Source organism: Loxodonta africana, chromosome 2 (genome assembly GCF_030014295.1).
Source record: "Loxodonta africana isolate mLoxAfr1 chromosome 2, mLoxAfr1.hap2, whole genome shotgun sequence".
NCBI lineage: Eukaryota > Metazoa > Chordata > Mammalia > Proboscidea > Elephantidae > Loxodonta > Loxodonta africana.
In genome coordinates, this window is record NC_087343.1 from 226010268 (window position 1) to 226152924 (window position 142657).

Consider the following 142657-nt stretch of genomic DNA (forward strand, 5'->3'; position numbering starts at 1 on the left):
TTTGTCAAATATCAGCTGCTCGTACATGGATGGATTTATATCTGGGTTCTCAATTCTGTTCCATTGGTCTATGTGCCTGTTGTTGTACCAGTACCAGGCTGTTTTGACTACTGTGGCTGTATAATAGGTTCTGAAACCAGGTAGAGTGAGGCCTTCCACTTTCTTCTTCTTTTTCAGTAATGCTTTGCTTATCCGGGGCTTCTTTCCCTTCCATATGAAATTGGTGATTTGTTTCTCTATCCTCTTAAAATATGACATTGGAATTTGGATCGGAAGTGGGTTATATGTATAGATAGCTTCTGGTAGAATAGACATTTTTACTATGTTAAGTCTTCCTATCCATGAGCAAAGTATGTTTTTCCACTTAAGTATGTCCTTTTGAATTTCTTGTAGTAGAGCTTTGTAGTTTTCTTTGTATAGGTCTTTTACATCCTTGGTAAGATTTATTCTGAAGTATTTTATCTTCTTGGGGGCTACTGTGAATGGTATTGATTTGATTATTTCCTCTTCGGTGTTCTTTTTGTTGATGTAGAGGAATCCAAGTGATTTTTGTATGTTTATTTTATAACCTGAGACTCTGCCAAACTCTTCTATTAGTTTCAGTAGTTTTCTGGAGGATTCCTTAGGGTTTTCTGTGTATAAGATCATGTCATCTGCAAATAGTGATAATTTTACTTCTTCCTTGCCAATCCGGATACCCTTTATTTCTTTGTCTAGCCTAATTGCCCTGGCTAGGACTTCAAGTACGATGTTGAATAAGAGCAGTGATAAAGGGCATCCTTGTCTGGTTCCCATTCTCCAGGGAAATGCTTTCAGGTTCTCTCCATTTACAGTGATATTGGCTGTTGGCTTTGCATAGATGCCCTTTATTATGTTGAGGAATTTTCCTTCAATTCCTATTTTGGTAAGAGTTTTTATCATAAATGGGTGTTGGACTTTGTCAAATGCCTTTTCTGCATCAATTGATAAGATCATGTGGTTTTTATCTTTTGTTTTATTTATGTGATGGATTACATGAATGGTTTTTCTGATATTAAACCAGCCTTGCATACCTGGTATAAATCCCACTTGATCATGGTGAATTATTTTTTTGATGTGTTGTTGGATTCTATTGGCTCAAGTTTTTTTTTTTTTTAAATATAATTCCAGGTTATACTTGACCAGAAGAGAAATTTGCGTGGTGTTTGTAAGGTTACAGTGTAGCCCTTGAACCCTGACATCTGCCAAGCTGACTTTTCCAGTAGAAGCATCCCTCCTCTTCTGTCTGAACAGGCTAGTCTGCCTTTGCCTCTAATGGCCTGTAATGGCCTCTCCTAAGGTGGGTGTCTAGAAAGAACCTGCTGGTCCTCCTCAGTACCTACTCCACCATCCTCACTGTTCCTAGCCTATGATCAAACTCAAGTCCTGGAAGGTCCCAGGAGTTCAGGTACCAGGTATGACCTGGGTGGAGGTGCCATGTGTCAAGAGAATTGCAAGAGTTTGCAAGTTTACATAAATGGAACCCTTGGGATGTGTGTGGGAATGTACCCATGGAAGGACCATCATGCTGGCAGGGCACAGCCACATTAACTGATATGGGTCCACCAAGCAGAGGTCTGGATTCAGTGTATTAGTATGAGTGGCAGGGCGTGGCTCTCAAAGTTAAAACTGGACCCAGAAGGCACTGAATGGAGTTGAGATGCCAGAATGTCCTTGATATTCAAGAGGAGAAGGTACCCAAAGCTAGATAGCTAGATGCTACAGTGAATCTGTCTCCTGGGTGGCCCAGAGGACTAGCCTTTCCAAGCTTTGGGAAACACCTTGCTGAGGGGAACACTGGTGTCCTTGAAGAGCTCTGTGGCAATGATTCTCTGTAGGCCAAAGTGACAATGGGAACTGTCATTTAATTGGTCTCCTAAAATCAAGGAGATGTTGGGTTCCCAGGGTGGCAGGGGCCAAGAGGTGGCACTTAATGGCCAGATACGAGGTGGGGGTGGTTCCTGAAATAGTAGCAGTACCGAAGGTGTCATCAGAATAGTTTGACACACAGAGGTCTTAGAAGTTGCCTGATTGATCATGGCACCCCCCAAGACTGAGACAGATAGGCAGTTTATTGAAGTCTTACTTGCTTTATCTAAGCAGAAAACCTCTATGTCTGGGAACCAGAGATCTGACTTGGATACCATGAGAGTCACAGCCCCTTGGCTAGCTCCCAATCTGTAGCCAGTTTGGTTTCAGAGGGGAACACAAGAAAAGTTTGTGTCAGGTTTGGAAGGTGGAGGTGGGGAAACAGCTGCTACATGGTGAAGGTCGTCATGGTTAGAGACGGTGAGAGACAGATGCAGAGGCACGATGGGGTCTTTCTCCCTGCAGTGTGTACTTTTCCTCACTCTGCATCTGGCTCTTCTTCCCATTTGTCAGCTCTGCTGACCAACAGCAGCCCTAGGCCATCAGCAGACCCTTGTTGCAAATCTAGAGACAGTAGCTATGAAGAGGCCAGTTTTCCATCAACGTTTTCACCAGCCCCCCTGTAGTCCCCTTTCCAGAGCAGGACACACCCAGCTTCTCTGCAAGCTTCCTCTATGCCCCTGCTGGGGAGTGACTCTCCCTCCCCTGGATTCTCCAGCTTCTGTTTTGGATTTCTACTGGTGAGAATGTATATTGATACAACTGCTTTGAAGAATAATCTGGCAATAAATGGCAAAGTTGTGTATAACTGTAGGTTGTTGTCAGCTGATGTGAAGTTGGTGCCCAACTCCTGGCGACAACAGAATGAAATGCTGCCCATTACTACACTGTTCCCATGATTGGTTTTAGGATGAACCATTGTGATCCAAAGGGTTTTCATTGGCTCCTCCCTGGTGGCGTAGAGGTTAAGAGCTATGTCTGCTAACCAAAACCAAAAGGTCAGCAGTTTGAATCCACCAGGCATTCCCTGGAAACTCTGTGGGGCAGTTCTACTCTGTCCTATAGGGTTGCTATGAGTCGGAATCGACTTGATGGCAATGGGTTTAGTTTGGTTTCTTTTTTGTTGTAATCTCCTCCGAGGAGCCCTGGTGGTGCAGTGGTAAAGAGCTATGGCCGCTAACCAAAAGGTTGGCAGTTTGAATTCACCAGCCACTCCTTGCAAACCCTACGGGGCAGTTTTACTCTGCCTGTAGGGATGCTGTGAGTTGGAATTGACTCCACGGCAACAGGTTTGTTTTTTTTGGGTTATCTCCTCCCAAGGCTCCTAAATGGCACAAACAGTTTGTCCCCATTATTAACCAGAAGTTTGGTGGTTTGTATCTGAAACACATAGGGTTGCCATGAGTTGGAATTGACATGATGGCAAGAGGGTAGTTCCTCCCACAATTCGGTGAAGTCCAAGTGCTATAATAAATTTCTTCTTCTTTCACAATTCTCATAGGAACATTTGCTTTCCTGGTTGATCTCTGCCCCAAGGAGAAATACAACCCCAACTTGCTTAAACCAAAAACGAAACATATTGGCTTAGATAATCAAGAAGACGTAGAATAGTGGCTTCCAGCAAGAATAGTGGCTTGGTCCAGGGTCTCAGACACTGTTATCAGGGTCTGCTCTCCTTTCTCCTCCACACCACACTGCCATCGCATAGTGCTGTCACCCCTCAACTTCAGGCTACATCCTCACAGCTGCAAGTCCAGGAGAAAAATGCTTTTCCCCAGTTACCCAGCTAAAAATTTGGCGATTGGTGAGGCCTGAGTCAAGTGCCCATTCCTGAACCAATCACTGGGTGAGCTAAGAAGTGCCTAGATTTGCTGGACCTGACTCACATGTTTTTTCCTGAACCAATTGTCATGGCTGGGCTATGCCAGGCCTAGGTCACATGCCCAACTCTGGACCTGGGGTAGAGAACGGGTGGGAGTGCAGGTGCCCCGGAGGAAAACCCGGGACTGTCCTCTCCAGATGAGGGGAGAGGGATGCTGCAGTCTCAGCGATTGCCATGGGGAAATGGCAGGCTCATCCCACATCTGCCTTCCTTAAATTGACAGCTCAAGTCCTTTCTCTCACGTTCTTGCTGCTTTGCTCTGTGCGTGCGCACACATACACACACACAATCTGTTGCCATTGAGTGGATCTCGACTCATGGCGACCCGTATATGTGTCAGGGTAGAACTGTGCTCCATGGGGTTTTCAACGGCTGATTTTTCAGAAGATCATGGGATTTTCACCCTAAGTGCCTCTGGGTGGACTTGAACCTCCAACCTTTCAGTTACCAGCAGAACACGTTAACCATTTGTATCACCCAGGGACCCCCCTCTGCATAAACTCTTCCTTGTTCCTGCTGAGCCCCCTCTGAGAGGTCGCAGGAAGGTCAGCTGTGTTCTGGGGCCCCTTCATGGAATGCCACGTGACTGGAGCCCTGGAGCTGTCCTAGTGGCCCTGAACAAGCTAGGATGGTCTGCCCTCTTTTTTTTTTTTTTAAGAATTCTGAATCTCTCAGATATCTTGCTGTCTGAACCCAGTTCTTGTAATCCAGCTGAGGCATGAGTTTCACTCTTACCAGTGCCACGTTCACAAACCCCCAAGGCTGCCCCAACCTCCTGTAGCAGTGTGTCCATACATAACCCTGAGGGTGTTTCCTCAGTTGTGGACTCTTGGTCTGTACCCCCGTACCCTGGACTACAAGGAGTATGTGAGGAGCTGCCTGTGTGCCGGGTGGCCACCAGGGGCAGCAGAGTGTGGTCATCCCACAGCCAAGGCCAACTTGTGGCCACCTATTGGTACTGCTTCGGCAGGGGTGACACAGACTCCAGGGGGAGTCACATTCACAAATATTACCTTGTTTGTGGTGCGTTGTGACAGCAGTCACAGAACACTAAGACACTTCACACAGCCCCAGTCAGGCCTCATGTGGGAGGGGATGGTGAGTGGGTGTGAGTACCAGGAGATGGGACCACATGTCCCTGACCACTGCTCTCAGCCAGCACTGACACCACTTAGGGAAACACTTGAACTACTTGGGGGTGGATGCTGTAATGTCTACCCTCTTTAGGACCCTCCCTTGGGAATGAAGGCCTCATTCCCTGGTGTCTGAGGGTGCTGCTGGTAGGTGGCCTTTGAGGGGCCAAGCTTTTGGGGTTGCCTCCTCCTAGAGGCTGCCCATCCAGTTGCTGACCTACGTGTGGTGTAAAAGCCCAGCCCTTCATCCCAACTCGAACAGTTGTGGTACAAGTGGCCCTGCTGCTTGGGCCACATGACCTGGCTGACCTGATGGTATGGGAGGTATCTGAGGTGGGAAAAGATGCCATGTGGAGTTTCAAGGCAGCCCCAATAGAAGACTCACATGTAGACCCCACAGCATTCTGAAGCAAGGTCATGCCATCTGGGTGAGGGTTATGCACCCTTTGAAAACCCCAGTAAACCAATTTCACTCAGCATAACATCTTCCAGATTTCTCCACGTTATGAAATGTTTCATGGATTCAACATTGTTTTTTATCGATGAGTAGTATTCCATTGTGTGAATATACCATAGTTTATTTATCCATTCATCCATTGATGGGCACCATGGTTGCTTCCAACTTTTTGCTATTGTAAACAGTGCTGCAATTAGTCAATTGCAAAAGGACAAATATTGTATAAGACCACTATTATAGGAACTGGAGAAACAGTTTAAACAGAGAAGAAAAGGTTCTTTGATGGTTATGAGATGGGGGAGGGAGGGAAGGAGGGAGGGAGAGGGGTATTTGCTAATTAGATAGTAGATAGTAGGTAAGTTTTATTTTAGGTGAAGGGAAAGAGAATACACAATACAGGAGAAGCCAACCAAAATGGACTAAACCAAAAGCAAAGAAGTTTCCTGAATAAACTGAATGCTTCAAAGATCAGCGTAGCAGGGGTGGGGGTCTGAGGACCATGGTTTCAGGGGACATCTAAGTCAACTGGCATAATAAAATCTATTAAGAAAACATCTGCATCCCACTTTGGAGAGTGGTGTCTGGGGTCTTAAACACTAGCAAGCGGCCATCTAAGATACATCAATTGGTCTCAACCCACCTGGAGCAAGGAAGAATGAAGAACACCAAAGACACAAGGTAATTATGAGCCTAAGAGACAGAAAGGACCACAAAAACCAGAGACTACATCAGCCTGAGACTAGAAAAACTAGATGGTGCTCGGCCACAACTGATGACAGCCCTGACACGGAACTCAACAGAGAAACCCTGAGGGAGCAGAAGAGCAGTGGGATAGGATACAGACCCCAAATTCTCATAAAAAGACTGGACTTAATGGTCAGACTGGGACTGGAGGGACCCCGGAGGCCATGCTCCTCAGACCTTCTGTTAGCCCAAAGCTAACTCTTCAGACAGGGGTTGGACTGGAATAGGGGATGGAAAATGATACTGGTAAAGAGCATGCTTCTTGGAACAAGTGGACACATGAGACTATGTTGGCATCTCCTGTCTGGAGGGGAGAATGAGAAGGCATAGGGGGCCAGAAGCTACCTGAATAGACACGAGGAGAGAGAGTGGATGGAGGAACTGTGCTGTCTCATTGGAGGGAGAGCAATTAGGAGTGAATAGCAAGGTGTATGTAAATTTTTGTATGAGAGACTGACCTGATTTGTAAACTTTCACTTAAAGCACAATAAAAATTAATTAAAAAAAAAAAAAAGATGGTTCATTACAGCACAATAGGTAGTATGAGTGTGGGCATGTTTGCATCAGTGCCTCAGCCCCCTGGGTCTCACAGGGGTGACATGATGGGCCCAGGTAGACAATAAGCACTCAGTGGGCTGTATCATAAAAGGGGATAATGTGCTTGGAAGAAACCTACCTCTTTTATAGCAAGCAGTAAGCACTCCTGATCTTTGTCCAGGGGGAGATGTTACCTTGACCCTCACAGTTACCAACTGCATAAACTATCCTGAGGAAGGACCTGAACAGAACAGAGTTCAGGATCTTGCCACCTTGGCAACCATCCAGGCATGCAGGGGCATAGGAAGCCCAAAGTGACCCTGTCTCCAACATGGAGCTCCTCTGTAGAGCTCTTTGTGTGGAGAGAGAAGTGGACTGAGGCTACAACATATATTGGCCCCCTGGCTGGGGATTCAAAAGGAGACGCTTGGGAGATTGGAGACAAGGAGATCTGGCAGAGGCATTTGGGGGTGGGCCCACAGACCTTCACAACGCATGCTAGTGCCCGCCAGGAGCATCCACCATGGTCTAGGCATTTGACGACCAAAGGGGAAATGACTCAGCCAGCTGGCTCTCACCAGTCTCTGTTCCAGTATTTGCACACAGGTGCATGGAGAGAATAGCCACGGTGGTCAGGATGGGACTGTGTCAGTGTTGATAAGCAGGATTCTCTCTCACCAAGGCTCATCCAGCTACTGCTGCTTCCACAAGCTTAAACTGTCAGTAGCAGAGACTAGCAGAGACTAGCACTGAGCCCTGATAGTCCCTCACTTTGGCTGACCAGACACATCCTGTGTTGGGCTTACCTTTCCTGCCCACAGGGCTCATGCAGCACCACTGCCTGAGTGTTTGACCCATCAGGTCAGGGTGCCACATAACACTGCATCAGACAATGGGTTCCTATCACAGGTCTGTAAGGACCTACGTGACCTGGCCCCTGCTGACCCCTCTGTTATCTCTTACTACATTTTGCTGGGCTACTCCAATTCTTCTATTTGGAAAATGACAGTGGATTATCAAAAATTAACCAGGTGGTGACTCCAATTAAGTAGCTTCATTGCTGGAGCAAATGAATACATCTCCTGGTACCTGGTATGCAGCTATTTATCTGTCCAGTGCTTTTCCATCCCTGTTTTGAAGGACGACTAGAAGCAGTTTGTCTTCAGCTGACAAGGCCAGCAATAACCTTCACTGTCCTACCGCAGAGGTATTTCAACTCTCCAGCCCTGTGTCATGATTTAGTCACACTGGTTCATTACACTGATGACATTATGCTGATTTGGACCTAGTAAGGAAGAAATATCAATGACTCTGGACTGCTAGAGGGTGGGAAAATTAATCTGACAAAAATTCAGGCACTTTCCACTTCAGCAAAATTTCTAGGTGTTCAGTGGTGTGGGGCATGTTGAGATATTCCTTCTAAAGTGCTTTGCCACTTGGACCATATGATCCAGTTGACCCAATGCTTCTTGAAGTGTCAGTGGCAGAGAGAGATGCTGTTTGGAGTTTTTGGCAGGCCCTCATTGGTGAATCACAGCTCACAGACTTAGAAATTTGGAGCAAAGCCCTGCCATCCTCTGCAGATAACGATTCTCCTTTTGAGAAAGAGCTTTTGGCTTATTACTGGGCCTTAATAGAGAGTGAATGCTTAACCATGGGATACCAAGTTACCATGAGGCCTGAGCTACCCATCATGTGCACAGTAGCACACCATCATTGAATGGAAGTGGTTTATATGAAGTAGGGCTTAAGCAGGACCTGAAAGCACAAGTAAGTTGCATGAGGAAGTGGCCCAAGTGCCATGGTCTCCACTCCTGCCACATTACCTTCCATCTCTAAGTCTGCGTCTATGGCCTCATGGGGAGTTTCTAAGAATCAGTTGATAGAGGAAGAGAAAATTCGTTCTGGATTTACTGATGGTTTTGTGTGATATTCAGGTACCACTCGAAAGTAGAGAGCAGATTCACTGCAGGTCTTTTCTGGGATCTCCCTGAAGGACAGTGGCAAAAAGAAGTCCTCCCAGTGGGCAGAACTTTGAGCAGTGCACCTGGTTGTTCATTTCACTTGGAAGGAGAAATGGCTAGGTGTGCAATTGTATATTGGTTCATGGGCTGTGGCCAATGGTTTGGCTGGATGGGCAGGGACTTGGAAGGAACATGATTGGAAAATTGGTGACAAGGAGGTATAGGCAAGAGGTATGTGGGTAGGCCTCTCGGGATGGACCAAAGAAGTGAAGATATTTGTGTCTCATGTGAATGTTTACCAAAGGGTGACCTTGGCAGAGGAGGATTTTAACCGTTAATTGGATAGGATGACCTGTTCTATGGATGCCAGTCATTCTCTTTCCCCAGCCACTCCTGTCATTGCCTAATGGACTCATGAACAAAGTGGTCATGTAGTAGGGATGGAGGTTATGCAAGGGCTCATCAACATGCACTTCACTCACCAAGGCCAACTTGGCTACAGCCACTGCTGAGTGCCCAATCTGCCAGCAACGGAGACCAACACTGCATCCTCAATATGGCACCACTCTTTGGGGTGATCATCTGGCAACCTGGTGGCAGTTTGGTTACATTGGACTGTTTCCATCATGGAAAGGGCAGCATTTTGTTCTTACTGGGATAAACACTTATTCTGGATACAGATGTGACTTCCTTGCATGCACTGTGTTATCCCACACAGCGTTGCCTTGGATCAAGGAACTTACTTCACAGAAAATGAAGTCCAGCAATAGGCCCATGCATGGAATTCACTGGTCCTACCATGTTCCCCAATATCCTGAAGCAACTGTCTTGATGGAACAACAGAATGGCCTTTTAAAGACACAATTATGGCACCAGCTAGGTGGAAATACCTCTCAGGGTTGGGGCAATGTTTTCCAGGAAGGTATATATGCTCTAAACCAACATTTGATATATGGTGCTATTTCTCCCGTAGCCAGGATTCACAGTTCCAGGAATCAACGTGTGGAAGTGGGAGTGGCACCACTCACTATTACCCCTGGTGACCCACTCACAAAGTATTTGCTTCCTGTCCTCAGGACCCTATGTTCTGCAGGTCTAGACGTCTTGGTTCCAAAGGGAGGAATGCTCTCACTAGGAGACACAACACTGATTCCATTGAACTGGAAATTAAGAATGTCATCTGGCCACTTTGGGCTTCTCATGCCTTTGGATCAACAGGCAGAGAAGGAAGTTACCATATTGGCTGGTGTGATTGATCCTGATCTAGACGTCTTGGTTCCAAAGGGAGGAATGCTCTCACTAGGAGACACAACACTGATTCCATTGAACTGGAAATTAAGAATGTCATCTGGCCACTTTGGGCTTCTCATGCCTTTGGATCAACAGGCAGAGAAGGAAGTTACCATATTGGCTGGTGTGATTGATCCTGATTAGCAAGGGGAAATTGGACTGATATTATATAATGGAGGTAAAAAGACTATGTCTGGAATATAGGAAATCCCTTAGGGCATCTCTTAGTACTACTGTTTCAGCAATCTAGTACTGCTGTAACAGAAATACCACAAGTGGATAGCTTTAACAAAGAAATTTATTCTCTCATGGTCTAGTAGGTTACAAGTCCACATTCAGGGTGTCATCTCCAGGGTAAGGCTTTCTCTCTTTGTCGGCTCTGGAGGAAGGTCCTTATACTCAACCTTCCCCCGGGGGAGGAGCTTCTCAGGCTCAGGGACCCCGGGTCTAAAGGACACACACTGCACTTCGTGCTGCTTTCTTGGTGGTATGTGGTCCCCAACTCTCTGCTTGCTTCCCTTTCCTTTTATCTCTTATCTTGGATAAGGGAGGTGACCTGAGTAACGGTGGTGTTACAATCTCACCCTAATCCTCTCAACATAAAATTACAGTCACAAAATGGATGACAACCACACAATACTGGGAATCATGGCCTAACTAAATTTACACATATTTTTTGGGGACACAATTCAGCCCATGACAGCTACCATGCCCTGTGACTAAAGTCAACGGAAAACTACAGCAATCCAATTCCAACATGACTATTAATGGCTTAGACCCTTCAGAAATGAAAGTTTGGCTCACCCCATCAGGCAAAGAACCATGACCAGCTGAGGTGCTTGCTGAAGGCAAAGGGAATACAGAAGGGTGGTGAAGAAAGTAGTTGTAAATACCAGCTATGACTACGTGACCAGTTGCAGAATCTAGGACTGTAACTGTTATGAGTATTTCTTCCTTATTTTGTTACGCGTGTGTGTAGACAGATATGTATATATAGTAAATATTTTTGTTTTCGTCCCTCCCTTATAAGATGTAACAGGGGCTAGTGTATTTTTGATTGTACTCATGTTGGTTGTATTATGTTAGGTATGACTCCATAATTCTCTTTAATTACAGGCTATGTATAGCTTAAGGAGATGTGTATAGGTGCCAAGTTGATAAGGCATGGGGGACTGTGATGGTTAACGTTATGTGTCAACTTGGATAGGCTGTAATTCTCAGTGGTTCGGCAGACATTGTGCCACTTCCCATTTTGCGCTCTGATGTGAGCAGTCAATCCGTTGAAAGAGGAGTTTTCCTTGGGACGCGGCCTGCATTCATGATATAAATGAATGTTCTGACAAGCTCACTCTCTCTCAGTTCTGCATTCATCTCGTCATCTTTTGTCCTCTGGTTCCTGGGTTGTGAGAAGCCTTCAGTGTGCTGCCCGATCTGCGTATTTTGGATTCATCAGCCCCTGCAGCCAGGTGAGTCAGGAGAAGCCTCCAGCCTTATGCCTGACCCACAGGTTTATTTGGGACTTGCCAGCCTCCACAATACGGTGAGCCATTCTCAAAACAAATCTCTCTCTCTAAATTTATATATACATGTCATGGATTGAATTGTGTCCCCCCAAAAATATCTGCAAATTTAGCTGGGCCCAGTATTGTGTGACTGTCCACCATTTTATGATTTCCCTATGTTGTAAATCCATGAGATGGATTAGCGGCAGTTATATTAATGAGATATACAAGATTAGGTAGTGTCTTAAGCCAATCTGTTTTGAGATATAATAGAGAAGAGAACAGAGAGAGGTGGGAACCTCATACCACCAAGAAAGCAGTGCCGGGAGCAGAGTGTGTCTTTTGGACCCGACCTGAGGTTTCTGCACTGCGATGCTCCCAGACCAAGGGAAGACTGATGAGAAGGGCCCTCCTCCAGAGAAGACAGGGAGAGAAAGCCCTGAATTTGGACTTGTAGCCTACAAGACAGTGGGAGAATAAATTTCTCTTTGTTAAAGCCATCCACTTATGGTATTTCTGTTGCAGCAGCACTCGGTGACTAATACTCTTCATTGGTTTTTGCTCCCCTAGAGAACCCAGCCTAAGACACTGACGTTCCTCAAACACCAGATTTGCATTCATTTCAGGGCATTTGCATCTGCTCTTCCCTGTTGCTGTCAACTCCATGTGGGTCAGAGTAGAACTATGCTCCACATGGTTTTCAGTGGCTGATTTTTCAGGCTTTTCCTCCAAGATGCCTCTGGGTGGACTTGAGCCTCCAACCTTTTGGTTAGTCATCACGCCCGTTAACCATTTGCACAAACCAGGGACTTCTCCCAATGTCTAGAAGGCTCCTTGTTAGATTCTTCATGATTCATTCCATCACTTCCTTCAAGGCCTCTGCACAGAAAGTCCTCTTCAGAATTGCGTCTCTGTTATTCTCTAGCCCCTTTTCCTGCTGGTTTCCCACAATTGTTTATTACAACCTGATACAGGTAGTTCCTGACTTACAACGTATTTGGTTACTATGAACTGCACTTTCGACCATCTTTTTTTTTTTTTTTCACTATCTTATCATTAGTCGTATGTACTACATACAGTGTTGCAGGGTGTAATTTGCTGATGTTATCATTCTCAGATGTATGTATGTACTAAAATATATTTGTAAGTTTACATATAATGTTTCCAACTCCCAAAGACAAATAAAGACCAGATTTATAAAGAAACTGATAGTAAAAGTCAATAGTAATAAATAATAATAATAAAAAAAAAGGTATTCAACTCACTTCAGACCGATTAATGTCAGGGTCATTGGAAGGTAATCCCATTGTAAGTTGAGTCTACTTGTATTATATATCTGCTTGTTACTTGTTTGTTATCACTCTCTCCATTGGACTGTAAGCCGCATCATGGCCAGAACCTGGTCTCCTCATTCTCTCTGTATCCCAGCCCCTAGAGTCTGCCATATAGTAAAGATTCAGTAAATGCTGTTGACTGAGAATGAATGCAGGACTAGCAGGTACCTTCAAATCTTGGGTCTACTCAAGGTCCTTGGGCAAGTTTTTAAAATTTCATTGACCCATAGTTCCTTCGTCAATGCAATGGAGGAGGATGATCTTTCCTGCAGAATGGGTGTGGATGAGGGCGTGCTCAACAAATGAGTAAACCTCCCGCCCTCCTTTCCTGGCTCGTGTGCCCTGGCCTGTGCCAGAGAGTTGAGGAGAGACGGTTGTGCACACGTTCCAGGTTTCCATGGCAAACCATGAAACAGTGTTGGTAGAGGCAAACAGCAGTTTGCATTTATTCATTTTTCTTAAGTCAGTGTCCTGAGAGATCTTTCAGGCCTTGAGGTCATTTCTAGCTCTGCTATCATCACTCTGTCTTAGGCTGCGTTCTCTAGAGAAGCAAAACCAGTAAAGCGTATAAATATATATAGAGAGAGAGAGAGATTTATATCAAGGAAACAGCTCACATGATTGTAGAGGCTGGAATGTCCCAAGTCAGTGAATCAGGATAGAGGCTTCTTTTGATTCACATAGCTGCAAGAGCTGGTGAACCCAAGATAGGCAGGTTGGAGAGCAGGGCTCCCACTCTCAGGCTGTGAAGATCTATGAATCCCAAGATCTGCAGATAAGCTGATAGCTCAAGCTCTAAGAGCCGGAGGTCAGACAAACAGGAGGCAACTGTAGGACCCAGAGTGAGCAAAAAGCCAGAATGTCTGCTTATATTCAGATACAGGCCACATCCCCAAGGAAACTCCCTTTCAGCTGATTGGCTACTCACAGCAGATTTGATCATGGGAGTGATCACATATAAATACTTAGAATCATGGCCCAGCAAAGTTGACGCACAATATTAACCATTACACTGTCGTTATAAAAAGTGCTAATATTTAGAGAATTCTGGGTAACGGCATGGTGAGTAGAGCAACCACAATAGTGACACTAGTTGTTGGCTTTATGCTCTTGGGTGATACTCACTGCTACCACTTTTTTTTTTAAATCTTAAGAGCAGTCCTTGTTGGTGAGATGTTTCTGGAACGCAGATGGTCTGTTGACTCCAGAGAGATGAAGGAACGCAAGGCTGTCCTCCTGGCAAGAAACACTCTTCGCTGAACTAGGGACCAGGAAATTATGGGTTGAAAGCCAAATCCAGCCTGCCATGTTTATAAATAAAGTTTTCTTGGAACACAGCTATGTTCATTCGTGTACCTATGATCTGTGGTTGCTTTTGTGTTACAATGGCAGAGTTGCACAGAGACCATACAGCCTGCAAAGCCTAAGATGTTTACTAAACCAGTTGCCGTCGTGTTGACTTCAACTCATGGCAACCCCATGTGTGTTAGAGTAGAATTGTGCTCCATGGAGTTTTCAATGGCTGATTTTTCAGACGTAGGTTACCAGGCCTTTCTTCCTAGGCACCTATGGGCAAACTCAAACCACCAACCTTTTGGTTAGTAGCCAAACACTTAACTATTTGCATTACTCAGGGACTCTAAAATGGTTACTACCTGGCTGTGATGGTTAATGTTATGTGTCAACTCAGTTAGGCTGATTCTCAGTGGTTTGGCAGACACTGGACTGGGTGTTCTTCCATAATGTGATATAATGTAATCACTTTCCATGATGTGACCTGATGTAATCAGTTGAAAGGAGAGCTTCCTTGGAGGTGTGACCTGCTTCCAGTATATAAATGGATGTTCTGGCAAAGCTTGCTCTCCCTTTCAACCCTGCATTCTCCTCATTGCCTGACCTCCTGTTCCTGGGGCATAGCCTGCAGCAGTCTCTGGCCTGCCACCTGACCTGCAGATTTTGGAGTTGTCAGCAACTGCGGCCCGTGAGCCAGTGGAGGTCTCCTGCCTGCCGCCTGGCCCATGGATTTGGGACTTGCCAGTGCCCATTATCGCATGAGCCGTTTCCTTGAAGTAAATCTCTCTCTATATGTATTTGTATATCTGCTTCACTGGTTTTGCTCCTCTGGAGAATCCAGACTAAGACACTGACCCTTCGTAGAAACAGTTTGCTGCACCTGCTTTACAGTCTGCTCTTGTTGGCTTCCCACACCCCAGCCCCCTCCTCTCCTTCCTCTCTCCTCTCTGAGCACCCAGCTGCCTTATTTCTTTGCTCCTGCATATTATTCATGACCAGAGAGTGCTGACTCCAAGCAGTCAGATTACTGCCCTTTTCTGCCATTGTGGCCTTTTCTTGCTGCCAGAGCAGGGAGATTTTTATCTGGGGCGCAGTGGCTTCCTGTTGGCCATGCCATGCGAAAGTCCTCCTGCTTAGAGTTTTCTTCGTCGGAACTTGAAACCACCCTTTACCACAATCAGTACTGGCTGTGTTCGTGTTTTATGGCCAGGTGCCTCTTTATTTTTATGGGAAGGACGTTTTGTAATTGCAGCCGCGATGGTGTCCTGCAGACGGGACATGGCCTTCTAGAGAAATATGTGGTTCTCCTCTGGAAGGGAGGAAGCCACGCTGGGGCCATGTGGGTGCAGAGGTTTTGTCAGAGACACGGAGCTGAATCCTGTTCTACCACAACTTCACCTGAAATGACAGTCCCAGCGAGGCCTCGGGCTGCTTCAAACCAAAGCCCGGCCCCTCTGTGCCTCTGGCCGGACCACTCTGCAGTTATTACTGGAAATGAAATATTAACTGCCCTGCGTATGTTTTTAGTTAAGGAGATGGTTCTTGGGCCAGAGGACTCCCCTGGGAAGCAGCACGGGACTTGGGGGCTGGACATAGCTGCTAATAACCAGCTGCTAATTTTTTTTAATGTGGGTGGATCGCTCTGATTCCTTGGCCTGTTAACTAGGGTCTAAGCTGCCTCTCTGGGGTTGCAGGTTGTTGTAGCAACCAAGCAGTGGACACTTATGGAGTCCTTATGAGATGCCAGGCAGTGAGGTGCAGCCGTGGTTAGGGTGGTTGGTCTGTGTCCCCCTGGAATTTGCCCTCTAGCAGGGAGAGAGCCACTGCATAACAGCCACACCCACTGTTTCCTTTCAACTCCATGGCGCTCGCTGCTTTGGGGTGGAGGAGAGGCTCAGCTACATTTGTGTGCATGAAAGTACTTGAAAATGATCAGGTGCTGCAGGGCCATGGGCTCTCATGGTGTCTTAGTCATCTAGTGGTGCCGTAACAGAAATACCACAAGTGGATGGCTTTAACAAAGAGAAAGTCACTGTCTCACAATTTAGGAGGCTGGAAGGCTATATTCAGGGTGTCAGCTCCAGGGAAAGGCTTTCTCTCTCTGTTGGCTCTGGAGGAAGGTCCTTGTCCTCAATCTTCTCCTGGTAGAGGAGCTTCTCAGGTGCAGGGACCCAGGGTCCAAAGACGCACTCTGCTCCTGGTGTTGCTTTCTTGATGCAGTGAGGTCCCGCTGTGTCTCTGTCTGCTTCTTTCTTTTATATTTCCAGAGATTGCCTCAAGTCACAAATCAGTTTTATAGATTGAGTCCAGCATCACTAACACAACTGCCACCCATTCTCCCTCATTAACATTATAGAGGCAGGATTTATGACATATAGGAAATTGCACAATACCAGGAATCAGAGCCCAGCCAAATTGATACACACATTTTTGAGGGGACAGAATTCAAACCCTGACAGATGGATCCCCATACTTTTCTCACAGCTGCTTAAAAACTTCTGGAAGGTGGTATTACCCCAATAGGGTCCATGCCCTGGAGCAGCCGAGCCAATGAAACATACTCCAAGTCAGAAAGAGTGAGAAAGTTTATTCAGGAGATGTGTACATCACCAGGAACCCGGCAGCAACACAGGATGTCTCTGTGGAGTTCCCAAGAGCAATTCTACATTAGAGCTTATACAGAATCTTACAAGAGTTAGAAGTGTCTTTGTGGCCCGCAGAGGGCATGGCTGGAGGAATTACGTATTACAAGATAGTGACAAAAGACTTTTCTTTATCAGACTAAAGACATACATGTCAGACACCTGGGCTCTAATTTCTACGTAGGGGGTTGAAAGTCACAGGTGGTCATATAGAACAAAACAAAGTTATTTGCATCAGACTAAAGCAAAGAACAAAGTCTTTAACACTAGGTCAAAACAAAGTCTTTAACAGAGGTATGAGAAGGAGGAGGCAGGCAGAGCAAAGACAGCTTACAGGTTCATCACAGCGTTAGTTATGTTAAGCTCTCAGTCACTCATTTTGAAAAAGGAGAAGATGTGCTGGGGGGTATTAGGGTCACAGTGGGATAGGGTGAATCCCCCAGCCTGCCGAGTCCCCAGCACTGCCTGCTGGTTCCTCCATGGAGAGGCAGGGGCAAGCAAAGTTCATCCAGAGGAGGGCACTTGGCTAAGAGTCTGGGCAATAGGTGGGTGGCCCAGGGAGAAAATGAGGGGGCAGGGACACACCCCCACCTTGCTCAGGTGTTGGTGATCAGTGAAAGGCCAGCACTGAGGCCCAGGAGTGGCAGCAGGGGAGGTGAGGGCCCCCAAAGTGTCTCTATGGTTGAGAATGGTGGCCAGGTGGTTTGGGCAGCTTTTAGGGTCGTCTTTTCTGGAGTCGGCGTTCTTCCAGGGTCGGTTCAGGCCTCTGTGTGGGGTCCAGGGGTCACAGTGGGGGTTGGGTCTTCCTAGATCTTCCCCCAGTGGGGGGAGATCCTGAGCTCCCCCAGCCGCCAGCCTTCGTCCCGTCCCACTGGGTTACACGTGGTGGGGGAGGGAAAGGTGGGCTGAGAGTAGTTGCAGGGGTCCTTGGAGAGGAAGATCCGAGTCCACAGGAAGCGACTTGCCCAGTCCCCTGGCCCACCAAGGTCTCTCTCCCATCCCTGTGGTGCAGTGCCTAAGGAACGCCTACAACCCAGGAGTGTAAAGGGACCAAGCCACTTGCCACTTAGCCCGTTCGAGGCAGGGGTCTTTGGGTGTGAATCAGACCCCACGGCCAGGCGTCTCCGGGAGGCTTCAACCCACTCCCTGGCGTCCTTGGCCGTCTCCTCTCGCCGCCGAGCGGGACTCAGTGACGCAGCGCGCAGGGCCGGCAAGGCGAGGAAGCGCGGGGCGCGGGCGCGCGGGGCTGCGGCAGAGGGCTGGCCGCCGGCGGAGATGCAGGGGGTCCCGCGGGGCCAGGACCGCCGTCCTGCTGAGCGCGGCCCGAGTGACAGCAGCGCCGGGGGGCCTCAGAGCAGGTATGTGCCCTCGGGGTGCGGGGCTCGGCGGGCCGGGGCGCGGGCCTGTTTGCGGGTAGATCCGCGTGCTGGATCCAGGCACTAGCAGAGCGCTGGCAGCGGTACAGGGCGGACCAGGGCACCGGCGCTGCGGCGGGACCGGGAGCGGTCTGCAGTCAAAGGCTGTCACCCGCTTGTCGCGACCCTGTCCGGACGGAGTGGGGGTGGGGAGGGAGAAGGAGCACTCCGGATCCTCCACACCAGACACAGGGTCTACTCTGGTGGCCTGGCATCTCTGTGGACCCATCACCCGCGAAAGCTATTTATACTCAGCAGAGCGCCCTTCCATTAGTGTTTGGAGACTGCTCGGCAACCTCGGGGAGAGCAGGAGCCCTTCCATGGTTTTCTGTGAGAGAGCAGAGGGGACTCACTGTCCCTGTCACCCGGCTCGTGTGCTGAGCGGCTCAGGGCTCTCTAAGCCCCCACATATAAAGCCGGCCTTTGTATCTCCTGGCCAAACTTTAGGGCTGCGGATGGGTGAATGGCTGGCTAACAGAAAGGACCCGAGGAGCTGTACCGCCAGGGTTGACCCCATGGTCCTGTGTACACCGGGTACCCTGGAAATCATGCTCGGCGTTTTCTTCTACTTGGCCTTTGTTTCTCTTCCCGTGGGTAAATGGTGGAGAGGGGGCCCCACCAAGGGATTCAGTCTTTCCACCTGCTTTCCCCGGATGGAGGGTAAGGGAAGGGGGCAAACTGAGCTCCTGCTCTGTGGCTAAACCAGGATGTGTAAATGTCTTGCCTCACCACCTGTGCTGCCCTACCATGGCCCAGCAGCCTCCTCTCCTCTTCAAGATTGCTCGATGCAGAACTTAGATCTGGAAATTCCCCCACATTCGGCCTGCCCCCTGTATCACAGCAAAGTCCAGTCCTCTGCGGGTGCCCCAAGCTAAATTCCCCTTACAGACATGTGTTTGTGTGGCTGAGGATCCAGGTTAAGTGCTGTCGGATTCTACCTATCTATCTATCTGTCTGCCTATCTGTCTATCTATCTATCTGCCTATCTATCTATCTGCCTATCTGTCTATCTGCCTATCTGTCTATCTGCCTATCTGTCTATCTGCCTGTCTGTCTATCTGCCTGTCTGTCTATCTGCCTGTCTGTCTATCTGCCTGTCTGTCTATCTGCCTGTCTGTCTATCTGCCTGTCTGTCTGTCTGCCTGTCTGTCTGTCTGCCTGCCTGTCTGTCTGCCTGCCTGCCTATCTATCTATCTATCTATCTATCTATCTATCTATCTATCTATCTATCTATCTATCTATCTATCTATCTATCTATCTATCTATCTATCTATCTATCTATCTATCTATCTATCTATCTATCTATCTATCTATCTATCTATCTATCTATCTATCTATCTATCATCTGTCTAATCTGCCTAATCTGTCTATCTGTCTATCTGTCTATCTGTCTATCTATCTATCTATCTATCTATCTATCTATCTATCTATCTATCTATCTGTCTGTCTGTCTGTCTGTCTGTCTGTCTGTCTATCTATCTATCTATCTATCTGTCTATCATCTATCTATCATTTCTTTCTCTCTCTCCATCCATCCATCCACCCATCCATCCATCCATCCATCCATCCATCCATCCATCCATCCATCCATCCATCCATCATCTATTCATCTGTCTACCTATCTGTCTTCTTTGAAGCCCATTTGCTTCCAGAATGTCCTCAACACACACCCCTGAGCATGTTGCTTAATGAGAATTCTAGCTATAAATTCGGGCGGCCAAAATTGCTTTCAGGTGATATGTGAAGAAAACAATTGAGCACATGATTTGGGGAGAAGAACCCCAGAGGAGGTTGGACGGAGGACTTGGTAGGTCTTTGTCAGCCTGGGTTCCAGGGCTCTCCCAGGGTGCCTACAGTGGCACCCATTCCTGTTGGGGAGGAGGAGGGGTGGAGAGGGGAGGGAGGGTTGTGCCAGTGACCCCCAGGCAGTGGGCATCGCAGTGTTTACAACCCAGCTCCTGGCCCCATCCTGCAGCTCTGGCCCAGTGGGGTGGGTGGGCAGAGTGGTCTTTGACATCTCCCAGGGGTCTGTTTACAGCCGAGATTTGAGAACAACTGCCTAAGTCCCTAAGGAGTGTGCTGAGAGGGGTAACTGTCCCCGAAAAGTGCAAAGCGGAGGAAAGCCCTTCACAGTTGCTGATGGTGAGGTTCTTGGGGCTCACCATTCTGTTCTGGTCCCACTGTTGGGTGTCCCAGTCTGTGCAGAGCCTGGGCCCTGGTTGGGTGGCTGGCAGGTGGTCTGCTGTGAGGCAGGTGAGCTGCTGCCCAGGAGTACAGGGTTGTGTAAAGGCTTCCGGTGGCAGCACTGGGCAAGGACTCCCAGCCAACACGGGTTGCCATTGCCTTCATGTGTGGGATCTTAGACCCCTATTCCAAGCAGGGTTGGGAGGCCTGGGAATGAACATGGCTGGAGGGAAGGTGCTGAGCAGTGAGGGATTGTGGGAGGGGATGGTGCTTTGCCTGAACAGTGAGTTTTGATGGGCGGGTCAGCCCAACCCTGAGCTGAGTGGCCGTGAGAGGGCTGATCAGATAGGCAAGGTAAGGGCAAGGCCATGTCCTTCTTGGCCCCTGCCGACTGCCCCACACCAGCCCAGAGCAGTTGGCACTGCCACGCAATGGCTGTGAACCGAAGAAGGATGAGTGGGCAAAGAAAAGGCCTGTCCATTCGGGACTGACATGTGTGTTGGAGGCTGACAGGGCCAGAAGAAAGATCTCAGGGTGGCAGAGGGAGGTGAGACTTTGGGATCCATTCCTCCCCTGCCCCCTCACTCCCAGCCTTCCACTTCATAGCCTGGATGAATTTCCTGGGGCTGCCATAACAAAATACCACAAATTGGAGGCTTAAAACAACATGCATTTATTGTTTCACAGTTCTGGAGGCCAGAAGTCCAAATTCAGGGTGCCAGCAGGACCAGGCTCTTTCCAAAGGCTCTATGGGAAGGTCCTTCCCTGTCTCTCCCAGCTTCCAGTGGTCCCACAGGCGTTCCTTTGCTTGTGGCTGCAAATCTGCCTTCTCAGCCTGTCTTGGTGTCCTCCTTCTGTCTGTCTATCTCTGTCTCTTCTCTTTTACAAGGACATCACTCATAGAGAATCGGGCCCGCTCTGCTCCAGTATGACTTTATGTTAACTTAACTAATTACATATGCAAACGCCCTATTTCCAAACAAGATCATTGTCTTAGTCACCTAGCGCTGCTATAACAGAGATACAACAAGTAGAGGGCTTTAATAAAGAGAAGTTTATTTTCTCACAGTAAAGTAGGCTAAAAGTCCAAATTCAGGGCATCAGCTCCAGGGGAAGTCTTTCTCTCTCTGTAGGCCTTCTCATCAATGTTCCCCCGGACTAGGAGCTTCTTTGCACAGGGACCCTGGGTCCAAAGAATGCACTCTGCTCCTGGCACTGCTTTCTTGGTGGTATGAGGTCCCTGTTCTTTGCTTGCTTCCCTTTCCTTTTATCTCTTGAGAGGTAAAAGGTAGGGCAGGCCACGTCCCGGGGAAACTCTGTTTACCTTGAATCAGGGATGTGACCTGGGTAAGAGTGGTATTACAATCCCACCCTAACCCTTTTAAACATAAAATTATAATCACAAAATGGAGGACAAGCACAGGGTGCTGGAAATCATGGCCTGACCAAGTTAGTACACACAATTTTGGGCGGACATAATTCAATCCAAGACAACCACCTTCACAGGTATGGGAGTTAGGGATGGGACGTATCTTTGTGGGGGACACAGTTCCACACATCATACTCCCCTTTAAGCCTCAGAGCAAGAAGGCATGGCCTTCTCCAGGCATAAAAACGTGGATGTTGTGGGGGCTCCATGGAACACCTGTGGGGCTGACCACTGCTTCTTTTTCCCATTTGTAAAATGAGGACAATTGTGCCAGCTTCCTACTGTGGCCTGAGTGATGAGAGCCACATCGGAGCCAGGAGGAAAGTCTTTGAGAAAATAGGACCTGCTCCATTTATTCCATTTAGCAGGCTCGTCCGTCTCCAGGAGCCGGGCGCAGCAGTGCTTGCTGAAACCCACTTTGCGGCCAGTGGAAGCACTTTGCTTTTTTCTTTCTGAGAATCGGGAGAAGGGAAGCAATGTTAGCAGAAATGGAGACGGTAGCTGTCACTTGAACACCAGCAGCACGTGATGTGATTCTGCAGCGATTTTATGTTTCATGCCCTGCAGGGTGGCTTCATGGCCTGCTGCTGGGAGGATGCTGGGGGGTGGGGAGGGGGGATGTGAGCTCTTTCTTAACTCTTTGCAGCTGTGGCTTTGAGAAGGAAGCTGGGAGCTTTTAGTCTAGATCTGTGGACTCCCACATGGAGAATTCCTCTGGCCCCTTACGGTGACCTCAGGTTGTCACCCTTGTTGACGGATGTTGGGACCCCAGTGTGTGTGGGTTCTACCCAACAAGAAGGAGCCTGACTGGGCAGAATTCAGGCAGTAAGTGAAAGGTGGGGACCGAGAAGGCTGAAGGCTCCCAGAGAGGATACCCACGGGGTTCTGAGAAGTGTGGGCACGGGGTGTGGATTTCTGAAAGAGGCCATCTTATCTGGGATGTTGTGATTCTGCAGGGCCCTGACCTGGTCTCTCATGGCAGTCACTTCCAAGCACTGTCGCACCCCACCAGATCAGCGGCAGGAGTGGCTCTGAGAGACACAGGTCAGATTCAGAAAAAAAAAAAAAAAAAAAGAGGCCGAAAAAGCCAGGTTGGTCAGACAAAGCTTTATTAGGGAACTTAAATATAGATGTCGGGGACAAGATTCCCACAATGGACAACGAAGCATCGAGTGTCACCCAGGTAGAGGAACACACATGGCTGTGCCGGTGGGGAGCTTATGTACTGAATACGTGCAAGGATATGTGCAAGGGGCTTGGGAAAAATCATGTCTAATCTATGATGGATAGAGTTGTTTGTGTACTAGTTAATGGATTTCAGTTGACGTTACCATGAAGTCAGGTATTTGGTGTATTTTTCCTGGCCCAGGTCACTGCCCAGTAAGGCGCTCTGGTTCTCTCCCAGAGTCCTTTGTGGGCAGGATCTATGTTGTATTGTTCATGGCCCTCTCACAGCACCCAGGACCGTCCCCCAGGGGAGGGCCATGGGAGTTCACAGGTGTCTGTGAGCTAGGCCAGCATCTCACTCCCCTTGGTGTTCAGAGCTGCGTGAGCTCAGACCAGGGCCTTCTTCTGGACCAGAGAGCTCTGAGGCTGAGGCCAGCTGTGAGGCCAGGAGGGTGGGGCCAGGGCCTGCAGGCAGAGGGAGCTGGTTGAACATCCTGCCAGTGCTTCTGGCACTGCTGGGGTGAGGTGACTGCCCAGGGCCAGGATTAGGGAGGGAGGGAGGTCACAAGAAGTCAGCTGGAGAGCACCTTCAAGACCCTGCAGGATTCTGGAGAGCCCACGGCAGGACCGGCCTGCAGGAGCACGTGAAGGTCCCCTATATGGGTGTGGGGGCTGCATTGCCATAGCGGCTAGAGGCAAGGCTCTGTCCCTTCTCTGCCCTGTGCCCTCCACACCCTCAAAGGGCCTGCAGTGGCAGGAAGAGGCAGAGTGTGGGGAGCGAGAATGAGCCCCTTTCCTGGTGGGTCCCCAACCACAGTCCAGCCTGGGTTGGAGGAGGGCACAGCTTTGCTTCAGAGGGAGTAACAGTGACATTAGGCTGGATGAGGCAGTGCCCAAGAGAGAGTTCGTTGCCCAGCAGGACTGTTCTCATCGTGAGGGATAACGGGAAGCCCTGGTCAGGGAAAGTGTTTGGAGCCCCACTAGGTGGGCCTTTGTGCCCACCTGAGTCTCAGCAGCTGTGCTCAGGTGTGGAGTGGAGACCTGAGACTGGGGTTTCCATCGAGTCAGGGGCAAGCGGCTGTACAGCCAAGACTTCTGCCCCAGGTCCGGTTCCCCCTTAGAGACTTGGGAGGCTGTCTGCCCCTCCCATGTCATGTCCTCACTGACTTGGCAGTGCTGAGTACCTGTGGAGCTAGCCTGGTGCTGGGCACTGCAGGTTCCATAGTCACTGTCTGAGGACCCAGTCTCCACTTTGTCCTTACCCCTCCCCACACCATGTGCTGGGATACCCAATGCCCAGCGGGCCTCACCTGCCTGGTCTGTGGCTCCCCAGCCAGCCTGGTGTTGGTGGCGGGGCCCAGGGAGCCCAGGGACCACCCTCTCACCAGTCACCAAGAAGAGCAACCGCAAGTGGGAGGAGAGAAGGGCCACGGCCAAAGACCACTTCCTCATTTTTCTCTGATCTATCCCAGCAACCCCGCCATGCTGTGTTTGTGGAACCTCACACTCAGCAAGCTAGAGGAAAGTTTGTCCTGACAGTGGAGGCAGTGGCCCGGCTGGAGCTAGGACAGCCGGGATGGAGCCCTCAAGCCCAAGGAAGCTGGGCCGTATGCAGGAGGATGGCTTCGAGCTGCAGCCCAGGAGGACCACTGACCGGGGGCTGGTCTCCAACCTCCGGCGCAGCACCAGCAGCCTCTTCAAGAGCAGGAGGCTGCAGTCCACCTTTGGCAACAGTGAAAAGGTAGGCTCCCCCTTCCCGGCCGTGCCCGCCTGGAGTTGGCCTCCATGGCTGCAGGGGCAGCAAAAGGGTCAAGGTCAGCCTTGCGTGGCCACCTGGGGGCATGCGTCACACCTGGGCAGAATGTGCTGTCCTGAAGTATCCAGTCCAGAAATGCCCTTCAGGAGCAGAGAGTTGAAGAGGGTAACGAATAGCTAGATCCGTTCCCCTGTGCGGGTTACGCCATCCTTGCAAATCCTCCGTCTGATTGAGAAAGTGCTGGCCAAGCCATGAAGTCCTGGGCTGGCCTCATGGAAGTCATACCCCCTTCACCAGCTTGCACAACAATTTCACATCCTTAATTTCATTGGGACAGTGCTGGGTAAAGCCTGAAGTCCTGGGCTGGTCTGACGCAAGCCCTTGATAAAAATGGATCAGATGAGCGTATTCAAATCTCACAGTTGCCTGGTATGAGTAGGCAGAAAAACCAACCAAACTGGTTGCCCTTGAGTTGATCCTGACTCATGGTGACCCCATGTGTGTCAGAGTAGAACTGTGCTCCATAGGGTTTTCAATGGCTGATTTTTTGGAAATAGATTGCCAGGCGTTCCTTCTGAGGCGTTTCTGGGTAGACGCAGACCTCCAACCTTTTGGCTGGCAGCCAAAAACACTTTAACCCAGAGGGGTGTCTTACCCTTTACTTAACTACTGTGGAAATTTCTGCCTGCCATCCTGCAAGGAGGAAAGGCAGTATACAAACCTTTTGGTCACTCCGCTGTTCCTGGGGAATGTGATGTTGATGTATGAACTGTGAAGTCCACTGCAAATGCAAATCGTGCTCAAGGGAAGATGATTTTATAGGTTTGTCCCTCTCTCGGCTCCATACCTGAGAGCCTTTTTAGGCAAGGGTGATTTTAACCTTCAGGCTGGTAATAGATTATCTAGGTCTCATTTCTCCAAACAAAAATCTCATTCATGCTTGTCGAGAGGCCAGTGCTAAGAAAGACACAGGATCTGTGCTTTTGAGTATTAGTGGTTTCGCTGTGTGAGGATCTCAGAGTGCCCTTTTTACCCTCAGCAAGAAAATCTCAGTTCATGGATTCCTGAAAACATCATGAAGAAAGAATGTGTGTATTTTGTCGAAAGCTCCAAAATGTCAGATGCTGGGTAAGTGTTTTTAAGGTTCCCTCCCCTTCAGCTTTGTCTTCTTTCTTCCGTGCCCGGGGGGACTCTGCACAGATAAGGATGACCAAAGCCCTGGCAGAGGGTCCATACTGCTCTTGCTGTTAGCTGCTACACAGCCGGACCTCAACTCACGGCGACCCCGTGCACAATGGAACAACATGCTGCCTAGGCCTGCGTCACACAGTTGTGGGCCATCGGCTGATTTTTGGAAGCAGACCACCAAGTATTTCTTCTTAGTCTTAGTCTGGAAGCTCTGCTGAAACCTGTTCAGCGTCATAGCAACACACCAAGCCTCCAGTGACAGATGGGTGGTGGCTGTGTGTGAGATGCATTGGCCGGGATTGAACCTGGGCCTCCTGCGTGGAAGGCGAGAGTTCTACCACTGAACCACCATGGCCGTGGGTCCACACTAAGGACTCCTTACATCTGCATAAGGTTGAGGCCTTAAAGCACTTCCGTCCATCCCCGTGAGCCTCTGTGAGGGAGGTGTTTCACCTCCCCCTGCCTCAGATGAGGAAACTGAGGTGTTTAAAGTTTAAATGACTTGTCTAGGGTTACAATATGGCACCTATGCGATGATGCTTGGACTTGAACCTAGTGACCAGGGCACCATCTTCCACGCCTCTAGGATGCTGCCCCTCTGGAAAAGTGTTGAGATCAAGTTGCTGGAGGGGATCTTAGGGGAAGCCCTTGTACTAATGGGACGTCGAGGTCCAGGAAGTGGCTCCGAATTGCCCCACAGCCCACCATGGTGCTTTGCCTTCCCTAGACCCCCGAGCCCATTGTGTGTGGCTGCCAAGCCTGCCCACAAGGGCAGAAGTGGCTGCTTTGTTTCTGAGTGGCTGGACACGGCCCTCCCGGGCTGTGGGCTCCAGTGGGGGCTATCCACGAGTGGATTCAAACTGCAACTTTTAAGTTGGTAGAGAAAAGGTTGGCAGTTCGTATCCACCAGCTGCTCTTTGGAAACCCCGTGGAGCAATTCTACTCTGTCCTGTAGGGTTGCAGCTGCCCTTTGAAATCTTCTGTTTAGCTCTTTTATTTCATCATTTCGCTTTAGCAAGTTTCAGAGTCCCTTCTGACATACATTTTGGTCTTTTCTTTCTTTCTTTCTTGTCTTTTTAATGTTCTTTTGCTTTCTTCACGTATTATGTCCATACTTAACTTGTCTGGCTGCTCTCCAGACTCATGAGATGGTCTCCAGACTCAGATAGGATATACTCAAAGTTGTATTCTGATTCTCGTGGACTTGTTTTAATTTTCTTCAGCTTCAGCTTGAACTTACGTATGAGCAGTGGATGGTCTGTTCCACAGTCGGCCCCTGGCCTTGTTCTGACTGATGATATTGAGCTTCTCCATTGTTTCTTTCCACAGATGTAGTCGATTTGACTCCTGCGTGTTCCATCTGGTAAAGTCTATGTGTATACTTGCCATTTATGTTGTTGAAAATGGTATTTGCAATGAATAAACCATTGGTCTTGCAATATCCTTTCATGTGATCTCTGGCGACATTTCTATCACCGTGGCGGTATTTTCGAAATACTGCTCCTTTTTCTTTGTTTCCAGCTTTTGCATTTTAATCACCTGTATTTATCAATGCATCTTGATTGCATATTTGATCAATTTCACACTGCAGAAGTTGGTAAAAAACCTTCCATTTCCTCATCTTTGGCATTAGTGATTGGTGTATAAATTTGAATAACATTCATATTAACTGGTCTTCCTTGTAGGCATATGGACATGATCCTATCACCGACTGCGTTATATTTCTGGGTACCCAGAACCGATCTTTAAAAGTTCTTTTTGACGATCAATGCAACACCATCCTCTTCGAGTTGTCATTCCTGGCGTAGGAGACTGTATGATTGTCTGATTCACAATGGCCAATACCAGTCCATTTCAGCTCACTGATGCCTAGAATATTGATCTTTACGTGTTCCATTTCATTTTCAACGACTTGAAAATTTCCTGGATTCACACTTCCTATATTCTATGTTCCTATTATTAATGGATGTTTGCACCTTTTTCTTCTCATTTTGAGTCTTGTCACATCAGCAAATGAAGGTGCCAAAAGCTTGACTCCATCTACATCATTACGGCCGACTCCTCTTTACAGAACCCTGGTGGTGCAGTGGTTAAGCAATTTGCTGCTAACCAAAAGGTTGGCAGTTCAAATCCACCAGCTGCTCCTTGGAAACCTCATGGGGCAGGCAGTTCTACTCTGTCCTATAGAGTTGCTATGAGTAGGAATCGATTCAACGGCAATGAGTTTTTTTTTTTCCTCCTTTGAGGAGGCAGCTCTTTCCTAGTCGTATTTTGAGTGCCTTCCACCCTGAGGGGCTCATCTTCTGGCACTATATCTGAGAGTTTTCCACTGCCGTTTGTAAGGTTTTCACTGGCTAATTTTTTTCAGAACTAGATCGCCAGGTCCTTCTTCCTAGTCTGTCTTAGTTTGGAAGCTCAGTTGAAACTTGTCCACCAAGGGTGGCCCTGCTGGTATTTGAAATACTGGTGGCAAGTCAGATGGCAGGCTGCCGGCTCCTGTCCCAAGAACTGGAGGTCAGAGGATGACGAGTCAGATACATGATCCAGAGATGGCGAGCTCTGCTAGAACATCTATATATAATGGATGCAGGCCACACTTCCAAGGAAACTCTGCCTTCAGCTGATTGGCTGCTCATCCAAAAAAACCAAACCCAGTGCTGTCGAGTAGATTCCGACTCATAGTGACCCTGTAGGACAGAGTAGAGCTGCCCCATAGAGTTTCCAAGGAGTGCCTGGCGGATTCGAACTGCTGTCCCCTTGGTTAGCAGCCACAGCACTTAACCACTATGCCACCAGGGTTTCCTTGGCCGCTCATAGCAGATCACAAAATGGAGGATGATTACATGAGAATTGTGGCCTAACCAAGATGACACATAACCTTAACCATCACACCCTCCTTGACCACAATCCTATACCATGAAATAATCTTTCCTTCTTGTATAGTTATCTTTTTTTTTTTTTTTAACCCAGTTGTCAACTGTAATTGTATGGTTCTGTGTTTCTCTTTATTGCTAGCTGCTGGACTCCTTGGGGACTGGGACCAAGGCTTGCTTATTTTGTTACTGCCTATTCGGTGCGCATAGTTGGCCTCTGATGCATATCTGTTGAATGAGTGAATGCTGAAAGAGGAACATCCTATGGGTGGGAAAGAGAAGAGGGTTATGACATGAAATCAGGTATGGATTATCAGAAGTGATAGTGTCATTTCCTAAGCTAGAGAGTTGTAGCCCTGCGTCCTGGGATATACTGAAAAGTACCCTCTCTTCACGCCACTAGCCTGGCTTCTCTTCTGATAAGAGCCTTTATTTCTCACTGAGTAATCCCAGGAACAGACCCCTCGCTAGAGAAAGTTGCCGCTGTGCTCCAGCCAACAGCGTCACAGCTGGTCTCCTCTAAGGGACTTGGTACCTGGTCAGAGTTTCTGGTTCAGGACAGGCTATTCCGGCAAAGTACAGAAAGTGCTTTGTGTTGAGGTTTCCAGTTGAAGCTACTTGAAGACAGGCTTGTGATACATACCCTTTCAGCTACAGGAATTGTTGCCTTCATAAAAATGTTGCTGAATGTATGAGGTCATCTGGTTTCTGGTTGATTGGGGGTTGAGGACACCAATTAATTGTATTCCTTCTTCCCTTTGAATCCTGGACCAGTGGCGTCAGCAAGGATTGCGGGGACACAGGGAGGATTTGAGGACAACATGGGGCTTGCTACCCCTCTGCTACTTCTTCCTACTTTGAAGTAATAGGGCTCAGGATGCATTTGGTTTAGAAACTTCCAGAGGCACCTTTATTACGATCAGGTTTAATGGAGGGAGCTGCTGCAGGGAGACGGCGGATGGAGCAGCATTTTAATCCAGATGTTAACTCTGAGTGTGTGTGTATGTGTGTGTTAATGTAAAGAACTATATATATAGGGAATTGACAGACACAACCCAGTGAAGGTTGGAAAAATAGATGAAAGCACCTAGAGATATTTTATTGTGAGTACATTACAATTTAGTTAATTAAAACAATTACCGTTTATGAACTATCGCTGTTTCCTAATTGCTGTTGTTAGCTACAGTCTGGTTGGCCCTGACTCATGGCGACCCCACGTACAATGGACTGAAACGTCACCTGGTCCTGCATCATGCCCATAATCAATTCTGGATCTGACTGTTGTGATCTGTAGGTTTTCATTGGCTGATTTTTGGAAGTAAATCACCAGGCCCTTCTTCCTACTCTGTCTTAGGCCAGAAGCTCTGCTGAAGCCTGTTTAGCATCACAGCACCATGCGAGCCTCCACTGACAGATGAGCGGTGGCTGCGCTTGAGGTGCATTGTCTGGGAATCGAACCCAGGTATCCCACATGGAAGGCGTGAATTCTACCAGGGAACCACCAGTGCCTCACAGTTCTTAATTTAGGGGTCTGTAAGGAGAAATTGGACAGGCATGCTTTGAGTTCACTGTAGTTGTGAGTCATTGTGCTCACAACCCCAGGAGCACCTTGTGGGTGCTCCACGAGAACAGGAAACATGAGGCATTTGAGGGGTCTTTTTCATGAGTGGTGAAAGGCAGGGCTAGAAGAGCCTGTGGACACTGAGTTCTGGCTGGTGGCAGGTCTCTTAACTGATCCCTGGTCCTCTGCATGGTTGGTTATTTTGTGCTAATTTTACAAATTATTTTCCACATAGAGCCTCATTTGACACTCAGAAATTTTTGCAGGATACAAGGGAATGTATTATTTTTCCCGCTTTAATTATTGAGAAATTGAAAGTCAGAAGCGCTCAAGGTCATACAGCTGATAAGTGGCAGAGAAACCCAAGTCTTTCTTACTCTGATAGTCTTTCCCCTATGTCATTGGCTCAAGTTCATCTGGTTTTAAAATTTGATTTTTTTTTTCATCCGCATCTAGTCTTCTAGGTCATTTGTTTCTAGAAAAAAAAGTACAGAATCTAAAAATATTTATTGACTTCCAGTTAAACAAGGTATAAAGAACACATACATTTATCTCCTCTCTCGTGAAACCCCGATGAAATAGCAGTAAAGGAATTAAAAGGCTTCAGCTCACAAATACGAAGAAAATAAGAGAAGAGGTAACAGTTAAAAAGAGATGTGGTGGCATTTTTGCTAGAGGAAAATCAGCATACAGGGCAGGAATGCCCAGAGACGGGATTCTTCTCCTGTAGCATAACCAGGGGAGCCTAGCTGTGCGGGTAGGATGGTGGGAGCTTGCATCCTGCTAGCCCTGGGTCTGCAAGTTCCTGCTTTGAGCCTGCATTGTGTGCTGTTTTTTTTTCTTAACTTTTTATTTTGAAATAATTATAGATTTACAGGAAGTTGCAAAGATAGTATAGAGAGGTCCCGTGTACCCTTCACCAAGCTTCCAAAAGTAGTTACGCTTTGTACAACTCTAGTACAGTACCAAAACTAGCAATTAGAAATTGATACAATGTGTATATAGTTAGATATATATTTTTTTTAATTTATGATGGTAAAATATACATAACAAAAATTTGTATTTTAACCATTTTTAAGTGTGCAATTCAGTTCCATTAGTCACAGTCACAGCCTTATGAAACCATCGCCACTATTTCCAGAAGTTTCTCATCACTCCAGTACTTCTTAAGCATCAGCTCCCCATGTCTTCCCTCCCCCCCCAACCCTGGGTTACCGCTGAGAAACTTTTGCCTCTATGCATTTTCTGACTTATTTCATTCATCATAATGTTTCAAAGTTCATCCATGTCACAGCATGTATCAGAATTTCATTCGTTTTCATGGCTAAATAATATTCCGTTGAATGGACATACCCAATTTGTTTCTCCATTCATCTGTTGATGGACTTTTGGGTTGTTTCCACCTTTTGGCTATTGCGAATAGTGCCGCAGTGAACACTGGTGTACAAGTATCCGTTGGGGTCCTTGATTCAAGTCTTTGGGTACGTATCTAAGAGTGGAATTGCTGAATCATAATGGTAGTTCTATTCAACTTTCTGAGGAACTGCCAAACTGTTTTCCATAGTGGCTGTAACATTTTATATTCCCACCAGCAATGCATGAGGGTTCCAATTTCTCCACATCCTTGCCAACACTTGTTATTCTATGTTTTTCTGGTAACAGTCATCCCGTTTTGTGTAAGGTGGTATCTCGTTGTGGTTTTGATTTGCATATCCTTAAGGACAAACGATGTTGAGTGTCTTTTCATGTGCTTATTGTCCATTTGTATATCTTCTTTGGAGAAATGTTTATTCAAGTCCTTTGCCCTTTTTTAAAAATTAGATTTTTCGTCCTTTTGTTGTTGAGTTGTAGGAGTTTCTTTATAAATACTGATATTAAACCCTTATTAGATATGTTTCCCAAATATTTTCTCCCATTTTGTAGCTTGTCTCTTTACTTTCTTAGTGAAGTTCTTTGATATAAAAAAGTTTTTAATTTTGATGAATTCCATTTTATCTATTTTTTTTCTTTTTTTGTTTGTGCTTTTGGTGCCACATCTAATAATCTATTGTAAAAAACAAGGTCCTGAAGCTTTATCCCTACGCTTTCTTCTAAGAGTTCTGTGGTTTTAATTCTTTTTATATCATTTTGTTAAGTGTAGATTTGTGTAACTACGCCTGCCATCAATATATAGATATCTCTCTTGTGTTACCTCCCTGTAGACACATCCATTTTCTTTCCCTCACTGTCATTAGCCATTGGAAACCACTAATCTTTTATTTATCCCTGTAATTTTGTCTTTTGAGAATATTATATAAATGGAATCATACACTGTGATCTTTTGAGACTGGATTTTTCTCACTCAGTATAAAACCCACTGCTGTAGAGTCAATTCCGACTCATAGTGACCCTACAGGACAGAGTAGAACTGCCCCATATGCTTTCCAGGGTGTGCCTGGTGGATTCGAACTGCAGACCTTTTGGTTAAGAGCCGTGGCTCTTAACCACTGTGCCACCAGGGTTTCCTTACTCAGTATAATGGCTTTGAAATCCATCCAAGTTGTTGTGTGTATCAATAGTTCATTCCTTTTTATTGCTGAGTAGTCCATTTACTTTCAAACTATTTGTATAACTGTATTTAAGGTGAGTTTCTTATAGACAAAAAATAATTGGGTCATATTTTTTTAATCTACTTTGTTAATCTCTGACTTTCAATGGGTGTGTTTAGAACATTTACATTTAGTGTAATTATTCATATGTTAGGCTTAAGTCTTCCTTTTTATTTTTTCTGTTTTTATTTTTCCTAGCTTCTTGTGGATGATTTGAACATTTTTTAGAGTTCCATTTTGATTTATCTATAGTGTTTTTGCATGTATCTCTTTGTATAGCTGTTTTAATGGTTGCTGTAGGTATTACATTTTATGCACAAAAACTCGTGGCAGCCTACTGGTGTCTACCGGTGTTGAGGACTAAGGTGAGTCTGACCCAAGCCATGGTATTTTCAATTACCTCATATGCATGTGAAAGCTGGACAATGAATAAAGAAGACCAAAGAAGAATTGATGCCTTTGAATTATGGTGCTGGTGAAGAATACCATGGACTGCCAGAAAAACAAACAAATCTGTCTTGGAAGAAGTATCTCCAGTATACTCCTTAGAAGAAAGGATGGCGAGACTTCATCTCACATACTTTGGACATGTTATCAGGAGGGACAAATCACTGGAGAAGGACATCATGGTTGGTAAAGTAGAGGGTCAGCAAAAAAGAAGACTTTCAACAAGATGGACTGACACAGCAGCTGGAACAATGAACTAAAACATAGGAACAATTGTGAGGATGGTATGGGACATGGCACTGTTTCATTCTGTTGTACATAGGGTCATTATAAGTCATAACCGACTCAACAGTGACTAAGAACAAAAACAACACTACCACCTGGTGTTGACATTTTACCAGCGTGAGTGTAGAAACCTTACTTCTTTTACATCCCTTTACCCTTTATAAGTGTCTTAAATATTTCCTCTACATACATTGAGAACCACATCAGACAATGTTATAATCTTTGCTTCAACTATCAAATATCGTTTAGAAAACTCAAGGAAAATTTGTTGTATTTACCCATATTTTTACTCTTTCCATTGTCCTTCCTTCCTAATGTTCCAAAATTCCTTCTTTTGTCATTTCATTTATGCTTTTTGTTATTGGGTGCCGTTGAGTTGATTTTGACTCATAGAGACCCCATGTGACAGACTACTACTGCCCCATAGGGTTTTCTTGGCTGTAATCTTTATGAAATCAGATTGTCAGGTTTTTCTCCCACAGAGCAGCTGGGTGGATTTGACCCTCAGATTAGTAGATGAGTGCTCAGCCATTTACACAACCAAGGCTTCTTTCATTTTTGTCTAGAGAGCCTCCTTTATCCATTCTCTTAGGATAAAAAAGATAGGTCTGACAAATTCCCTTAGTTTTCCTTCATCTGAGAATGTCTCATCTTCCACTTTATTCCTGAAGGATATTTCTGCTGGATATAAAATTCTGGGTAGGTAGCTTTTTCTTTCAACATTTGAAAAATATCGTGCCACTTCTTTCTCGCCTTCATGTCTTCTGGTGAGAAACTTGCTGTTGTTCAAATTGCTTTTACCCTATAAGTAAGGTGTCGTTTCTTTCTCACTGCTTTCAAGATTTTTTCTTTGCCTTGAGTTTTCAGAGGTTTTACTATGATGTGTCTTGGTCCGCATTTCTTTGGATTTATCCTGTTTGTGTTCGCTCAGATTTATGAGTCTGTGTTTTTATGTCTTCTTTTTAAAATTTGGAAAAATTCAACCATTATTCTTTGAATACTTTTTTAGCTTTCTCTTCTTCTGGGACTTGGATGACACGAATTTTAGAAGGCTTCTGTTTGCAGTTTTTCGCCTATAAGCTTTGGAGCTTTATTTGGCTTTAAAACTATTTCCATGTATTGATTTGGTAAAATTTAAGATTTTTTTTTTTTAAAAATAGCATCCCCTTCCTCTAGAAAAAGAGAATGAAACATAAAATTACAGACAATTCTTCTTCTCCATCCATTTCTACTTAGTGTTTGGTGGTTTTTGACTCAGCATTAACTTTTTAGAGACACTAGGCTATAAACGTCTTTGTTAGTCCACAAGCTTCTTCAGGACAGGGAGGAGATTTCATTTATGTTTTTATCTCAGCCTAGCACAGGTTGTTGAATGAATTAATGGAAAGGGCATTATTTTATATGTGTAGCGTTGACTCAGCAAACACATATGGTGCTGCCCTGCACATCAGTGTTGCAGGGACACAGTTCTCAGTGGCACCCCCTGAAGGGAGTGGTGCATGTCAGGAAGTCAGTGCTGGGCAGTGGGGCCAGGCAGATCCAGAGCCAACCCTGACCTTGCTGAGTGTGAGGCTCGAGAAGTTATTAACTGCTGTAAGGTTCAGTCATCTGTTTGTTAAATGGGGCAGTGGTGCCTACTTGCTGAGATTATGTGTGGTCAGCTACGAGGCCAGCACAGTACACACCACAAGCTTCCCTTCCTTCTCTTCTTCAAGGATGCTCCAGCCTCATTGGAGAATTTGAACTTGTATTGAGTATTTGCCTTATTCAAGGCACTTGATGATCATTGGCCTTAATGGTGAACCTATTTGCTTGAAGAAGTTTCTATAGCTCCTAGGGAGGGAATATAGCATGGATTCTGGGTCCAGGGAAACCCTGGTGGTGTAGTGGTTAAGTGCTACAACTGCTAACCAAAAGATCAGCAGTTTTAATCAACCAGGCACTCCTTAGAAACTCTATGGGGCAGTTCTACTCTGTCCTATAGGGTTGCTATGATTCAGCATCGACTTGATGGCAATGGGTTTGGTTTTGGTTTTTGGCCTTGGTTCAGGCATCCTGGTTTGAATCCCAGCTCTTCTTGTGTTTTCTGGGTGACCTTGGGCAAAGTACTGAATAGTTCTGTGCCTTGGTTTCCTCATCTGTAAAATGGTTATAGCAATAGTGTCTTTGTCTGAGGGTTGGTGGGAAACTAATTGTAATACATACAGGTAAGTGTCTGGAATATGCCTGGCTCATAGTGGGCACTGTAGATGCATTTGCTATTATCCCATACCCTGTGCTTGGGGGTAAAATGATGGCTTTGAGTGAGGTGAAAAGATTCTTAGAAGCCTTATTCTCTAATCCCAGCCCCAAATTAGAGACGAAGAAATCAAGTCCCAGAGAAGGAAAACTGACTTGTTCCAAGACAAAACTCAGTGGTAGAGGCAGACCAAGCACCCCACTCCATGGAAGCCTTGTGCTCTTTCTAGATCTTTCTAGATCAGCTAAGGAAGGCTCAGTGGAGCTTTGTGTTTCATGCCTGTCTGTGTCTTCTGTAACTGGTGGAAGTTGCCCAAGACAGGTGGGAACTGTAGACACGTAAGGCTGGAGCAGCCCACCTACCTACCTGCCTGGGCACAGCTCTTCATCTTTCCACCTGGGAACATCAAGTTGGCTGAGAAGACATCTCCTGTCATCTTTTTTGCAGACTGAAGGTTTATGGGAGGTGCAGGAACCCTCCAACTTGGGGTGCCTCTTGGGCTTTATCCACATCTGGGCCCTGTGGATGGGTAGGTGGGTGACCTGTGCAGTGTCTTCACAGGAAGGTGGTGTGTATGTGTGGCTACACGCGCGAGCAGCACTTGGAGGAGGCCATCAAGGCCCACGTGTTCCAAGGCCAGGAGTGGGACCCCAGAAAGCACATCCAGGAGATGCCCACAGATGCCTTTGGTGACATTGTCTTCATAGGCTTGGGCCAGAAGGAGGGAAAGGTGGGTCTCCATTGCTCTGGTGCTCTTCATTGTGGGCTTAAGCCCACTGCTGTTGATCTTGGAGGCCCCACAGCAGCCCCAAGATGGCATGTGGCAGCCCCATGATAACATGTAACAGTCCCATGGCAGGTTGGGGTGGGCAGGCTGAAGTGGGCAGGCTGGGGTGGGTTGTGGCCCTTTGGATATGTGCCGACCATGAATAGCTGCCGTCTGCTGACACAAGGTTTCCTCCCACTGACCTTTCTCTGCAGTATGTCCGAGTCTCCCAAGACACACCTTCCAGCGTTATCTACCATCTCATGACCCGGCACTGGGGTCTGGATGTCCCCAACCTCTTAATCTCGGTGACGGGTGGGGCCAAGAACTTCAACATGAAGCCGAGGCTAAAAAGCACCTTCCGGAGAGGACTGGTCAAGGTGGCCCAGACCACAGGTAAGAGCCCTGTCTGCACAGGCTCATGTTGGAGGGGCTGCCCAGAAAGTAATGGGGAGGGGGTGGGGGTAGGGTGAGCAGGCAGCTCCAGGTGAGGGCATCCCTCCAAGGCTGAGTGGTGGCCATTGCGATTGGAAAGACCCTTGGGGTCATTGAGTCCATGCCTTTATAAATGTACTGTGGCTACTGTAACAAAGTACCATACACTAGGGTATTACAACAACAGACATACGTTCTCTTACAGTTCTTGAGGCCAGAAATCTGAATTCAAGGTGTTGGCAGGGCCACACTCCCTCCAAAGGCTTTAAGGAAGGAAACTTCCTTGCCTCTTCCAGCTTGTGGTGACTACAGGCATTCCTTGGCATGTGGCTGCATCACTCCAATCTCTGCCTCCATCATCGCATGGCTGCTGTCTTAGTTATCTAGTGCTGGTATAAACAGAAATACCACAAGTGGCTGGCTTTAACAAATGGAAGTTTGCTCTCTCACAGTTTAGGAGGCTAGAAGTTTGAATTCAGGGTACCAGCTCCTGGGGAAGACTTTCTCTCTCTGTGTGTTCTGAAGGAAAGTCTTTGTCATCAATTTTCCCTTGGTCTAGGAGCTTCTCAGTGCAGGGATCCCAGATCCAAAGAACGCACTCTGTTCCTGGTGCTTCTTTCTTGGTGGAGTAAGGTCCCTCTCCTCTCTGTTCAATTCTGTCTTTTATATCTCAAGAGATTGACTCAAGATACAGCCTAGCCCTGTAGATTGAGTCCTCCCTCATTAACATAACTGCCTCTTATCCTGCCTCATTAACATCATAAAGGTTAGGATTTACAACACAAAGGGTGATCACATCAGATCACAAAATGGTGGACAACCACACAATACTGGGAATCATGGCCTAGCCAAGTTGACACACATTTTGGGGGGACACAATTTAATCCAAAACATCCATCTTCCATCTGTGTGTATGTCTGTGTCTCTTCTCTTCTCTTGTAAGGATTAGGACCTATCCTACTCTAATATAACATCATGTGAACTAATTACATCTGCAAAGACCCTATTTCTAAACAAGGTCACACTCACAGGCACTAGGGTTAAGACTTGAACAAATCTTTCAGAGGACATAATTCAACTCATAACACCCCCTCGACTACAGATCATGACTCCACACCTGGGTGGAGAATCGTTGGGTCAGACTTACCCAACTCCTGGCTCCTCCCTTGACATCCTACTGCTGCCTTCCAGCTCGTTCACGAGACATAAATGGCTCCAGTGTATAACTCCACTAGTGACTTGCACCTACAGGTTGCGCTGAGTGACAAGTTTATGGGATGGCATGGGCAAACGATTCCCAAGTGGGACAGAGTAGCTTGAGTTCATCATGGGGACAGTATTGAGAGTTTCTGAGAACCAACTCTATACTTATCACTTAATCTTTCCATCACCTTCAGGTAAGTAGTTATATTATTTCTATATTTAACCGTAAGAAACTGCGTCATTGAGTTGAATAGCTTTCCATGGCCGCACCACTGGAAAGATTATGCAGGGGCCAAGACTTCTCCCTCATGCTCTGCAGAGCCCAGAATATCACAATGTGCTGGGCTACATGCCCTTGGGGACTTGAGCTTCCCTCATAGTGATGATTGATAAGTAGAGTGTCTGTGTCTCCAAGGTGGGTCACACTGGGGCAAGGTAGCAATGAGGAAAGCTGTGTTTTGGGGTCTAGATGAGAGCAAAGTCGTAGAGCAACTCCAAGGGTTTGGTTTTCACAGAGAATGTGACGCCCACCCTTGACTTGATCTTTGCCCTAACCCAGTTGCCATCGCACTGACTCTGACTCCGACTCCTGGTGACCCCATATGTGTCAGAGGGGAATTGCGTACCATAGTTTTCAGTGGCTGATTTTTTGGAAGTAGGTCACCAGCTTTTCTTCTGAGGCGCCTCTGGGTGGACTTGAACCACCAACTTTTTGGTTAGCATAGCAGCTGAGACCATTAACTGTTTGCAGCACCTAGGGACTCCTAGGCCTTTGCCCAGAAACAGTCTCAACCTGAGTCTTACTTGGCCTTTCTCGGTTTTACCATTTCCCAGTGGATGATGAGGGCCATCGCCTTTTCCTCCATCCTGCCTGTAAACTGACTCTTCTCAGCCTGTTCACGTGGGACTTGGTCAAATGTAGCTCACCCTTATCCAAGTACACTAGTGACCTTCGCAACGTCTTCATCTAATACCATAGCTTCATTAGGTGTGCATCTGTCTCCTGGGTAATACAGGTGGCAGCTTCATCACATGTCTTGCCAGTGTATCATTTTGGCTTTCAGTGTCAGTGTCCTTGCTGCCCACTGCCTGGCCCAAAGCCAGTGCCACATGCTTTAGATTTTTTAAATTTATGGCAGCACCGTGGCTTGCTTGTAGGTGCCACTTTCTGTGGTACTGGTCAAAGAAACAGCAAACATTGATTTGTGCTTATGGCTCAAGGCAGTGGCTGTGGGCCAGGGTTGCAACTCCACCCCATGTGTCTTCTCAACTGGGGACACGGGCCAGAGGAATGAATCTTACTTTGGACCAGCTGTTCTTGTGGAAGAGGTAGTGGAGCAAAAAAAATTTGGTGTGAACTCACTGTGCTCTGACGTGGTGGTTGTTCTACCAGCCTGCATATCATTGACCAGAGCAGGACCTTGGTCAAGCCCAAAAGTGGGGTGGAGAAGCTGATTTCCCACAGGGAGCCATTGCATGTCCTGTGGCCATAGTATGTCGGTTTAATCCCTTACAGGGCATAGGGAGCAGGAATACAATCTACCACATATGGGTCCCAAAAGCCGAGAGGAAGAAGGGAAAGTTCTTAAAGTAGAACAATAGGTAGAAGTAGGAGTAGGAATAGAAATAGAAGAAGTAGAAATAGAAGTAGAACCAGAATAGAAGGTGAAGAAGTAGAAAAAGTAGAATAAAATAGAAGAAATAAAAGTAGATATAGAAGACATAGAAATAGAAGAAATAGAAATAGACCTAGAAGAAGTAGGAACAGGAACGGAGGAAGTGGAAGAAGTAAAAATAGAAGTAGGAGTAGAAATAGAAGTTGGAGTAGAAATAGAAGAAGTAGAATTAGAAATAGAAGTAGAAGCAGAAATAGAAGAAGCACAAATAGAAGCAGAAGAAGTAGAGGTAGATTTCAGAGAAATTTCCCAAGATTGGAACAGAGCAGAGGTAGCAGGAAGGTGGGAAGAGGAGATGAGACCTGGTCTGAAGATGGATCTCTATTCCTGTCCTCCCTATTTCTACCTGAACAACATGGAAAGTCATTGCCCTGTGGTTCCCTGAGCTGCAACATGAACACATACTCATAGTGCGTGTTCTTAACCCTGGATTTGAGAATCATGCCTACGAATGTATTTGAGACCTCCTTGAGTAAGGGGCTCTGCAACACTAAGGAATGAGTATCATTAACCACAAAAGGACCTGGGGTGTCAGGATTTTGCCTGGCAGCTGCACCTGTGCACTTGCAGGCCCTATGACTTCTCTGCTCCTCTTCTCCAGGGGCTTGGATCATCACTGGGGGATCCCACACTGGGGTGATGAAGCAGGTGGGTGAAGCGGTGAGGAACTTCAGCCTGAGCAGCAGCTACAAGGAAGGTGATGTCATCACCATTGGAGTTGCCACGTGGGGCACTGTTCATAACAGGGAGAGTCTGGTTCACCCTAAGGTGAGTAGAGCCTGCCCCGGGGTGGGGGCAGGTCAGAGAGGGAGAGTAGTGGTAAGGAGAGGGTGTGGGGAACACGCCCATAAATGAATAGATTTCCATCTGGGCACCAGAGGGAAGAATGGGGTTCAGGTGACCCACCCAAGTCCTGCCCATGCCATGAACCCAGTGACCTGGAACAAGCAGCTTCCATGGTTGGACTCCAGCTGCGTTCCTCAAGACCATGGGGAGGATTAACATAAGAGCCATATCAGAGCCACCATGGTTTGGGGGCTATCCTCATGGCCACTCTGATGAAAAACCATGAAATGGACTTGGGGAGGGAAGTAACTTTGATAAGGTCACAGCCAATGAGCACCTGAGCTGGACTGAGCCCAAGCCATTCAATCTCAAAACTTCTGCATGCTGAGGTCCCTCCCCATCCTCCAAAAAAAAAAAAAAAGTTGCCATTGAGCAGCCCCATGAGTGTCGGAGTAGAGCTGTGCTCCACAGGGTCTTCAATGGCTGGCTTCCTGGAAGCAGATTGCTAGGCCTTTCTTCTGAAGCACCTCTGGTGGGCCTGAACCAGCAACCTTTTGGTTAGCAGCCAAGTGCCTTAGCCGTTTGTGCCACCCAGGGATTCTGAGGTCTCTCCAGCCCAGGAATTCTGTGGTGGTGTGATTCCAGACAGTCAATACCCACTGTGAGCTTCCCTTGTAGGAGGGACGACAGAGCTCACATGAGTCTGTTTAATTGGTTTGGCAGTGAGAATCAATTCCTTAAATACGAAGACTGGAGTTGGAAAAGGTCATGGGATTCATTCAAAAAGTTTTTTAAGGGCATGTGACATTTGATGTAGTGGGCACAGGTCCAGCTAATTCACATGGTCAGGAAGGTTAGGGAGACATTGATCCATGACTTGTGGAGGAGACTTTCCTGTAACTACCACATTTATGAGTGGCCATTTATGCATGGGGTACTCCACCTGCTCTGGCAAAGGCCACTTGCACTTGATCCTGAGGGAAGAGCCTCCTTGGGGTGGTGACTTCTCTGCTAGTCACAGATGCCCGTGGGGGGCTCAGCCAAGAACTTGTCAGCCTGTGCTGGCCTTTGTCTTCCTTTTGTTTCAGAATCCAAGATGAGTACAGCTGGGCTGGGTTGGATTGACTGTTGGGTCTTTCATGCTTATTTTAGTGTTTGGAAAATTGAGGCCAAAAGAGGTTGGGAGATTTCCAAGATCCCCCTTTACCATGCTCCCCATTTCCAGTTCATAAGACTTCCCGTTATACCACACCCCCATCCTCTATGGCTGTAGGTGGGAACTACCCCTGAAGGTGCAAGGAGATCCTCCATCCTCCATGGACCCCAGAGGATGTGTCTCCTGGCCTAGCAGCTCCTGTGTATGAATGTCCTGTGGCTGCTGTAACAAAGTACCACAAATCTGGTGGCTTAAAATGTAAATGTATTCTCTCACAGTTCTGGAGGCTGAAAGTCCCAAATCAATATTACCTGGCCAAAATCAAGGTGCCAGCAGGGCTGTGCTCCCTCTAGAGGCTCTAGAGGATTCTTCCTTGTCTCTTCCACCTTCTAGTGCTGCCAGGCATTCCTTGATTTGTGGCTACATCACTCCAGTCTCTGCCTTCATCTTCACATTGCCTCCTCCTCTTCTGTGTGTGTCTAATCTCCCTCTGCATGCATCCCTCTTATAAGGACATTTGCCTAGCCAGACAGTCCAGAATAATCTCCCCATCTCAAGAGTCTTAAACACATCTACATATATCTTTATTCCAAATAAGGTGACACTTACAAGTTCCAGGGACTAGGACTAGACCCGCCCCCCCCCACCAGAAGTCCCTGAGTGGCACAAATGGTTAACATGCTCAACAGCTAACTGAAAGTTTGGAGGCTCAAGTGCACCCAGACAGAGGTGCCCCAGAAGAAAGGCCTGGCGATCTGCTTCTGAAAACTCAACCATTAAAAACCCTATGGAGCACAGTTCTACTCTGACACACATGAGGTCACCATGAGTTGGGGACCAACTCAAGGGCAACTGGTTTGGTTTTTTTGGTTCAGACTCCCCCCCTCTCCCCTACTCAGTGTTAAAGCAATGGTGCTTTCGTCCGCCAATCTAACTCTTGTCTGGCCATCCCAGGGTGGCTTCCCTGCTGAGTACGTCCTGGATGAGGAAGGCCAGGGGAACCTCACCTGTCTGGACAGCAACCACTCCCACTTCATCCTGGTAGATGATGGCACCCATGGCAGGTATGGGGTGGAGATTCCCCTAAGGACCAGGCTGGAGAAGTTCATATCAGAGCAGACAAAGGAAAGGGGAGGTAAGTGGGGTGGGCTGTCAGACACTCTACGGGGAGCAGTGGCTGCAGGATGTTAGGGTGTTCATTGGGGTGGCACGCAGTGGTACACTGGATGCTCCTGTTTTTCTTCTCCCACCGTCTCTTTACACTGGGTCTGTCAGAGAAGAAGTGGCACTGGATGATGTTAAGACAGGCAAGGACAACCTTATCACAAAATAATTTCTGGAAGGGGAGAGAAGGGGTTAAAGGAAGGATGGGAAGAAGTACCAGGGGCAATTGGGCAAGACCCAAGAGCCTCTGAGTCTCTTACTCACTTAAGAGGGGTTGATGGTTGGCCTGAGGTTGCAATTAGGGCTAGTCTGCTGGGAATATTTTCTTTTCTTACGATAAGGCCACCTGAGTCCTGGGAGACTCAGGAAGAAGAGGAACATGGGGGTTGGGTGCTCAGAGAAAGGAAGGTTTGGGAGACATTCTAAAGTTATTTAAACAGAGTAGACCACTTACTACGGCACTGGGTCTGGGTAGACCACTAAGCCCTTCTCAGTCAGTTGGTCATAGTAAGCCTTCTTCTGAACACCCGAGAATGAGGAATGTTCTTGAACAAAGGGCTCCAGTAAGATTCAGTTCAGTGGGGATGACCTTCTTCTGCCCTTGCACTGAGACCTCTTTGACCAGTGGGAAGAAAGTCAGGGCAGGCCCTGCTTCTCTGCCCACATTCAGGTCACAGGCCGTTGTACAGTCACTTGAGACCACAGCGCAGTCTCAGAGTCAGAAGTGAGGATATAGAAGGGTCAAAACTTGGAATTAGATGTCTGTTCCTTGTAGATGGAATGGGATGGATTCAAGGAGATTTGGGGGTCAAATACACAGGATGTTGTACGTGACTTGAGGAGGGGGTGAAGAAAGGATAAGAAAGAATACAGGGAGGTATCTAGCCCTATTACCTGAATTGGTGCAGAAACCTGTACAGCCCTGAGCCTCAAGCCTGGTGGGCATCATAGTACCCTGCAGGGTTTATCAGAACAGAGTGCGCTCCCCTCCCCAGGGTCTCTGGTCAGGAGTTCTAGTAGAGCTGAGAATTCTGCATTCGTAGCCATTCCCAGGTGATGCTGTTGCTGCTCGTCCAAGGACCCCACTTGGAAAACCCCAGCTTTGACAGAGGAAACCCAAGTTGGGGAGTGTTTGGGATGTGAGTGTGTGCAGACAGTGAGGTCACTGCTGGCACCTGGATAGAAAACTGACTGCCCAGGAAAAGGGATTTGTAAAGTCTTAATAAGGCCTCCTTTCTGCTGTGCTGGGTGGGGCTGGCTGGACTGACAGAAGACAGGCTTCCCTGGTCTTGCTCTTGTCCCATGTAGGATACTCCCTTGCCTGATGTGTTCCCAGGTGTGGCCAGATTTTGAGCAATCACAAGAATAGTTACAGAGAAAAGCGGCCTGACGGTTCACAGCAAGTTGAGTGGCCTGCCTGGTAGAGTAGACAGGCATGGGGTGTGTGTCTTAGTCACTTAGTGCTGCTATAACAGAAGTACCACGAGTGGATGGCTTTCACAAACAGAAGTCTATTCTCTCACAGTTTAGGAGGCTAGAAGTCTGAATTAGGGTACCAGCTCCTGGGGAAGGCTTTCTCCCTCTGTCAGTTCTGGTAGGAGGTCCTTGTCATCAATCTTCCCCTGATCTGGGAGCTTCTCATCACATCCAAAGGACGCATTCTGCTCCCGGCACTTCTTTCTTGATATGGTATGAGGTCTTATTCCTCTCTGCTCAATTCTCTTTTTTAGATCTCAGAAGGGATTGACTCAAGACACAACCTAATCCTGTAGATTGAGTCCTGTTTCATTAACATCATAGAGGTTAAGATTTACAACACAGAGGATAATGCATCAGGTCACAAAATGGTAGACAACCACACAATACTGGGAATCATGGCCTGGCCAGGTTGACACACATTTTTGGGGGACACAATTCAAGCCATAACAGGGAGGGTTTGGGGTGTCAGCTCTAATCAACCACGACCCTAGTCCTTCCTTCCATTCAAGAAAGTGAACGGGAGTAGAAGGCAAGTGGGCAAGAGAGGTTGGACAACCAGGGTGTTCTTGAGTTTGCTGTGATTTATATAGAGTAATTCAGAAGGAAGGCCTGGAAATCTGCTTCCAAAACTCACAGCCTTGAAAACCCTACCGAATGCAGTTCTACTCTGTGCACATGGGGTCTCCGTGAGTCAGAATTGACTCAATGGCATTGGGTTTTGGTTTATATAGAGTAGGTCAACCATCTGCAAATCCTGGAGTGTCAAACTTTAAAGCTACTTATTCCCTGCAATACATCTTCCAACTGATACCTCACCAGGTGACTAGGAAAAGCAGCTTCAGTACTGTGAGCTGGAGAAAGCAGGAGAACGGGGAAAATTATCCCTATGATGGAGGGCCTGAGTCCTCACCCCTTAATTCGGGGCATCATGTTTTGTCCTAGGGGTGGCCATCAAGATCCCCATCGCCTGCATGGTGCTGGAGGGCGGCCCTGGCACGCTGCAAGTGAGTACTGGCTGGACTGGGTATGGGCTGCTAGGGTCAGGTCCCAATGCAGACGGGTAATGGGCCCAAGGAACCCGTTTGCCATCATTCTAGGGGATCATTGACAAGAGATGGCAATGGGCTTGTCCACCTGAGAAGGAGGAAGTGAGGGCCCACCATGTGACAAGGGGACCATTTCCAGGTGGGATGAGCAGGGAACCTGCTGGATGGTGCCCTAGCATGGGAGGGTGGACTTGGCTCAGAAGAGTTGACTGGTATAGACGTTAGAGACGGGCTCCAGAGTGGACTGGAGCAAGGATGGAGCTGGTGACCCTTGATTTCCAGGCCCCCCCTGGGGCATCCAGTGTGATTATTTCTACAAATTCATCACTCAGACTCCCCCAGGAGTGTTTTCGAAGTGCAGACCCTTGGACATCCCACCCCTCCCCTCCACCAGGTCTATGGAATCAGCAGCTGTATTTAACATCAACTCCTCTGGTGACTTTAATACGTTGCTAATAGACTATCTTGGTTTTCTAGTACCGCTGTAACAGAAATACCACAAGTGAGTGGCGTTAAAGAATAGAAATTTATTTTCTCACAGCTCAGGAGTCTAGAAGTCCAAATTCAAGGCACCAGCTTTAGGGGAAGGCTTTCTCTCTGTTGGCTCTAGGGGAAGATCCTTGTCTCAGCTTCTGTAGCACTGGCGTTCCTCAGTTCCTTGGTGATCTTCCCATGGCCTGTATTTTTCCCTGTTTGTGCTTCTTGTCTCTGTGTCTACGCTAGTCTTTATAACTCAGCAGTGGTTAGGTTTAGGATACACTATACCGTTATACCGACAGGGCCTCACTAACATGGCAAAGAAAACCCTATTCCCAACAGAGATGTTGTTGTTACGGGAACAGCTCCCCAAGTCTTTTCTCCCACCAACTTTTGGTTAGCAGCCGAGCACTTAAACCATTGCATCACCAGGGCTCCTTTACACTGGTGTAGGGGTTAGGTATAGGGATGACACAGGTATTGGGATTAGTGCTCCAGCATGTATTTTGGGGGGACACAATTTAATCCATAACATGGACCTTTATTCAGAAACCATCCTGTGGCGTGTGGTCTAGCCTCTTTAATGCAAACTTGACCAGTGTTATTTCTGCCGTAGGAATGTCCAATGACATTACAGCCTGAGGATTTGGGGGCAAGAGTATGAACATTTTATTTATGAGGTAGTAAAAAATGTCCCTGTTTATCAGGAGGTCAGAATGGAGCCCTGGGTGTCCTGGCTGAATGGGAATACAGTTGATCCCTGTTATTTGGAATTCACCTATGTCTAAGTCATTTAGTGCTGCTGTAACAGAAATACCACAAGTGGGTGGCTTTAACAAAGAGAAATTTATTTTCTCACAGTCTAGTGGGCTAGAAGTCCAAATTCAGGGTGTCAGTTCCAGGGAAAGGCTTTCTCTCGCTGTTGGCTCTGGAGAAAGGTCCTTCTTGTCAATCTTCCCCTGGACTAGGAGCTTCTCTGCGCAGGAACGCCGGGTCCAAAGGGCACACTCTGTTCCCGGTGATCCTTTCCTGGTGGTATGAGATCCCCAACTCTCTGCTTACTTCCCTTTCCTTTTATGTCTCAAGAGATAAAAGGCAGTGCAGGTCACACCCCAGGGAAACTCCCTTTATATTGGATCAGGAATGTGAGCTGGTGAGGGTGTTACAATCCCACTCTAATCCTCTTTAACGTAAAATTATAATCACAAAATGGAGGACAACCACAGAATACTGGGAATCCTGACATAACAAAGTTAATACACATTTTTGGGGGGACATAATTCAATCCATGACAGCCTACTTGATAAAATTTATCTGTGCCTCCGAAATCAATGGCTTGTGGCATTTTCCTGGTCATTCATGGGCATGCACAGAGTGGTAGAAAATTTGAGTCCCCTGACCCATGTGCCCAGCTGAGGTTAACGAGGTGACACTCTGCCTTCTTGTTTCAGCTCTCGTACTGTAAACAAATGTCCTTTTTGAGATCTGTTTAGTGCCAATTTCTTTTTCCATTTTTGTACTTTTTGTTGATGATTTAGCTGTTTAAAACACTCCAAAGTGTAGTGCTGAAGTGCTATCTGGTCTTCCTAAGTGCAAGAAAGCTGTGATGTGTCTTATAGAGAAAACTTCTGTCTTAGATAAGCTTTATTTATGCAGTTGTTATAGTGCTGTTGGCCATGAGTTCAATGTTAATGAATTAACAATGTGTATTAAATGTGACTTTGAACAGATATATACACAAAACAAGGTAACATATTGATCAGTAAATAAAAATGTTGTGACCAAAGGCTTGCAGGAGCCTAACCTTGCATTTCCTCTGGAGCAGTGGTTCTGTATTTGCCAATATAGTGTTTGTGATGACTTTATAGGACAGAACTACTACGAATAACAAGGATTGACTGTATATAGAGATTCTGGTCCCCCCCCCCCCACAATGTAGGCTGGCTCTCCTGACAGATGGCAGCTGGGCTCTGCTAACTCACCCCAGAGCAGCCACCTACTCATGTTGGAGGTGTCCTTCCTGCTTGATAGCTTTGTTAGAAGTCACTTCCTGGAATTGAGCAGAAGCTAGGTACCCTACGGCCTTACCCTGGGCCTTAGAGAATGAGTGTCACTCCTCATCCATGTGGTGGGCTTCTTTTTGTGGAGGATGACACTTGTGACCACAGAAATATCATGGAACCTTTATCACGGTTGTGTTGGCGGTCAGCCTGAAACCACTGGTGCACCAGGTGTCCACCCCATAGCTCATCAGGATCAGCCACATTCCCCTCTGAGAAGAGGGGTGCTCCAAATAATGAAGGTCTGAAGTAAATTTCTATGGGGCAGTTAGCCCTGAAATGAAACACTGTATAAGTTTGAGAATTATCCATTTCAGAAAGTGTCAGAGAGAGGCAAGGATCCTGGAACCTGTGGGTCAGTGGGGCACTAAGATATACTTACCCAAGGAGCCCTGGTGGTGCAGTGGTTAAGTGCTTAGCTGCTAACTCAAAGGTTGGTGGTTTGAACCCATCAGCTTCTTCACAGGAAAGAGATGTTTTACACTCTGCTTCTGTAAAGATTGCAGCCTTGGAAACCTGTGGGGCAGTTCTACTCTTCCTATAGGGTCGCTATGAGTCAGAATCAACTTCACGGCAATGGGTTTTTGTATTTACCCACCTGGAAAAGGCACATTATTTTGTACCATTTACAAGCCTTCAAAGAAGCCCTGGTGGTGCGCTGGTTAAGAGCTCAGCTGCTAACACAAAAGGTCTGCGGTTCGAATCCACCAGCCACTCCTTGGAAACCCTATGGGACAGTTCCACTCTGTCTTAGGGTTGCTAAAAGCCAGAATCGATTCGACTGCAATACATTCAGATTTTGGTTTATAAGCCTCCGAACAGCAGCTTTATAATCATGCTAATTGTATAAGTTTCCTGAGGCTGCTGTAACAAAATACCCAAAACTAGGTGGCTTAAAACAACAGAAATCTATTCACTCACAGCTCTGGAGGATGGGAATCCAAAATCAGAGTGTTAGCAGGGCCATGTCATCTCCAAAGGCCCTGAGGGAAGACCTGTCCTTGTTTTTCCTGGCTTCTAGTGGCCCAGGTGTTCTTTGGCTTATAGGTGCATCATCACATGGCGGTCTTCCCTTTTGTGTCTGTCTGTGCCTCTGCCCCTCTTATAAGGACACTGTTTTAGTCATCCAGTGCTGCTGCGACAGAAATACCACAAGTGGATGTGTTTAGCAAAGAGAAGTTTATTCTCTCACAGTCCGGTAAGTTACAAGCCCAAATTCAGGGCATCAGCTCCAGTGGAAGGCTTTCTTTCTCTGTCGGCTCTGGAAGAATGTCCTTGTCCTCAATCTTCCTCTGGTCGAGGAGCTTCTCAGGTGCAGGGACCCCGGGTCCAAAGGACACACTCTGCTCTTGGTGTTGCTTTCTTGGTGGTAAGAAGTCCCCAACTCTCTGCTTGCTTCTCTTTCCTTTTATCTCTTGAGAGATAAAAGGAGGTGCAGTCCACACCCCAGGAAAACTCCCTTTACCTTGGATCAGGCTGGTGACCTGGGTAAGGGTGGTGTTACAATCCCACCCTAATCCTTTTAACCACAGGCAAAGATTATGATTTATAACACATAGGAAAATTAAAACATGGAGGACAACCACACATAGCCTAACCTAGCTGATGCATTTTTGGGGGACATAATTCAATCCATGACACTAATCATACAGGATTAAAAAAAGCCAAACCAAACCTGTTGCCATCAAGTTGATTGTGACCTATAGTGACCCTACAGGACAGGGTAGAACCTCCCTATACTGCCCGATAGGGTTTCCAAGGAGCAGCTCGTGGATTCGAACTGCTGACCTTTTGGTTAGCAACCGTAGGTCTAAACCACTATGCCACCAGGGTTTCCATTCAGGATTAGGACCCATCATACTCCATTACACCCTCATCTTAACTGATAACATCTTCAAAGACCCTATTTCCAAATAAGGTCATGTTGACAGGTACCATGGGTTAGGACTTCAACACATCTTTTAGGAGGGACACAAGTCAACCCATAACACTAGACACTTGCCCTTTTAGACTTCAAATGGCCCCATATTTTCAAGATATTTTTATGAGCCTCAGGAATCCCTTATATATTTTACCATTTAAAGAGAGTTACTGGGGTGAGGGTGGAAGACCATGGTCTCAGGGGACATCTAGGTTGATTGGCATAATATAGTTCATAAAGAAAACATTCTACATCTGTCTTTGGTGAGTAGTGTCTGGGGTCTTAAAAGCTTGTGAGCGGTCATCTAAGATACTCCACTGGTCCCACCCCATCTGAAGCAAAGGAGAATGAAGAAAACCAAAGACACAGGGGAAATATTAGTGTAAAGGACTAATGGGCCAAAAGTACCACAGTCTATATCAGCCTCAGCCCAGAACAATTAGATTGTCTGGCTACCACCACCAACTGCTCTGAAAGGGATCACAATAGAGGGTCCCATATAGAGCGGGAGAAAAATGTAGAACAAAGTTCAAATTAACAACAACAACAAAAAGGCCAGACTTACTGGTCTGACAGAGGCTGGAGAAACCCTGAGAGTATGGCCCCTGGAGACCCTTTTTAACTCAGAACTGAGGTCACTCCTGAAGTTCACCCTTCAGCCAAAGATTAGACTGGCCTATAAAACAAGTAACAACACACATAAGGAATGAGATTCTTAGCTCAATAATGTAAATGAAACCAAACAGGCAACACATGCCCAAAATCAAAGACAAGAAGGCTGGAAAGGACAGGAAAATGGGACGAGTGGGAATGGGCACCTGGGGTGGAGAAGAGGAGAGTGTTGACACATTGTGGGGATCGTAACTAACATCACAAAACAATTTGTGTATTAATTGTTGAATGAGAAGCTTATTTGCTCTTTAAACATTCACTTAAAACACAATAAAAAGAAAAAATGTGTTATTTTTAAATAGCACACACTAATTTATGTTGAGAATAAGGAAATGTAAAGGGGAGACAGCCTGTTTTTAAACAGATGGTGTTATCCTTTTACGATCAACATTCTACATGGATTTTATAAACGCATTCTAATTATTAACAATAACAACAACGAAAGGCAGCATGGCCAGTGGGCTCACCCTCCTCCTGTGCTGCAGACCATCTACAATGCCATCACCAGTGGCATCCCCTGCGTGATCATGGCAGGCTCAGGCCGCGTGGCTGATGTCATCGCCCAGGTGGCCAACCTACCCATCTCTGAGATCACCGTCTCCCTGATCCAGAAGAAACTGAGCATGTTCTTCCAGGAAATGGATATCTTCAGAGAAATCAGGATCGTGGAGTGGACCAAAAAGGTAAGGCAGATGTGCATGCTTGTCGACGGGACAGGTATATGGTAAGCAGGACCACAACATGCAGGGACCCCTAAGATATAGACAGACAGACGTTAGGTAGATGATAGATATATAGGTGATAGATAAGATATAATAGATAAATAGATGGGCTGTTTCCTGGGAGGATTCTTTGAGAGGGCTATGAGTGCTTCTCCGACCCTTGGTTTCCCCGACAGTAAACAGGGGCTGCAAAATAGTCAGTTTCCATATCTCTCATACAGCAAAATGAAGATAAACAAGGCTGTCAAAAACATTGGAAATGATCACGTACAGGGTTAGATGACTAATGTGAGTTTTGGGGTAAGTCTGTGAACAGCATTGGTTCAGCCTGTGTTTAATTTCAGGTTGTGGGTTACATGTTCTATCTATGCCTCCCAGCCAAGGATCACAGGATCATAGCTGTAGTTGACCAATTTGAGTTTAGGACTCATTGAGTGAGGGGAGACCACACACCATGGGGAGCTGCAGGGTGTCAGGAAAAGGGTAGCTACTTTATTTATTGTATAAATCAAGCGCTGGGCTAAATTCAGGAGATGGGAATGGTTGGGCTTTTAGGAATGGAGGTGGGGCATGTGAGGGCGCCTCTAGGTGTGGAGCATGATCTGCTCAGGGGCATGGTCAGGATGGCCCAGCACAGATGCATGAGGAATGGGTACAAGCCTGGGGAGAGGAGCTGGGAAGGCAGGGCTGGGCTGTGTGTGGCTGGCTGGAGAACCAGGGGAAGGAGTTTGAAGGTTATTTTGAGAGTGGTGGTCAGGGAGTCCCTGGCAATTTTTAGGAGGGGAGTGTGTGATAAGATGTATTTGTAGAATGCCCACCCTGGCCACAGGGTGAAGGAGTTTCGGGGACAAGGGACTGGTAGCAGGCAGAGCAGCTAGGAGACATTGAGGTAGATAGATGGATGGATAGAGTGATAGATGATGGATAGATGGATGGATGGATGGGTGGATGGATAGATTAGATAGGTAGGTAGATTGATGATAAAGACAGGTTGATAGATAATTAATGGATAGATAAGATAAAGGTAACTAGATAGATAGACATAGGCAGGTAGGTAAGGTATGGAGCTGGGAAGGCATGTAAGTAGGTAGGGTAGGTGGATAGGTAGGGAGAGGGATAGGTAGGGTATGGAGGTAGGTAGGCAGGTAGGTAGGATAGGGAAGTAGGCAGGTAGATAGGTAGGCAGGCGGGTGGGTGAGAAGGATTCTGGCCCCAGGGGAGGACTGTCTTAGCCTGGGTTCTCTCAAGGAGCAAAACCAGTAAAGTGTGTGTATGTATATGTAAATATATATATATGTATATATTTATCTCAAAGAACTTGCTCACAAAGTTGTGGAGGGCTGGGAAATTCCAAACCCATGCGTTAGGCATCAGGCTGGAGGATCTCCTGACTCATGTAGTTGCAGGGACTGATGAACCCAAAATCAACAGGTCAAGTGGAAGGCTACTGGCTCACGGGATTGCGGGAGCTGATGAATCCCAACATCCACAGGTCAAGTGGCAGGCTGCTGGCTCACATCCTAAGAACCAGAGGTCAGGGAATGATGAGTAGGATGCAAGATTCAGAGAGCTTTGCCAGAACATCCATATATATTGGATGCAGGCCACGCCCCCAAGGAAAGTGATTGGCTTTCAACTGATTGGCTGTTCATGCCAGATCACAAAATGGAGAACGATTACACAATATCTGCTAAGCCACTGAGCATCATGGCCTAGCCAAGTTGACACATAACCATCACAAGTAGCGTCCTTGCTTTAAGCAATCTGGGTGTTCACTTGAGTCACCACCAAGTGAGGATTCTGGGTCTTCTTTTCAATGACAAGCCACTCATAAAAAAAAAAAAAAAAGTTCATAGACATTGTGAATTTGATCTTTACATACCTCCATTTTCTCCATCAGTGCTCAGGTGGCAAGGGGTGGTCCTGCCGCATGGGGCAGACAGAACACTGGCTCTGTGTCCCATGCCTCAGTTTCCTCTGTGTCCTGGAACGAAGCAGGAAACTCACTGTCACTGCTTATCTCATGTAGGTATGTTTGGTTGCAGATCCAAGACATTGTCCGGAGGAGGCAGCTGCTGACCGTCTTCCGGGAGGGCAAGGATGGCCAGCAGGACATGGACGTGGCCATTCTGCAGGCCTTACTAAAGGGTGAGGACAAAGGAGGAATGAGGAGGGGCAGTGGGGAGGGGCTCAGGCCCTACTGTAGGTGGAGTGTGGGAGGGGGGCAGCTGGGGAGGATGGCAGGGGACAGGCTCAGGCCTAGTCTAGAGGTGCTGCAATTCTGGAAGATAAAAACATGGTCCTTCCATCTTCTTGCTCCTAACAAAGGTGGAGGCGAGAGCCCTGGCTGGAAGGCAGCTGTCGATAGACACAGCAGGGCCCATCTCCTCTCCACCTGGGCAGCAAGTGCCCAGCTCCCCATGTTAGGGGCACACATCCTGTCTTCAACACATCTCCTCGACTGAGATCATTCTTTGTTATTGTTAGCTGCTGTCGAGTTGGGCCCCCGACTCAGGGCAACTCCATGCACAATAGAGTAAAACCCTTCCCGGTCCTTTGTCATTGTCATGACCAGTTGCAGATAGGACCATTGGAATCCATAGGGTTTTTACTGGCTGAGTTTAAGACGATCACCTGGCCTTTCTTCCTAGTTCATCTTAGTCTGGAAGCTCCACCGAAACCTCCTCAGCATTATAACAACACACAGACCTCCACTGACGGATAGGTGGTGGCTGTGCGTGAGGTGCGTTGGCTGGGAACTGAACCCAGACCTCCTGCATGGAAGGCGAGAACTCTACCACTGAACCACCAATGCCTCTGTGCTTTTATGTTTTCTTAAAAGTATCTTTTGAAGAGCAAATATTTTTAGTTTTAATGAGATTTAATTTATCGACTTTTTCTTCTATGGCTCATATTTTTTGTGTCCGATCTCAGAAATCTTTGTCTACTCCAAGGTTGCAGATATTTTCTCCTGTGTGTAGATGCTTTATAGAAATAGCTCTTGCATTTAGGTGTATGACCCCTCAGATTAATTTTTGTGTGGTGTGAGGTAGGGGTCGAATTTCTTCTTTCTTTTTCCTCCCCAAATAATAACCCATGTTTAAAAACGTTAAACTAGAAAGAGAGAGCAGAAACTATGTGGGAAAAATACTTGTGTTAAGATCCTGGGTGAGTCAATGGTTGTGACTGAGGCTTCATTGCAGTTGAGTCCAGAAAGGAAGCATGAAGGCTGATGTAGTTCTAATTTTTGAATGTCCATTTAAAAATGCCTGCCAGAGCTTCCAGAGACCTACTTAAATGCATGACTCTTTTCTTAACTCACCGCCCACTTGTCACTTAGGGGTGGTGGGCACAGCCAGGGGGCAGGGGCCAGGTAGGAAAGCAGGGGTGAGCTGAGGGGATGATCGAAACCCAAAGATTCTCTGATTCTGTTTTCAGGCTGACATGAAAACTCCTTTTTTAAAGGTTTCTGAGTGTGGGGAAGATTTTGCAACCGAGCACTGCTTTTATCCCCTTAAAATTATTGGGAGATTGAGGTTGATGACAACACCCTAGCCTTCTGAGTCTGTAAGGCAACAGGTGCTGAAGGAAATAGCTTTGAGACCCAGGCTGAAGGCCCCCTGAAGTACACTTTTGCCTGCAGCCTCTCGGAGCCACGACCACTTTGGCCATGAGAACTGGGATCACCAGCTGAAGCTAGCAGTGGCTTGGAACCGCGTGGACATTGCACGGAGCGAGATCTTCACTGATGAGCGGCAGTGGAAGGTAAGGTTCTCAGGGCTTCCTGAGAGGTCACTGTTGGCCCAATAGTCATGCCTCAGCAGCGAGGGCAGTCCCTGGAGGGCACCTGTGTCTAGGTCCCAGCCCTCTCCTCCCTCAGTATTGGGTGGCCTGGACAGGTTTCATTCTTGTAAAATGGAGGTGATAATAGCCCCCCTTTCCCGGGTGTTTGAGAGGACACAGGAGGTGATGGCCAAATGCAATACCACTCCCCCTACCGCGGTGCCCTCTCTCAGCCTTCAGATCTGCACCCCATGATGGCCGCTGCCCTCATCTCCAACAAGCCTGACTTTGTGAAGCTCTTCCTGGAGAACGGGGTGCATCTGAAGGAGTTTGTCACTCAGGATACCCTACTCTACCTGTATGAGAACCTGGCACCCTCCTGCCTGTTCTACTTCAAGCTCCAGAAGGTGCTGGCCGAGGAGCCCAAGCGCCTGGCCAGCGCCCCTGGCGTGCCCCGCCTGCAGATGCATCATGTGGCACAGGTGCTGCGTGAGTTGCTGGGAGACTTCACGAAGCCACTCTACCCCCAGCCCCAGCACAGTGACCGGCCACGACTCTCCCTCCCTGTGCCACACATCAAGCTCAATGTGAGTGCTAGTGACAAGCCCTGTGTCAACCCTGCTTAGCTGCATGTAGCGCTGAGGTTTCAAAAATTATTTATCCATCCCTCCATCTATCTGTCCATCCATCCCTCCATCCATTCTCCCATCCACCCAGCCGCCCACCCGTCTGGCCAACCACCCACCTACCCATCCATCTATCCACCCACCCACCCATACATGTTCCCACCCACCCGCCCATCCATCTACCCACCCATACATCCATCCACCCACCCACCCACCCATCCACCCACCCACCCACCCACCCACCCACCCACCCATCCACCCACCCACCCATCTATCCATTTACCCATCCATCTATTTATTTATTTGACTTCATTTTTTAGAACAGTGTTTTTGTTTGCTTGTTACCTGCTGTTGTGTTGGTCCCCAGCTCATGGCAACCCCATGCACAATGGAATGAAACACTGCCTGGTACAACGCCATCCCTATGGTTGGTTGCAGATCAGGGCCTTGTGACCCATAGGGTTTTTATTGGCTGATTTTTGGGTATAGATCACCAGGCCTTTCTTCCTAGTCCATCTTAGTCTGGAAGCTCTGCTGAAATCTGTTCAGCATCACAGCCACATGTAGGCCCTCACTGTCAGACTGGTGGTGGCTGCACGTAAGGTGCATTGGCCAGGAATCGAACCCGAGTCTCCCACATGGAAAGTAAGAATTCTACCACTGGACCACCACTGCCCCCAAAGAAGGGTTAAGTTACAGAAAAATTGTGCAGAAAGTACAGAGAGTTCCCATATACTGCCCTCTTGCCCCTGCACAGTTTCACCTATTATTAATATCTTGCATTTGTGTGGTATGTTTGTTGCAATTAATGAACCAATATAGATACATCATTATAATTAAAGTCCACAGTTCACATGAGGGTTCACTCTTTGTGTTGTATTGTACAGTCCTGTGTTTGACAAATGAGTGATGTTGTGTGTCCACTAGTACGGTAACACACGGAAGAGCTTCACTGCCCTAAAAATGCCCTGTGCTTCACCAAGTTTTAATTTTTTAAAATTAGCTTTTGTTTTTTTTATTCGAAAAGAAATATACTCCCTTTCCTAAAAAAAAAAAAGTTCAAACAGTACAAAAGGTTTTGCAGGGAAACTGATCTTCTTTGCACCCTCTACCTCCTAGTCCTGCCCATTAGACGTTAGTGACTCTGCGTAGTCAGGTCAGGAAGGTTCCATCGTATCTGTGAGGCGCACAGCTCATGCACTGAACAATAGGAGGTGAGTGGATACTCTGGTCTGGATCCTTATTTAATGGGAACCTGCTGGTGTCTGTCTTCCCTTTACATATGATGCTGGCTCTTGTACATGCATTTATATTAAAGAAGCATCTATCCTTTTTTGATTAATTAGGTTTTTCTTTTAATTTTATTGACCCTCTTTTTTTTAATTTTCAATCAGTCTTATTTGGATGTAATTCATGTACCAAACAATTTATCATTTAAAGTGTACAATTGAGTGGCTTTTGGTATATTCACAAGTATGTACAACCACCTTCAGAGTCAATTTTGGAACATTTTCACCACCTCAAAAAGAAACCTTGGGGAATGTAAAATGGTGTGGCTGCTGTGGAAAACAGTTTGGTGGTTCCTCAAAAAGTTAAACATAGGAGTCTTAGTCATCTAGTGCTGTTATAACAGAAACACCACAAGTGGATGGCTTTAACAAAGAGAAGTTTATTTTCTTACATCTAGTAGGCTAGAAATCCAAATTTAGGACATCAGCTCCAGGGGAAGGCTTTCTCTCTCTCGGCGTTGTAGAAAGATCCTTGTCATCACTCTTCCCCTGGACTAGGAGCTTCTCCACACAGGAACCCTGGGTCCAAAGGATGCACTCTTCTCCCGGTGCTGCTTTCTTGGTAGTATGTCTCTACTCTGCTTGCTTCCCTTTTCTTGTTAGATAAAAGGTGGTGCAGGCCACACCCCAGGGAAACTCCCTTTACATTGGATCAGTGATGTGACCTGAGTAAGAGAGTTACAATCCCACCCTAATCCTCTTTAACATAAATTAGAATCACAAAATAGAGGACAACCACAAAATACTGGGAATCATGGCCCAGCCAAACTGGTACACACATTTTTGGGGGGACATAATTCAATCTGTGACAACAGGATTACCAAATAGTCCAGCAATTCTACTTCTAAGTATAGACCCAAAAGAATTGAAAACAAGGTCTCAAATGGATACACATACACCAATGTCCATTGCTTCGCTATTCACAGTAGCCAAAAGGTAGATACAACCCGAGTCTCCATCAACAGATGAATGGATAAACAAATTGTGTCCACCCATACAGTGGAATATTATTCTGCCCTAAAAAGAATGAAGTTCTGATGCTACAAAACGTGGATGAGCCTTGAAAATATCATGCTGAGTGAAATAAGTCAAACACAAAATGACAAACACTGCATGATCCCACTTATAGGAAATATCTGGAACAAATGCATAGAGAGCAAAGTTTATTAGGGGTTACCAGAATAGGGAGTAACTGTTTAAGGAGTACAGAGTTTCTGTTTCAGGGATGAAAAACCTGGAAATGGATAGTGGTGATCGTAGTACAACACAGTGAATGTGATTAATGGCACTGAATTGTACACTTAAAAATGCTTAAGATGGTAAATTTTATGTTATATATATATAAAACTACAAAAAAAAAAAAAAAAAAGAAAAGAAAAGAAAAGATGGGCTAGCCCTGAAAGTTTATCTGTTGAATGGATAGCTCAACTCCAGGGAAATCTGAGTGCATCCCAGATCCCTCACTTCCTTGTCCTTCCACAAGCCCTATTAAAAAAAAATCTGTACCCTCTAGCTATTCCTCTGTTATCCTCCTCGGCCCTAAACAACCACTAATCTACTTTCTGTCTCTGTAGATTTCCCTGTTCTGGAAATGTCATATCATTAGGTTTTATAAAACAAAGTGTCAGGGCTGAGTTTTGTCAGGTGGCTTTTGAGAAGATGAAACTGCTTCTCTTCTTTGTCCTACGAATTTGATGAATTCCTTTAATAGATTTCCCGATAGTGAAACATGTTTTTATTCCTGTTATGAATCTCAACTTGATTGCAGTGCAATACTTGTTCATAGGATTCTGGTGACAATATTTTCAGGGTTTCAGCATCAGGATATTTTAGCCTTTGGTTGTAGTTTTATTTTGGAGGATATCTTTGTCAGATGTTAGCTTTGTAAAAACCATTTGAAAGCCTTTCTTCTTTCTCCACTCTAGAATGGTTTGTTGTTGTTGGTTGTCACCAACTTGATTTTTGACTCATAGTGACCCCATCTGACAGGGTAGGACATCTCCATAGGATTTTCTTGGATGTTATCTTTTCGTAAGCAGACCATCAGGTCTTTCTCTCGTGAAGCTACTGGTTGGGTTCCAACTGCCAACCTTTCAGTTAGCAGCTGACTGCTTCACCATCGTGCCACCAGGGCTCCTTAAAAACGTTTGTCATCCGGCAACCGTCCCCAAAGCCAGCTCTTCAGACAGGGATTGGACTGGACAATGGGAAAGAAAAAGATGCTCGTGAAGAATGAGCTTCTTGGATCACATAGACACTTGAGACTATGTTGGCATCTCCTGTCTGGAGGGGACATGAGAGGGCGGGGGGGTTAGAAGCTGGCGGAATGGACATGAAAAGAGAGAGTGGGACAAAGGAGAAGGCTGTCTCATTGGGGGAGAGCAATTAGGAGTATATAGCAAGGTGTATATAAATTTTTGTATGAGAGACTGACTTGATTTGTAAACTTTCACTTAAAGCACAATAAAAATTAAAAAAAAAAAATTGTCATCAAGTTGGTTCTTACTCATAGTGACCCAGTGTGTTTCAGAGTAGAACTGCACTCCGCAGGGTTTCCATGACTGTGACCCTCCAGATGTAGGTTGTCAGGGCTTTCTTCTGAGCTGCCCCAGTGGGTTCAAAATGTCAGCTTTTCAGTTAGTAGCCAAGTGCTTACCTGTTTGCACCAGAATGGTTTAAATGGCTGAAATTAACTTCTTACAAGCTTGATAGATTCCCCTATGAATCTATAGGGGCCTGGTGCTTTTTTGGGGAGTAGCTCTGATAACTTTCTCAGTTTCTTTCCTGATGATTTCTCTGTAAAGATTTTCTATATGTTCTAAGATCAGATTTGGTTTGTTTTTTTCCTGCTAGAAAATTACGGATTTCATCCAGGCTTTCAAATGTGTGCCATGGTGAGATATTCATTGGCTAACCACTGAGAAAGACGTGGTTGAGGCTCAGTTTTATATACTCATAGTTCTGCTCTTCTTGATTTCATTGTGTTTATCTAACATTCGAGTTGGAATGTGCTTAAGAAGGTCAAAATCAGAAACTCATTTACACTTAACCTTATCTGTGTAATTTAAGGTCAACTGCTTTCTTTAAAGATAAGCTTTCAAGAAGTTTTTAAAATTGCTTTAGGAAAGTGTGATTGTGTGTGATGTGGGAAATATGTTCACTACCTATGGAAATCATTTCCAGACTGTCTGAATAATGTTTCGAGGAAGCTTGGGCTCTCATGCCTTGGTACAAATGATGAGCTTGCTAAGCCTGGCAGCTCGAGTCCACTCAGAGATACCTAGAAAGAAACGTCTGGTGATCTACTTCCAAAATATTATCCATTGAAATCCCTATGGAGTGCAATTCTAGTCTGACACACATAGGGGCTCCACAAGTCGTTGTGGGCTCTGCAGCAAGTGTTTTTTTTTTTATTTTTTAAACCGGGTGCATAGAATTATCTGGCGTGCTGCTGACAATGCAGTCCTAGGGCTAGACCTCAGGGGCAGGGATTCTAGGAAGGTATGGGTCTGGGCTCAGGATCTGGATTTCCAACAACCCCCTGGGGGTTTTGGTGAGAGTGGCTCAGGTGGGGTTCTGATGTCTGCTGTTCACCAGGTGCAGGGAGTGAGTCTCCGGTCCCCCTGCAAGCAATCGCCAGGGCACGTCACCTCCACCATGGACCCTGTCCGTGACCTGCTCATTTGGGCCATCATCCAGAACCGCCAGGAGCTGGCGGAAATCATCTGGGCTCAGGTAAGAAGAGCTGTTTCTCTACAGACTTGGCTCTGTGTAGACTGGCACTGGGAGGTATGGTGGAGACCTGGCACTGACAGCAGGCAGGAGTGGCTCATGGCCATGGCAGAGTGCAGGGATGTCCTCAAACCCCAGGAAGGACTCAGCATGCCAAGAGTTGGGGAACAAGGAGCTTAGGTCTAGGCAGAAAAATAATTAGAAAAAGAAAAGGTCTGCCAAACAGTCCTCCTGCGGTTGAGTCTGGGCATGGCTTGCCTGGCAGGCCCAGGCCAGTGGTGCGTCCACTCCGGCCCATACCATTCTGTGGCTACCCTGTCTGTTCAATGTAACAGGGCAACATACTCACCACGAGAGAGGCCACACGTCTTCCCCTTGACTGCTGGGGCCAAGGCAGCTCCTACAGCCATTGGGCCTGTGTGCAGCTTCCACATGCATAGATAGGAAAGGGTTACAGAGTGGCTCTTGGAGAAGCAAAGTACAATCGGTCCTCATTATTCACAGATTCTTTATCTGTGAATTTGCCTACTCCCTAAAATTTATTTGTGACCCCAAAATCAATACTCGCACCACTCTCACATTCTCTTCTGGACATGCACAGAGTGGCAAAAAAATTTGAGTTGCTCATTGCTCATGTTCCCAGGTCAGGTGGAACAAGGCCACACTCTGCCTTCTTGCTTCAGCTCTCATGCTGCATGCAAGGGGCTTTTTCACAGTCTATTTAGTGCCACGTTTTTTGCATTTTTGTGCATTTTGTCGATGATTTCACTGTTTGAAACGGTCCCCCAAGCATAGTGCTGAAGGCTGTCTGGTGTTCCTAAGCGCAAGGAGGTTGTGATGCCTCTTACAGAGAAAGTACGTGTATTAGGTAAGCTTCATTCAGGCACGAGTTATGGTGTTGTTGACTGTGAGTTTAATGTTAATGAACCAACAAAATATTAGATAAGGTGTCTTTAAACAGAAACACACATAAAAGAAGCTTCCGTATCAATCGGTTCATGAAAATGTTGTGACCAGATGCTTGCAGAAACTCTGTATTTCCCCTGGAGCAGTGGTTCTGGATTACCAGTGCAGTGATCCAAGCGACTTTATAGAACTTGACTGCCTCGGATAATGAGAATCATCTGTACTTGTAGGTCCAAATCATTTCCTTTGTGGCTTTCCTTTAGTTAAAGCTGATTCTCCTCAGAAAGAGAAAGTAAAATTGTATAATTTTTTTGTCAAGAAGAGGGCTCCTTGTTTTCTGTGTCTGTATTTCCAAGTCTTTCGAGGGGGCCGTCCCACTCCCCAGTGTCACTTGCAGAGAGGCGGGATTTGCAGGGTCCTCCTTCTCCACAGTTCTGTGAGGTTGGGGACTCTCCCCGGCTCACAAGCGCGTCAGGGGCAAAGCTGACTCTGATTCCACCTCAGGTTTCCTCCTTTGTGCTCAGTGTGCTTCCTGTCTCGGGGACAGGAAGGCCAAGTGTGTGTGCCCAGGCCCTGACACTGATCCTGTGTCCTGGCCCAGTCTCGCCCTCAGACCTTGGCCAGCGGGGCTCCTACCCAGGCTATGCCCCTCAGAGGCCTGTGCTCTGGGGAGCCTACCTGGAGGTTTTTGCAGCCCCTTTGGTGCCTGGGGCTGGCTGGGATCAGGAGTTTCATTGAAGCAGGCATCCTGAGCCCACATTGGACTTGCGTGGGCCCAGTCCCTGTTTATCTCCTTTGAGATACTCTCTGACCCTCCACCTGTGCTTGGGGTTGACCAGACACCACGGAGCACTGGGACCTGTGCCTGCAGGGCCGTGCTGGGCCCTGTTCCAGGCAGGCAGCCTGGAGTGTGGACCTCTCCCACTGGCCAGTGCAGAAGACAGAACCACCAGAAAGGTGTAGCACTCTGCTTTGGAGTGACTCAAATTGTTTATATAGACAAGGCCACAAAGAGTACTTGTCCAAACAGCTGGTACTGCTCGGGTCTCTGGGTGGTGCACTGGGGGTACCCAGGCTGGGTGGAGCCTGGTGTGCCTTCTAGGGTACTCACTGTGGCCCCTGGTCCCCAGAGCCAGGACTGCACCATGGCAGCCTTGGCCTGCAGCAAGCTTCTGAAGGAGCTGTCCAAGGAGGAGGAGGACACGGACAGCTCAGAGGAGATGCTGGCACTGGCGGAGGAGTATGAGCTGAAAGCCATCGGTGAGTCCCATGGGCTAGCCTGGGTCATGATGTCATCTGGTCCTACTCACTCGATGTGAGCCCCACGGAGTTCAGATCACAGAGTCACCCTGGGTCCTCCACCCTGGATGTGAGCCCTGAGGGGACCTAGGTCACAGTGTCACCCTGGGCCCTCCATCCTGATTGTGAGCCCTGAGGGGACCCAGGTCACAGTATCAGCCCTGCCTGCCCTCACACTGAGTCCTCCTCCCTGGACCTGGGTGCCTTGGGGTATCAGCCCCACCGTTCTGCCTGGTGGTAGTCTTATCCCCTTATCCCTTCCCCGAGGGACCATCTGGAGGGGCCACTCCCTAACACTGTCCCAGGGCTTTGGGGTGGCCACCTGTGTTCTGATGCTCATCTTCCTGCTCCAACCAGGGGTCTTCACTGAGTGCTACCGGAAGGACGAGGACCGGGCCCAGAAGCTGCTCATCCGCGTGTCAGAGGCCTGGGGGAAGACCACCTGCCTGAAGCTTGCTCTTGAAGCAAAGCACATGACCTTCGTGTCTCACGGAGGCGTCCAGGTGGCTGAGAGGGCCCATTCCCGAGATAGGCTCCCGGGTGCTTCTGGGGAACATAGCCCTCATCCACAGACAGCATGCATCTCACATCTCAGTGACTCAGGGTAGTACCTGACCATTCACCCACCCGCTCCAGGCCTGGAAGGGTCTTCTCTCCCATTTTGCAGGAAGCTAAAGTTAAGCAAAAGCAGGTGGCTGGTTGAACATGAAGGAAGATGTTACCACCCAGAGCACCAGGCAGTTCTCCCCGGGGGTCTTGGGGAACTAGGTGTCCATCCCCCTACCCATGTTTAATGCACGTCCAATCCTCACTTTACCTGTGAAACCTCAGGAGGGACCAGTGGAGAGAAGAGGGGTCAGAGCATCCCCAGAGCAGTTGGGTGCAGAGAGCTTCTGGAGACAAGCTCTAGTGTTGCCCAGGCAACTGCGGCAAGTGCACCCTAGGACGAGGTGTTTCTGGGGAGCATGGCTTCATGTTGTCTGCCATCTCCATTGAGAACCACCGTGAATACTGGGGAACACCCCCGTCCCTGGCCTGCAAAGCTTAATGAGGCCAGCTCTATGGGTCTGTTTCTTTAGGCTGGGAGGCCTCGAGAGAGCATCCTGTAGGCGAGGTGGAGGAGAGGTAGGCTCTGGGGTCCAAGCTCAGGTTTGAGGCTTGGTCCAGCTTCTCCAACTCACAGTGGGAGGACTGGCTAGCTCTGCCATCTTGGGTCTGTCCCTGAGCAGCGTATGCTGGTGGGCACCTGGCCTGTCTGCCTGCCTCATGGCATGCGGCTCAGGGAGCACTGTGACCATGAGAGGGACTCGACTGTGTGTGTGATGTGGTGTGAATGTCACATGCACAGAGCATGTCCCAGGTGGAAACGCATGAGCCAAACCAGGTCTTGCTCCGGCCTGGCCAGGGGCTGTCTGCCCTACTCCTGGTGGGGAGGGAGTGTGCTGGGTGGGGGTGTCCTGGGTGGGTGAAGGCTCTCCTGATGGTGCTTCTCTGTTTGTCCAAAGGCCTTCCTGACCAAGGTGTGGTGGGGCCAGCTCTGCGTGGACAACGGGCTGTGGCGGGTGACATTGTGCATGCTGGTCTTCCCACTGGTCTTCACCGGCCTCATCTCCTTCAGGTGCTTCCTGGGCTGCAGGGCTTTGGGACTATGGAGGGGTCAGAGTGGCTGGGATGGCCAGGGCCTCTGGGTCTTGGGACCCTCCTTCCCCAATCACCCTTGCTGGGAATAAGTAACACGTGTCCACACAGTTCTGATGGAATCCTCTAGCACTGGAGATGCATGGGTTCAGGACACGCGAGGGAGGAAGCTCACCCTTAGGACACACCCATGGTACGCTGATCACTGAGCACTCATTGTGTGCCAAGCACCCACTGTGTACCCATGGTGCACTGAGCACCCACTATGAGCCAAGCACTCACCGTGCACCAAGTACCCACCATGCACCAAGAACCCTCTGTGCACCAAGCACCTGCTGTGCCCCATGCACCCACCATGCACCAGGCACACACTGTGCACCAAGCACCGTCTGTGCACTAAGCACTCACCGTGCACCCAGCACACCCTGTGTACCAAGCACACACCATGCACCAAGCACCCGCCATGTACCAAGGACACACCGTGCACTAAGCACCCACCATGCACCAAGCATCCACTGTTCACCAAGCACCCACTGTGCACCAAGCATCATGCTTGCTATTTTATGAGTGACATCACCTTCTCCCCCATCAGACCTTGAAGGCCAGTGTCATCATGGAGTCCCATGCAAATATCAGAGTAGGGAGGCGGGTGGTTGGATGCGATGTGCTGACCCTGTCCTGGCCCTGCACCTGCATGGATGGCCTGCACAGAGCTGCTAATTCATCAGCACAGAGGCAGATGGGAAACTGAGTCTCAGGGGCTAGAGGGGAGCCAGTCCACGCCACTCCATGTGATTGCCATGCTGTAACCATGGCACTGCGAGCACTACCCCAGACTTCCCCTGTGGGGGACGTTTTCCTCTCACCACTGGCCCCACCATGTGCCTCTCTTGCAGCTGGTCTGGGCTCCACAGGCCAGCTTGCCTTTCTTTTGTCTGGTGAACACCCTGCTGGCAGGTAGAGACTGATGACAGGGGCTTGGTGCCTGGGCTGCTTTCCCCCTGCAGGTGCCAGAAGCACAGTGCTCAGAGCTGGTGTCCCCTGTGGATGACAGAGCTCAGCGCCAGGGCCAGTGTTTCCTGTGGGTGACAGAGCTCGGTGCTGGGGCTAGTGTCCCGTGTGGGTGATGGGAGCACAGATCTGGGTGTGTGTCTGGGGCTAGGCTCTCACTAGGATCCGTAGACTGCCCTTTGCTGCCCTGCGATGGGGTGAGTGAGTGTGTGCCCTTTCCTGAGAGGCCTGCAATGTAGGGCCTGTGGATGGCATTTGGTAACAGCACCAACAGACAGCAGGGGCAGATGGCAGTGTGACCGTGTATCTTGGGTGCCTGCCCCTCACTAGCTGGGCCTGTCTCTCTCCTCAGCTCCCCTGGGATGGGGGGAGCCAGTGGGCTCAGTCTCTGCCATTGCTCAAACCAGAAGTGAAGTGTAGGTTGGGGACAGTGAGCACTGTCGTAAAAACCAGGCCAAGGCTGAGAGCCCTGTGGGCTGTGATGCCTTTGCCCTTAAGAGTGGGGTTGGCTGGCGGTGATGGGAGGCTTGCTCCCCCTGATATTCTCCTCAGGCTCAGGCTGATCAGGCTGGCGTTGTCTCTGCTCTGCAGAGCCTAAGGCACAGGGCCTCCACCTGAGTTCTGCTGGCCCTGGGTCCCAGCCAGGAGGCCAGCGGCAGAGCCCTCTCCCAGGTGTGACTACCTAAGAGCCTCTGGCTGTCCTGACTGGCGAGGGTCTGCCCCCGGAATACCCTGACTTCACAGCTGGTTTGGACTGACTCTTAGGACTTGGATATTTGTTATAGACTCAGGGAAATCGATTCAGAGGGCCGTCTCTGGGGGTCCCCATGAGGACACCTCTTTCCTGTTTTATCCGGCCCAAGTCTCCCCCTTTGTTGCTGCACGTGCCAGACGTCATCTAGCCAGACCCGGCTATGTCCTGGCTCCTCTGCCTAGCTGCGGTGTGAGCTGCACACTCTTCCTGGTAGTGCTGAGGTTCCCGGGGCCCTCCTCCCCATGACCGCAGTGCCGGACCTCATGGTGCCCTGGCCCACAGGGAAAAGAGGCTGCAGCATGAGAATGGCCTGGCCCGAGTCCGTGCCTTCTTCAACGCGCCCGTGGTCATCTTCCTCCTCAACATACTCTCCTACTTTGCCTTCCTCTGGCTCTTCGCCTATGTGCTGATGGTGGACTTCCAGGCCACGCCCTCCTGGCGCGAGTGTGTCATCTACTGCTGGCTCTTCTCGCTGGTGTGTGAGGAGGCTCGGCAGGTACGGCTCTGCCCTTTTGGAGCCCTAAGTCCTGGCACCTCGTCGTCCCTCCACCCGGGGTTTTTTCACGTTCTCATGGGGAGTCTTGGCTACGGCTGAGCCCCACACGGTCTTTGTGACCCATGTGTCACCCTTGCTCCTCCTTCTCCCCCTCAAGAGTGCATGCCCTGCCTCTCTGCTGCTCCCCATTCCGCCCCTCACCCTGGCAGCACCTGTCTGTGACACTATGGGACCTGGGGTGTCTTCTCCCTCCCCTGGGAAGGGGGTGTCCCCACTGCATCTCCATGGTGGCAGCCGATGGACCTGGCTGGGCTGATGGGACGCTCTGGGCTGGGTGCAGAGGGGGTGGCTGCTGGTCATACTGAGAATGAAGTACCAGGCCGCCCCTTAACCGCCTGTCCTCCTAGTAGCTCTTCTATGACCCCGACGGGTTTGGGCTGCTGAAGGTGGCCTCCTTGTACTTCAGCAACTTCTGGAATAAGCTGGATGTTGGAGCCATCCTGCTCTTCATAGCAGGGCTGACCTGCAGGTGAGGAGCCAGGAATCCCTTTGCCTTCTCCCCACTCCCCGAGAGGTCCTCCTGGTCCAGGCAACAGCTCCTGTCAGGAAGGAGTCCCAGCCCTGCCGCCCTTTTGCGAGGCTGGCCCCTCTCTGACCCCCTCTTATCACCTGTCCAATGGGTGTACAAGGAAAGCTGCCCCATCCACTCTTGGATTGTTTGAAGGAGCAGTTGTGGAAATGCCCAGGAGAACTCCCTGTAACCTGCAGAAAGCTGCCGGCATATGGGGCCATCGACGTCGACCTCTGGGCTTGCCCAGAGCCTGGGGGCCTCGTAGCTCGCTTATTTCTCTCCCACTGGTGCCTGAGGCTATTCCACCACCTGTTAAGGCCATGTGTATCTGAGACACCATGGCCACTTCTCCAGGACTGACCCTGAAGCAGGAGGGGCCAGGTCAAGCCACCTTGTTTTCTTGCCTAAGCCTGAGCTTCTGGAACTTTCTGAAGGAAAGTCCATTCCCCTGAAGGCTCTGCCCCCTGGATCTCACACCAGTTTTTAAAACATTGAGGTCCAGAGTCCACCAGAGTCCTTTGCCTGGACTGGGCAGATGAAGTAGAGGCTGGCGCTCAGGGCCCCCACAGGCTCTGGGAGCAGCTGCCAGCTACCCAGGGAGCAGAGAGCTGAGGGGGCATCTCTGCTTCCGCCCTGGGCTGCCAGGCTCATTCCAGCAACGCTGTACACCGGACGGGTCATCCTGTCCCTGGACTTCATCATGTTCTGCCTCCGGCTGATGCACATCTTCACCGTCAGTAGGATTCTGGGGCCCAAGATAATCATCGTGAAGCGGATGGTAAGGGGGTGAGGGGCCCTACGTCTGGGCCCGGGGAAAGCCACGCTGGATGCAAGCAAGGCAGACAGGGCTTGAGCACACCCCTTAGGCTCCCCTGTCCTGACTTTGCCCCTGGGGCTCCCACCCCTTAAAATGTCCTCGTATGTCTCCTCTTCCAGGAAACCTTCTCTGATTCTCCTCTTTGAATGTCCGCGGCCCTTTTTTTTTTTTTTTTTAACCTCTGTTACAGCTTCCCTCCTTAGGTCGTGGTTATGTCTGATCCCTCCTATATACCTCATTAGGTGCTTTCCCCAGAGAAGGTGTCAGCACACACCTACTGTGGAGCTCAGCCTCCCCGAGGAACCCCCTGGCTTCACATGTCTATGCTGTGGATGTCGGTTGGCTTCTCCCACCATTGCTGAGCATGCTGGGCAGAGCCCACCACTGGATAGGGAGTGGGTCTGGGGGTGCGTGTGAGGTCCAAGCCATGGTACCACCTGTCTCTGCAGATGAAGGACATCTTCTTCTTCCTCTTCCTGCTGGCGGTGTGGGTCGTGTCCTTTGGGGTGGCCAAGCAGGCCATTCTCATCCACAATGAGAGCCGGGTGGACTGGATCTTCCGAGGGGTCGTCTACCACTCATACCTCACCATCTTTGGGCAGATCCCGGCTTACATTGATGGTAGGACACCGGGTACCTGAAAGCGGAGCAGAAAACACGGGCTGGGAGCTCAGGGTATATTTGAAAGGTGACCCAGGAAGCAGAGAGAGAGGCAGGAGAGGAGGAAGAGCAACCAAAGGGAGTGAATTTTGAGGTCATTGCTGTGAAACAAGGCCAGGCTCCAGCAGGGCTTCTGAAAGCTCAGAATGACAGAAGGAGGGGCTGGAGTGGTTCTCACTTGATTCATCGGGGATGTTAACTCCCGGCCCTTCCAGTAGTAGAGAGTGAAAGGTGCATAATATATTACCCACTTGGGGCGAGAGGGTGTCAGCATTAGATGAGCCTGAGGTGTCCCCTGCTGTTGTGGCTGAGATCAGGTGTGACTAGGGCACTGGGGCACCTGCTGACATCTCTCCCCCTCCCATGAACTAGATGAACCTACTCCCCCTCTTCCTTTTGCCCCAGCCAGAAATAACTTCCTCCTTCTCTGGAGGGAGAGAACACTTTTTATATAGCGAGTTTTGTTTTTTTTTTAAAGCAGTGTCATTGAGATATAATTTACACATCAGAAAGTTCACCCATATAAATTGTACAGTTCAATGATTTATAGCATATTTACAGAGTTGTATAATATCACCATAATCTAGTTTTAGAACATTGTCATCATTCCAGAAAGAAACTTGTATCCTTAGAAGACACTCTCCATCTTCCCCAAACTTCTGGCTCCACCTACCTGTCCTAGGGAACCACTGATCTACTTTCTGTCTCTGTAAATCTGCCTTTTCTGGACATTTCATATAAAAGGGATCATATGATATATATATATGTATATATTTGTGACTAGCTTCTTTCACTTGGCAAAATGCTTTCAAGGTTTGTCTGTGTTGTACCAAGAATCAGTACTTGAGTACCTTTCGTAGCCGAATAATTTCATTGTGTGGCTATACTACATTTTATTTATCCACTTATCGGTTGATGGACATCTAGGTTGTTTCCACATTTTGGCTATTATGAATAATGTTGCTATGAGCATTTGTGTACAAGTTTTTTTTGTGTGTGTGTGTGTGTGTGAGCATACGTTTTAAATTCTCTTAGGTATTGTGATGGCTAAGATGGTGTGTCAATTTGGTTGGCCATGATTCTCAGGGTGTTGTTATGCAGTGGTGTAATGACGTAATTATCCTCCATTTTGTGATATAATGCAATCTCCTCCATGATATAATCTGATGTGATCAGCAAATCAGTTGTAAGGGGAGTTCCCTCAGCGGTGTGGCCTGCATCCAAATGTATATACATTCTGGCAAAACTGATTGGTTTTTGCTTACTCTGGATGCTACATCTGGCTCCTTAGCTCCCGGTTCTTGGGCGTGTCGTATTGCCTGCTGAACTCGGGATTTGTCAGACCCTGCAGCCTGTGAGCCAGCATCTTGATATCTTACCTGCTGATCTTGGATTTGTCAGCCCACGCAGCTATGGGAGTCAAAAGAAGCCTCCAGCCTGATGCCTGACCCGTGGACTTGGGACTTGCTAGCCTCTGCAACTGCATGAGTCATTTCCTTGAGATACATCTGTCTCTCTGTCTCTCTCTCTATGTATATACGTTTCACTGGTTTTGCTTCTCTAGAGAACCCAGCATAAGAGGGTGGTTCTAGAGAAACAAAATTGTAATGATGAGTTTTCTAGATTAGTTCTCAAGTCTGGTTAGTCTTAAACATGTTGATGACTCTGTGTCCAGTAGTAAAGAGGGCACTGGTAATCCATGGTGTGAGGTGGCAATAGAAATATGCAAAATATTACCACCAATATATCAAGTGTTGGTGAGAGGTGAAGTTCTGTGTGGTCACATGTTTGATACTTTTCTAAAAATTTATCAGAATGAGAATTATAAGAAGGCTGGTTGATTGATCCTACTTTCACTACACAAAGTGATAAAAGAAAGAGTTGAACTCAGGGCTTCAGAGTCACAGCTCAAGTGCCACATAAATGATCTCAAAGTTACCACTTGTGCCCTGAAAGAAAGCCTTATGTCTTGAAGTAACAGAATTGATATGGCCCCAAACCAAACCCAGAGTCTTATCCTAAGAGTGGCTGAATTACAGCTTCAGTTGAATTCTCAACCTCAAATGGTGTTTGAAGCTAAAGTGAGAACATCAATTGGGAAGAAATAGGATCCTGAAACATGGGACAGGGACATGTGAGTAGATAATCAGGAAGCTGGGAACACTGATCCCCTCAATTCCATTGAATCACTCCTGTCAACAGAACCATCCCTCTCACTCCCATCTGAAGCGCTCACTCCATCTTTGCCTGCTAAGCCGGCCTTTCAAGTAAAACCATTAGCCCCTCCACCCCCATCTGAGGGTATTAACCCAGGTGTGTTTGAAGAGCCTTTGTCTGAGATATTGCCTGGGGCAGCATCTGAGTCATTGCCTGGAGCATTGCCTGAAGCAGATGCCTTACAAGACATTGCTAAATGTTCTCAGAACACATCCCCACCACCCATTTTGGCTTCTAGACCTATAATTAGACGTAAGGCCCAGTGAGCTCCAAAAGGTGAAGTACAAAGTGTGGCCTAGGAGGAGGTACACTATACTCCAAAAGAACTGCTTGATTTTTCTAATATGTACAAACAGAAACCTGAAGAATATGTATGGGAATGGCTATTAAGGGTGTGGGATAATGGTGCAAGAAATATAAAGTTGGATAAGTCTGAGTTTATATGGGCACACTAGCACAGATTCTTCATTTAATATTTCAGATTAAGAATTTAGGAAAGGACCTCATAGTTTACTTGGTTGTTCACTGAAGCATGGATTACACGGTAAAAAAAAAAAAACCTATACTAAATCAAGTTGACGTACCAGACCTGCCTTGGTATACTGTAGAAGAAAGTATACAAAGGCTTAGGGAAATTAGCATACTAGAGTAGACTTATCAGGTTGGACCCACAGATCCACTCATGGAGTGCCCAGAGGACACACTTTTTACCACAACGATGAGCAACAAATTGGTGAAATCACACCAGAATCCTTGAAGACTGCTGTGATTGCTATTTTATGTAAGTCAGATTTGACAGTGGGAACTGCCCTAACTGAACTAAAACATATAACTTCAATGGGGCTGATTGGACTCCATGGTAGTAGAGCACTAAATTGACAAAGACAAGATGGACGTAGTTACCCTAATGGACAACAGAGCCAAAGCAGCAATCAGAATAGTCTGACTCGTATGGACTTAGGGCGTTGACTACCTAGTCATGGTGTCCCTATGAGTGAAATAGGTGGGAAATATACTAAATATTTACTTATCTGTACAAGTGGAAGAATTCCAGGTCAAATGAACAGCAGTCTAACTCAAATCACCAGAATAGAGTCACAGTCCCTCAATCAATTCCCAGACTGGAAAGAATTAACAGACCCACAATCCCTTGAATGAAAGGGAGGCCAGGTCTCACTACACTACCAAAAATTTATACTGTTAATCTTTCTCCTGGCTTTCCCCAAAGGGCTCTACCACTTTTACAAGAGTGACTGTTCACTGGGGGAAAGGAAATAATCAGACTTTTCCGGGATTGCTGGATACTGGCTCTGAATTGACACTAATTTCAGGAGATTCAAAATGTCATTGTAGCCCAGTGATGTTTGTGGGCATGTATAGAGGTCAGATTATTAACGGGGTCTTAGCTCAGGTTCATCTCACAGTGGGCTCAGTGGTTCCCTGAACCCATCCCATAGTGATTTCCCCAGTTCCAGAATGCATAATTAGAATAGATATACTCAGCCACTGACAGAATCCCCACATTGAATCACTGACATGTGCAGTAAGGGCTATTGTGGTAGGAAAAGCCAAGTGGAAGCCATTAGAACTGCTTCCACCCAAGAAAATAGTAAACCAAAAGCAATAATACCACATTCCAGGAGGGATTGCAGAGATAACTGCCACCAGCAGGGGTGGTAATTCACATTCACGTTCAATTCACCTATTTGGCCTGTGCAAGAAACAGATGGATCTTGGAGAATGACAGGGTTACTTAAAATTTAACCAGGTGGCGGCTCCCATTACAGCTGCTGTTCTATATGTGGTTTCATTGCTTGAGCAAATTCATACATTTCCTGGTACCTGATGGAAACCCTGGTGGTGTAGTGGTTAAGAGCTATGGTACCTGGTATGCAGTTATTGATCTGGCCAGTGCATTTTTCTCGATTCTAGCTTCAAAGGAGCACCAGAAGCAGTTTATACACCTTCAATGTCCTACCTCAGGGGTATTTCAACTCTATGTTGTAATTTTGTCCCAAGGGACTTGATTGCCTTTTCCTTCCATAAGACATCACACTGGTCCATTACATTGATGACATTATGCTGATTGGACCAGGTAAGGAAGAAATGTCAATGACTGTGGACTTATTGGTAAAACATTTGCTTGCTAAATGTGTTGCCATCAAGCTGATTCCGACTCATAGTGACCCTATAGGACAGAGTAGAACTGCCCCATATAGTTTCCAAGGAGTGCCTGGTTAATTCGAACTGCTGACCTTTTTTGGTTAGCAGCCATAGCACTTAACCACCATGCCACCAGGGTTTCCACTGGCATGCTAAAAAAGGGTGGGAAATTAATCCAACAAAAAACTCAGGGACCTTCTACCCCTGTGAAATTTCTAGGGATCCAGTGGTGTAGGACATTTCAAATTATTCCTTCTAATGTGAAGGACAAGTTACTGCATCTGGCCCTTCCTACAACTAAAAGGAGGCACAATGCCTGGTGGACTTCTTTGAATTTTGGGCAACATGTACCTCATTGGATGTGCTACTATGGCCTATTTATCAAGTAACTTGAAAAGCTATTAGTTTTGAGTGGGGCCGAGAACAAGGGAACACTCTGCAATAGGCCCAGGCTGCTGTGCAAGCTGCTCTGCCACTTGGACCACATGATCCAGCTGATTCCGTGGTGCTTGAAGTGTCAGTGGCTAATGGAAATGCTGTTTGGAGCCTTTGTCAGGCCCCTATCGGTGGATCCCAGTGCAGACCCTTGGGATTTTGGAGCAAAGCCCTGGCATCCTCTGCAGATAACTACTCTCCTTTGGAGAAACAGCTTTTGTTACTGGGCCTTAGTAGAGATTGAATGGTTAGCCTTGGGCCACCAAGTCATCATGCACCCTGAGCTGCCCATCATGAACCAGATGTTGTCTGACCAAAGGTGACATCGGCAGAGGAGGATTTTAACAATCAAATGGATAGGCTGACTCATTCTGTGGAAACCAGTCATCCTCTTTCCTTAGCCACTCCCATCATTGAACCAAGTGGCCATGGTGGCAGGGATGGAGGTAATGCACGGGCTCAGCAACATGGACTTCCATTCACCAAGGCCAATTTGACTACAGCCACTGCTGAGAGCTCAATCTGCCAGCAGCAGAAACCAACATTAAGTCCCCAATAGGGCACCTTTCCTTGAAGTGATCAGCCAGCAACGTGGTGGCAGGTTGATTATATTGGACTACTTTCATCATGGAAAGGGTAGCATTTTGTTATTACTGGAATAGACACTTACTCAGGATGTGAATTTGCCTTCTCTGCATGCAATACTTCTGTTAAAACTATCATCCCTCTATTTAGAGAATGCCTTATCCACCGTCATGGTATCCCACACAGCATCACTTCAGATCAAGGGACTCACTTCACAGCACATGAAGTGCGGCAATGGGCCCATGCTCATGAATTCACTGGTCTTACTGTGTTCCACATCAATAAGCAGCTGGCTTGATAGTGATGGAATGGCCTTCTGAAGTTACAGTGCCAGTTAGGTGACAATACCTTGTAGGTTTGGGGCAGTGTTCTCCAGGAGGCTGTATATGCTCTAAACCAGTGTCTAATATATGGTGATCTTTCTTCCACAGCCAGGATTCATGGGTCCAGAAATCAAGGGGTGGAAATGAGAGTGGCACCCAGTCACTATTATTTATCCCTAGTGACCCACTTGCAATTTTTTTGCATCCTGTCTCCACGATCCTATGCTCTGTGGGTCTAGAGGTCTTAGTTCCAAAGGGATGAATCCTTCCACCAGGAGACACAACATGGATTCCAATTAACTGGAAGTTAAGAATGTCACTTGGCCACATTGAGCTCCTCATACCTTTAGATCAACAGGCAAAAAAGAGTACTACCATACTGGCTGGAGTGATTGATTCTGGCTACCAAGGGGAAATTGGGTTGATACTACATAACAGAATTAAAGAAGAGTATTTCTACAATACAGGAGATCGCTTTAGGACATCTCTTAGTACTACCATGGCCTGTGATTTAAAGCCGATGGAAAACTATAACAACCCAATTCTGACATGACTACTAATGGCCCAGATCCTTCAGAAATGAAGGTTTTGTCACCACCGTCCCCCGCCCCCCCCACCACCAAGCAAAGAACCACAACCAGCTGAGGTACTTGGTAAGTGCAAAGGGAGTATGGTATGGGTGACTGAAGAAGGTAGTTGTAGATACCAGTTACGACTACATGACTAGTTGCAGAAATGAGGACTGTAATTGTTATGAGTTCTTCTTCCTTGTTTGTGTGCATCAAATATTTTTGTATTCTTTACTTATAAAATATAAGAGGTAAATGGGGCCAGTGTGTCTTTGGTGGTATGCATGTTAGTTGTATCATGTTAGGTGCAAGTATGACTTGTAATTGTCTTTAATTAGAGATTGTGTACAGTTTAAGGAGACTCGTATAGGTGCCAAGTTGTCAAGGGGTGGACTGTGATGGTTAAGATTGTTTGTCTACTTGGCATGGCCATGATTCTCAGTGGTTTGGCAGTTAGGTAATGACGTAGTTATACACTTATGTAATGATGTAGTTTGGCAGCTAGTAATGATGTACTTTAGGAGATATGTAATGAGGTAGTTATCCTACATTTTGTGATGTAGTCATCTTCTGATGTGATCTGATATGATCAGCAAATTGGTTGTAAGGAGAGTTTCCTCAGGTGTGTGGCCTGCGTAAAATATATATGCACATTCTGGCAAAGCTCGCCGGCTTTGGCTCATCATTTGACTTCCAGTTCTTGGGACTTGAGGCAGTGGCCTGCTGTATTTCCTGCCAATCTTGGGGTTCATTGGCCTCTGCAGCCTGCCATCTTATCTGTTGATCTTGGATTCATTAGCCCCTGCAGCTATGAGAGTCAGGAAAAGCTGGCCAACCTCTACACCCATTTGAACAATTTCCTTAAGATAACTTTCTCCCTTTCGATGTGTGTGTATGTATGTATGTATGTGTATATATATATGAGCTTCATTGGTTTTTCTTCTCTAGAGAACCCAGCCTAAGACAGGTATATATCTGGGAATGGAATTGCTGGCTCATATGACCAATCTATGTTTAGTATTTTGAGAAACCATCAAACTTTTTCAAAGCAGTTGCATCATTTTGCATTCCCACTAGCAATATATGATGTTCCAATTTCTCCAATACTTGTTATTGTCTGTCTTTTTTATTTTAGCCGTATTTGTTATCATGTTGTGGTTTTGATTTTTATTTCTCTAATGACTAATTGAAAACCCTGGTGGCATAGTGGTTAAGAGTTCAGGGCTAACCAAAAGGCTGGTAGTTCGAATCTACCAGGTGCTTCTTGGAAACCCTATGGGACAGCTCTACTCGGTCCTGTGGGGTCGCTATGAATCAGAATTGACTCAAGGGCAATGGGTTTTGTTTTGTTTTGCTTTAATGACTAATGATGTTGAGCATCTTTTCATGTACACTAGCCATTTGTGTGTGTGTGCATATTTTTTTGGGTGGCGATGAAACATCTATTCAAATCTTTTGCCTATTTTTCAGTTGAGTTATTTGTCTTTTTATTACTGAGTTTTAAGAATACTCTGTTTTGAAAACATGTCCCTTATCAGATACATAATTTGCAAATATTTTATCCCATTCTGTGGTTTGTCTTTTTATTTTTTTTGATTGTGTCCATTGCAGGACTGAAGTTTTTAATTTTGATGAGGTCCAACTTATCAAACTCTTTTATATTGTACTTTTGGTGCTGGATCCAAGAAATCATTGCCTAGCTCAAGATCACAAAAATTTACTCATCCTTTTTTTCTAAGAGTTTTATGGTTTTGGTTCTTACACTTAGGTCTATGACCCACTTTGAGTAAATTTCTGTTAATGGTGTGACATAAGGACCTAACATCATTCTTTTGTCTGTGAATATTTAGTTGATCTTACACCATTTGCTGAAAAGCCTGTTATTTCCCCCATTGAATTATCTTGGCCTCCTTGTTGAAAATCAATTGACCATAAATGTTAGGGCTTATTTTTGGATTCTTAATTCTCTTCCATTGATGTATATGTCTATCCGTATGCCAGTACTACCCTGTCTTGATTACTCTAGCTTTGTAAAGTAAGTTTTGAAGTCAGGAAGTGTGAGTCCTCCTACTTCGTTCTTTTTTTTCGAGATTGTTTTGGCTATTCTGGGTCCCTTGCAATTCCATATGAATTTTAAGATCAGCTTGTCATTTTCTGCAAAAAAGCCAGCTGGGAATTCAATAGGGACTGCGATGAATCTGTATCACTCAGCAAATTCCATCGTGGGGCGATCACGTATCAAATTTCAACAGGGAAGTGATCACAACATTATACAACTGCCAAAACACTGAGAATCGTGGCCCAGCCAAGTTGACACACAATCTTAACCATCACAGTGTCATAGTCTTTTTGCTGGTGGAGGGTCTTGCCTCAGTGCTGATGGCTGCTGACTGATCAGGGTGGTGATTGCTGAAGGTTGGTGTGGCTGTGGCAATTTCTTAAAACAAGACAACAGTGAAGTTTGCCACATCGATTGAGCCTTCCTTTCACGAAAGATGTCTCTGTAGCATGTGGCGCTGTTTGATGGCATTCTACCCACAGTAGATCTTCTTTTGAAATTGAAGTCAATCCTCTTCAAACCCAGCTGCTGCTTTATCAACTCAGTTCACGTAATATTCTAAGTCCTTTGTTGTCATTTCAACAGTGTTCACAGCATCTTTACCAGGGGTAGATTCTATCTCAAGAAACCACTTTCTTTGTTCATCCATGAGAAGCAACTCCTCATCCGTTAAAGCTTTATCATGAGGCTGTAGCAGTTCAGGCATATTTTCAGGCTCCACCTCTAACGCTAGTTCTCTCGCTGTTTCTGCCACATGTGCAGTTACTTCCTCCACTGAAGCCTTGAACCCCTCAAAGTCCTCCATGAGGGCTGGAATCAACTTCTTCCAAACTCCTGTTAATGTTGATATTTTGACCTCCTCCCATGAATCATGAATGGTCTTATTGGCATCTAGAATTGTGAATCCTTTCCAGAAGGTTTTCAATTTACTTTGCCCAGATCCATCAGAGGAATCACTATCCATGGAAACTATAGCCTTATAAAATGTATTTGTTAAATAATAAGACTTGAAAGTTGAAATTACTCCTTGATCCACAGGCTGCAGAATGGATGTTGTGTTAGCAGGCATGAAAACAGCGTTAACCTCCTTGTACATCTCCGTGAGAGTTCTTGGGTGACCAGGTGCATTGTCAACGAGCAGTAATATTTTGAAATGAATCTTTTTTTTTTTTTTTTCTGAGCAGTAGGTCACAACAGTGGGCTTAAAATATTCGGTAAACCACGTTGTAAACAGATGTGCTGTCATCCAGGCTTTGTTCCATTTATAGAGCACAGGCACAGTAGATTTAGCATAATTTTTAAGGGCCCTAGGATTTTCACAACTATAAATGGGCATTGGCTTCAACTTAAAGTCACCAGCTGCATTAGCCCCTAACAAGAGAGTCAGCCTGTCCTTTGAAGCTTTGAAGCAGGCATTGACTTCTCCTGTCTAGCTATGAAAGTCCTAGATGGCATCTTCTTTCAATATAAGGCTGTTTTGCCCACATTTGAAAATCTGTTGTTTAGCATAGCCGCCTTCATCAATTACTGTAGCCAGATCTTCTGGACAACGTGCCGCAGCTTCTACAACAGCCCTTGCTGGTTCACCTTGCACTTCTATGTTACGGAGACGCTTCTTTTCTTAAACCTCATGAACCAACCTCTGGTAGCTTCAGACTTTTCTTCTGCAGCTTCCTCACCTCTCTCAGCCTTCATAGAACTGAAGAGAGGTAGGGCCTTGCTCTAGATTAGGCTTTGGCTTAAGGGAATGTTGTGGCTGGTTTGATCTACCCAGACCACTAAAACTTTTTCCATATTGGCAATAAGGCTGTTTCGCTTTCTTATCATGCATGTGTTCACTGGAGTAGCACTTTTAATTTCCTTCAAGAACTTTTCCTTTGGAATTCACAACCTAACTGTTTGGTGCAAGAGGCCTAGCTTTCGGCCTATCTCTGCTTTCGACATGCCTTCCTCACTAAGCTTAATCATTTCTAGCTTTTGATTTAAAGTGAGAAACATGCGACTCTTCCTTTCATTTGAACACTGAGAGGCCATTGTCGGGTTATTAGTTGGCCTAATTTCCAGATTGTCATGTCTCAGGGAATAGGGAGGCCTGAGGAGAGGGAGAGAGAGATGGGGGAACAGCTGGCTGGTGGAGCAGTCAGAACACACTGGGCGTGGGCGTGGTTCGTGATGCCCCCAAACAATCCCAATAGTAACATCAAAGATCACTGATCACGGATCAGCGTAACAAATGTAATAATAATGAAAAAGTTCAAAATATTGTGGGAATCACCAAAATGTGACACAGACATGAAGTGAGCACATGCTGTTGGAAAAATGGCGCCGATGGACTTGCTCAACATAGGGTTGCCACAAACCTTCCATTTGTAAAAAGCACAATACCTGCGAAGAGCAAGAAAGTGAAGCACAATAAAACCAGGTATGCCTATACTGAGTATGTTTCCTTAGAGAATATAAGCTGATTGTTATTTTCTATCATATACCCTTTTCTTTTTACAAAAATGAGACTATATTTTTGCAATCACCAAACGCACTTATCAATACACTACTTCTGCAGTGTTTTTCCTTTTTTCACGTGCCCCTTCCCTTTGCTGTTGTTGTTGATTTTTTTTCCTCCTAAAATCTTTCTCTCTGAACTGAACTCCCCAGTGTTGGAACCTATGTCTTACTGATGGTCACAGCCCCAGCCTCAGCCTGGTGGTGCTCTGGCTGGGGTCTTAGGAGGTACCCTGGTGGAGGGATGGGTGGGTCTTGGGCAGGGAATGTGCCAGCCCAGAGGACCATCTGACTCCTGAGATTTCCCTGGGAGCCATGTTCTTGTCTGCAGAAGATGCTTGGGTGTAGAGGGATGCCTCTTTTTAGACTTTCTCTGAGCCCTAAACAAACAGCTGAGGTCACCCAGGTGTTCAGGTGTCCAGGCCTATGGACAGCCTCAGCGGGGGACTGGATGGCCTTAGGGACTCCGTTCAGCTAGGACACACTGAGTCCAGAGACATTGACAAGGGGTCACATGTGACTCTGTGTTGTTTCATTTATCTACCTCGCTACTAATGCCAGGAGTGAACTTCAACCCCGAACAGTGCAGCCCCAACGGCACAGATCCCTACAAGCCCAAGTGCCCGGAGAGTGATGTGACCCTGCACAAGCCTGCCTTCCCTGAGTGGCTGACGGTCATCCTGCTCTGCCTGTATCTGCTCTTCACCAACATCCTTCTGCTCAACGTTCTCATCGCCATGTTCAAGTGAGTCCCCATGCTCCACACAGGGTGGGCTGGTGCATGTGAGCGGGGTGGGACAGACTCTCCTGGTGGCTGCATTTCCACAGTCTCCTTGCATGCTGCAGAGAGGGACGCCACCCTGACGTACGGGCCAGAATGTGCAGGGCCACTGAACCAGCATTCCTGGGCTGTCACTGGGCACTCTTACTGAAGGGGCATGTCCTGTTTACCCTCCTGTGTATGCAGCTGTGGGGGCAATGTTGAAATCTTGTCCTTCCTGCTCCTTCCTGGGAGCCATTGGGCTGTGGAAGGGGGTTTGTGTGTCATGATTACCAGACACCCGGACTGTGGAGTGATGAGCACCTCACAGGGAGAAGGTGCTCTTCTGCTTGCCCTGGAAAGGCAGGACTACCTAACCGGGGCTTGGGACACCACTGCTGCACAGAGCAGCTTGGATTGGACTCGGGGTCTCGGGAAATACATCTAACTTCTCTTAGCCTTTGCTCCGTTCTCTGTGAAATGGAGAAAATACTATTTCGAAGGTTGTTGTGAAGACTAGAAGCCTTGGTGGCACAATGGTTAAGCACTCAGCGGCTAGCCAAAAGGTCAGCGGTTTGAACCCACCAGCTGCTCTGCAGGAGAAAGATGTGAGAGTCTGCTTCTGTCAAGATTTACAGCCTCAGAGCCCTTATGGGGCAGCTCTACTCTGTCCTGTGGGGTCACTCTGAGTCGGAGTCCACTTGACAGCGGTGGATTGGGTTGGGTTTTGTGAAGACTAGATAAGATGTCACATGGGAGAGATTCGTAGTGCAGTCCCCGCATTTTGCAGATGCAGCAGATGGGGCTGAACGTGGCCAAGTGACCTGGCCACTTTAGTTCATTCTAGATGTCGAGGAAAACCAGGCCAGCATTTATTAAAAACACTTCTCTTTCTCTGCAAGTGAGACCTGGCTGCATTCTAGATGTAAAAAGCTCAGTACCTACAGTGGCCTGGGACCCCACGGTCAGAGGGCCTGGCTGCCCTTTTCTGATGGATTTAGAGGCATATAGGACTAGGTACCTATTTACAGAGCTACTGCTGTGTAACAAACTCTCCCCAGCCTTGGCGACATAGAGCAGCAACCACGCCTTATTTCTCAGAGGTCTGGGGGTCAGCTGGATGTTCTGCTGATCTGGCCTGGGCTTGGCTGATGTTGCCTGGGCTCCCACTTGCATCTGCAGGCGTGGTGGGTGGGCCAGGGGCTGCCTGGTCTAAGATGGCCCCAGCTGGGACAACTCACGTCTCCTCCATGTGGCCTCATCCTCCAGCAGGCTAGCCTGGGCTTGTTCTCCCAGGGACAGCAGCTTTCTAAGAGGGCCCGGAAGTGGAGGCGTGCAACTGCGTTTTCAGCTCTCTACTTGTGCCAAGTTGGCTAGCATCCTGTCTGCCAAAATGCAGTAGCTGGCCACGCCAAGTCAGTGTGGGAGAACACCACCACAGGATACCAGTTACCGCTGAGTTGGCTCCGACTCACGGGACCCCATGTGAGTCAAAGTAGAACTGTGCTTCACAGGGGTTTCAAGGACTGCTTTTTTGGAAGTAGATTGCCAGGCGTTTCTTCCAAGGTGACTCTGGGTAGACTCAAACCCCCAACTTTTTGGTTAATAGCTGAGTGCTTATCCATTTGTGTCACCCAGGGACTCCTCCCAAGAGATTCGGGGGAGTGTCGACAGTGGGCCCAATTTTGCAAGCAGTTGGCCACACCTGGTTTTCTCTCTCGCTTACTCTTTCTACCTGGTAACTGATTTTGTCGTGAGCGTTGAAAAGGCTGTGTAGTACAGCCTTTGAGAGCTTGGGTTTTGGGGCCAGGGTGCCGGGGTTTCTCTGCTCTGCTCTTACCAGTTGTGTGCCCTTAGGCAAGTCACTTAACCTCCCTGTGCCTCAGTTTCTTCATTTTAGTAATAGGGCTAACAATAGTGCCTATCCACAGGGGTGAAGTGATTTGATGACTAAATGAACGTAATCCGTGAGAAGCCATGCCTAGTGCATATTAGGGTTGCTGGGATCTGTCTCTGGCTGCATGGAGACCCTAGTAAGGATACAGCATTTTTTACTCACAGGCTCACTGCTCTGCCTGGGAGACCTTGCTCTGGGCTGCCCTTCCCCACTGTCCCAAATACTTTTGTCACCCTCATTACCCTGAGGATTCTGCCCGTATTCCTGCCCCCATGTACCTTCTCCACTTGACCTTGGACCCCTTGGGACCTGCTCCTGCTGCCCCCGCAGCCCACCTCTGAGACTGTTCTGTTCTGAGCCACGGCTTCCCCAGGCTGGTTTCTCAGTAGTTCTGGCTCCTGTGCAGATACATGGCTCCCCGTCTGGTTTGCCCAAACGGTTAGCGGTTTCTTCATGGACATGAGTTTATGTGCTTCGTTGTCACTGACAGGGTTTTTACAGGTGTGCCCCATTCACCTCCTGATCTATTTGCTAAGCTGTTTGTAAGTGGCATCGAGGGATCAAATGTGACTTGTTCCTTAATAGGTATCTGGGGTCAGCAGGATAATGACCTCCAAAGATGTCTACATCCTAAGCCCCGAAACCTGAGAATGTGGCGCCCTATATGGGACCAGGAATGTTGCAGATGGGATTAAGTTAGGGACCTTGAGGTGGGGGATTATCCAGGTAGGGCCAATGTCACCACAAGGCAAAGAGAGAAGAAGCAGAAGGGTCAGAGTCAGAGAGGGAGAAATAACCACAGAATCAAAGGTTGGAGTGTTCCCACATTTTGGTTTGGCCCAGTGAGACCCGTTTGAGACTTCTGCCTCCCAGAACTATAAGGTAATCAAGTGTTGTTTTAAGTCACAGAGTCCCCGGTTGGTGAACAGTGAACAATCTTGGCTGCTAACCAAAAGAGTGAAGGTTCAAGTCCACCCAAAGGGGCCTTGGAAGAAAGGCTTGGCTGTCTAAAATCAGCTATGGAAAACCCTAGGAAGCGCAGTTTTACTCTGACACACATAGGGTCACCATGAGTTGGAGCCAACTCCACGACAACTGGGTTTCTGAACACTGAGAGGCCCTGAATGTGTGCTGGAAGAACTGGGCTAGCGAGACCAAAACGGGGCCGACGGGGCGGGACTCTCCCTGGGTCAAGCGGAGCAACAGGGTCTGTGTTTCTGCCCTGCCGGGCCAACCTCCCCTCAGGAGGCCTTCCCTCCACCTGGACTTGGCTCTGCCGAGGTTCACCAGCAAGAGGAAGATGTGCCATGTGGATCATGAGTCTGAGTGAAGCCTGCGAAGATGCTACCAGTTCTGTCTGTCCTCAAACCAGATTCAGCCGATAAACTCATTTTAGACTTAAATGCCAGGAGAATGTCTCCCTCCCCATAAGCAACCATTTTATTTTATTCCCTAGCAAGGTTGACAAAATCTAAAATCTATTTGCTCTTTTTGTTTTCTCACTGTGGCTCCCAAGAAGCTCACAAATGTTAAGCTTTCTGGCTGAATGGTCTTTTTCTGCCTTGATAATTGCTGTCCCAGGTAGTGTTTTTCTTTCATTAAATTATTGTACAGCGCCACAGACACCGGGGCAGTGAAGTGGGGCGTGGGTTATAAGGAAGAGCGTTCATGGGTCTCCTTGCTCTTGGGTAACCACTGCCCCCTCTGCCCCCGCCAGCTACACATTTCAGCAGGTCCAGGAGCACACAGACCAGATCTGGAAGTTTCAGCGCCATGACCTGATCGTGGAGTACCACGGCCGGCCCCCGGCCCCACCACCCTTCATTCTCCTCAACCACGTGCAGCTCCTGGTCAATAGGGTCATCCTCAAGATCCCACCCAAGAGGCACACGCAGCTCAGTAAGCCGGTTCTCCTGCTGCACCCACAGTGCTCTCCCTGGTCACTTTTGAGTGAAGATATGTTTGGGGTGGGCATGGTGGCGCCCATAGGATCTTGGATGCTCCAAAGCAGTGCACACCACATGGGCCCTCCCTCCACTCCTGTCTCCCACCACCCTTTAGCAGGCGCCAGTCTGTGCTCAGTAGCCCTCTGGAGTGGGCAGTGGGCAAACTTTTCCTGCAGCCCAGAAACCAGCCCGGTGCCCAATGCGCCCCTTGCCACCCACTCAGATCCCATGGGTCAGCCCTCACCTGTCCCTCCCCCTCCCTAAGGTCCTTCAGGTCAGAGCCTCACCTGCCCTCCTCACATGGAATTTATGTTTCCTCTGTCTGGTCTACCTGACAGAAGACAAGCTGGAGAAGAAAGAGGAGGCAGCTCTCCTGTCCTGGGAGATCTACCTGAAAGAGAACTACCTGCAGAACCAGCAGTACCAGCTGAAGCAGAGGCCTGAGCAGAGGATCCAAGACATTGGCAATAAGTATGTGTCCCACCTGGGGAGGCCAGGTGGTGGCCTCTGGGTGGGAAACCTCAGCCTCAGGGCCTGGGCCCAGCACTCTATCTGTGGCCATCTGGGGTCCTAAGGACGACTGGGCACTGATTGTGGCTAGGACAGGGGCTTGAAAGGCCACCTGTGTCCCCACCTGGGGGTTCACACCTGGCTAGGGGGTGGGGCTGACCCTCCTGACTTCCTGTTAGAGGCCAGGAGGGGAGGGAGGCTGGAAGGAGAGTCTCAGCTGGCCTGGAGGAGGGGCAGGTACCTCTGGGAGGCCTGGGAGGGTATGCCCTTCCGGAGTTCAGAATTATTTTGAGGACAGTTTCTCTGCTCTCTGAGCTTCCCGGTAGCATGGCCTTGCTGTAACTCTGCTGGGCCTTGCAGGGTGGGGTCAGTCAGCACCATCCTCCCCATTCTCTGTTCCTTCTACTCTGCTTTTGTCCAGAATGCCAGGGTAAGGTTGGGGAAAGATCTTTCTGCTTCCTTCTCTCCGCCCCCAACCTGTTGACCCTAGTAGGACCAGCAAGGCCTTAACTTCCTATCAGAATACAATAGAGGAAACCTTGCTGTCCACGTGCTTCTTATGGTGGGCCAGGCCCTGCCTCTCACCCTGGGCCCAGGCTCCTCATCAAATGTGGGAGCAGGAGGAAGGAGATGTCCAGCCATCTTGCTACGGGCAGTGCCTGGTCCCTGGTGGGGACTGTTCCATGAGAGAGATGAGTGTCTCAGAGCCATGGCAGGGGAATGAGTGCTCTGGATCAGGCCAGCTGTTCCTCTTCTTGGAGATATCCCCATGTGTGCCTCTGCCTTTCCACACTTCCCTCGCTCATCTGTAAAACAGAGGCAGTGGTAGCGTCCATCACATAGAGCTGTTTTGAGGATGGGGTGGGATTGGCATGGTAAGCATTGAGTACGGTGCTGGAGATGTCAGCACTCTGCGGTGAGTGTGAGAGATTTGGGAGCTGACCAAGGAAAGAGATATGACTGTGAGGTGGCAAAGTATGTATTGAGGCTGGCGCTTTGACAGGTGCTGCACAGCAGAGACACTTCGAAGGCAATTGTGGGGGGATGCCAGGAAGGCAAGAGGGCAAGAGAACCCCCAGGGAAGAAGGGGGAATCAGAGCCAGGACTTACATGTATAGGTGATGTCCCACAGCAGCAAGGTGGAGTCTCTGGGTCAGAGAGCTCTCAAGGGCAGTAGTAGCTTGGGGTCTTTATAACTACGGGGTTTATCTTATCTAAGGTTAGCAGATGTTGAGTGCAGTTTCATGGGATATGTGAGGCTCCAAAAGGTTAAAATTCTGCATATTTGGCCTACTTTTAAAAAAGCTGGATGTGCGAAAATTTGAATTTGGCACTAGTGGGCTTTTTTGCTAACAGGTCTATGATGGTTAAGATTCGGTGTCAACTTGGCTGGACCTTGATTTTGAGTGTTTTGACAGTCGTGTAATGTTGTGATCACTTCCCTGTTGAGATTTGATGTGAAATCACTCTCATGATGGGATCTACTGTGAGTAGCCAATCAACTGAAGGGAAGTTTCCTTCAGTGTGTGGCCTGCATCGAGTGTGGGCAGACGCTCAGGCAGGGCTTGGGGGCTCTTGCTCATTCTGGATCCTGCAGCTGGCTCTCGTTCATCTGACCTCCTGTTCCTGGGATTTGAGCTAGCAGCTTACTTGTGGTTTTGCCTGCCGATCTTGGGATTCGTTGATCTTCACAGCCTGTGAGCAACAGCCCTGCTCTCCAGGCTGCTGATCTTGGGTTCACTGGCCTCTGCAGCTCTGTGAATCAGGAGAAGCCTCTCTCCTGACCCACGGACTTGGGACATCACAGCCCCTACAACTGCATGAGCTGTTTCCTTGACACGAATCTCTCTTTCTATATATATTTATACGCTTCACTGGTTTTGCTTCTCTAGAGAACTCAGCCTAGAACAGGGTCCCAGCTTGCTACGAAGAGGCTATGTTTTGCTTATTTATATAGCACACTTCATGAGCATTAGTTGCTATAGGTTGTCGTTTTTATTGTTGCTGCTGCATACTGGTGATGACAGTGATGACGATGATGGTGTCAGTGGTGAAGAGCTAGCTGATGGCCAAAGCCCCTTCTAGCTCTGATGCTGTGTGATCCAGCAGGGGTGCACACTTTGCTTCAGTCAGGGGACACTGACATCCAGTTGAGCCCTTGGTTCTCCCTCAGCTGGGACAGTCTTCTCCCAGGAAAACATGGGATCTGCCAGCTCTTTGTTCAGGGGTCACCTCATTGTTGGGATCTTCCCTGTCTCCCAGCCACTCTGTCCCCATACTCTTCCTTTTTAAAATTGTTAGCACTTCCATGGGGCAGTTTTACTCTGTCCTATAGGGTCACTATGAGTCAGAATCAACTTGACGGCAGTGGTTTTTTTTTTAGTGGTTTCCAAGGTCTAGTGTTGGTTGATTAGTTGACTGGTTGGTTGAGGATCCACCTGCCCACCGTAGGTGTGAGCTCCTTGAGAACAGGGGCAGAATCCAACATGTTCCCCGCAACGTCCTCAGACCTAGAGCTGGCCCTGGTGCCCCGTAGCACTCTGTCAATGCTATGGGCCTCTGGAGCTGCAGCTGGCCCCAGCTGCAGAATTGCAGGTCTCCAAAGCCTGCTCAGCCCTGACTTTCTCCTCTGATTATCACATCAGAGAAGAAGTGCCTGAAGTCTGTATAGCACCCTGACCCCTTCTGCCAAAGAATGGCCTCGACTGATGGTGTCATTTAACATCATTTGACTTTGAACAATGGGTGTGCCCAGGTTTAGATGCTACGGGAGTGTTGCTCTGGAATGTCTCAGACAGGTGGTTTCAGGTTTACATACAGGGGGATTTGCATGTCAGGACACTCATCAACAGAACCGCGGGCCTGGCAGGCCACACAGCAAGATGGATGACCACTATAGCAAGAGCTAGAACACCCATGAGTACAGTTTAAGGCTTCCAGTGTGCCAAATACGTTACCTGCAGCTACTCACTTAACTCTTCTACACCCTTGAAAGGTAGGGACTGTAAATTCCATTTTTACCAATGAAGAAATGAGGACCTAGGAGAGTTAGAAAGTTTGTTAGCCCAGTGGCCCCTATAGGCAGTGCTATCTGGATTTGAAGACAGGCCCTGGTGATTTTGAGGTCTCCTGACTTAAGGATACTAGTCTGTGCTCAAAAGAATCATCCCCAAATGTGAACTCAGCTCACTTATTGTTCCACTGGGGCTACGGGCAGTTCAGGAGCCAAAGGCTAGCAGGAGCTACAAGGTTGGTCTGAACCCACATTCTCAGCGTGGGTGTCCAGGGAAGCTGCTGGGCTCCTTTCATTATTTCTGGAGGTTGAAAAAGCAATTTTCTCAAGATGAGTCCATGGAGTATGTCTTAGCTGGAATGGTAACTGGTGTGCTAACATATCCCTTTCATTGCTTAGAAGCTCCAGTGTGTGCATACATACGTTTAGCAAAAATTTATGTGATTTGATAGAATCTTTCAAAAGACAGGGTGATGGAGAAATGGTGAAAGTACACCATGGCCATTACAGAGGCCCAGTGGCCTGGACACCGACTCTCCCTGAACCTGTTGCGAAATCTATGGCCCAGGGTGGGTGCAGCGTGGGGTGTCACCATCACTCTTCCTTGTGGCTGAGCTAATCCAGGCTCCTCACCTCAGGGAAAGCTCTGCCTTTCTCCACTATCCCGATGGACTTGCAGACAGGGGTGGGTTTTGTTGGGCCACTGTCAAGCAGTATCTGCAAATCTAGAAGGTTCCCACATCGTATTGACTGAACTCACAGGCATCTAAATGTGCTTCATCACCTTCTTTCCAACAACCATTGCAGCATCTTTGCAAAGCTGGCTAGGAAAAAGAGAGGGAGCAGGTAAATGGCTTTGCGATATTTAAGCAATATGTAGTCTGGGCTAAGGTAAAGTCTTAGGCCCTTACTTACATTATTGTCTTCCCTTTTCCCCAATAACTGTTTAAAGTGGATCACATCCCTAGTTCAACATTTGTTGGTTGCTAAAATGGTTGTTGGTTTTGTTACAAAAGAATATATTTGGAGATGAGACTGTGAGGAAAGGAAGTACAAGAAACCTTGGGCAAAAGCAGATAAGGGAGTTTTGAAAAAAGTTTTGGTCGTGTAATTCTTTCAAGTATAAATACAATGCGCCAAAAATGAGAGAAATTCTTATATTTAGAAAAATAAAACAAGAAAAAAGCAAACATTACCAAAATGACATCAGCAACATGCTACCTCAAACCAACAAACTGCCCACCTGCACCCAGAAGGAGCTTTATCATTGTGACTTAGTTTCCAAAGCCAGTGGTGTAATAGGCTGAGGGCAAATCCAGGTGAGCTGAGCTCAGGCAGGTGTGCATTTCACACACCTGCATCTAATAAGCTGTCAGAGTTGGCCTATGCAGATATTCATAAATACACCCCCTATCACTTATTGACATGGTTAGGTTCCAAAGACCAGGTTGTTATGGGAAAATTAGTGTCATGTGAAAATGGAGGATGACCACATCAGATCACATAATGGGGGATGACTACATCCCCCATTACACAACTGCCAGGTTACATCATTACATAATTGCCAAATACATCATTAAATAATACATCATTACATAACTGCCAAACCACTGAGAATCATGGGCCAACCAAGTTGACACACAATCTTAACCATCATAGCCAGTGTTACTCTTGCCTTGCACCTTGGCATTTGTTAATGTCAGACATACGTCATTAATGCACACAATAGTTGGATAGTACATTTTTACCATTGTTGTAAATGCGAAATGTTGGATGAGATAGTTGATAATGAGGAGTAGGTGTACAGGTGATTCTTGTTATTTGAGTATTTGCAAATTCATCTATTTGCTAAAATTTATGTGTGACCCCAAATCAATACTTGTGGCACCTTTTGCTATCATTCGTGGCCATGTGTAGAGCAACAGCAAATTTGAGTCAGCCAGCACGCACATTCCCAGCTGAGGTGGAACAAGGCCAAGGCCTGCCTTCTTGTTTCAGCTCTCATACTGCAAACAAGTGTTCTTTTCATGCTGTACGTAGTGCCACATTTTTAGCATCTTTGTACTTTTTGTTGGTGTCCAGGGATGGACCAGTGACTTGGAATTTGCCTCCAATATTTGAGGGTGGTGAGAGACCAAGGAAAGAGGCAAGCAACTCCAGTGTGGCAGTAGAGGAGTTTTATTGGGGAGAATTACATATGAGACCAAGTCCTGGGTGGCTGCAGAACCAAAGCAAATCTCCACACCCCACTGTGGGAAGGCAGAGGTTCTATAGTGGTGGTGGACAGTAGTGGCTCCATGCCAAGGGCTTACATAAGAATGCAAACTGTAGTGAAGTAGTAGACCACATGGATGCACCCATGTTTGGCTACACAAAGCCTGCTTCCCCTTCAGCCCACTCCCCTGAGACCGGCTCTTAAAATCTGGCATGCTTCCCTCTTGTGTCACAGTATGAGAGACCCCATTCCCTCCCTGCTGGTAATAGATATAGAAGTGGGGTTGGCCAGGTGCCAATGCATGAGCAAGAGACAGAGAAAGTTCCTGTGCTCCCAGGACAGGGCTAAGGCTTCTCTAATAAGGAAAAGGCACTGGGAGAGGCAAGCCAACTTCCAGCCTCCTTATCAGAGAATGCTCTGGGCCCAAGGCCTTTACTTAGGTGGCCTGAATGCGAGGCATAGAGACAGACCATTCCCCAATAATCCACCCCTGACTCCCATCAGGGTGCCAGGAAAAGAAGCAAAGCAATACCAAGTCCTGGCATGCCCACCACCCATTTTGGATGTTGAGCTGCATGTCCGTGGTTTGGTGCATAACTCTGGCGGATGTTATATCTGTGCATCCTTTGAGGCAGCATTTAATGAGAGTTACTAGTAGGACTGTCCCCAGAAGATTGATCAGGTCTGCTTGGAGGAGAGATCCCAACCAGCCATCCCAGTTGTGGCTTAATACAAGCCAAAAGAATAGACCAAAGGGCTGCATTTGTCCAATCTTATAAATTTTTTTTTTTTTTTTTTATGTAGGTATAACATGTTCTGGTTCATTTATGTAAAAACAGCATGTTTTTCCCAACATGGCACATTATAGGAACCGTACACATTTCGGTACAAGTAATACAAAAGCTTGCTTTCTCAGCACAATTGAGCAAGGTATTACCATTGCCAGACCAGGCTAGTTCAGACTTGGTGTATTCAGTCAGTGTGCTCTGGACCACCTAGTCATATTCTGCAAATTCTCCACGTCCGGAGTAGCGTCAAACTCAGTCTTAAAAGTACCATTCTCAGAGTCATACCATCCAGTCTCATGCTGTTTATATTTTTGACACACAGCAAGAAATTTCCTTCTAAAGTTGGCACACTCCCCACAGCAAACTTTCATACTTTAAAAATGTTTTCCATGAGTAGTGGAGTTGACTGTCTTCAATTATAACACCATCTCCTCAGCACACCAGGTTATACAATCAGTTGGTCCATGAGGTGTCTTTCTTGCTGACAGATCAGCTGGATCAATGAGGGGAGATGACTTGTCATCTTGGTTCAAATGTTGAGAGAGCTACAGTTGGTCTGATTGGTAGGTCTAGCAAAAGCCTGTATCAATGAGGTCCATGGATGAGATAATCTGAGAAGAAAAAGAGACGACATTAACAATTCCCTCCCTGCCTCCCCCATCTCGTGGGACTTGAGGTGAGGGTTGCCCAGGTACAGCCACCCAGCCTGTTTGTCCTAGTCTTGAGGCAGTGACCTCTCAGAGAACCCAGAGAACAGTTGTTTACAAAAGAAGCACATTTTATAGAATAGATGCAAATATAACAGTGCTAATAAGAAATCCCCTTGCAGGGAACTGCTGCATTGGGACCCCAGACTGCTTGCCTGAGATGCATACAGTTGAGGCCAGGGTTGTCTTGTCCCCTCCCATCAGCTGTTTAAGCCTGTCCACTGAGATGCTCAATTGCCCACATGGCATGGGGGGTAATATAGGGCGTGAAGGGTTCGTTCAAGATCCAGCAGAAGCCTCTGTATAGGATAAGAGGCCCCAATATGACTAGCTGCTGAGAAAGCCCTGGCTTGTTGGCTTTGGAATCTGTCCCTGGGCAGGCTTTAGCCTTGGCCAGGATCTCATAGACAGATCAGCTTTTCTATGCTGTTCAGCATATTCTGATGACAGTGGCAGTTTATGTCTGAAGGACCTAGTCTAGGATGGCGTATGAATCCCCATGGGCCATCCTCTCTTAAATCCAGGAGGTGGTCAGTTGCACATGTCTTTGCTCAGGAGCAGACGACTCTTCAGCCTCTGCTGTCTGTTGGCAAGAGGAGTCTGCTGGTTGGTGGTTTTCTTCTCTCAGCATAGGGGCCTTTCTGGTGACCATCCACGTAAGTAACTGAAGCTTATCAGGAGTGGAACTGATTTTTATTCAGGTGTCTTGTCCCCGTAGGGGCTCGCTTTATATGTCAGTCTGAGGTTGTCAGTGGCCAGATTGAATGGCCAGGCTAATAGCTATAGTCCACGTCACAGTTCCCATGTGCCCCACTAAAATGACCCCAACTGCAGCAATTGCCTTCAGGACTTGGAAGCAAAAGTTTACAAAGGTGTACATTAATACATCAACATCATCAATACATATAATATGAGTTTGAAGGAGCCCTGAAGGGACTTATCCATAGTCAGGCTTGGGCAAGGGTCTCAATGATGGTGATCTCAGGCCCAAAAGTTTTCCTCATTTTGGTGCCACATGTTATAGAGATCATAGTCACCTGTGCACTGGTATCTTAAAACCCAAGACATACAATTCTTTTTATTTCCTCATTGAACTTTAATTGTGACATAAAGGCCTTTTGTCCCCTCTGGTGACAGAGGGACCTAGGCTTAACCCTCAGTCTTGGGTATTTCTGAAAGTCAGAAGATCTGGGAGAAGTTGGCAGAACCCTGAGTCATTTGTGGAGCCATGCCTCTACCATAGCAAGTGGCTCACCAGCTGTTCAGGCATGAACCAGTAACTTGAAATTAACCTCCAAAATTGGAGGGTGCCAAGAGACTGAAGAAAGAGTTGGGCAACCCCAGTGTGGCAGTGAAAGAGTTTAACTAGGGAGACTTACATAGGAAGCCAAGTCCTGGGTGGTTGCAGGACCAAAGCGGATCTCTGTACTCTGCAGTGGGACAGCAGAACTTTCATAGTGGTGGTAGACAGTAGGGGCTCCATGCCAGGGGCTTAGGTAAGAATGCAAACTGTGGAGAATTAGTGGACCACATGGGGGCGCCTGTGTTCAGCCTCACAAAGCCTGTTTCCCCTTCAGGTGATGACTTCACTGTTTAAAACAGCCCCCAAGTGTGGTGCTGATACGCTGTCTGGTGTTCTTAAATGCAAGAAGGCTGTGGTGTGCCTTACAGAGAAAATATGTGTGTTAGATAAGGCTCGTTTAGGCACGAGTTATGGTGCTGTTGGCCATGAGTTCAATGTTGATAAATCAGCAATATATGTTATATAAAGTGTTTTTTCTCTTTTTATTTGTGCTTTAAGTGAAAGTTTACAAGTCAAGTCAGTCTCTCATACAAAAATTTATATACACATTTTTTTATGTACTCCTAGTAGCTCTTGCCAGATAAGGTGTTTTTAAACAGAAGTATACATAAAACTATGTATTGATTGGTTGATGAAAATGTTGTGACCAGAGACTCACAGGAACCCCACTCCGTACTTTCCCTGGAGAAGTGGCTCAGTATTTGATAGTTCAGTTTGCAGTGACTTTATAGAACATGTCATTAGTTACCATTAAGTCGGTTTCAACTCAAGTACAATAGAACAAACCATTGCCTGGTCTTGTGCCATCTTCACGATCGTTGGTATGTTTTAGTTCATTGTTGCAGCCGCCGTGTACTTTGAATGCCTCCCAGCCTAGGGGCTCCACTTCCAGCACTATATTGGACAGTGCTTTATTGTGATCAATAAGGTTTTCATTAGCTAATTTTCAAAAGTAGATTACCAGGCCTTTCTTCCCAGTCTGTCTTAGTCTGTAAACTCCACTGAAACCTGTCCACCATGGGTGACCCTGCTGGTATGTGAAATACCAGTGGCATAACATCCAGCATCACAGCAACACATAAGCCACTACAGCGTGACAAACTGACAGACGGGTGGTGGTTATAGAACATAACTACTGTGAATAACAAGAATCAACTGCAGTTACTCATAAAAAGGCCTGTAGGGGCCTGGATAATTCATTTGCTAAGAGATCTTCTCATTTGGGCCATCAGGCCGTGTTCATTCTATAGCTGAAACATATAAATAATTTTCAAATTAAGAAGACTGGCATTAGAGTTGGCATAGAGCCTGGGTTTCTGGATCTGACCAGGCCATTTGCAGATTGGCATTGTGTTTTGTAAACGCCTAAGAGCACCCCGGCCTGCCCGTGATGAACTCAGCCGTGTCCTCTTCCAGGGTCGACACCATGGTGGAGCTGCTGGACATGGATCGAACGAAGAGGTCAGGCTCCTTGGAGCAGAGACTGACCTCCCTGGAGGAGCAGGTGGGTTTGAGCTGGGGCTTCTGCTTATGGGGCATAGGGTGGCGTGGTGGTATCAAAGGCACTCTGGGAACACGACAGAGAGAAGGGGACTGGATGTCCAGGCAACCTTTCCCAATGGGAAGAGGCACTATTTTTGTCCTCCGGAAAATTTCTACCCAAAGTCTCCTTAGCTGAGCTCCAGCATATGGGAAATAGGTGCTCCTAGGTGGGTCTGGAGTAGTTCCTGGGTGGTGCGAATGGTTGATGCACTCAGCTGCTAACGGAAAGGTTTGCAGTTCAAGTCCACCCAGAGGCACCTTGGAAGAAAGGCCTGGTAATCTGCTTTCAAAAAAATCAGCCATGGAAAATCCTATGGAGCACAGTTCTGCTCTGACACACATAGGGGCACCATGAGTCAGAGGTGGGTCACTCAGAGGCAACTGGCTTAACTGGGACAGTTAAGCCTCCCACCCTCCTGGGAGGTTGGGGGTCTGAGTTGGTGCTGCTGCAGGACTCTGAGCCGGGGCCTTGACCTACTCAGGCAGGGAGAACTAAAAAGCTTAAACAGTGGTCTCCCTGCTGCTTTCTCAGGGAGGGCGGGAGGGTGTGCCACAGGGGACAAAGGGAGGTTGCTTTTGAACTTCTGAGTGGATGGATTGGGTGGAGAAGTGATACCAGTAAGGACAGTGCGGACTTACTGGGCACACCCCCAATGATTGATACGTGGGGTCACAGCGGTGGGGCTTAGGTGTGAAGGGAGCTTGTTATTACAAGAAGAGGGGCTGAAGACAATCACCAGTGGGGCAAAGAATGAGGGGTGCAGTTGTGGTGGGTGGTGGCAGGGCTGGCCTGGGGTCCCCTGACCTGTAGGGCTGGGGTGTGCTCCCCGTGTGCTTGGTAAGTCAGGGGAGATGGAATGTGAGCAGACTGGGAAATCTGGAGCTGCAGGGGCTGTGGGGGGAGAGGGGCTGGCCAGGCATGGGCTCAGAATGGGGCAGTGAGCAGGGACGGTGGAGCCTGGTCAAGGGCCTCGATTGCTGAGGACTGGCCCCAGCTGGGGCTCAAGCTGGGCATTGGCTGGGGTCTGACAGCAGCTCAGTACAGCTGACTGATGTCTGCGGAGTCCTGGGAAGAACAGACCACTGCCCGTGTGTTACCATGGGGGTGGGGCATGAGTCCACCCCCATCCATTGTCCCGCTTGGTGCTGGTTCTTTACATCCGGGGCATCTCCTGCCTTGCCCCTCCGTCAGTACTCATTGATTGCTCGTTTGTCAGTAGGCCCACAACAAAGCTCCCAATCTTTTGGGCCAGGACAGGCAGCTTATTGCAAGGTGGGGTTCAGAACAGTCTCCTCACAGGCTGGCCAAAGCCCAGGCGCCCCAGCTCTGCCGTGGACCAGTTTCCTCCCTTCCTCCTTCCCTCCCTTCCATCCACGTTTCCTGTGCACCAACTCGGTGCTGCGTCCAGAGCTGGCCTCTAAATGCCCAGGTGAAGACGGCATTGCCCCGCCCTCAGCAGCTACAGGCCGGGGGTGCAGACATCAACTCCCATCGTCAAAGTGCAGGGGCAGGGCTGATGCAGTGCTGGGAGGTGGGGGGTGGGGGGAGGTTCCAGGGAAGTGTCGGGCCGGGAGCACAGTCCAAGGGGAGCATGGTTGAAGTGGTTAACTTGCCCCCAGTGTGCAATTACCCCAGTGTGGGGTAATTTGTGCCTCATGAGTGGGTGGGGCCCTCAGGTGGTATGGCGGTCAGCAGCCAACCCCCTTTGGGAGACAGGATGGCTTTCAACGGGGATGCCGGGTTCCCTGGGGAGTGAGGGGCTGCCAGCCTTGCCAGGGGTGGGCAGGAGAGTGGGGGGGTGGGTATGCTGTGGGAGTAGGGCCACAGCCCATGTTCACCAGATCTTTGGGACTTGCCTTTCAGATGGCCCAGACAGCCAGAGCGCTGCACTGGATTGTGAGGGCCCTAAGGGATGGCGGCTTCGGCTTCGGGGTGGAAGCCCCGGCTTCAGGTGAGTGAGTGCCTGGGGCACAGTGGGCCTCCCCTACCATGTGCTTTGCATCTTGGAGTCTTTCAGGGGAAGAGGTGATGCGTGGCTACCTCTGCTCCTGGTACCTGTTTCCTGAGCCCAGCAGGGCTGCCCTAGACTTGCCACTTAGGGACCTGGGCCCCACCTTCCAGATGCCCACACCTAGGCTCAGGCCAGCCCACTGTCCCCTTCCGCTCCTGCACCATGCTGTGGAGGACGAGCAGCCCAGGAGAGAGCCAAGACCAGCACTGCCACGGAGCGGCAAGGAGCAAAGTCCCTCTCCCTACATGTGTAGCTGGTCAGGAAACAGACATGAGTGACCCCCCCCCTTGGTGTCACTGGCCCCAGAGGAGCAAATTCAGCCTCATTACCCAGCTGTGGGCTCCACTAACGACAGGGACTTTTGCTTGTGGCTGCCACACAAGAGGCTGGGAGAATGCTGGCCCTGACCCCAGGGGCTGAGAGACTGCAGGCAAAGCGAAGTCCTCCCAGGGCCACAAGGAGGAGGCCTGCATTGGACACTGCTCAGCTGTCGGGGCCCAGGGAGCTGGAGGAGGCTGAATATATGTGAGGTGACCACAGAGGGCGCCCCTGACCTGCAGGCAAGGCCTTGTATCAGGCTCTGTGGCACTGTTCCCAGCCCCCCAGAAGGCCCCTGAGGAGCAGGACCTAGCACCGGGCAGCAGGCAGAAGGTGGAGGACCAGGATGACCTGTACCATGTGAACGCCCGTCACCTCCTCTACCCCAGCTCCCCAGTCCCACGCTTCCCCGTACCCGATGAGAAGGTACCCTGGGAGGTGAGTGCTGTCCTGGAGGCGGGGCGAGGGCTGTCCCACCTACAGCGGCCATGGGTGGGATTAATGACTATGGCTTGGTCACAGCTTCGTCTGCCGTGTCCTTCCACTGACCACCCAGTGGGTGATGGATGAGGAAACCAAAGCCCACAGAGGTCCAGTAGCTTGGGGCCACATGATAGAAGTGTCAGGGCTGGGGTTTGAGGCCAGGGACCTGTCTCCAGAGCTGGCACTCTGGCCACCACGCCACACCACACACCAGTCCTTCCCTCCTCTCCCCTTCTGCAGCCCAGAGCTGTCCTGAGGCCTGATCTTTGTCCAGCCATCCAGACTCTGCCTATCCTAGATTCCACCATCCACAGTGAACCCTCCCTGATCCCCTGTGTGCCACTTGAGTATAAGGGAGAGGTGGACACCTGCCCCCTGTGCAGCTGTTTGTCTCTGGCCTTTTTGGAACACTCTGGGCTGTTGTCTCTAGGCTTCCCGGGGGCATCCCTATTCTTGTGCCTCAGTTGCTGTGTTCCCAGGACCTGTCCCCCCTCCCCCCCCCAGTTGGACTCAGTCTTACCTGTACAGCCCAGCTCAGACCGGCAGTCCTGGCTGCCAGCCCCCTCTGGGCATTCCCAGGGGTGGTGTACCTCTGAGGTTCTTCCCCAGTCCTGCTCTTGCTTAGATCTGTTTCTATGGATTTGGGGGGTTGGTCTTGGGATCCAGGCTGAGAAGCCAGCCTCGGCTGTGAGCACTGTGAGGAGAGGATCCACCCTCTGACCATTCTGGGGGCCCAGCCTGAGCTTTGGATGGGGGGTAAAAAGCTGAGGGAAGAACCACCCTGTTTTGCTGCAGATGGAGTTTGTGATCTACGACCCTCCCTTCTACACGGCTGAGAGGAAGGACAAGGCAGTTGTGGACCCTGTGGGGAGGTGAGAGTGGGCTGCCTCTTTGACCTGCTCCCACTTCCCTACCTCAAGATGGGGTGGGATGGGGAGGAGCAGGGCGGGGTCCCCCACAGAACTGCCCACTGCTGGAGTCTCTCTCGGGGGCCAGCGTGGCGATCCCATCCTTCCTGAAGAGGGTCTGCTATGCCCCAGGGCCAGGGTGGTCAACCTTCCCACAGACTCCGGGTCCTGGGATGAGGAGAGGCTGTGTGGACCCACTAAGAGGATGATGGCTGAGCCAGCTGCAGGCCACTCTGGGCTTGTGATCCAGAGACTCTGCTCTGAGTGCTGGGCCCAGGGGCAGCCATGCAGGCCACCAAGGAGACTCAGAGCAGAGTCCTGTGATTCCTCGCCCGAGCCCCTTCACATGTCCTCAAAGTGCTACTGCTTGTGGTCTGCTGGTCAGGGGCCGGGTCTTCTCTCTCTTTCCAGCTCCCTGGAGCTGCTGTCCAAGATCAATTACAACACTATGGATGGGCTGGTGGACCGCCGGAGCTTCCATGGCCCCTACGCAGTCTGCGACGGCCTTCCCTTGTGAGTGCAGGAGCCCAGTCATTGGTCAATCACGGCTCCCCCTGAGCCCAGCCCTTGGTGGGGCTATGCCTTTGGGGTTTTACTCTTGGGATCAGGTTTCCCATGTTCACTTGAAGCATTTGCTCAGTTTCCCTGCTCTGAGCCATCCTTTACACTCTCCCCACAGACAGTGAGGTGGGGTGGGAGGGCAGCAGCTATCCCAGCTGGGCCTTACTGTGTCCCTCAGGCCTGACTAACCTTCTCAGACTTTGATTCGGAAAGCAGTCACAGGGGGATGACTGTGCCCAGTGACTCAATAGTTCTGTGAAAATGACATTAGGTGAAAGCTCCATGGAGTATGAAGGGTGGCCCCAGAGGAGGGATGGTTGTTGCTCCCTTTGAGGCATGGCCATGCTCCCCTCCATCATTTTATCCTTGTGGGCCAGCATTGCATCCCATCTTACAGGGGAGGAGAACCAAGCACGAAGGTGTCAGTGGCTTCTAGCAGTCACTCCCGACGGGCGTTTGTTGAACCCCTATGTGTGCTAGACTCTGGGGGTTCAAGGTGGTGAAGGACCTTTCCCTGCTTGGAGGAGCTCGGGGTGCAGTGGGGGACCTGGCACCAGGGGCTGGTGGGAGGGACTGTCAGAATTCAGAGGAGGGCAAGAGGGCCTGAGGAACAACCCAGAGCAGCAGTGAGGTGAGGGTGGTGGGAAATGCTGTGGAGCAAGAAGCCACAGTTGTGTAAGGAGATGATGGAGAATGCAGGGGTAGGGGGGTGGTGGTGAAAAGAAAGCCCAGGCCAGGAGTGGCTTTAGCCCCAGACTTTTAGCTCTGGATGATAAGAAGCCATGGGCAAGGTGGTATTTAGGAAGGTGAATCTGGTTGCTGTATGAAGAACCAAGAGGAGAGAGTCCAAGAAGAGAGACCTGTGGGTGTCTACTGCATGAGCCTAGGAGGTATAACGAGGTAGTGACAGCCTGTTCTAACCGATACCAGTAGGGAATGGGCAGCTGTGAGATATCTGAGGCAAGGAGGAGGACCAAGCGGATTTTAATAGAGTGAAAAAGAACTTTCGTTCACTTCTGTTTTCTGTTTATTGCTTACTTAGCTTTTTATGTTGATTGCACCGTGCAAAAGAGAGGTCTCCCCCACTCACCCCTTTCGGAAGAGTCAACAGTGCAACTGAATTTCTGTAGGAAGATGAAAAACCCTTAGAGGATGTGTGCTTGATTTCCCCTGGGGACATGATTAACCCTCCAGATGAATCCTTCTAGAATCATTTTAATTGGTCCATGAAGAAATTTAAGAAAATCACAATTCCAGTGAACAATTGCAACCCAAAGATGAACCAAATGGTGTGCAGATTCCAGCACTGGGTTGGATGATACCCCTGGAGTGTCACATCCTGGGGCATTCAGAAGGGACTAGCCGGTCCCCTCCATCAGAGGAGGCAGCAGCCTTTGCCTCTTTTTCATGGATGTGCCCAAGAGTTAGAGTAGTTCAGCAATGTTATAAAGAAAAAAAAGAAAAGGTTTTATACAATCAACATTTTTATATTGTTTATTTATGACATATTTTTATTAGGTATAATTTCCTGTTACAAAATCTTGAAGACACAGCTTTTCTATTTTCTTTTTTTTTCCCCCTGCATTTTACGTTTTTTTTTTCTACTTTTTATTTTTTAAGTTTTTATCGTGCTTTAAGTGGAAGTTTACAAATAAAGTCAGTCTCTCATACAAAAATTTATATACATCTTGCTATATACTCCTAATTGCTCTTGTCCCGTTGAAACAGCCGGCTCCTTCCCTTCGCTTTCTCTTTTCGTGTCCATTCCACCAGCTTCTACTCCCTCTGCCCTCTCATCTCCCCACCAGACAGGAGATGCCAACATAGTCTCAAGTGTTTACTTGATTCAAGAAGCTTATTCTTCACCAGCATCATTTTCCATCCCATTGTCCAGTCCAATCCCTGTCTGAAGAGTTGGCTTCGGGAATGGTTCCTGTCTTGGGCTAACAGAAGGTCTGGGGGCCATGACCACTGGGGTCCTTATAGCCTCAGTCAGACCGTTAAGTCTGGTCTTTTTACAAGAATTTGGGGTCTGCACCCCACTGCTCTCCTGCTCCCTCAGGGGTTCTCTGTTGTGTTCCCTGTCAGGGCAGTCATCATTCGTAGCTGGGCACCATCTAGTTCTTCTGGTCTCAGGATGATGTAGTCTCTGGTTTATGTGGCTCTTTCTGTCTCTTGGGCTTGTAATCACCTTGTGTCCTTGGTGTTCTTCATTTTCCTTTGCTCCAGGTGGATTGAGACCAATTGATGCATCTTAGATGGCCCTTGCTAGCATTTAAGACCCCAGACGCTGCACTCTAAAGTGGGATGCAGGATGTTTTCTTAAAAGATTTTATTATGCCAATTGACTTAGATGTTCCCTGAAACCATGGTCCCCAGATCCCTGCCCCTGCTACACTGACCTTCGAAGCATTCAGTTTATTCAGGAAACTTCTTTGCTTTTGGTTTAGTCCAGTTGTGCTGACCTAACCTGTATTGTATGTTGTCTTTCCCTTCACCTAAAGTAGTTCTTATCTACTATCTAATTAGTGAAAACCACCTCCCTCTCTCCCTCCCTCCCTCCTCTCATAACCATCAAAGAATATTTTCTTCTCTGTTTGAACTAATTCTCAAGTTCGTATAATAGTGGTCTTATACGATATTTGTCCTTTTGCAACCGACTAATTTCACTCAGCATAATGCCTTCCAGGTTCCTCTGTGTTATGAAATGTTTCACAGATTCCTCACTGTTCTTTATCGATGCGTAGTATTCCATTGTGTGAATACAGCATAATTTATTTATCCCATTCATCTGTTGATGGGCACCTTGGTTGCTTCCATCTTTTTGCTATTGTAAACAGTGCTGCAGTGAACATGGGTATGCACATATCTGTTCGTGTAAAGGCTCTTATTTCTCTAGGATATATTCCAAGGAGTGGGATTGCTGGATCAAATGGTAGTTCTATTTCTAGCTTTTTAAGAAAGTGCCAAATCAATTTCCAAAGTGTTGTACCATTTTACATTCCCACCAGCAGAGTAGAAGTGTTCCAATCTCTCCACAAACTCTCCAACATTTTTTGTTTTGTGTTTTTTGGATTAATACCAGCCTTGTTGGAGTGAGATGGAATCTCACTGTAGTTTTGATTTGCATTTCTCTAATGGCTAATGATCGTGAGCGTTTCCTCATGTATCTGTTAGCTACCTGAATGTCTTCTTTAGTGAAGTGTCTGTTCATACCTTTTGCCTGTTTTTTAATTGGGTTATTTGTCTTTTTCTAGTTGAGTTTTTGCAGTATCATGTAGATGTTAGAGATCAGGCACTGATCGGAAATGTCATAGCTAAAAACTTTTTCCCAGCCTGTAGGTGGTCTTTTTACTCTTCTGGTGAAGTCTTTGGATGAGCATAGGTGTCTGATTTTTAGGAGCTCCCAGTTATCTTTTCTTTTCCAGTTATCTAGTTTCTCGTCTGCATTGTTAGTAATGTTTTGTATACTCTTTATGCCTTGTATTAGGGCTTCTAACATTGTCCCTATTTTTTCTTCCATGATCTTTATCGTTTTAGATTTTATATTTAGGTCTTTGATCCATTTTGAGTTAGTTTTCGTGCATGGAGTGAGGTATGGGTCTTGTTTCATTTTTTTGCAGCTGGATATCCAGTTATGCCAGCACCATTTGTTAAAAAGACTGTCTTTTCCCCATTAAACTGTTTTGGGACCTTTGTCAAATATCAACTGCTCATATGTGGATGGATTTATGTCTGGATTCTCAATTCGGTTCCATTGGTCTATGTATCTGTTGTTGTACCAGTACCAGGCTGTTTTGACTACTGTGGCGGTATAATAGGTTCTAAAATCTGGCAGAGTGAGGCCTCCCACTCTGTTCTTCTTTTTTAGTCATGCTTTACTTATCCGGGGCCTCTTTGCCTTCCATATGAAGTTGGTGATTTGTTTCTCCATCTCATTAAAAAATGTCATTGGAATTTGGATTGGAATTGCGTTAAATCTATAGATCGCTTTTGGTAGAACAGACATTTTTACAATGTTAAGTCTTCCTATCCATGAGCAAGGTATGTTTGTCCACTTATGTAGGTCTCTTTTGGTTTCTTGCAGAAGTGTTTTGTAGTTTTCTTTGTATAAATCTATCACATCTCTGGTAAGATTTATTCCTAAGTATTTTATCTTCTTGGGGGCTACCGTGAATGGTATTGATTTAGTGATTTCTTCTTCGATGTTCTTTTTGTTGGTGTAGAGGAATCCAACTGATTTTTGTATGTTTATCTTGTAGCCTGATACTCTGCTGAACTGTTCTATTAGTTTCAGTAGTTTTCTCTGGATTCCTTAGGGTTTTCTGTATATAAGATCGTGTCATCTGCAAATAGAGATACTTTTACTTCCTCCTTGCCAATCCAGATGCCCTTTATTTCTTTATCTACCCTAATTGCTCTGGCTACGACCTCCAACACAGTGTTGAACAGGATTGGTGATAAACGGCATCCTTGTCTGGTTCCCGATCTCATGGGGAATGCTTTCAGGCTCTCTCCATTTAGGATGATGTTGGCTATTGGCTTTGTATAAATGCCCTTTATTATGTTGAGGAATTTTCCTTCTATTCCTATTTTGCTGAGACTTTTTATCATGAATGGCTGTTGAACTTTGTCAAATGCCTTTTCTGCATCAATTGAGAAAATCATGTGATTTTTGTCTTCACTTTTATTTATATGATGGATTACATTAATTGTTTTTCTAATGTTGAACCATCCCTGCATACCTGGTATGAATCCCACTCGGTCATGGTGAATTATTTTTTTGATATGTTATCGAATTTTATTGGCTATAATTTTGTTGAGGATTTTTGCATCTAAGTTCATGAGAGATATAGGTCTGTAATTTTCTTTTTTTTGTGATGTCTTTAGCTGGTTTTGGTATCAGGGATATGGTGGCTTCATAGAATGAGTTAGGTAGTATTCCGTCCTTTTCTATGCTCTGAAATACCTTTAGTAGTGGTGGTGTTAATTCTTCTCTGAAAGTTTTGTAGAACTCTGCAGTGAAGCCAGGGCTTTTTTTTTGTTGGGAGTTTTTTGGTTACCTTTTCAATCTCTTCTTTTGTTATGGGTCTATTTAGTTGTTCTACCTCTGTTTGTGTTAGTTTAGGTAGGTAGTATGTTTCTAGGAATTCATCCATTTCTTCCAGGTTTTCAAATTTGTTAGAGTATAATTTTTCATAATAATCTGATGTGATTCTTTTAATTTCAGTTGAGTCTGTTGTAATATCGCCCATCTCATTTCTTATTTGGGTTATTTGCTTCCTCTCCTTTTTTTCTTTTTTCATTTTGGCCAGTGGCTTATCAATTTTGTTGATTTTTTCAAAAAACCGGCTTTGTTTTTCTGTTTTCTATTTCATTTGGTTCTGTTCTAATTTTTATTATTTGTTTTCTTCTGTTGCCTGAGGGTTTCTTTCATTGCTCTCTTTCTATGTGTTCAAGTTGTAGGGATAATTCTTTGATTTTGGCCCTTTCTTCTTTTTGTATGTGTGCATTTACTGATATAAATTGACCGCTGAGCACTGCTTTCGCTGTGTCCCAAAGGTTCTGATAGGAAGTGTTTTCATTCTCATTGGATTCTATGAATTTCTTTGTTCCAACCGTAATGTCTTCTATAATCCAGTCTTTTTTGAGCAGGGTATTGTTCAGTTTTCAAGTGTTTGATTTCTTTTCCCTGCTTTTCCAGTTATTGATTTCCACTTTTATGGCCTTATGGTCAGAGAAGATGCTTTGTAATATTTCAATGTTTTGGATTCTGCTAAGGCTTGTTTATGACCTAATATGTGGTCTATTCTAGAGAATGTTCCATGCGCACTAGAAAAGAAAGTATCCTTGGTTGCTCTTGGGTGGAGTGTTCTGTATATATCTATGAGGTCAAGTTGGTTGATTGTGGCATTTAGATCCTTCGTGTCTTTATTGAGCTTCTTTCTGGATGTCCTGTCCTTCACTGAAAGCGGTGTGTTGAAGTCTCCTACTATTATTGTGGAGCTGTCTATCTCACTTTTCAATGCTGATACAGTTTATATATCTTGCAACCCCATCATTGGATGCATAAATACTTAATATGGTTATATCCTCCTGGTACATTGTCTCTTTAATCGTTAGTTAGTGTCCTTCCTTATCCTTCATGATGGGTTAAACTTTAAAGTCTATTTTGTCAGAAATTAATATTGCTACTCCTGCTGTTTTTTGATTGTTGTTTGCTTGATACATTTTTTTCCCCATCCTTTGAGTTTTAGTTTGTTTGTGTCTCTAAGTCCAAGGTGTGTCTCTTGTAGGCAGCATATAGAAGGATCGTGTTTTTTAATCCATTCTGCCACTCTCTGTCTCTTTATTGGTGTATTTAGTCCAGTTACATTCAGTGTAATTAGGGATAGGCATGAATTTAGTGCTATCATTTTGGTGTCTTTTTTGTGTGTCGTTGACAGTTTCTTTTTCCCACTTATTTTTTGTGCTTAGTAGATTATATATTGACTTTCTGTCATATTCGTTGTTGTTGATATTGTTTCTGCTGAGTCTCTATTTTTTTCTTGTATTTTATTTTGACATGTAGAATAGTTTGTCTCCTTTGTGGTTACCTTATTTTTACCCCTATTTTTCTAAATTTAAACCTAACATTCATTTCTTTGTATGGCCTTGTCTTCCTTTCCATACGAAAGATCTATGACTACATTTCTTAGTCCCTCTTTGTTGTTTTAATGTTGTCTTCTTTTCCATAATAACATCGCTGTTTCCTGTTTTGAGTGTTTTTTCAATCTTGATTTATTTTTGTGATTTCCCTGTCTGGGTTGACATCTGGTTGCTCTGCCCAGTGTTCTAGTCTTGGGTTGATACGTGATATTATTGATTTTCTAACCAAAGAACTCCTTTAGTATTTCTTGTAGTTTTGGCGTGGTTTTTATGAATTCCCTAAGCTTCTGTTTATCTGGAAATGTCCTAATTTCACCTTCATATTTGAGAGACAGTTTTGCTGGATATGTGATTCTTGGCTGGCATTTTTTTTTCCTTCAATTTTTTATATAAGTCATCCCGTTGCCTTCTTGCCTGCATAGTTTCTGCCGAGTAGTCCAAGCTTATTCTTATTGACTCTCATTTGTAGGTGACTTTTTGTTTATCCCTAGCTGCTCTTAAAATCCTCTCTTTATCTTTGGTTTTGGCAAGTTTGATTATAATATGTCTTGGTGACTTTCTTTTAAAATCTACCTTATGTGGTGGTCAATGAGTATCTTGGATAGGTGTCTTCTTGTCTTTCACGGTATCAGGGAAGTTTTCTGCCAACAAATCTTCAACAATTCTCTCTGTACTTTCTGTTATCCCTCCCTGTTCTGGTACTCCAATCACTTGTAGATTATTACTCTTGATAGAGTCCCATATGATTCTTAAGGTTTCTTCTTTTTTAAAATTCTTTTATCTGATTTTTCTTCAAATGTATTGGTGTCAAGTGCTTTATCTTCAAGTTCACAAATTCTGCCTTCCACTTGCTCAATTCTACTCCTCTTTCTATTGAGTTGTCTAATTACGTAATTTTATTGTTAATCTCCTGAATTTCTGATTACTGTCTGTCTATGGATTTTCCAGCTTATTAAATTTTTCATTATGTTCCTGAATAGCCTTTTTAATTTCTTCAACTGCTTTATCTGTGTGTTCCTTGGCTTGTTATGTGTATTGATTGATTTCCTTCCTGATGTCTTGAAGGGTTCTGTATATTAATCTTTTGTATTCTGCCTCCGGTAATCCCAGGAAGGTACTTTCATCTAGAAGATCCCTGGATTCTTTGTTTTGAGAGCTTGTTGAGTTGATCATGGTCTGTTTCTTTACATGACTTGATATTGGCTGTTGTTCCCTAGCCATCTATAAGTTATTGTATTAGTTTATTTTATGTTTTGATATGCCCAAATGGGTTGTTTGAGTGAACTAACTTGATTATTCTTGTCTTAGGAGCTCTGATGTCGTTTTCCCAGATGGCTAGAGCTGTTATCAGGTATATCAGTCTAAGAGTCCATTCACTTTTCTTGTATGAATTCAGCTCAGATGTCCAGGTAGCTGATCATCAAGTGTGTAGTACAGGCTCTATCCTACAGTCTTAGAGGGGCAGGGGTGATTGGTGTAGGTACCAGTATCTGGTTGCAGCAGGGTGTCTCGCTCTGAACAAGGCAGGGGGCTGAGAATTGTCTCCTAAGTGTCTCTGAGGAAAGTGTGTCCCTGTTCCCTAGAGTGTACAGGTGGGTGGGTTCTGCAGACAATGTTTTTATTTGTAAGGACTGAGAGGTACCAGTTATCCTTGGACCCCTGTCATGAGTGACTGGGTGACCTGAGTGAAGCCCCAGTCCTTAGGCCCCTGATGTGGGTAGGTGAGGACCCTGTTTAATTGGCAAAGCGGTGTCAAACATCAAATACCCACCTCTCCACTGCACAGCTGAAATAGTCATAGTTTGCCAACGAGGGCCTATTCTCCTGAAATAGGCTCACATAGGTCCATGCAGAGGGGAAAGATACTCAAAGTCCATGAACCGTTTATGCCTGGACAGGAGCCACTTCTGTCCTGAGCTCCCCTGGTTAGTGGAGATAGCAAATTATCTTTTCCCCCAATTGCGAATTTATTCCTTCTCCAAGGCCTAGAGGATGGCTCTAGGCATTCAACAGGACCTATCTCAGGCCTAGGGAAATGAACAGCCACTGAAGCTGGCTTGGGGTTGGAGGGCCTGGTAAAATATACACAAGAACTTAGTTTTCACCGAGAGCGCCCTTCTTCTCTGGTTCCGGAGGTGCGAGTTGGCTGTGTGGCTGGCTGCTTCTCCGTGAGGAAATTGCAGCCAAACCCTGGTACCAGCCTGCTGCTGCCGCTCCAGGAATGGTGCCTGAGGGCTCCCCGTGATTCAGGTCCGGTAACTCCTTTCCGCTTCGGAGCTGTCTCTTTCTCCTCATGCCCCTCTGTTTGTTTTCTAAGCTTGCCTTTGATGTTAAGGGCTCCTAGCTTGTCATAAATATACTTGTTTCACTTGTTTTTTTTGGTCTTTGTTGTAAAAGGGCTCACCGGAAGCATCTGCCTATTCTGCCATCCTGGCCTGGTCTCTCTCTATTTTCTTGTAATAAATTTTATTATTAGACTTTTTTCCTTTGGGTCTTTAATATATCTCGAAGTTGCTTGTAGAGATGTGAAGAAGGGTAGAATTTTATTTTCTGTCTCCAGATGAAAATTAAATTCTTCTGACACTTCCCTCCACGATCCCCCTACCACTCTAGGTCTGGTTCCTTCTTCCAGGCATACCAAAGCCCTGAATGTATTCGCCTCTGTCTTGGTGCTCTTCCACTCATTTCTGTACAGGATCACTTACTGTATTTGCCATAGTTCTGATTTCTGTGTAGACATGTTTTTCAACCTTGTCTTTCTTAGTCTTGACCTTTAGTTTTTCTATGAGTTTAAAAATCAGTGTGACTAAAAAAACTAGTCCTATACAAATCCTTTTGGGGTCTCGGTAGAAGTTTTATTGAATTTATAGAAAAATTTAGGAAGAACTGATATATAATAGTGACTCTTCTGTGAATGTGTTCATACTATTATATTTGTGTCTTCCTCAAAGTTTTATAATTTTCTTCATAAAGGACTTTTTTTTTTTTTTAGCTTTATTTCTAGGTGATAAATTTTTGTGATTACTGTAAATCATGTATTTTTTTCTACTAGATTTTCAGATTTGTTTTTTAGGAATGTAGGAAGTCTACTGATTTTGTATGTTGGCTTTTTATTCGGCAACTTTACTAAACTTCCTTATGAGTTATATCATTTGGTAGATTTTCTATGATCACATAATCTGCATATAACAGTTTTGTCTTTCCTTTTGCGTTCATTATGTCTTTCTTTTTTCTTGCCTTATTGTGTTGGGTAAAATCTTCAGTATAATGTTGAATATGAGTAGTATTAGCAGGCTTTTATGTCTTGTTTCTGACTTAATGGGAATGCTTTCAATGTTTCACCATTAAGTATGATATTTGCTAAAGTTTTTTTAATAAATACCTTTCATCAGGGTAGGAATGTTCTCTTCTGTTCCCAGTTTGCTGAGGGTTTTTTATCTTGCATATTTCTCAAATGTTATCAAATGCTTTTTCTGCCGCCATTTGAGATAATTATATGGTATGTCTTCCCATTAATCTATTCAATGTCTTTTTTGGGGCCACAATTCAATCCATAACAATGCACGTGTTGTATTTATAAATTCTCTAATGTTGAGCCATTCTTGCCCTCCTGGGATAAACCCTTCTGTTACATTTAATATACTACTGGAGTTAATTTACTGTTTCATTTAGGAATTTTGTTTCTGTGTTCAAAAGTTGAATTTGCCTATGATTTATGTTTCCTTGTACTGTCTTTATCTGGTTTTAGTTCCAGGTTATACTATCTTCATGGAGTAAGCTGGGTAGCTTCTTTCTTTGGAACTGCTTGAATGAGGTAGAGACCACCTGTTCCTTAAAAGCTTGCTAATGTGAAACATTTGGGTCTAGCAACTTTTCAGTGCATGGATTTTCAGCAGCTTCATATTATGCAATTGTTTGTGGAATCAGGTTTTCTGTTTCTTCTTAGGTACCTTTGGGTAATTGTCATTTTTCTAGAAAATTATCTGTTTCATCTAGCTTTTCAAATATATTGCTATAGGTTTTCATATTAAAATTTTTTTTAAATCTCTAATATAAATATGTAGTAGTTTTCCTCTTTTTTTTTTAATTAATTTTTATTAAGCTTCAAGTGAACATTTACCATTCCAATCAGTCTGTCACATGTAGGTTTACATACATCTTACTCCCTTCTCCCACTGCTCTCCCCCTACTGAGTCAGCCCTTTCAGTCTCTCGTTTCGGTTTTCCTCTTTTGAACATTGTTATTTATTATGTGTGTCTCTTATTTTCCTGATTACTCCTGCCAGAGGTTAATTTTGTGATCGTTTCAAAGAACTAGTTTCCAGTTTTGTTGATTGTCTTAATTTTGTTTCTGTTTCATCAATTTTTGCTTTTATTGTCTTCCTTCCTTCCTTCCTTCCTTCCTTCCTTCCTTCCTTCCTTCCTTCCTTCCTTCCTTCCTTCCTTCCTTCCTTCTTCCCTCCCTCCCTCCTTTCTTCCCTCCCTCCCTCCCTCCTTTCTCCCCTTCCTCCTTTCTTTCCTTCTTCCTTCCCTCCTTTCTTCCGTCCCTCCCTCCCCTTTTCTTCCTTCCCTTTCTCATTTCTTCCCTCCCTCCTTCCTTTTCTCCCTCCCTCCTTTCCTCCCTCCCTCCCTCCTTCCTTCCTTCCTCCTTCCTTCTCTTCCTCCTTTCTTTCCTCTCTCCCTTCCTCCCTCCTTCCCTCCTTTCCTCCTTCCCTCCCTCTTTCCCTTCTCTTTTGAGTTTTCTCTTGATTTGAATGCTACAGCTAATTTCTTTTCAATCTTTCTGGTTTTCTAACAAGGGCACTTAAGACTATAAATTTCTTTCTAAGACCTGATAGATTAAATTCCTTTAGGTTTGTCGTATACGATTTTCACTTTTCAGTTTATAAATTTCATAATTTTCTTTTTAGCTTTCAGGTGATTTAAAATGTGTTTTTTAGTGTTTAAGCCATTTTATTGTCATCGTTTTCTCATTCTGTTGAGTTTATGTCAGAGTGTGAGCTGCATTGTACTGATTCTTGAAATGGGCTGAAATGTCCTCAGTGGCCCGCCACCCACCAGGACCTGAGCTCCCATCATCTCTCCCCTGGACTGCTTCAGCAGCTCCTTCCTGCTCTCCCTGCCCATGTGAATCTTCTCACTCACACGCTATGATGGCCTTTCTGCTACAGGAGTGACTGCCCACACTCCTAAGCCAGCCCCTCCTCCCCCCACTGGATCCCATCTCCTACCCCTGCCCCACACATCAGGTCCCGCCTCCTGCCAGCTTCTCAAGGACTTCACTCCGTAAATTGTCGTTCCTTCTCCTACCTCATCAGTTTTTCTCCTCTCTTGCGTTGTTCCCATCAGCATCATGTGCCGTAATCATTCCGTCTTCAGACAAACTCTCCTCCCTTTTGCCCCACATCCCTCCCGCCATGGCTGGCCCCACTTCTTTGGGTTCTTTTAGAGGACAGCTCCTGGAATGAGTAGTCTTTGCTCCAGTTCTTCTCCCATTCTCTCTTTTTTTTTCCATAATATATTTTTTTTTATTGTGGTAAAATATATACCACACAAAATTTGCCAAACCTACAATCCAGTGGCATTAATTACACTCACAGTGTTGTACCGCCATCACTGCTCTTTGTTTTCAGACGTTTATCACCCTAGGCAGAAACCCTGTATCCATTAAGCAATAACTTCTCATTCCCCTCTGCCCCCAAGCCCATGGGAACCATCAATCTGTGTCTCTATGCATTTATCCACTCTAGGCATTCCATACAAATGGGATTATACAATATTTGTCTTCCTGTGCCTGGGTTATTTCACTCAATATAATGTTTTCAAAGTTCATCCATGTTGGAGCATGTATCAGAACTTCATTCCTTTTTATGGTGAAGTAATGTTCCACCATATGTATACACTACATTTTGTTTATCCATTCACTTGTTGGTGGATATTTGCATTGTTTCCATCCTTTGGCTGTTGTCTATAAAGCTGCAATGAACATTGGTTCACAAGTATCTGTTTGAGTCCCTGATTTCAGTTCTTTTGGATATACACCTAGTGGGAGCTCTGGTGGTACAGTGGTTAAATGAATCAACTGCTAACCAAAAGGTGGCGGTTCGAAGCCACCAGTGGCTCTGCTGGAGAAAGATGTGGCAGTCTGCTTCTATAGAGCTTTGTAGCCTTGGAAACCCTATGGGGTCGCTATGAGTGGAATCAACTTGATGGCAGTGGTTTTGGTTTTTTAGGTTATATACCCAGTAGTGGAGTTGTTGGACCACATGGTAATTCTATGTTTAACTTTTTGAGGAACTGCCCATTTTCCACTGCAGTGGCAACATTTTACATTTCCACCTGCAATGGACAAGGGTTCCAGTTTCTACACATGTTTACCAACACTAGTTATTTTTCATTTTTCTGATAATAGTCACTGCCCTAGTCATCTAGTGCTGCTATAACAGAAATACCACAAGTGGATGGCTTTAGCAAAGAGAAATTTATTCCCTCACAGTCTAGGAGGCTAGAAGTTCAAATTCAGGGAGGTGGTTCCAGAGGAAGGATTTCTCTTTCTGTCGTCTCTGGGGTAAGGTCCTTTTCATCAATCTTCCCTGGTCAAGCGGCTTCTTAGTGCAGAGACTCTGGGTCCAAAAGATGAGCTATTTTCCTGGCTCTTGTTTCTTGGTGGTATAAGGTCCCCCTGTCACCTTTGTGGGTGTGAAGTGATACTTCATTGTGCTTTTGATTTGCATTTCACTAAAGAAAACCCTGGTGGCATAGTGGTTAAGAGCTACGGCTGCAAACCAAAGAGTCAGCAGCTCGAATCTGCCAGGTGCTTCTTGGAAACTCTATGAGGCAGTTCTACTCTGTCCTATAGGGTTGCTATGAGTCAGAATCGACTAGACGGCACTGGGTTTGGGGTTATGACTAATGATGCTGAGCATCTTTTCATATTGACCATTTGTATATCTTCTTTGGAGAAAAATCTATTCAAGTCCCTTTTCCAATTTTTTCATTGGGTTGTTTACCTTTTTGTTCTTGAGTTGTAGGAGTTCATTACATAGTTTAGATATTCAACCCTTACCTGTTATATGATTTCCAAATATTTTTACCATTCTGCAGGTTGTCTTTTCACTTTTTTTATTATGTCTTTTCATGCCCAAAAGCTTTTTTTTTTTTTTAATTTTGATGAAGTCCAATTTATCTATTTTTTCTTTTGTTACTTGTGCTTTTGGTGTTGTATCTAAAAATCCATTGCCGTATTCAAGATTTATCCCATGCTTTCTTCCAAGAGTTTTGTGGTTTTTTCTCTTATATTTATGTCACTGATGCATTTTGAGTTAATTGTAATATATGGTGTGGAGTAAGGGCCAACTTCATTCTTCTACAAGTGGAAACCCAGGTGCCCTTCCACCATTTGTTAAAAAGACTATTCTTTCCCCATTGAATGGACTTAGCACTGGTCTATATGTCTATCCTTATACCAGTACCCAAACATACTATAATTACTGTGCTTCATAGTACATTTTGAAATTGGGAAGTGTGAGTTCTCCCATTTTGTTCTTTTTCAAGATTATTTCAGCTGTTCAGGGCCCTTTGCAAATCCATGTGGAATTTAAGGATCAGCTTTTCCATTTCTGCATAAAAGGCTCTGGTGGAGTATTACTGGCTTCTACCACTTGCTGGTTTGTTTTATTAGATTTTATGAAAGGGAGGTTTTAGGGTCTGGCTTCACTCTACCATCGTAAACTGGAAGGCTGAGCTTGCTTTTAGATGTGCCCTAGGGATGGGTTTGCCAGGCAATGAGTGACATTAAGTGTGGGGGCGAGGTGATCATGGTGGGGGGCCATGGAGCTGAGACTGTGAGGACGGTGCAGTGAGTGGGCAGGGTCACTGGGCTGGAAGTCCTGGTGGGGAGGAGTGGTCAGAGTGAGGCATGAGGGGCTGGGGCTGGGAAGGGGGTCAGAGAATGGACAGATGTTTGAGGTGGAGGTTCCACATCATTAATATCACTGATGAGTTTCTTCCTCTTGCCTTAGTGTTCACTTCACACGAGCCCTACCCACAATTTTGTATTTTTAATAGGACCTGGTGGTAAGAAAGGAGTTGGGTCCCCAGCCCTAATTGAGGAAACATCTGGGGTCTCTTCTGTCACCCATGGCTAGTGCCCTACGCTCAGGGTACAGGACAAGGCCCTCCCACACTGGGTGCAAACCTGGAGATCACCACTTGTGGCCATATGGTCAGGTGCGGGGTCTCTGGGCATTTGGCCTCTGCCACTGTGCAGCCTCTCACCAGGCTGACAGAGTGGAGGTAGCTCACACACATCTAAAGCCTTCATACATAGACATGTGCCGTCCATGCTCTGTGGGAGGGGATGGCTATTTCAACCCCCCATCAGTTGCTTCCAGGAGACCCCTTCCATTTCCAACCAACCTGGTAGAATCTGGAGGCCCAGGCCGCAGCCTTTGGAAACCCAGGAACTCAGATTTGCCCAGTGGTGGTCCCACGTAGTAACACAGGATCGTAGCCAGGCTGTGTTGAGGGACTCTGAGGGGCCTGGGGGCTCCTGGCAGGGACCCCCACCCAGTGCCTCCCTCTTTGTTTCCTGCTGAGGCATTTGCTTGAGTTCTGATAATTCAGAGCACACCAAGCCCACTGTCTCCAGCCACAGTCCCCCAGAGCTCAGGCCTGCCCAGGCCCACCATCCCTTCTGGCCTGCCCTCCCTGCCCAGCCTATTCTCCCTCAGTGGAGGTGGGCTAAGCCAACCCTTTTCCACCCAGAAACCCCATGGGCCGCACGGGGCTGCGTGGGCGTGGGAGCCTCCGCTGCTTCGGACCCAACCATGCACTGCACCCGGTCGTCACCAGGTGAGTCCCCACCAGCCGGCACCAGGCACCTCTCGGGCCTCCCAGCAGGGGACTATAACAAGGGTCAGGCCCAGGCTTTCTCCCAGGCAGGTGGGGGGGGTGGACATTCTCACCTCTGTGTCAGGGTTTGTCCACATTCACCCACAGGTCCACCCTACAAATAAGCACCCAAGATGTGTGCCCAGTGCAGGAATTGCCCTCTCAGTGCCCCCTGGAGAGCCCGGGATGAGGTCTGACCCATGACCAAAGAAGAAATTACAGAACATACAAAAAAAAAAAAATTTAAAGGAGAAAATTTAAAGAAACCCACAGTCTAGCTATGCTAGTATTTTGGAATTTATCCTTCCAGGAGGTACACACACATCCACATTCACATCCACATATATACACACAGCCATACACATACATACACACATGTGCATGCATACACCCACATGGACACACACACATCCACATATATACACACAGCCATACACATATGTACACGTGTGTACATGCATACACCCACATGGACACACACACATCCACATATATACACACAGCCATACACATATGTACACATGTGTACATGCATACACCCACATGGACACACACACATCCACAAATGTTTCCACACATTCACATACATATACACACACCTACATGTACACACAAACACACATTCACACAAACACATACATATACACACATACATATTCTGTGTACGCACCCACATGTATCCCACATACACAGGCAAATCCACACCCATACACATACATGCGTGCACACATACACATACTTATCCACACACCCACCTACACACACACACAGGCACACACACACCCTTTAGTTCCCTTGCCACCCGCACATCCCTCTCAACCCTCATCCTGCTGCCTCCCTGCTGGGTGCAGACATGAGTTCCATCCTTGAGGGGCTGCCTGGAGTGCCTGCTGGCCCAGGCCACGCGATGCTGTGGGCTCACACCTGCATCTTCATAAGGTCATAGAAGTAGGATAGTGGGTCAGAGGGCAAGCGCTTCTTTAAGACTGTTGATTAAAAAAAGTCTCCAAAAGGGCTGGATCACTTTCTAATGCCACCAGCAGTTTAGGGGAGTGGGAGGGACATTGCCTAAGTGGCTTTTTCTCAGTCCTTCCCTGGGACTGGGGTCCTGAAAAGAGAAAAAAGGGTTGAGCCAATAAGGGTGGCTGTCTAACTAATACCCCCCACCCAGGGAAGGCAGGGTGCTGGTGGAGGTGGGGTCGGGCCCTGGCCTTGACCTCTCCTGGTGCAGGTGGGGGTGGAGGTGCCGTCAGAGATTCCGTAGAGGGAGGGGTGAACCTTTCTCGCCTGCAGGTGGCGACGGAACCAGGACGGGGCCATCTGCAGGAAGGGCATCAAGAAGATCCTGGAGGTGCTGGTGATCAAGCACTCGCTGTCAGAGCACTGGGCGCTGCCGGGGGTGAGTCGCTGCCAGCCCAGCTGCTCCCCACCCCTGGTCAGTTTGTCTGGTCCCTCGTCCACTCCACCCCCTACGGCAGGACGGCCCCCCCACACCGTGGGAACGCTGAGACACCCCCTGCCTCGTGCTGGATTCTGGACAGCCAGTGCTTCCCTTCCAGCTCCTCATCTTACACTTGAGAAAACGGAGGTCCAGATTCCTTTTTCCCTTGCTTTTTGGTGAATAAGGACTTACTGAGCACCTGTTGCATACCACGCACGCCTAGTGGAGGCGGAATGGGTACCCAGGAGGAGCCCAAAAGTCCAGGGCAGAGGCAGGGCCCTCCCCAGGGGTCCTGGGCACCAGACACACACCTTCTCCCCCTCCACCACTGGGGCCTGGGCTGAACCCTGGAGACAAGAGGGCATTTCCAGGGCATGGGGTGGGGTAGGGTGTGGGACAGAGGGCCAGAGTATGGCCCAAGAGTCCTTATGGAGACAGCAGAATCAGGCCAGGGAAGGTTCTGGGTTGTTCCTGTCAACAGTGACCCCGAACTGCTGATGCTTTGTCCCCAGATCACACCTGCACCCTGCCAGGCAGATCTTTACTGAAGAGTCAGCACAGGTTGTCCGCGGTCTGACGGATGGCCCAGTGGTCTGAGTCTGGGATGCAGCCCTGAGGGGTGGCATCTTCTCTGCGCCTGTTCTGGGAGCTTGGGCTCTACCACAATCCTGCTGAGAGCCGTGGTGGTCACCCAACACCAGGCGCCTGTGCCATGGGGCTGGGACACATCAATGGGGTAGACATGGGCTAGATGAGATGCAGGGTGATGCCCAGCCACTGCCGTCCATCTGTCTGTTCATCTGTCCATTCATCTGCCCTGGGCAGCACCTGGTGTCTGCAGACATGACACCTGCCCCTGCCAGCCGAGGGAGGGCCTTCCTGAGCCCTTGGCCACAGCCCCTCTCCCCTGGGGCTCCCCTCCTGCACGTGGACCACGTGGGAGTGCCGTCCCCCACTCCCTGCATTCTGGCTACCTCATTCCTGTTCACACATGTTCTGAGCTGGGCTCCTGTCTGTTCTGGGTTGGGCGCCAGGGTCTTCACTATGAGTGTGCACAGGCCTCAGAGGGCCTGCGTATATGTGCAGTGGGGAGAGAGGCTGGGGAGGGCCGGGAGCAGAAGTCCCAGGAGGCCTAGGTGGCCTGAGTTGTGACTGGGGACTCTGAGGCCCTCCAGAAACTCAGGAACGCTGCAGGGACTCAGAGTAACAACTGGCGTTCTGTAGATGGTGGGGTGCTGGGTGCCTGTACATGGGCAGGTGGCCAAAGGCCCAGCATGTGGCACGGCAAGAGGGATGGGGAATGAGGAGGAAATATGAAGCAGCCAGCCTGCCAGGCAGAGGTGGGTGTGGGGAGGTGGTCCTTGGATCACTTCTCTGGAAGCAGTGCCAGCAGAGATGGGTCCTAGGGCCTTGACAGCAGGTCAGGGTGGACACCGGCTGGAGTAGATGAAGGCCAAGGTGGATTCGAACCAGGGTGCATGTGGACCAGGTGGATGCAGGCTGGGACGGATGCAGGTGGGGCAGGGCCAAGCATGGCTGACTTGTCTCTGCCCCTCTACTCAGGGCTCCCGGGAACCAGGGGAGACGCTGCCCCGGAAGCTGAAGTGTGTCCTGCAGCAGGAGTTCTGGCCGTCCTTCGAGAGCCTGTTGAAGCAAGGGGTGGAGGTAGGGCGCCACTGTTCTCTGCTCCCCATAGTCCACAGCCTGCAGCTCCTGAGAGCAGGGGAAGAACCTGGACCAGAGCATGGGACTAGGCAGCTCGCCCTCCCTCTCCATCCCTGGGACAGGCTGTGATTTGGGCTGCTCTCACCTGGACACCAGGGTCCTGCTCTCACACCAGGGTGTGAATAGGCTCCTCAGGGTGTGAGTGCAGGGAGAGAGAGAGAGGCCCCCTGGTGGGGAGAATCCTGCATGTCCCGGTCCCTCCAAGGGCAGTGCAGACAGCCCGTCCTCCAACACCCACTCTTGCCCAAAATCCTGGGCTCAGATCCTGCACTGCAGGGCCCCACAGGTGTCTGCAACCAGCCCACCTCCCAGGTAGAAGTGTGGGGCACCTGGGCTGGAAGGGGTTGCACAGCTGAGCCCAGGGATGGCCAGATGCTCCCAGTGCATCTGCCCTTCTGCAGAGGCCTTTTCTTTTCATTGAACGCTTTCTTAGATGCGGAAATAATAGGCATTTTCTGTCACAAACTGAGAAATACAGACGGGCAGACTGCAATGAAGGCGCCTGGCCCCCTTCACACCTACCCCTCCAGCGCACATGGCGGGGCTGCCCACGGCACTCTGGCGATGTCTCTATGAGCTCAGCACTGGCTTCCTCCACCCACAAATATGCACACATGCTCTTAACCAAAACAGATTATACTGTGCGTATTTTCTCATGATTTGCTTTTCCACCCAGTTTACGGTGGTATTAACTAATGTACCTCATTCTTTTTAACGATTAGATGGTGTTTTGTAGCATGGCTGTATCATGATTCATTTGAACAGTCCTCTAGTGGACATTTCAGTTGTCATGTATTAAGCTAAATCACAACATTGCTGCTAGTTGACGTTTTTGATCTACAAGCCCAGCAATTTCTCGTGGTTTACCCTGTATGGTGCCTCAGGGACACGTCCATCTCTTTTTAATCCCTCAAAGAGCTCTGGAAGTGCTTTGAGGACAGTCAGGTTGAGGCTCGCCTCCGAAGGCCTTGGCTGTCACAGGAGTCAGGAGTGACAGCCCCTGTGACATGCCGGTCTAAGGAATCTCAGTGGGAAAGCCTGGGTGGGCTGGGCTGGGCAGTAAGAGGGAGGGCTTGGAGACAGGCTGAGGGAGCCAGGCGTGGGTGTGGGGCCACGTCCTGGGGGTGGGATGCAGCAGAGGGACATGGAGGCCCCTTTCTAGACCTGCAGCCCCTTGTGGTGGGCCAGGCGGGCTGGGGGCATCCTGGCAGACTGCCTCATCCCTGCTCCACCTTCCAGGTGTACAAAGGTTACGTGGATGACCCGAGGAACACGGACAATGCCTGGATCGAGACAGTGGCTATCAGCATCCACTTCCAGGACCAGAATGATGTGGACCTGCAGCAGCTGAACTCTGTACGGGGCTGGGGATGCAGCTCCGAGGGGCAGGGGGGCACGGGGTCCTAGCTTGCTCTAGAGATGCCTCAGGACTTCCAGGGGAAGGATCTGATCTGCCCAGGGCCAGAGTGAAGGCTGCAGGGGGTCAGAGTCTTTTCCAGAAGGTACTGGGCCCCTGTCACTAGGGGAGGGGGAGGAGGGAGAAGCCAGAAATCAGCAGGACCTGGGGGTCAGAGCCGAGTCAGGGCTGGGGTGACTGCTAGGGTCCTGTGCATCCCTGTGACCCCAGAGCCTCCTGGGAAGGCCTTCTGGGTCATGTCTGGGGGTGCTGGCAAGGCTTCCCTGCTCCTGGTCTATAGACACCTTTAAGGAGATAGTCGTCCCATCTACCTAGACTAACCTTCCATACCCCTAACCCAGAACTGGAATGGAAAAGTCCCTGGAACAAAGCCCAGGCTCTATGGACAGGGCAGGGTGCTCAGAGAAAGGCTGCGTCTGCCTCTCTCTGCCTTCAAGGACGCACAGGTGCTTTGCAGGTGTTAGCCGATTCATACCTGAAGTAGATGTTCTCAGAGCTTTAGCAAAGGACGGTGGGGGTGGTGAGGTGGGCAGCAGCAGCATCGGGTGGGCAGTAGGTCAGACCTCCCTTGTCTTTCCAGCACCTGCACTCCCACGACCCCGAGGTGTCCTTCCGCTGGCAGGTGGTGGACAGGTGCATCCCGCTGTATGCCAACCACAAGACCATCCTCCAGAAGGTGGCCACTCTGTTTGGAGCATACTACTGACCGGGACTATGTGGCTGCGGCTGGCAGCAAGGCCTGCTGTTGATGCTGGGCTCACCCCCGGATCTCGGCCCTGCGTGGGTGGGTCCTGGCACCCCTTGTGGTCACCTCGAGTTGGCTAGTCAATGGCTCCTGAACTGAGGAAGTATCAAGGCACCTCAAGAGGCAGACCCAAGGGAGGGGGATGGGCCTGGCTCTGGCACCCAGCAGTTACCCAGAGTTGAGGGGCACCAGGACCACACCAGCTGGGTGTTGGCCAGTCACTGGCTGGGCCGAAGTCAGTTCACTTCCTAGTCTTATCTTCTCAAGGAGTATCTCCATCATAGGCCACAGCCCAGGTTTCCTCCTCTTTCACCTGGCCTGTGAGGACCTGGGATGTTGTCCCTGGCTGGGGCTGGGCAGTGTGTGCTTGCTACGGCTCCCCAACCTGGCTGCCAGGTGAGCCTCTGCAGGGCAGGCAGGCAGGAGATGTTACCCAGCCTGGCCTGCCTCAAAGTTGCAGGGAAGTCTCTGCTGTGTTTCTCAACATGAGGCATCCGTGTTCTGGGAGGCACGGGCAGGTGAGCAAGCCTCAGACAGGAGCCGGCAGACCCAACATGCAACAGAGAGGCAAGCTTGACTCTGCCAGGCCCTCCCGCACGGCCCTCCGGCCTCCTCCTTCCCTCTCAGCTCTGTCAAGGGGATGGTGGCTGGCCAGCTTGATTTTGGTGTCAGGGACACATCTAAGCATTCCCACCAGGAGCCAATGGGACGGGGAATGTTTCAAGGACCCAACATTAAATTGGCTCTCTTGCTGCCTGTCCAGCCCTCTGTGCTTCCCCAAAGATGTATGCACGTGGTGGGGAGGGTGCTTACAGCACAGGGCTTGGGGCCCAAGGGGTGCTGTCTGGGCCCCCAAACCTATTTCCTGCCAGAGGCTGAGCTTCTGTGACCAGCGGGCAGTCCTGTGGGCATTCCCCATGGGCGACTCTGTGGGCCTTCCCTGTGGGCATTCCCATGGGTGTTGGGTGTCCCCTTGAGTAGTTCCCTGGGCAGTCCCTTGGATGTCTGTGGGCATTTCCTGTGGGTATTGGGAGTCTCTATGGGTGGTCCTGTGGGCAGTCCCCGTAGGCATCTCTGTGGGCATTCCTTGTGAGCATTGGGCATCCCCATGGGCAGTCCCTGTGGGTGTTGAGTGTCTCCATGGGTGGTGCCCTGGTCATTCCTTGTGGGCGTCTCTGTGGGTGTTTCCTGTGGGTGTTGGGCATCCCCATGGGTGGCCCCTGTGGGTGTATCTGTGGGTGTTGGGTGTCCCCATGGGTGGTCACCTGGGCAGTTCCCGTGGGCAACTCTGTGGGCATTCCCTGTAGGTGCTGGGTGTCCCCATGGGTAGTCCCCTGGGCAGTCCCCATGGGCATCTCTGTGGGCGTTCCCTATGGGCGTTGGGCATCCCCATGGGCAGTTCCCTGGGTAGTTTCTGTGGTGTCTCTGTGGGCGTTCCCTATGGGCACTGGGCATCCCCATGGGCAGTCCCTGTGGGTGCTGGGTGTCCCCATGGGTGGTGCCCTGGTCATTCTTTGTGGGCATCTCCTGTGGGTGTTGGGCATCCCCATGGGTGGTCCCTGTGGGTGTACCTGTGGGCATTGGGTGTCCCCATGGGCTGTCACCTGGGCAGTCCCTGTGGGCATTTCTGTGGCCATTCCCTGTAGATGTTGGGCATCCCCATGGGTGGTCCCCTGGGCAGTCCCCACTGGCGTCTCTGTGGGCATTCCCTATGAGTGTTGGGCATCCCCATGGGCAGTCCCCTGGGCCGTTTCTGTGGTGTCTCTATGGGCTTTCCCCGTGGACATTGGGCTTCCCCATGGGCAGTTCCTGTGGGTGTCTCTGTGGGCATTCCCTGTGGGTGCTCGTCGTCCCCATGGGCGGTCCTGTGGGAGGTTCCCGTGCATACCCTTCAGGTGTAACTCATGATTTTTGCTCTGACTCACCCCTCTCACTGTGCTGGCTGCCTCTTCTTAAGTTTTCCTGACCTGGCATCCAGCATTGCCCATGGGCCACCTGCCAGAGTCTTGGGCAGCCTCATATGCCCCTAAAGCTACCTGACCCAGAGGTCCTGATGTTCCCCTGCAGGTGCTCAGGAGCTGTGTGGTCACCAGGCCCCACCCCCCAGGGCTGCAGTCTTCCACTTGAACTAGAGCTCTCCATCCACTGTTCCTGCCCACTACCAGCTTCCCAGATATACAGCTGGTCATTTACCCTCCCCCATTCCCTTCACTGAGTTTTGAGGACAAGAGCCAACTGGGAGCTGGTTGGAAATGGCAAGGTTCTGACTCAAGGGTCTAGGGGTGGCCCTGGGGCTGCACTTCTCATCAGCACCCCTTGGCACCCCAGGCAATTGGGACAGTGGTTTGACTGTGGGGCATGTTCTGCCTCACGCGGTTCCACCCATCCTGGTCCAGGTCGGGGCCCACCCCTAACCTTGGGTCCCGGTCCAAACCTCAGCCCAGCACCTGTCACACTCAGTGTCACAGGGAGGGCCGCCCTCTGGACTGAGCTCCTGCCTCAAGAGTCCTGTCTCTCTTGTCTGGGTCTGTGGGGTCCCACAGATGCTCTAGAAACATCTGTGCTGGAGGAAGAGGTGAGGGGTGGGGCTGTGTTAGGGAAGTCAGACCAGGGGAGGTGGCCAGGGGAGGCCATGTAGCCCCCGCACCCCCCCCAAGGAAGAAGCTACTTCTCAACCCAGGGCTACTGAAAGCTGGGTTGGGGCACCAGCTTGGGCCTCCGGGTTGGGATGGCAGGCTGGGATGATGTGTCTGAACACTGGCTCAGGGTGAGCTGGGTCAGGGCGCCAGGTTGGGGTGCTGGGTTGGGCACTGGGTAGGGTTCTAGGTCAGGGCACTGTGACTGAACACTGGGTCGGCGAGGCCAGTGGGGCCAGATCAGGAGCCTGGGTGGGAGGGGGCAGATTGGGGGGGGTCAGGGTGGTGTGTCAGGTGGGGGGTTGGGGTGCTGGGGTAGGGCGCTAGGTCAGGGTGAAGAGTCAAGGTGATGGGTTGGTGTGCCAGATCAGGGCAGGTCAGCGTGCTGGGTCAGTGAGGCTGGATCAGGGTGCTGTGTGGAGAGGGTGGGTCAGGGGGTAGGTGAAGGGTCAGGGCACCAGGTGGTAGGGCACATGTCCGGGTGCTGTGTCAGACCAATCAGGTTGGGGCAGGGCCCAGGCGGGGTGGCAGGTTGGGTACCAGGTGGTGGTGGGGGTTGGGTCTGGCCATCTCCCTCAGCTGCATGGATGGGCCCAAGTCTTATCTGTAGGTGCTTACTCTGGGCTCAGCCACATACCAGCAGCTCCCTCTCATGAGGGCAGTATTGTCACCCCACTCTGTAGACAAGGGATCTGGGGCTCAAGGCTGTGTCTACTTAGTCCGTTGGCAGGAATCAGTGAATCCAGGACTCCAACTGGGTCCCTGCCCTGTAGCAGCCCCAGTAAGTCATCTTAGAACCTAAAGGGGGGCAGATGGAATAAATTAAAAACTATTTATTTTTGAGTCAGTCAGGCACAAGGCTCACTGATTCATTCAGTATCACCTTGTTGCCCAGCGCTGTCTAGGCCCTGGTGGTCAAGGTTTGTGGGATACAGCTGTGAGTATCCACTCCCTGCCCCCAAGGGCCTCACAACCTGGGAAGTGATGACTGACAGGCTGGGAGCCTCCACTGGGGTCAGAGGTAGGCGAGGAGAGTGACCTTTCTAGCAGAGGAATCTGTGGAGGTTTCTTGGATGAGGCGGGACAGAAGTTGGGTCTCAAAGTACAGAATATAGAATGAGTGGGGGCTGGGCAGGGCTTTACCTGCTTGCTGTCGTTTTCCCCAGTGTCTGGAACCACTGTTATAAAACAGACTCTCAATGCATGAAAAACTTATCAGAACTTCAGGAGAAACAAATCTGGCCTGTGAAATTCAATTAAAAAAAAAAGAAAAATCCTAGATATGTCTTCATGAAATTTTAGAACAACAAGAGTACAAGGAAAATCTTAAAAACCAACATAATTAAAAAACAAAACAAAACAAAAACCAGGTTCCCTGAAAAGAAACAAAAACAAACCAACTCTGGGCTTCCTCAGAGCAATACTAGATGAGAGAAAATAATGTCTTCAGAGTTCTAAGGAGGCTGGGTTTTGTATCTAGAATCATATACCCAGCCAAACTAGCATTCCATTCTAAAATAAAGACATTTTAGAAATGTAACACAGAAAGGGTGTTACCCCCATGTCCTTTCTGGAAAAAAGTCTCAAAACACACACAAACTGTAAAAACCAAGCTCTGTGGTAAGCAAAGAAACCATTAAAATGTATGCTGTCTCAAAACGATACTGGTGAGGAGTGAGCTTCTTGGCTAAAGTAGACACATGGGACTATGTGGGCAGCTCCTGTCTGAAGGGGAGATGAGAGGGCAGAGGGGGACAGGGGCTGGCTGAATGGACGCAGGGAATACAGAGTAGAGAGGAGGAGTGTGCTGGCTGTCTCATTAGGGGGAGAGCAACTAGGAGTACACAGCAAGGTGTATATAAGTTTTTGTATGAGAGACCGACTTGATTTGTAAACTTTCACTTAAAGCACAATAAAAAAAAAATGTATGCTATCTCTTGCAATTGTTGAGGCTCAAATATACCAACAATCATGAAGACGATACAGGACCAGGCAACTTTTACTTCTGTGATACATAAGTTGGAGCTGACTCAATGGCAACTAACCATAAAAACAATGTAAACCGAATTTACTATCAGCCTAGAGTTCAAACCCTGAATGGCCTCACTGGGCGTTGGCAGAGGAGGCTTCTGAAGGGCAGTCACAGGTCCATGAAGTTCTCACCTTGCTCAGGAGGAAGGAACAGATGCCGACCAGCCACAGATGCTGGGAGGAAAACGGAGACTTACACATGCAGGGTGACCGCAGGAGGGAAGAAATAGGATAACTGTAAACCACTTGAAGAATGAAGTGGGACAACAACAAAATCAAAGGGAAAAAATCAATAAAAATGGTTTATATGAAATAGGATGGTAAGAAATTGTCAGAATATGTCATTGATTCGTTGTTGCTCGCTGCCACTGAGTTGGCTCCGAATCATGGCAACCTTATGTAAACAGAACGAAATGCTGCCCGGTCCTGGGGTATCTTCGTGTTTGAGTCCATTGTTGGGGCTACTTTATCAGTCCATGCCATTGAGGGTTTCCCTGATTTTTATTGACCCTCTACCAACCACGATGTCCTTTTCTAGTGATTGGTCTTTCCTGGTGATGTGTCCAGACTAGGTGAGACAAAGGCTCACCATCCTTGCTTCTAAGGAACACTTTGTATTTCTTCTGAGACTGATTTGTTTGTTTTTCTGGCAGTCCACCGCATAGTCAGTATTCTTCACCGACACCCCAGGTCAAATGCACCGATTCTTCTTCTGTCTTCCTTTTTCTTTGTTCAGCTGTTACATCTATACGAAGTAATTGAAAAGTCCATGGCTTGGGGTCAGGTGCACCTTAGTCATCAAAGGGACATCTTTGCTTTTTAAAACTTTAAAGAGATCTTTTGCAGCAGATTTGCTTAATGCAATAAGTCAGTAATTACAATACATATATATAAGGAGATTTTCATATTGGTATATAAAAATAACAAAAAATTCCTACTATTTTCCATATACAAGAGACTCATCCCCCAAAAAATAGGAGCCCTGGTAGCGCAGTGGTAAAAGTGCTAGGCTGCAAACCAAAAGGTCGGCAGTTTGAACCCACAGCTGCTCCTTGAGAGAAAGATTTGGCAGTCTGCTTCTGTGAAGATTTACAGCCTTGGAAACCCTACAGGCGCTATGAGTTGGAATCCGCTTCACGGCAGTGGGCGTGGTTTCTTTTGGAAAACAAAAATAACACATACTAGCTGAAAATATAGGAACGAGGAAGTCTGAATTAGGCAAATACCCTGAAAAAGTGTGGAAATATTTATAGCAGTCCAATAGAATTCAAGTCTAAAATAAATTTGTCCTTATAAAAAATTAAGGAAAACAAAAACAAAAAAGTTGACTCCGACTCATAGTGACCCTATAGGGAAGAGGGATATTTAATTGGATAAAGATATAAATCCGTCAAGAAGATATAGCTGTCACAAACTATTAACCACCTAACACCATAACTTTGAAATATATAAAGTAAAACTGATAGAAATGCAAGGAAAAATGAGCAAATTCACAGTAATAGTTGAGGTCTTCAAGGACTTCTCTCAAAAATCAAAGTGTCAAGAAGACAAAGAAAATATGACAGAGTTTGAATAAGACAGCCAAAAAGACTGAGGTCATTCTGTATGTGTGTTCTGTGTATATATACATATACATAAACATGTACAACACACATATCTGTATAAAAACCACCACCCACCTGTCAGTTTGTCATACTGTGGTGGCTTGTGTGTTGCTATGATGCTGGAAACTATGCCACCAGTATTTCAAATACCAGCAGGGTCACCCATGGTAGACAGTTTTCAGTGCGGCTTCCAGAATAGGACAGACTAGGAAGAAAGCCTGGTGATCTGCTTCCAAAACTTAGCCAATGAAAACCTTCTGGATCACAATAGAACATTGTCACGTCATCAAGAGGGATCGATTGCTAGCGAAGGACATCGTGTTTGGTGAAGTAGGCTATTGAGGGTGAGGAAGACCCTCCGTGAGATGGATTGGCACAATAGCTGCAATGATGGACTCAAACATGCCAGGAATCATGAAGATGATGTCGGACTGGGCAACATGTTGTTGCGTTGTACATAAGGTATGACTGAGAGCCGACTTGATGGCAGCTATCTATCCATCCATCCACCCGTCCATCCGTCCATCAGTCCATCCACCCAGCCCACCCACCTACCCACCCATCCCTCCACCCATTCATCCCTCCACCCATTCATCCATCCAACTCTCAAAAAAATAGCTGTATGTGTGTGATACATGATCCTGTCCCTGCCCTAGCAGCAGCAACAACACAGCAACAACAACAACAAAAGGTCCAGAGGAGACACATCGTTTCAGACGTACGTGGGACACGCACAAGAACTGACCGTGCATTGTGCCGTGGAGCGGTCTCAACAATTCCCAAATGCACCTCCATCATTGAGGCCACCTCTCTGCCGCAGAACAGTAACATCAGAATGTGGGAGTAAGAGGATAGGAAGGGCGTTTAGTCATTCCAGGTGCCTTGCCTCATCCAGGCATGCTCTGGCTATAGGTAATGGTCCCCCGACCAGTACTGGCTTAAAGCACACAGACAAGGCAGTGGTCCAGGGCAGGACAGCTGATCAGCGATGCAGCCCTTCTTCCTCTCTGTCCTTTCTCAGAGGGCTTACGTCCTCAGGACTGGGGTCTCCTGTATATGAGGCATCGCGTCCTGCTGTTCTCAGGCTGATGGGCACGGCAGTGCCCTAGGGGAGAGCAGACCCTGCCCAGTGACTTTCACCTTACATCTCACTGGCCAGCACTGGGTCACCAGGCCACTCTCAGTTGCATAGGATCCGGGAGAAGCGAGGACTTTGAGTTGGGCACATTGCCGTCCTGATCAAAACTGGGATTCTCCACAGAATTCCAGGGGGGAGGCAGTCCCGGCCTCTGCTGACACATCCTTCCAGTGACCTCTGGCTGAAGTCAACACTTAGGTTTTGTGGGAAGCAAGCTATTTAGAAGTAAAAGACGCAGGGTTATGTATCACAGCCTGTAGGATATGGCTAAGGAGTTTTAAGAGGAACGTGTGTAAACTTGAGCGCAATTATTTGAAAATAAAGATTGAAAATACAGGATCTAAGTTAATAACTCGAGAAGCTCAGAAAAAGCTACATAATAAATTCAGGGGCTGAGAAAAGGGAAAAGTCAGAATTTAATGACATAGAAAAAAAAAAAGAATGGTGTTATGGATTAAATTGTGTTCCCCTAAAATATGAGTTGGAATCCTAGCTCCTATACCTGTGAATGTGATCCCATTTGGAAGTAGGGTTTTCTTTGCTGTGTTAGACCATACCTGAGTAGGGTGGGTTCTAAACCTAATCATTTCTGAGTCATATAAAGAGCAGAATAGACACATAGACACATGGGGGAAGACAGATGCCACGTGAGGATCACCTACAAGCTAAGGAGCCAAGGAACTTGCCTGTGACTACTGACAAGGAGGAAATCCACATAGCCGAGACTCTGATTTGGACTTTTAGCCTCCAGAACCATAAAACCATAAGGAACTAAAATTCTGCTCTTTAAAGCCACCCATTGATGATATTTCTGTTACAGCAACACTGGGTAACTAAGACAAATGGACATGGTAAATATATTTAAAAAAATCTTTTCTTGACCAAGGTCAACAGAATTAGGAGGACTCGGACAACTCTGAGTGAGAGGAAGAGGAGAGAAGTGGGGGATGGGGTGGGGGTGGGGGCGCCAGGAGAGTGCACGAAGGAGATTAACCTGGGAACCCAGAGGGAAAAGCTAGATAAAGCGAAGGCATGTGTCCCCTTGGAAGATGGGGTGGAACTTCTGTTCCCATGATGAGCCCTAGGACCCAAGAAAGTGAAGGCCATTGGGGTGTAGCCTTCTGCCAGGATGTTGAAGGGGGCCTTTGGGGAAGACACTGGAAGGGGCCGGGGCCCAAACAGCGAACTGGCCACTCAGGACTCTTGGAGGGCCCAGGAGGGGAAGCATCACCGACTTTTTTTTGGTTTTTCAAGATCAGGCAGAGACCCAGGAATGCAGGCTGAGTTCAGATGAGCAAAGGGGAAGGCTCAGTCTGGCCCAAACCACTGGGAACACATTTGTTAAAAGGCAGTTCACCTATAGTTGGGGCTTTCTGGAGGGTTCAGTTTTTCCTCTGGCCTTGCCTTTGCAGGTTTCCGTGAAGCTGACAGACCAGTTTCCAGTGAATCGACTCCAACTCGTGGTGACCCTGTGTGTGCCAGAGTAGAACTGTGTCCCATAGGGTTTTCAGGCTGCTTTTTTTTGGTGTGTGAAGTAGACCACCAGGCCTTTCTTCTGAGGTGCCTCTGGGTGGACTTGACCCTCCAAACTTTCGGTTAGTAGCTGAGTGCATCAACTGTTGCCATAGCACTCCTTTAATGCTGCTTTCTGTCTTCTCCACGTGCTCCCCAAGTTCTGCCCACCTCCACCTGGGAGTTGCTCAGGCTGCCACGCTAGCGTTGTGTCTGGGTGAGGGGCAGCTCCAGGGGCTGAAGGGCAGCTCCAGGGGCTGAAGGGCAGCTCCAGGGGCTGAAGGGCAGCTCCAAGGAGCCAAGCACAGAGGAGGATAGAAGGCTGCTGACACTCACATAAATGGCCCAAGGCTCCGAGGAAAGGGCTGGGCTCACGGGCCACCCTTTGGTCTTTTTAAGCGTGGCCATGGCAGGGTGTGGCCTCCCCAGCATGATTTATTCGTTGGGCCTGATTTCATCCCAGCCCTTGTGGATGTCGGAAGCTGTGCCCTCACATGCGCATCCCCAGAGAGATGTATCAGCCTCACCTCATCAAACAGCCTTCCAGAAGGGAAAGCAAGTAACCAGTTAGGTCAGCTATGTTTCATCCCTGGGGCCATGGATGTTTATCCTGGAGGATAAACAGGAGCCCAATTATAGGAATAAGGGTGACTCAAGTGGCCAGGCCACACAGCCAGGATGACACTAGAAGGATTTTTTTTTTTTCTTTTTGAGAGTAGGTTCATCGTCCAGAGTGGACAGTTACGTGAGGCCCTCCATTGGGCCCTGTGGCCAGTGCCTCCCACTGACACCTCTGATATCATCACCAGTTAAGGCAGGCAACACACACAGAACTGAAAGGACCAAAGGGAAATGCTTCCCCACACAACTCCACAGGAGGGCAGCACTCACAAGCTAATAAGTACATAAACAAAAAAGTATTATTAACAGATATAATGATTATACCCACCAGTTTTTCGGTTTGTCGTAATGTGGTGGCTTGCACGTTGCTGTGATGCTGGAAGCTATGCGACCGGTATTTCAAATACTAGCAGGGTCATCCATAGTGGACAGGTGTCAGCAGAGCTACCAGCCTAAGACAAACTAGGAAGAAAGGCCTGGAGATCCACTTCCAAAAATCAGCCAGTAAAAACCCTGTGGATCCCAACAGAGCATTGTCCAATATAGTGCTGGAAGATGAGCCCCCTAGGTTGGGAGGAACTCAAAGTACATAGTGGATGCAATAATGGACTTGAGCATGCTAATGTCCGTGAGGATGGTGCAAGATCAGAGACTGTTCTATTGTGTTGTGTGGGATCACAGTGAGTCAGAGCTGACTCGATGGCAGCTAATAGCAGTAACTACAATCATTATACTGCACTGTATTGTCTCCTGGTATTGCAGTGTGTGATGGTTACGGTTGTGTGTCCCCTTGGCTGGACCATGATTCTCAGTGGTTTGGCAGTTATGTAATGACGGAATTTGGCAGTTATGTAATGATGTAGTCATTCTCCATGATGTGATCTGATGTGATCAGCCAATCAGTTGTAAAAGGAGTTTCTTCGTCATACTCACAGTCACAGTCACAGTCATCCAGTGCTGCTATAACCGAAATACGACAAGTAGATGGCTTTAACAAAGAGAAATTTACTTCTCAGTAAAGTAGGCTAAAAGTCCAAATTCAGGGCATCAGCTCCAGGGGAAGGTTTTCTTTCTCTGTCGGCCTTCTCATCAATCTTCCCCTGGACTAGGAGCTTCTCTGCACAGGAACCCTGGGTCCAAAGGATGCACTGTGCTCCCGGTGCTGATTTCTTGGTGGTATGAGGTCCCCCAACTCTCTGCTTACTTCCTTTTCCTTTTATCTCTTGTAAGATTAAAAAGTGGTACAGGCGACACCCCGGGGAAACTCCCTTTACATTGGATCAGGGATATGACCTGAGCAAGGGTGTTACATCCCACCCTAATCCTCTTTAACCACAGGCAGAGATTATGATTTATAACACATAGAAAATCACAAAATGGAGGACTACCACACATGGCCTAACCAAGTTGACACATATTTTTTGGGGGACACAATTCAATCTATTACAGGGGGTGTGGCCTGCATCCAGTATATATATGGACTTTCTGGCAAACTTAGCTTGCTTGCTTTGGATCTTGCCGTTGCCTCATCATCTTCTGACCTCTAGTTCTTGGGACTTGTGCCAGCAGCCTGCCGTATTGCCCGCCGATATTGGGATTTGTCAGCCTCTGCAGCCCATGAGCCAGCAGCCTGCCATCTGACCTGCCAATTTTGGGTTCATCAGCCCCTGCAGCTACGTAAGTCAAGAGTAGCCTCCAGCCTGATGCCTGATCCATGGGCTTGTGACCTGCCAGCTTCTACAACAGCATGAGCGATTTCCTTGAGATACATTTCTCTCTCTCTCTTTCTATATATAGACATGTATATACATGGTTTTGCTTCTCTAGAGAACCCAGGCTAAGACATTTGGTACTGGGAGTGGTTATACAGGAATAAAATCGTAAAGGATGAGTTTTCAAAATTGATTCTCAAGTCTGAGCAGTCTTAAAAGTGCTGATGACTCTGCCTCCGGTAGTGAAGAGGGTGCTGTAATCCACGGCATGAGATGGCAATAGAAATACGCAAAATACCACCACCAGTAGATCAGGTATTAGTGAGAAGTGAGGCTCTGGGTGATCGCATGTTTGATACTTTTCTACGATTTTGTCAGAATGAGAGGTATAAAGAAGCTGCTTGGTTGGTCCCACTTTTTCTAGACAGAGTGATGGAAAAAAGAGATTGAGCTCAGGGCTTCAGATTCGCAGCTCAAGGGCTGCATAAAAGACCTCAGAGTTGCCACTTGTGCCCTAAAAGAAAGCCTTATTCCTTATAGTAACAGAACTGATGTTGCCAAAAACCAAACCCAGGGTCTTATCCTAGGAATGGCTGAATCACAATGTCAACTGAATTCCCAACCTCGAATGGTGTCTGAAGCTACAGTGAGGGCACTGATTGGGAAGAAATGGGATCCTGAAACGTGGGATGGGGACATATGGGCAGATAATCTGGAAGCTGGGGACACTGCACCCCTAAATTCCATTCAATCACTCCTGCCAACAGAACCAGCCTTCCCACTCCCACCTGAAGAGATTAAACCATCTTTGTCTGCTAAGCTAACTGCACAAATAATGTGCACAAATCTTAAATGTGGCCCTCTACTTCTGAAAAATCAGCCAGTGAAAACCCTATGGGGATGGCACAGGGCTGAGGAGCTTTTCATTCCATTGTGCATGGGGTCGTCAGTCGTCAAGGGTCAACTAGATGACTGCTAACAGCAACAACAATAACAACAAGCCCTGAACAGCTGCTGAAATAATATAACAAAGAATTACAGCTAAGAAGTCAACCAAGTAGAGAAATTGGAATAATAAAAAATACACAATCCCAAAAGCAGCTGGAAAAGAGGAAAAAAATGGAACAAATAGAAAACAAAGAGCAAGATGACAGATTCAAGCCCAATCACATCAATCATCATCTTAAACATAAATGATCAAAACCAGGAAATTACCGTTGATATAAAAAAAAAAATACTGTGAACTAAACTACTGACCTTATTCGGATTTCACCAGCTTTTTCTTCACTAATGGCCTTTGCCTGCTCCAGGATCCCACACTGCACTTAGTTGTTATTTCTCCTTAATGTCTTCCAATCTGTTAGTTACTCAGTCTTCTCTTTTGTGATTTTGACACTTTTGAAGAGTATTGATCAGTTACTTTGTAAAACGTCTTTCGGTTTGGGTGTGTCTAATGTTTTCTCAGGAGTGGAATGAGGTTACACATTTTTGGCAAGAAAACCAGGGAAGTGCTGTTGTGCCCTTCTTGGTCCATTCTGTTAAAAGGCACATGGTACTGATCTGTCTTATCACTGATATTAGCCTTGATCACATAGTTAAGGTGCTTTCTGCTGGGTTTCTCTACTATAAAGCTATTACTTTTCTCTTGTAGTTAATTTAAAAAAAATGGTTAAGAGAGTGAGAAGACAATTTAAAGACTCAGAGGGAATATTTACAAATCATATATCTGATAAAGAACTTTTATCCAGAATATATAAAGAACTTCTTGAAGTCTTGAGCCATCTCCACTGTTACAGTTCTCTCTGACTTCTGGGTCTAGAGGATTCTCAGCGCAGGGACTCCAGGTCCAAAGTGTGTGTGTGCTCTGCTCCTGGCTCTTCTTGATGGTAGTGATGTCCCCCCTCAACCTTTGGGTTTGGCTCTTTTTTAAGCCTAGCAGGGTGGAAAAACTGACCAGTGCCTTTGGTAGGCCACAGGTACTTTATTTGCATATCCCAGTCAATCATTTCATGGGAGTTATAAGACCATGGCTAGAAGGGCCACATAAAAGCAATTCACTGCCCTGCACACACCAAGCATTGGTGAGGATGTGGGGCATACATTATTGGTGGGAAGGTAAAATTCTACAACTGCTTCATCAGCTTCTTAAGAAGGTAAACATATGGTTTCAATATGATCCAGCCAGTCCACTCCTAGGTGAATAAACAATGCCCATACAAAGACTTGTACGCAAACATTCACAACAGCTCTGTTTGTAATAGTCAAAAAACTGGAAACTACCTAAATGTCTGTCAATGAGTGAATGAATTAACAAACAGTGGAATATCCATACAATGGAATACTACTCAGCAGTAAAAGGAACAAACTATTGATAAGCACAACAACATAGGCAAATCTTAAAATAATTAATTATGCTAAGTGAAAAGAAGCCTGACAAAAACGTATATACTATATGATTCCATTTATATAAAATTGCAGGAAATGGGAACTAATCTATAATGACAGAAAGTAGATCAGTGCTTACCTGGTGAAGCAGGGAGAGGAAGGGTTATGAAGAGGAATCTTTTCGGTGATGGATATTTATTATCTTGATTGTGGTGATGGTTTCAAGGGTGTAGGCAAATATCAAAACACCAAATTTTTATCTCAATTATACCTCAATAAAAAAAAAAGCTGTCTTAAAAAAACCACAAGGCTCGCTCAGGTCCAGTTCAAATGCCCCCACCCCCACCATTCCCTGCCCTCCTCCGGGTGCCCACCCTCAGGGACCCTAAGACGTGAGTGGGGGAGTAAGCGCCATGAAGCAGGAGGGGAAACAGTGGGGCAGAGACATAACCCTACACGCCCAACTTTGGGGGCTCCCAGGGTACCAGGCCTGGCTTCGCGCTGATCCAAAGGTCTCCAGTTCTGGGGCTTCAACACACCAGACGGGAGGGTGTTCGCCCACAGCCCTTGTAGAACTGGGTCAGGAGCTGGGCAGGGGACTGCCAAGGCAGAGCCGGGACTCTGCACTCACAGCCACACCTTCTGCCCAGGCCCCGCCCACTAGCCCCTGCTCCGCCCACAGCCCTGCCCACAGCCCTAACACTAGTACCTGAAAGTACCACCCCGGTCCCCGCCCTTCTCCCCGCATCCCGCCCCATAAGTGCACATCCCGCCTCTCCTTGCCCTCAGTCGTCCCTACTCCGCCTCCAGCCACCCCCCACAGCTCCCCCCTCCCCCAATTGCCCGCCTCTCCCCAAACCCCGCCCCACTGTTCCACAGGTCCAGCTCCCATTCCTCCCGCAGGATCCGTGCGCGTTCTGCAGCGGACACAGGATGGCCCCTCCCCAGCTATTCCCCACCCATAGGCCCCGCCCCAGTCTCCCGCAGGCCCCGCCCCTTTAGACATTGCTCCGCCCACAGGCCCCGCCCACAGGCCCCGCCCCCGGGCGCGCGTGTCCGCCCGCGGCTCGGGGCGTGGGAGCAGGGTCCGCGGGCAGCGCAGCGCACCGGGCGTGGCGCGGGGCTTGGCTCGCTCGCGGAGGAGCAACCTCACAGCCAAGCGGCCGCCGGAAGCCGCCCAGGTAAAGCCCCCCACCGCCCACCCACCGGGCCGCGGGTCCCGGGTCCCAGCCGCCCCCGCACTCGCCACCGCGCGGCCCTGCCACCTTCAGCCCGCCTTGGCTTTGCTTCCCTCCCCCCACCCCGAACATAATTGAAATAACAGGCGATGACCCCGTGCCTGGTGCTGGTGATTGTTCCCATTAGGGTCGGACCACCGACCAGAAAAGGGTTTATTTATTATTATCGTTTTTTAAGATTGTGAAAATGAGCAAGGAATTAAGCTTTCAACAAGCGATTCCCGGCTCGCCGCGGTGGTGTGCGCGCTCCCTCCCTACCTCAGGTCGCTGAGTGATACTGTCTGACATGGCATTCCCGGAGCTCCAGGGGAGAGCCGGCAGCCAGGCTTCCTGGAAGAGCTCGGGCAGGGTGACACAGGACGCATGGGCTGTCCCCTGTCCCCCGCGTGCTCCGTCAGCCTCCTCTCCTCCATCTGTGCGCTGGGTGCGCCCAGTGAGCGGCCAGTGCGAATGTCCTCTTTTGTGATGAGGCACTTTTCTAGCCCCTTTGGGAATCTCGGGGTAAGTTACAGGGCAGGTTTATTTAAAGAAGGGTGACCCCCACTGGGCAGCTGCTTCAATTTAGGGCCTTCCCAAAAGGTGCTCAGGTCCAACTGTCCACACTGGCAGTGCTGATGGCTCCCTTCCTTCACCCTGCCTCTTTCTCACTCTCTTTCCTTTTCCCTCTTAGAACGGAGAGAGTGCACTGTTTTCCTTGGCACACGAGGAGAAGAGAGTGTATGTCTTCGAGGGACACTTGCTCATACAGCCAGCTGCCCAGGAAGTGGGGAGGACCATAGATGGCGGGACTGGCCCAAGGCAGGATGGCCCCACCGGGCAGACAGAGCCCCTCATCACTGCAGGTCCCCAGGGGAGGGCCTTGCCTCCTCCTCCTCTTCTGCCTGCCTTTGAGGGCTGCCTGTCCACAGGGCTGCCAGTGTCCGGAGCACGCTGGGGTGGTGGCTGTGCACTGCAGTGCCACTGGCCTGCGGGAGGTCCCCAGGGACATCCCCACTGATGCTGTGCTCCTGAAGCTCGATGCGAACCAGATCACCCGCATCCCCGATGGAGCCTTCCAGCACCTGAGCCAGCTGAAGGAACTGGACTTGTCTGGGAATGCCATCGAGACCATTGGCCCAGCGACCTTTGCTGGCCTGGCTGGAGGCCTGCGCCTGCTGGACCTGTCCCATAATCGCATCCGCAGGATCCCCAAGGACGCCCTGGGCAAGCTCAGTGCTCAAGTCCGCCTGTCCCACAACCCCCTGCACTGTGAGTGTGCCCTGCAAGAGGCCTTGTGGGGGCTGCGACTGGACCCCGACTCTGCAGACGCCATTGCTTGCCACACCTCCGTGCGGGAGGAGTTGGTGGGGAAGCCGCTGATCCAGGCCCTTGACGCTGGCATCAGCTTCTGCGGTACCCACCACAGGACCACCGATGTGGCCATGCTGGTCACCATGTTTGGCTGGTTCGCCATGGTGATCACCTATGTTGTGTACTACGTGCGCCAGAACCAGGAGGATGCCAGGAGGCACCTGGAGTACCTGAAGTCCCTGCCCAGCACCCCCATCTCCAAGGACCCCATCAGCCAGGCACCCTAGCACCCTCGGGCACCCTGGGCACCGCCTCCCAAGTCTTCAGGCAAACCCGCGTTCCAGTTGGCTCCACCACTTTCACTTTTTTAGCAGGTTGTGACTTGTGTTGTCGAGATCCCCCCGACGAGGTGGTTGGTGATGACTCTTGCGCCTTTTGTGCGGTCCTTGCCACGTTCACAGACTGCATCTAGTCATTGTAACGTCCTTGAAGTCAGGTAATTTACTATCAGACCCATTTGATGGATGAGGGACCTGAAGCTTAGAGACACTGAAGGACTTCCCTGTGATAACACAGGAAGTGATCCAGTTGGGATTTAGAGCCAGGTCACCTGTCAGGGAATTCCACGTTCTTTCCCCTCTGCAAGCCTCTTCCACATGGTCTCCAGAGGATGTTAATATGCACTCAGGCAAGAAAGACTGTATGGCCCATAAGTGCAAGACTCTCCCCTGTGGAGGTTCGCAATACAGATTTATCTGTTAAAGGCACTGATAAGTCCTGCAGGGAGGAACTGGTTCACCTTTGTTTACCTAGTATTTCCTAAATATATTTGACCCCAGAACCTTCTTTCCAGAGCAAAGTAATAGTATCTCATTATCAGTTTGGGAAATGCTATATCAGACCTGGGTTTCCTAGAGAGGTGAGTAGAATGTGTAACTCTAACTTTTCTACGACTTTGTCTAGTCTCAGAATGTTTGCTAGGAGTGATGCTTGTGCCAAAGTTTCAGTTTGGTGAGAGGAAAACAGAAGCATGGAGAGAAACCTGGGAAACATCTGGTGTAGATCATCAAGGGGTTGATGTCAGCAACCAGACAAGTACAGTCCTGCCCCTTTCCTGCCACTTGCTCTGTGCCTGCCTGCAGCAAGGTCCATCTTAAGTCACTACCGTGCCTTGTTTTTCTATTCACTGATGTCTAAAACAGCTCTTTACCAAGGACAGGAGGACTGCTGTTTGATGTTTCAAGGCCAACCAACAAGACGCTTCCTTTTCTCCAACAACAGGAACTCTCTCTTTTCACCTTGGCTGCCAGGAATCTCAGAGCTAATTTAATGCTCGATTTTCTTGCCTGTCTTGCTTCAAATTCAGGGTAGACACAATCTCCACCTATATGACTCTGATCTGTCTTCTTTCTAATTTTATTTTTTACTGTGATTTTGTATGAGTGTTTATATTTTAAACTACTTCAGATATTTTGTTGCCCGGGAGCAAATAGATGTGCTTTGTTTAGAATCAAGGTGTGAAAGATAGAAGGCTAATCAAGCAGATGTTTAAAAACAATAAAATCTACAGTGACTTGTATTTGGAAGGTATCAGTCACTTGAAAGGGGAATCATGAGATTGTGTTTGTGAGGTGCTCTCTCTCACCCCACAATGATTGCTGGAGAGTGGTCTTGCTACCTTAAGGGACTCAGAACACCCAAGTTGCCCTTTGGCTGCAGCAGAGCCTGGAAAGGCTCGTCTGAAGAAAGTCTGTGATTTTCAGTTTTGGTGCATTTTTAAAAAATGACAGATTTCAGATCTCCTCCACACCAAGTGCCCCACCACCTGCGTTCACAGAGGCTGTATGCCTGGGGACCCCCCTGGGCTGCGTCTGTGTTGTGAAGTTCTGGGTGGGCTTTTCTATGATCCTGTAAGGAAGTTCACAGGGACCCCACACCCTGGGACCCTGGGGCTCCCTCCTGCTCATCAGCACTCCCCACCACAGTGCCTGGAAGCTTGGCTCTCTGGGGTTGCCCTTCCTATCCTCTGACCCTTGGCCACTGGGATCAGCGTGAGGGGGGACAGCGGAGCCCCTTTGAGGTGACACCCATTACCCATTCCTTGCTGCCCTGTGTTAGTGTATACATGTGGGTGCGCACTGTCCCTGGGAGTGCCCCTTAGGCCCCTCGACTGACTTGGCCCTGTGTCCCCCGATGGGGGGACACGTGTTGATGGACGCTGGGATCCCAGATTGGCTAAGCCCAGATCAGAGCCCACCGGCCCTGCACCCTCGAGCCTGGTGTGGCCTACCATTGGCATCATTCCTACCTGGTGGTCCCACCAGGCTCAGGAAGCTGGGAATCCTCCATCCAGGGTGGTCCTGGCCCATCACCTCTTAAGCCTTGGAGTCATTCTTATGTAGCAGGATGACCCTGGTATAGCCGGGCAGACCTGTTCACGAGCGCTGCTCAAGGCCACCTCGGCCATATCAGTAGGACCTCGTGTCACCCTTGGGTCCATCCCCAAGTTGTTTCTCACATCAAGCATGCAGCCCCCTGGGCACCCTGCCCTCAAGGCCAGGCCCAGAGGGTGAGGAGTCTGCCCCAGGCTCAGAATCCAGGTTCCAACTCGGCCTTGGGACATGGCCTGGCAGTCCTGCAGGCTTCCTCTTCCCAAGGCTGCATGGCTTAAGGGGTCCTGGCCCTGAACACCCAAGAGGGCAGCTCTTCATTCTTGGGGTTCAGCCAGTTCCTAATGGGCCTTCCACCTCAGGGGGCTGAACATGATAGGTATCAGAACCACCTGGTCAGTGGGTTGAAATGCATATTCCTGGGTCCATCCCAGATAGTCTGACCTAGCAGGTTGGAGGTGGCCCTGGACTCTGGGTTTTTAACAGGGGTCTGTGGTGATTGTGGCTGTCATCCAGCTTTGGGAACCACCTACCCCTGTGAGTCCAGGTTTTCTTGCAGGACGACAGGGACCCAGGTGGTTGGGACAGTGCCCTTCAGGTCAGGCGGTGCCAACCCAGATAGTCCCAGGCCACATGCAAGGAATGCACCCAGGATATCTTTGCCACTCAAGAGCCATGACCTGCTGGCTTCACCTGTCCTTCCGCTGGCTGCCTGGCATCCCCAAACCCCAGCCCCAGGCTCCCATCCAGGACCCCAGTCCTCCTCTCCCACCCTGCCCTGGAGCTCTGTCCCTACCCTCCAGCTACCAGCCTGCTCTTCCAAATGTCCTGGCCATGTGTCCTCGCTGATAGGCTGGGCCCTCCCATCTACCAGCCCCTGTGTCCTACCTGCTACCTGAACCTCCCTGCCCTCAGCTCCCTGGGGTCTCTCCCTTCCACCTCCAGCATCTCCAGGCGCTGCCGTTTCTGAACAGTCCTGCCAGTGGCCTAGTGCACCTCCGATCACCAGGATTCAGGGGAAGGAGTGACAGTTCAGCGTCGGCTGTCTGGGTGGAATGAGACCAAGGTGTGTGTCTGCCGACTCTCAGGCCTGGAACTTTCCACTAGGTGAACATGGACTGTCGAGGGTTATCAAAAAAAAAAAAGAGCAAGTCTGTGTCAGTGTCCAATTGAAGAGCGGTTGAGTGTATGAGGCAGAGTCCTGGGTGCCAGCTGACCTGTCCACTCCCACACCTGCCTGATGAGGACAGAGGTGCCCAGAAGTGCTGGGTTCTGCAGCCGTAACCACAGCAACAATGCTGTCCAGAAAAGGTGCAGCACCCAGTGGTAGCCAGGCTGATGTGCTGTCCTGAGGGGGCTGTGGTTGGCCAGGCTCGGTGACCATGCTGGGCGTTGCCAGCTCAGATGACCCTGAACAGTCATACAAAACTCTCTGCGCCTCAGTTTCCCCGCAGTAAAGGCTGGCTGTGACTATGGCCTCTGAAATTGGCATTCTTAGCTTGTCGCCATTTGGCCATGGGCAGTAGTGACTCTCCACCTTGTCCCTAGAGACTGTGGCCCTTCCTTCTAGTGTCTAGTGTCCCCAGTAGTCAGGCTCTCAGGAAAAGGTGGTCCTGGTGGGCTAGTCTCTCTGGGGCACCGTTTCCCCATCTTCCTTTGCACAGAATACGTGGGAGGAAGGCAGTCAGCTCTCCTGACCTCCCTGCCGAGGCCCGAAGTGGGGAGATGGAGAGTCATCATTGTTTAAATTTTTGGAGACAGGAGATCCAATGAGAATCTTTACTGAGCTCTGCCTGCTGCCTCCTCTTCCTCACACACAGACTCTGGAAAGTTCTGGACTCTCTGGGCATGTCTGTGCTGGACTCCCTGGGGGGCTGTGGTCCTGGCTGCGTGGGACTCCGGGTTCAGAGAATATGTATTTGCAACCCAGACACCTTGGGCAAGGCTGGGCCCTGTGCCCAAGACCCGACCCCCCTGACTTTGAGGTGCATCCCTTCCCCTTGGCATGAATGAGCTGGAGATGCATCCCTTGCAGGGGCGTATACTCCCCAGAGCCTCCTGGCCATGTCACACCCAGTGGGCAGGAGACACCGGGAAGCTGGCACATGCCCCCCCAGGACAGCAGGCTCCTGGGCAATAGCTGGCGTGGGAGGAGGGGAGCCTGGCCCACACAGCGGGGTCCCAGCAATTTTTCCTGTAGGGAGCTTCCGCATGGGATTAGGAATGTTTCGCCAGAGGGTGCTCTGTGGCTAGACCTGTTCTCCAACAGCTTCACCTGGGTGTTTTATGTCTCACTTTGGCTGCTGTGAAGCAGTGACCGGATCAAGCCCTTCCTGTAGCGAGTATCAAAACCTCTCATTCTCACCCCAGCAGTCATGTTTGATTCAATTTGGAAGTCACAACAATTAGGACAGGAAGAAGGAGGTTCTCAATTGGCATTACTGTCACCGGAGGGAAAATGTCTTGCTCAGTTGTTAAACTCCCAGTGTTTTGCCCCCAAGACCTCTTTAAATTTCTAAAAAGCAGAAATGTCACTTGGATGGACTAAGGTGTATCCCACCCAAGCCATGGTCTTTTCAATCACCTCACATGCATATGAAAGCTGGACAATGAAAAAGGAGGACAGAAGAGAATCAATGCTTTAGAATTGTGATGTTGGTGAAGGATATCGAATATGCCATGGACTACCAGAAGAACAAGCAAATCAGTCTTAGAAGAAATACAACCTGAATGTTCCTTAGAAGCGAGGCTGGTGAGACTTTGACTCGCTTACTTTGGACATGGCGTTAGGAAAGACCGACTGATAGAAAAGAGCATCATGTTTGATAGAGGACCAGCAAAATGAAGGAAACCCTCAATGACGTGGATTAACGCGATAGCCTCAACAATGGGCTCAAGCATATCAAAGATCATGAAGATGGCGCAGGCCCGGGCAATGTTTTGTTTCGTTAAGCATAAGGTCACCGAGAGTCAGGGCCAACGCCATGGCAAGTAACAGCAAGAATAATCAGATTCTGGGACGCCTGCTGGACTTGCCTTGCTGTTGATTCATTCATGTGATTGCTTGTGGGTCAACTTTTAAAAATTTAAATCTATTTTTTTGACCATTGGATTTCTTCTGTTGTGAGCTCTGTTCATGCTCTTTGCACTTTTCCTTATGAAGGTCTTCATGTTTATACATATTTGCAAGAGCTCTTTTATAACTCAAATATTAACCTACTATTATCAAATTATTGGAATCCTGGTTGCACAGTGGTTAAGAGCTTGGCTACTAACCAAGAGGTCAGCAGTTCAAATCCACCAGCCGCTCCTTGGAAACCCTGTGGGGCAGTTCTGCTCTGTCTGTAGGGTCACTATGAGTCAGAATCGACTCGATGGCAGTGGGTTTGATTTGGTATCAAACTATTAGAATGCCATTGACATTCTAATGGTTTCATCAATTTGTGCTGGTATTGCAACTTTATATTAAAAGTAATATCATACACTTAAATATATTTTTTTATATATATAGATTATAGACATACATCTTCCTTTTTAGTTTACTTCCATTGTTTTTACATTTAGAAAGTTTCCTCTCAAATAGAAAAAAAGATATTGTATAGGGTTGCTGTGAGACGGAATTGACTCAACGGCAATGAGTCTGGTTTTTTGGGGTTCAGGATATTTTTAGTTCCAATATTTGTAATGTTAACTCTTCCAAATAATTATGCCAATACAAAGATGATTTATTTGGTATAGATTTTAATACCTGGAAGAGCATGGTTTCCCTCCTTTTTTAGAAGTATCTTTCAGATACTCTTATAAATCACTATCAATTAAAAAGAATGATGTTGGGACTTTTGACTGGAATTGCATAAAAGCTGGATATTAACTTGGAAGTTTTGACAGTATTATGTGAATTCGAAGATTTATTCAAGTCTTTGTTTATGCCCTGCATTCTGACTTTGTGGTTTTTCTTAGCTGATGTCTATGACATTTTGATGGTTTTTACTAGATATCTTCCGTGCATGAGGAAGAGCGTTGCTATTGCCAATGTCACCATTCTGTTGGATGAACTACTCAAAGGGCACAATTAAAACGCATTCCCATCCCCTCCCCTGCTCTTTCGACAGCCTTCCTTGCCCCAGGGCCGAGACCCTGATTTGGACTTCTGGCCCCCAGGACCACGGAACAGTAAATTCCTGTTTTTACAGCCACCCACTTGTGGTGTCAGTGTTACACAACACAGAGATGAAGAGTGTGAGTGAGCATGTGAGTACTGCGCATGTAAGTGACTGTGTGTGCGCTGAGTGTGTGTACATGCAAGTGGATGTGTCCAGATATGTGTGCACACATGTTAGTGGGGTGTGTGCATATACATGTGTCTATGTGTGAGTGTGTACATGCACATGTGTGAGTGTGCATGCAGGTCTGAGTTGTGCTCACATGTGTTAGTGGGAGTGCGTGCATGTGTTTCTGCATGTGTGTGTCCATATGCA

The 142657-nt window shown here is 47.9% G+C and overlaps 2 protein-coding genes, 1 long non-coding RNA gene and 1 other non-coding gene across 10 annotated transcripts; 3 read left to right on the plus strand and 1 right to left on the minus strand.

The window, feature by feature from the left end:
- Positions 1-24332: 24332 nt before the first annotated feature.
- On the plus strand, positions 24333-120384 carry TRPM2 (transient receptor potential cation channel subfamily M member 2). 7 transcript variants are annotated; one of them, XM_064279539.1, is made up of 32 exons: positions 24333-24601; positions 25656-25744; positions 36359-36527; positions 36779-36959; positions 40479-40645; positions 42774-42954; positions 45405-45466; positions 51124-51321; positions 53406-53508; positions 55004-55125; positions 55377-55730; positions 60656-60793; positions 62827-62956; positions 63353-63498; positions 64501-64613; positions 66681-66894; positions 67305-67423; positions 68111-68243; positions 68732-68903; positions 80354-80537; positions 84167-84348; positions 84734-84866; positions 94348-94435; positions 96338-96425; positions 97084-97241; positions 98082-98158; positions 98606-98707; positions 114169-114255; positions 115588-115693; positions 117299-117400; positions 118700-118816; positions 119458-120384. In XM_064279539.1, exons 1-32 carry the CDS (start codon positions 24437-24439, stop codon positions 119581-119583), a joined length of 4506 nt encoding a protein of 1501 aa, XP_064135609.1. In that variant the 5' UTR covers positions 24333-24436; the 3' UTR covers positions 119584-120384. The 7 variants fall into 7 exon arrangements, with proteins under 7 accessions (XP_064135609.1, XP_064135610.1, XP_064135613.1 ...); XM_064279540.1 differs by having other exon boundaries at positions 66681-66873; XM_064279543.1 differs by lacking the exons at positions 97084-97241; positions 114169-114255; positions 115588-115693; ... (1 more) ...; positions 118700-118816; positions 119458-120384.
- Positions 117298-117338, plus strand: LOC135230468 (Z6 small nucleolar RNA). The gene has a single exon (XR_010321116.1). It is a non-coding gene; the product is annotated as a Z6 small nucleolar RNA (small nucleolar RNA).
- Positions 120385-126454: 6070 nt separating the features above from the next.
- On the minus strand, positions 126455-133882 carry LOC135230401 (uncharacterized). The gene is made up of 3 exons (XR_010321080.1): positions 133747-133882; positions 133401-133532; positions 126455-127246 (listed from the first exon to the last, which is right to left on the minus strand). It is a non-coding gene; the product is annotated as an uncharacterized LOC135230401 (long non-coding RNA).
- Positions 133883-135043: 1161 nt separating this feature from the next.
- On the plus strand, positions 135044-137569 carry LRRC3 (leucine rich repeat containing 3). Its single transcript, XM_023559182.2, has one exon. It carries the CDS (start codon positions 135279-135281, stop codon positions 136074-136076), a length of 798 nt encoding a protein of 265 aa, XP_023414950.2. The 5' UTR covers positions 135044-135278; the 3' UTR covers positions 136077-137569.
- Positions 137570-142657: the final 5088 nt, after the last annotated feature.

Excerpts from the sequence above, each read along its gene's own strand:
- TRPM2 (XM_064279539.1), top strand. The coding sequence starts at position 24,437 with ATGGAGCCCTCAAGCCCAAGGAAGCTGGGCCGTATGCAGGAGGATGGC. Across the intron at positions 66,895-67,304 it reads TGTGTGAGGAGGCTCGGCAG|CTCTTCTATGACCCCGACGG; the intron begins GTACGGCTCTGC and ends TCCTCCTAGTAG. Across the intron at positions 68,904-80,353 it reads GATCCCGGCTTACATTGATG|GAGTGAACTTCAACCCCGAA; the intron begins GTAGGACACCGG and ends TACTAATGCCAG.
- LRRC3 (XM_023559182.2), top strand. The coding sequence starts at position 135,279 with ATGGCGGGACTGGCCCAAGGCAGGATGGCCCCACCGGGCAGACAGAGC.